The sequence below is a fragment of the Prinia subflava genome, chromosome 3 (genome assembly GCF_021018805.1).
Source record: "Prinia subflava isolate CZ2003 ecotype Zambia chromosome 3, Cam_Psub_1.2, whole genome shotgun sequence".
Taxonomy (NCBI): domain Eukaryota; kingdom Metazoa; phylum Chordata; class Aves; order Passeriformes; family Cisticolidae; genus Prinia; species Prinia subflava.
The window spans coordinates 18027223-18144948 of record NC_086249.1 but is presented as its reverse complement, the minus strand read 5'-3'; the positions used below and the strand labels follow the sequence as shown (position 1 = coordinate 18144948).

The window sequence follows — 117726 nt, the reverse complement described above, 5'->3', positions numbered from 1 at the left end:
ATAAATGTCAATGTGCAAAAGGTCAGCTTCATAGCATTGTGTCAACAGCTGGCACTGGCTGTGGACAGCCTGCACACACATATCAGGGTATCAATCTACATTCTAAAGCAACTGACCTTTAACAAATACTGATCTCACTGGGGCAGGGCTGGTGGAAGGAGTGTCTCACCAAATAGCAGATGGTGATCCTAGCTGCTCTCCTGGGTTTAAAGCATAATAGTTTCAAAAGACTCATGGTCTGGTGGAGCCTATGCTGAAGGAAGACATGTAGTCAGTACAGGTTTTTTGGTTGTGCTAAGATCTTTAGCCACCACCTTTTCACAACCAGCCTCAATGCTTTCCTCCTATTCTCTGGGAAGGGCAAGGACAGGATATTTTGAAATGCTTTTTACATATGGTACCAATGAGTTTCCACCTCTTCTTCATTCAAACAGGAGTTGCAATTTTTATCTTTATTCAACATTTTTCCTTCAAGATTATTTGATGTATAGCTTTGAACACTGTTCAGGTAAAGCAAAAACCATTGAAAGTGATTTCTGAGCATTTTTAAGATGACTTTCCAGAATTCCAGTTGGTGAACAGGGTGCTGGGAGAATCTGAAAGAGCAGTGCCTTGGCAAACTACAAAAGCAACCACTGGGTGTTTCTCTTCTTAACACATGAACACAAATGATCTAGTGTCAGAACTGCCTCTTCATAATACACAACAGGTGATCTAAAGACAAATATATATGAATTCTGAAAAGTGGGGGCATTTTTGAACCATAGCACAACTGACCACTAATAAAAGGAAAAGGGTAAAGTGGTATAGTCAGGAACTCAGCATCTTCTTGGGAAGATCTATTCTAAAATCTTACCTCTCCGGTACTTTCCAAAGATTTGAGTCCAAAGATTCATGCCTATAATTGAATGCTAAATTAATAAAATCTTTGTATTTAATTGTGCCTGCTTAGGAGCTACCATTTGTTTTACCATATTGACTGGTAAGAAGATATTGCTAATTAAACAGATCCTTTCGTTTATAACATTTGTGTCTCTGTTGTTGGTTATAAGTGGTTCTGACAGCTGTTTGGATGATCTATGGTATGGAATTCTTCCTCTAGAAGTAGATTTGACTTTGTATTTTAAGCACCTCTATATATGGATTTTCTTAGGAAGGAAGGAAGGAAGGGAAGAAGGGAGGAAGGGAGGAAGGAAGGATTTTTCTATTTCTGTCATTCTCTTTCTTCACTGCTTCAGCAGCTCCCTCCCTAAATACTTTCATATAGTTCTTTGAGTGTGGGATAATCTGCCAATTTGTCTTTTGAAAGTCTTCAGTTTGGGGCCACACCCTGGCAGGAAAAGATACAATCAAAACTTTTCCTAGTTTTATTGTATGATAGACTTGAATGCTGCTTTGGGTAGGGGTTGCAGCTCTGCAAAAAGTAAGTTCCCTTCTCAGCATCACATTACAACCAACGTTGAAACCAATGTTCATAGCCTGTTAGAAAATGAGATTTTAAAGAAAGATATTTTCCTGGGGCTAAAATACAGAAAAAATCTCAAACTTGTGAGATATCCCTCATAGCTTACAATTCAAAGAAGCCTAGCATTTACTTGTCTGGGCAGCACCTCCACTCATGCCCTGAGCTCTGTGCAAAAGGTATGAAAACTAGTACAGTCAGTATGGGCCCATAACAAAAAGGGAATGCAATTAAAAAACCCTGAAATTAAGACAGACATAACTGCACCTGCTGTAGTATGGACTGTTTATAGTAGTATACTAAAATCGTGATGCCTGTGAGAACAAAGGCATGATAATTTTTTTTCCCACAGCAATGGGAAAAAAGCTACATGTCCCTCCTTCAATGGACTTGCTAGTCTGAGTGACATTGCTGAAGGTCAGAAATGAGACAGGTCACCAATTTACAATACAGTGTTTCATTATCATTTTTGCAGACTCCTTTGCAGACTTGTAACCACTGAAATCCATTTAAAGCTCTGTGTATATATGATCACTATTTCAAGACACCTATACCCAAGGTCTCTTCTGCTTATGCAAAGCATATTTGCTTTTTTTAACTCGGGACCTGCAGGGTTTTACTCCTGAACTTATGTTCATGGTGAAACCAAATGCTACCTTATTATTAGAATCTTTGTTTTTAGTGGTAATTGCATAGCAGATTCAAAAGCATTTTGAGAACTACAGAGTTCAGACTTAGAGAAAAGGTCAGACAATTTCTAGAGTATTTTCTGTAGGCATGTTTGAAAAGTATGAAAACAAGATACAGAAGCACGTAAGATAACTGGGTACTTAATGCAGTTTGCTTTAAATGATTTTTCCAGGGTTTCACATTATTTCATTAGACATCTGTGCTGAGTTTGGACATTTTGGAGCTGGACTCTTATTTCATATTATTATTGTTCCAATTAATTTGAGGATTTCTTCCATACTATCTTCTATTGTCATTTAGCCATCTAGGCTTCCTGCACAATAATATATAAAGAAAATTAATTCAATATGCTGGTTTTGATTGGGACAGAGTCAGTTTCCTTCACAATAGCTTGTATGGTGGTGTGTTTTAAAATTGTGACTAAAGGAGTGTTGACAACACAGGGATGTTCTGGTTGTTGCTGAGCAGTGCTTGTACAGTGTCAAGGTATTTTCTTTTTCTCACAACGCCCCACCAGCAAGGAGGTTGGGGGTGCACAAGAAGCTGGGCAGAGACACAGCTGGGACAGCTGATCCCAGGTGATGAACAGGATATTCCATGCAATACGATGTTGTGCTCAGCCATATAAGCTAGGGAAAGAAGTAGGAAGAGGGTGGGCATTTCTCTTTCCAAAAAAACCCTGTTACATGTGATTAGTGTATTTCTATTCATTTTGGTCACATCTAACACACATCCAACATACACAGAATTGAGAATTGCTTGTTTGTAACCACTGAGCATTTTCTTCACTTGTCAGCTTCAGTATGCACACAAGTAACCCTTCTCTGTTTGCATTTGCCACCTACGTGCATATTTTACCTTTGAGACCCAGGAAAAACCCTGTGACACAAAGAAATAGTCAGCAATGGTGAGAGTCCTGTTTGACCAGTTTGACATGCCAATAAATAAACCAAAATCTAGCCAGGACAGGAGAACTTTTAAAAAGTGATTAAAATGAAAGCAAATGCATGAAACAAATCCAGAAGTGACTAACCACGGTTTAATTTTTCTGCAAGTGATGTTTCATCCATGATTTTGTCACTAGAACTTTAGAAGAAAAGAAAAATGTTAGATATTTTTAGTATGAAATGCTAAATTTCATTAGTATTTCATGATATAGAACATAAAGCTACAAGAGAAGAAATTACTTAGTTTTCAAAGAAGACACGCTTAGTTCAACTTTTGTTTCCTTGTTGCCGTATGAGAATTGGCAACAAGGAAAAAGAGAATCTCCTCTCTAGCCATCTTCTTCCTGTGTTTAGGAGGAGATACAGAGCATGGGTAGAACAAGTTACAATCTGTTCTGTTTGACACAGACTCTGTGAAGAGAGAACTAGGTCCTTAAGGGTGTGAAATGCTTCAGGTTGGAAGGGACGCCATGCTCCTGATCAAAGTGAGGTCTGACAAGGTTGCTCTGGGATTTCTCCAGTCTGATCTTGGAAGCTTATGAAAGCTTGAAAGAAACTGTGCAAGCCCTCCAAAATCTCTTCTAATTTTGAACAGTCCTCATAACTTTTCCTTACATCCAGCTGGAACCCCTCTAGTTCTAACTTTGTCACTTGACTTTCCACCATGCCCTGCATAGGTTGTCTGCAGGTACAACACTGTGCTGAACACCTACAGGCAAATTAAAGCAGTGAGAACCTCACTAAAATTAAGTATTTTTCCAGATGGTTTGAAGAAAGTTCAGGGGTTTTCCACAAATTACTCAGTGCAGAAAACATAAACACAGGCAATGCAGTAAGTTACTGTGGCTTCCTACTAACTTGATTTTGCAGAGTACCTGGAACAGAGCCCATGATGACTTCAGATCCTATGAATGGAGATGGTTTTACAGGGAGAAACACCACACACTGCAGTAATAAATATTTCTTAACAATGAACAGGAAGGTGCCCAGGTCCTGTTACACTTGAAGCTGAAAAAGACCATGAAAGTGATAGTATGACATGTAGCTCTGCTGGAGAATGTAAAAAGATGGATTCCATGGCAGTTTACAAAGGAAGCAAAGGAAATTGCTGGTGATGTTGGTGATCTGTCATGTTGGGAACCAAACCCTTTCCGCTTTATTCATGCAGATGCCAGGAAAATCTCCAATATAACATCAAAGTTACACTATGCTTATATATAATTGACATGAAATCTTGTCAGAACAATTCCTAACTATCACTAAAAAAACAAAACAAAAAACCCCCCAAAAAACCAAACCAAACAAAAAACCAAAAAATTCCCAAAAAACACCCCCAAACAAACAAACAAACAAACCCCAAAACAAACAACAACAACAACTTAACCCAAAAACTCCAAACAAACAACACCTCCTCCAAAGGAATTTAAAATTATGAGGGAAGTAATATGAAGACAAAGGGTTTTTTGGATCTAAAAATAGTACTAAAGAATTTGCCCATTCATCTGGCTGAATCATTTGCACAAGAGTTGTCTAATACTGAAGATTCCTTTTGACCCTGTGTTTTTGCCCATGTGACACCCTTATCTCCATCATTCTCCAACAAGACATGCATGCAACTAATTTGCTAAAATCTGGCAGGATGGATTTTTAAAGTATTTTAAACCTGGAGGGATTCTTAGATTCCCCTGGAAATCTCATGTGCAAAACAGGATTGTCTAGGTATATTCTTGGGTTGTGTAAATGGCCTTCACTTGGGGGGGGTGCAGTGTTACAGATCTTACTTTCCCTATCCTGTTTGAGCTTGAAGCTATATTTTGCAGACTGGCACATAACTGAGTAGCTCTCAATTATTTAAAGCTTTTCTACTTAAAAAAATCCTTTGTGGCTCTCTCTCAAAACATTATGATAAAGAGGTCAGATGCTGAGCCTCTAACATTACTCTAACTCCATTATATCAGCTCACTAAGTCAAAACATTAGCCTCTAGAAATTGGGAACTTCTGCAAATTTTTTTTTTGCCAATCTCATAATTTTGTTATATGTTTAAATTTCAGCCACTAGAGAAGTGTTTTAAAAAAATCGTCAACCCAGAAAGATGAGGAAAAAAAGTAGGTAGAAATAACTTTTAACAAATAAATAAGGGGCATTTTTATCATCAAAACATCACAAAATTGTCAGAACATTTCACTTTTGTTCACTTAGTAAAAATGCAGTTTAACATTGGGCCTGATGGTGCAGTTGCTTCATTCAGGCACTGCTATATTTGAAAACTACCTTGTTCTCTGCAGTTATAATATTACCTGGGTATTTTCAGAAGGCTTTGTGAATGTGAAACTGGAAATGCAATAACTTTAATTGTAAAAGAAAATTTTCTGCCGAGCTCAAATCTACACTTGAGAAGACAAATTTGAGAAAATCAAGAAATTATTTTCCAATCTAGTTCATTTCAGCGCATTTCACCAACATTGCTTTATGAAGTTAAATCTATGTGAGCTTTTAATGTTATCTTTTTCTAAAACCTATAAAGAAATGTTAAAAAAGTAGACTCCTGAAAATCTCAAGAAAAGTCACTGTGGCCAGGAATTTTGATATCATTCAGGAAGGCTGCAGGAGTGGGCAATTGATCTCCAAGCCTTGAGCCTAGAAATTGGGCTCTGAATTGGAGGGTTAGGTGCAAGACAGCAGAAATGCAATTTTTAACTGTAAGAGGACAACTGTAGGTTCAGAGAACTGTCTGACTAGAACAACCAGAATTTCTCCATTCCTTCTTTCTATTTTCTTGCATTCCACATTTCTAATAAATGTACTGCTTCATGTGGAGAAGATGAAGGGAAGGAAAAAAAATAATGATCAGACTGGAAATAGGGATACAGAAGACAGGCAGAAATAAAAGAGACAAAAAAGAGAAAAGAGAAAGTGATTCCCAAAAAGTTTACATCATGTCTGTATTATATGCCAAGATGAAGAGAAGGAAATGTTTCTGTACCATCATCACAAGTGGTGGTGAATGCTCCCTCTAAAACAGCTTGAACACTGTTTGCACAGTGCAGGTGATCACAGTCCTGCAGGGAGTGGTGAATTTTTACACTGAACATGAAAGCATTGCCTCAGATTTCCATCTTTCATTTCGTACACATGGGATGTACGTGTTTGGTAACGCCTAACTAAAATGGGTAAAACATCACAGTCTGAGAAAGAGAAAAGGAAAGGCCTCCATGGTCCACAGTCCATTTTGCCTTAATCTTGCCTTTACCAAGTGGAGCGTGTCATGGATAGGGAGTAGTGTTAGCCTTGCAGGAGTCATGAGTTTCATGGGATATTTATGCATGAGTAAGTGAAGGTCTGTTCCACATCGGTGGCTGAACTGTCATTGGAATGGTGATGAAGGACTTGAGCTCATTCAGCCTAGGCTTGACTATGGCAAAAAGGGAATCAGTGTCTGTAAACATGTCAACAGAGTGAGGATGAGCTCCTGCTACAGACAACAGAGCATTGCTAACTCCCATCATTCACTATTACTCATCAGAGCAAAGAAGAACATCTGAAATATTTTCTTTATTAGCTGAAAGGACAGCTTGGAGGAATCTGTTCAGAGTCCCTTAAGCTTGCTCCAGAGCTGCATGATTTATTTCTCATTTGAGAAAGCATGAGAATAGTTCCATCTGAATATGTGGTTTCAATTATTCCTGTTCTTCTAGTGCTATGTGGCTTCGTCTTTGCCAATTTTCCTTCCCAGAAACTGTTTCTTCTTCTGTTTGTCAGACAATACACAAGACAATAGACATTGTTTCACATTGTCTATTGTCTAATAGAACAACGCTGGGGGCTTCCAGGCATTATCAAATATACCCAGTACTTAGGAAACAAAGGCACTCATTACTCTTTCAAACTACAATTCAATATAAGTAGGTGGAAAAGAAAGGAAAAAATCAATGATTTGTTAGGTCCAACATTTCCAATATTTACTAGAATAGGAGTGCAAATTATTTTCATTAATGTATACTGAAATCCTGGCACAGCAGAGATCCAAGTGAATGGGATTAAGAGACATTCTGGATTTTCCATTTGTGGCTGAGTTTTTCCTTATCTGCATCCTTGGCCAGCCCATGGCTGAATCTCATTATTCTCTCCCAGCTCAGAGACTGCCAGTACATATGTGAAAAAGAGATGTTTCCCAGAGACATGTAGCAAATGTGACAGGAAACTCTAAAACATTGTGACATGAGGATGGATCCAATACATTGCACACATCAAATTTTGCCAGGCCTTTTTCTTTTTGTTTTCTGCTTAAGGCAGAAAAGAAAGAAAACAACAGTCCTCAGTAACTGGTCTGCCAGACACAGTGTGAAGTATTGCTTTGCCTTAACCTTAAAAAGTCTTAAAGATAAAAGAAGAAGATAGCAGAGGATCAGAGGGGTTAAAGGCAGATAGACTATTTATATTTCTCCTATGAACTCAGTGACTCCAAAGAATGCAGAGATGAAAAAATCCTGCACAAGCTGAGAAAGGTAGAAGGAAAAAAAATAGCTCCAATTTCTCATTACAGACAGAGAAGTGGCCACGAGGAATGAAAAAGAAAAATGCAAGCTAGAAAAGCTATTGATCATTGAGAGGGGGTAATGACTCCTAGCTATTCCCACAGTGCCTACTAGGGACAGCAATTTCCTTACAGAAGATTAGAAAAATAAATGTTGTCCTCTAGATAAGCATATAAAGGACTCTGAGCTTTGGCCCCATTCATATCTGTGTGTCTGTCACTTTGTGAATATTCATGTGTGCACACTCGTGTGTATGAATTCACTTTCAGCTTCTGTAATAATATTTTCCTTTCAGTACTAATGAAAGGTGAATATCAGTCTGGTGGCAGTCTTTAAGGGATACCTTTATATCTTGATGAAGCTTTTAGCTGAGTGATGTCAGATTAAAAGCTTTTTCTCATAACAGCTGCCTAATTTACTTCATAAACTGTCAAATTATAGTTGACATTTCCAGTACCTGTTCATGTTGGGCCATGTTAGTATTCAGATCTCCCTGCTTCAAAGAGAAACAACATATGAATCAAGCTTCTGCTCTGAGGAAAATATGAATGCTGCAGAATAATAATGAATAAGTTGAACAGGAAAGAAAAAAAAGAGAAATTAAATGCATTTAGTAAATTCAATAAATTAGGACTCAGAATTGCAAAGTTAACTTTGAAGTTAAGTGTGGGAAGAAAGAGAGAATAGAATTTGTGTTTATGTGTATATATATTTTTATATATATATATATATATATACACATATATATAGGTAGCTGCTGATTCTGCTCAGATTTTTAGAGGGGTAATAGAAGAATGGAATAGAGGAGACAATGGGTTTATATTGCTCCCTATTTCTGTCTTTCATACTTTTGATAGAAGTTGCTTTGTAAATGTAAAGCACCTTGAAAACATTGAGCTTTTTCTTTTAACACAACTCTTCTGCAGCATCTGTCTCTAAAAGAACAATGTCAGAATTGGTACTTTTAGGCAACAGATGAAGCTCATCAAAAGTCCTGTACTAAAGAGCTCATATTCCCTGGCTATTCTGGTAAAAGCTTTCCTTAATAAGTGGAAACATACGCAGATGTACAATGCTGGACATATGCTCCCAATTTGTGATTGCATCTTGATCTGGAAGACCAAATCATGCGGTCAGTTCAGCTCAAAAACTTCCTCATGTTTGGTCTCAGGAGTGTGCAATATATAACAGGCTTTCATCTAATTTCCTGTCAATTTATCTTGACTGTTGAGTTGCCATTAACATTTTACATTTCTATATCCTTAACCATGCAAAGACATCAAAACACTTGACATATCCTATGGAGTAGGACATAATTATTCATCCTAGCAATAGTCAAATTCAAGGAGTTGAAATGAAGAGTCATTTAAAATCCCCACAGTTTAGAGAGAGTTTACTTTCAAATCAGGCACACAAGATTTGAAGACCCTTGACTGTGCAAACTAAATCCTGTCTAAAATTGCACAAGAAAATACTACTGGACCTCAACAGAGAAAATTGCACTTCCCTTTGTTCCAACCACAGAACTGTCTTCCCATCATGACCTTCCATAGCAATGTCATGTGGTCCAGTTTTACTGAGATTTTAAATCTGGCTCTTTGTGGAGAGTTAGCTGATCTAGAATAAGACTGACTGGCACGCTCATTAGAAATGAGCATTTCCTGTACCACAGCATCTGACTGAATGAAAAAATTGGCATTTTCCAGGAGCGGCAGGTAAGGTTGAGTTGTTTAGTGGCAATTTTCCATGTCAACAGTGCTCTTTTCAGTCCATAAATAGCCAAATAGTTTACAACTGCCTCTTTCTCAAGATTGTTTTTCCCATTGGACATACAAGCAATCAGTAGTGGTGCTGTTTCTCATTCAGACAACAACTCCATCGGCATGGAATCTTCAAGGAACGTGTCTTCTATTGTTTCCTATAGCCAGATCTTAAGTTTTAATAATAGCAAAATTACAGACACCACTGATGGCTATCAGCTTCCAGATGTATGAGGCAAATGATACTAATGATGCATAGCTAAGTGAATAAATTTCTGTATTTAGAGCAGTGATGTCCTCACAATGTGCTCAAGTGGGGCTGGTTCCTTCAACAGACCCTTTGTATTTGCCTTGTCTAAAGGCTCTTTGTTCAGGAGAGTGTTGCAACTGAAGAACACATTAAAACACTTTTCCTTCATTCCTTATATACAGGTGATGTCAGTGTTTGTTAATATTGTTATATTTAGAGCTTGTTTTCAAGCTGGGAGGTGTGTTAGCCTTTTCTTTTGTTAGTGCAGAGAGGTGAAAGAGTCAGTAGTGCTAAATTATATGTACTGTGTGCCAGGAAGGGTCATGGAGGTTGATTCCTCTCTGTAACTAGACTATACTGCCACGTAGTCCTGTTCACAAACTTACCAAACTTCAAATTAATCACACAAAGAGTAACAAATAAAGAAATCTCATAAACAAATGCAGGATCGTGAAAGACATACAGACCATGGCAATGGAAACCAGGCATATTTGTGTACGTGAACCCATCTGCTTGATTCCAACTAAAACTGCTCAGTTAATTTCTGACACCAGAAATCCTGGCAGTGGATTTCCCATAATTTTCATTATCTAAGTATTAGGCAACTGCTCAGTGTCAGGTTTGCTCAGTGGTCCATTTTCTCAATGGTCCATAGTGGGAGACTGCTCCAGACAGGACTTTAGCCTGCTTGGAGTGCCTCTCTCAGTTACAGAGTGAACTTGTTGGGTCTCTGACTAGTGACATACAGATGTCTGCCACTTACATTGGATGCTTGCCCCTGCAGTGCTATGCCTCAAGGAAATTTCTTTTCTTAGCACTTGCTTAGTTGGATGCCCCTGTGATAAGATAATTCTTACTCTTTAAACATGAATGTGTGACTAGTCTAAATTAATAATGACTGCAGGTTAGTGATTTTTATGACCTCTGAAAACAAAAATAATTAGAGGTACACATTTTGACTTTGGTTTCTTTGCAAGTAGTCGACTTTTTAACAGCAATTTCACCCACTTGGGAGCCTTTTCTATATTATAGTAAATATTTAGACAGCTGCATTTAAATCAGAATGACAACATCCTTGAGATACTACATAAAAGTTAGCATTTCATGGTTTCCTTTCAATTTCCCTTTAAGGGAAGTTTATTGTATTTCCTCTTTTTAAATGGAAGAACAACACATCTGAACAGGTGACATCTTTAAGACTGCAGTGAAAGGCCCCATTTATTTCATATTTGCACTTCAGATGAATTTTAGTTAGAGAAAACAAAAGGAAATAAAATCTGTTGCTTGCCTCAGTATCACTATGGAGATCTGCCATCTGCTTTGACCCCAGTAGCCTCATTTGCAGTATGAACTGAATGCTTCCAGATCTCAGCACTGGGCTGCTTTTCAGTCAGAAATCCAGAAGGGATTTTTAACATGTCAAGAACACTTTCTGGAAACTATTGGACCTGTGGTAGCTTAGTACTAACTCAGAACATTATACCACAAATATGAGGGTATTTTTTACTGTAAGTAACCCCCTTCCAAATGAGATCAAAAATTCTAATACTTTAAAACCAGCTCCCTAAAGAGTAAATGAGAGACTGTAGTTGCATTGACTTTCAGGGTTATTTCCTCTTAATACCCTTCCCTTCCCTTCCCTTCCCTTCCCTTCCCTTCCCTTCCCTTCCCTTCCCTTCCCTTCCCTTCCCTTCCCTTCCCTTCCCTTCCCTTCCCTTCCCTTCCCTTCCCTTCCCTTCCCTTCCCTTCCCTTCCCTTCCCTTCCCTTCCCTTCCCTTCCCTTCCCTTCCCTTCCCTTCCCTTCCCTTCCCTTCCCTTCCCTTCCCTTCCCTTCCCTTCCCTTCCCTTCCCTTCCCTTCCCTTCCCTTCCCTTCCCTGAACTTCCCTTCCCTGAACTTCCCTGAACTTCCCTGAACTTCCCTGAACTTCCCTTCCCTGAACTTCCCTGAACTTCCCTGAACTTCCCTTCCCTGAACTTCCCTTCCCTGAACTTCCCTTCCCTGAACTTCCCTGAACTTCCCTTCCCTGAACTTCCCTGAACTTCCCTGAACTTCCCTGAACTTCCCTGAACTTCCCTTCCCTGAACTTCCCTGAACTTCCCTGAACTTCCCTTCCCTGAACTTCCCTTCCCTGAACTTCCCTGAACTTCCCTGAACTTCCCTTCCCTTCCCTGAACTTCCCTTCCCTTCCCTGAACTTCCCTTCCCTGAACTTCCCTGAACTTCCCTTCCCTTCCCTGAACTTCCCTTCCCTGAACTTCCCTGAACTTCCCTTCCCTGAACTTCCCTTCCCTGAACTTCCCTGAACTTCCCTGAACTTCCCTTCCCTGAACTTCCCTGAACTTCCCTGAACTTCCCTGAACTTCCCTGAACTTCCCTGAACTTCCCTGAACTTCCCTTCCCTGAACTTCCCTGAACTTCCCTTCCCTTTTCTTCTTTTCTTTCATTTTCTTTTTTCTTTCTCCAGAATTTTGGAGCTCTTTTACTTCTGATTTTTTTTTTTCTGGTAAATACTTACCCACTAAGTATTTTCCCCTTTCTGAAGGTCTTTTGCTTCCTTTCTTCCATCAAAATCCCTCCATTGCCCCTGTATTTTTCATTATCTCAACTTTCTTTCCTTATCCTCAGCCAACTGTAAGAATGCTACTTTAGGTTGTTGTCCCCATCTTCTACTTCAGAAAACAGCAGGAGTTGCTTACTTCAGGTATTTGTTATTTCCACGTTTTAAAATGTCAGTAAGCCTCTCAGGGAAGAGATCCATTATTATGCAATTTTGAAAACCACCACAACTGAGTATATTTAATTTTTTTCATATCTGTCACACTTTACAAGCCTTTATTTTATAGGATGAAGAATGCAAAGCAAGACTTCTTGCCTCTTAGACCTCAGGTTAAATTTGTAAAATAACACTTAATATGGAACGAGACATTTTTTATTTTCAAATAAAAATGGTAAGCCAGAGATAGTTTTATCAAAGAGTAGATTATAAGAAAGAAGTTCTATGCATGCTCCATATTTAGGGTTCGCTTCCCAAAGCTGAATTGCACTTGAAAATGTCTGAACAACAAAATAGTAAAATCAGTATCCTCAAATCTTGTTAAAAGGGTCTGGGAGGAGAGCCACAAAGATGACCAGAGAGATGGAGCACGTCTTCTATGAAGATGGGTTGAGAGAGCTGGGGTTGTTCGGCCTGGAGAAAAGAGAGCTCCAGGGAGACCTCATTACAGCCTTTTAGTACTTAAAGCCTGTAAAAAAAGGCCATGAGTCACCTTCTACAGAGGCAGATAATGACAGGACAGCTGGAATGGTTTTAAATTAAAAAAGAGAGACTTCTATTAAACATTAGGAAGAAATTCTTTACTATGAGGTGCTGAGGCACAGGAACAGGTTTCCCAGAGAAGCTGTGGATTCCCCATCCCTGGAAGTATTCAAGGTCAGGTTGAATGGAGCTTCGAGCACCTGGTCTAGTGGAATGTGTCCCTGCCAATGGCAGGGGGTTTGGAACTGGATGATCTTTAAGATTTTTTTCCAACCCAAACCACTCCATGACTTTATGATTCCATGAAATACTAAATTTTTTGCTCCTGGCTGTGTAATGAAGGGAAGGGAGAAAATGGAACGGCAGGAATGAATCTTCATATAAAGCTAGCTAACTGATGATCAAATACTAATTGAGAGAAAGTTCTTGTTAGTGTAAGTTAAGAGATAGGACCATAGCCCACTTAGGCTTAAACATGCATTGCTAAAGCCAGGGCAAAGTATAATCTTCCTACCTCCTGCAATTGTTCATCACAGCAAATTCCATCATACAAATAATTCTCCTTCTTTGCTATGCACAATAACTGTTCAGCATTTCCTACATCTCTTGCCAACGGAGAGTTGAAAATACTAAGAACATAAAGGTAATTTACCATAGTAGTATTTGTGATTATCATTGAAGATTGGGAGCTAATTGGTCACACTAAGACAAATAAAATTTACTGTTATTGCTCCCATTTTGTATAAGATGGAATTGAGATACAGAGCTGAGCTGCCCAAGGAAATAGCTGTACTTGGCAGCACAGCTGCTGTCACATTAATGCCACTTCAGTATACACCTGAGAGAAATACAATGGTGTGGTAGGAAAAAGAAACATCTTTTCCTCAATCCATCCTACTGGATATATACAGTATGCTCTGGATGGGCTCAGATGAACTTCAGGGCATGCAGCCATCCAGAGGGACCTCAGCAGCCTGGAGAAATAGGCTGCCAGGATCTTCTTAAATCCAACAAGGAGAAGTGCCAAGTCCTGCAGCTGGGGAAGAGCAATTCCATGCATCACTGTGTCCTGGGAGCCACCAGCTGGGAAGCAGCTTTGCAGAAAAAGACCTTGAGATTCTCTTGGACACCAGGCTGACCTGAGCCAGCAATCTACCCTTGCCACAAAAAAGGCTGCATTAGACAATGCATTACCAGCAGGTCAAGAGAGATGATCTTCCCCCTCTACTCAGCTCTGGTTAGGCCACACTTGGAATTGTGTGCCCAGTTTTGGACTCCCCAGTACAAATGGACATACTGGAGAGACTCCTGCATGGGGACATGAAAATGATTAAGGGACAGGAGCATCCTTTGTATGAAGAAAGACTGAAATAGCTGTGAGTTTTCAGGCTGGAGAGGAGAAGGCTCTGGAGGGGAACCATCAATCTGCACAAATACTCAAGGAAAGGATGCAAAGAGGACAGAGCCAGGGTCTTTTCAGTGGTGCCTAGCAAGAGGACAAGAGGTAGTAGGCACAATCTGAACCCAGAAGGCTCTGATTGAACTTCAGGAAATGGACATTTCTAAGTAAAGACAATGGTCAGCTCTTCAAAGCACCTAAAGGATTGTTAGGGAGTGAGAGAGTGTTCTGAGTGAGCAGGACAGGATTTTACCACTTCTTGGCCTTTTCCTGGTCAAAAGTCAGACCCTTGATATTTAATTGCTTTTCAAGGGACTATTCTTCAGCGAAGAGGACTAAACCAAATTGGGTTTGTCTGATATTTCTCTTAAGTGATCCTGAGAACACAAGCATCATTGTTGTTTCCCTAAAGGAAAGGCCGGTCACAACCATCCACAGAACAGTGAAACATAAATTAGGTTTGCTTGTGTGAACACACGTTCCTACCTAACCTGAACCTGAACTTACCGAGGCCCTCACTTGAGGGTCATGACAGGCAGCTGTACAACCCTGAGTTACAGAAGTTCCCCTTGCCCCTTCATCCATCTCTTTGGACAAAGACAGACCCTTCCTCCTGACTGCCCCAGATGCAAGGAGGCAACAGAGGTTTATGTTCCCGGTCACTAAGGTTCTCACACTTGTTCATATACAGCTCCCTCCCACCAGGCAATTCCTTTGAGAGCAAAGAATCAGTCCTCTGGGTTCATAGGGTTTATCTTAATGCACTTCAGCAGACAGACTGAACCCAGAGACCTTGCTCAAGCCAGCCTGCCAAACCTGCAGCAGATTACAACCATTCCAACTCATGCTTTACAAATCTAAACAAGTTTTCTTTGATTTCGGGTCATGATTAGAGAATGAAGCTGCTGTCCTTGCTTTATGGTGACAGCTAGATGATGCTGTGGCTTTGTTATGTCTTTTTAGCAAGAGACCTGTAACTTAACTGAACTTCACACATCAGTTTTGGGTTGGTGTGCTTTGCATGCTCATTCAGTTGAGTAGCATGAGAGATATGAAACAACAGCCTGATTCCTGGGTCCTCACACGTTTTTTTGTTGCTGATATAGCATGATCAAATTTTCATTCAGGCATAGCAAGTACCTACAGGGATTATTAAGTAGGCATAACAGAAATCAGCATTAAAGGGATCTTATAGAGATGGCTCCTTTTCAGTCCCTCTGTTGATATACTTTTGTTTTGATGGCTCAAACAGGGGAAAAAGAACATCTTAAGACAGCTGAAGGCCATGGGCAGCTGTTACCCAGGGTTGGATTTTAAGCATGTGCAGATGGGATTGCTGTTGCCAGAAAGAGACACAAGAGAGGTTTGCCTGGAACTTTAAGCAAAAGAGCTTTGAGCAAACATTCACATTCTCCTGTTACTGATACTGTTCCTGCTTCTGCAGACAGGGACAAAATACACCTCAAAGAAAAAGGAAGTGAAAAGAAGTGGAGGTAAATTGGAATCCCTGACAATATTTGGGACCTTCTTATAAATCTGCTGTTTATCTTGGAATTCTACTGTTGCAAATATGTTCTGGAAGTACTGTGTGGGATATAAATAAGACTATGGGAAGCACAGTAGATTTCCTATAGCCTCTGAAGAAAGCTGCCTCACTTTAAAAGAGGAAGTAGTTTGGGAGAGAGATGTGTGCTTGCTGTCTTTCACTCAGCAACTCTCCATCAGGCTGTCTGTCCCTGAAACTCAGCCAAATTGCATCCCTAGCCAAGTGTTGCAATTCCCTGCCACTCTTCTTCTGCACCATTTCCTGCAGAAGCATGATTCCCACTTGGGTAGTCTTACCTCAGGTGGAGTAGAATTACCCCAGGTGGAACAGGGAAAGTGCCATTCACACATGAGAGGGGAAAAAGAGATGGAGGTGATGATTTGAGTTCAGCTGAGGATGGCACAGTACCATGGAGATGGCCTTGCCTAAGTATCATGGGTTGCTCTGGAGCTCATTTTAGACACTTTACAGGGTGACAGGACTCAGGTCATGTGTCTGGATAAAATCAACCTACTGCAGCAAAAAATGTATGTACAAGGCTTGATGTACTTTTTTGTTGTTTGCTTCAATTTCTTGTGGGTTTAGGGGGGTTTTTTTAGTATGCTGTCCCCACCTAATATTTACCTGTTTTCTGCCCTGAACTTGCTGTGTTGAGAGAGCTTGGAAATAGTTTTTCCTTTCATATATCATTGGGTGTTAAGAAATGGGTGTTCCAAAGATGTTAAAAGCAAACTAAAGGACCCTACAGCTCAATGACATAGGTAATTTGACAACTCAATTCAGCAGCTCCAAATTGTGGGGGAAAGCACAACAGAGATCATAGGAAACTCTTGCCATCATTAATAGTTTGTGGTCTTGAGGGAGCCATACTCTGAACTTTGGCCCAATTACAACCAGAAATTTGGTTTGTCACACCCATTATTATCACATATCATCTCTGTCTCTTCTCTGCTGAAATATTTATGGAGAGTGACAAAATTTTAAAGCATTTTAAAATTGTGTGACTGTGGAGAAGAGTAAAACAGAGATTACAGGAATGTTCCATCATGCCCATGTAAGGTCCTAGGGGAAGAAAGTCCACCAATGAAGAGCTGTATTGGCCTTTCAGTGAGACTGAATTGATGTGGCCACAGTTAGATGAGGTTAGGTGCTTTGAATGCCACTGAGAGCAGAAGTCTTCTCCCTGTGTCCAAGCCCACCTACATTTACTCTATCACCTTCCTTGTGCCAGCACTAATGCTAATGTTGCTGTGCTGCAAACTGAGGAAGAGATATGAGCTTGTTGCAGAGAAGAAACCTGAGAAAAGTACGTGTTTTCAGTTGCACGGGCTCTTGGTGTGTTGTGAGCTGAACAGGAATTAACCTCAGCAAAAGCAGGTACAGATGACTGCATGCCTGGGGCACAGACAAGGGTGAGGCTGAGCCCTCCTGCCCACCCCAGTGGTGTGCTGTTGCATCCCAAGACCCAAGACATACCAGCTGCTGATCCATCTTGCTCTGCTGCCAGACTTTTGGCATCCTTTTCTGGCAGTGGCGCCCTGTGAGGTGGGAGATGGACAAACAGTTTGAAATTAGGATGGCAAAGGGACTTCCACTGCAGTCTGCCTGGTGAATGGGCACCCAATTTGTTTCTCTGAGCTTTAGCTATCTGAGAAATCTCCCATCCTTAATTGCAGGGAGCTACACATAACAATCATCATTGTGACTAATTTTCAGGATCCATAGCATAGGGGCCTTAGCATCTGTTTCTGAAACAACATTTATGAGAGGGTTTGATCAAGGTGAGCTGCTGGTCTGTAGCTGAGTGCTCAGAATACAACCAGAGGGAAGAAAACCTCCAACTATTGTCAGGATAAAAAAATTTCACAATCCTAACATAATACCTGTTGTGGACCCTGTTCTTGCAAGGTATTTGGGGAAACTGAGTACTGCAATGTGGGTGATTGTGTCCTGTGTGTGGCCAAACAGGTGAATCACAGGACTGGCTTGATCAGCTATTTATTCTATTAAGTCTTAGGGTGTGCATAATTGTATCTGGCTTAGTCATGATTAAGGCTTACAGCCGAGGAGCTCATGAACAGGGAGGCAGTAATGCCTTGGCTCAGGAACTGCAGTCCAGAGGACCTGTAATTGTACAGTAACTAGGAAGTTAGCAACTGGAAACTTTTCCTCTAAGCCCTCCTATTCTATTACCAATTAATGACATTGAATTAATGAACTGTTCAAAGCAAATAATGAAATAATTGGAACATGTCTGAAAAGACGAAAGGAGTGGGATGTTAGAATCCTTCCATTGTTAGGAATTAAATTTTTTAAATTTTCGTCTGTTTAAGAGTAGGAAGAAAATAACAATGGGAGTATTGTAATGTTTAGGGCTGGAAGCAGCCACAAGCTGAATGAGACAAGTGAACAGTTACAGAGCCAACAGCCTCCAGAAAATTTTCTCTTGTCCCAGTCTATAAAGGCGTTCATCCAGCCTTGGTTATCATATCTTAATAAATGAAGTGAATGTAGGAATGGATACAAAAACTTATTTAAAGCATAAAGAAAATATGACATGAGACAGTGTTTAAATTGTTTGGTTTAGGAAGATTAGAAACATGGGAGGATGTGTACATACAGGGAAGATTTTCTACAACAATGAGAAGAGATTGATCCTGTCCTTCACATAGTGGAAGAAATCAGAGAAGTTGTCAACAAAAACAAATTTTGCTTTGCATAAGAAATGCAATTTCCTCCTCAAACAGTAAGTTTTCTACAATGAAAGAACTAAAGTGCAGAAAAATCTAGACCTTGGGCTTTTTTCTTTGTTTTGTTCAGGGTGGTTTTGGTTGGGGTTTTTTTTGTCTTTTTTTGGTAAGGTAGGTTATGCTCATACCAATGTCCAGCAGCTTGAATCTCCTGTAAGCAGTGGGAGATGCAAGAGACCTGTTCAACAGCATTCTCCAGGTGAAGCTCTGCCAGGAAAGGGACAGTTAAATGTCCTGCAGATTCTCCCATCATCAGTGCTGCCATGTGCTGGTTCACAGGACACCACTCCCCAGCAAGCACTCTTCACTGCCTTATATACTTGAGTGCATATGTAGGTTGTATCCACGAGTGAATCTGATCCTGATTGGCATTTAGGAAGCCTCTGTCATCTTTCTGCATTGTACATGTCACTGGTCATTCTCTGACAGTGCACTGAGTGAGCTGCCATTGTGTCACGGTATGGCCAAGGCCATGTCATCCTAGTTTCACAAAATAAAAAAGGAAATCATCAAATCATGTAACCTTGAAATTTAATTGTAGTGAATGGCCTTGGATAACTAGTACTACCTCTCCTTATTTTCAACCTTATAACCTGTAGGGCAGAGCTTCCCTTTTGGTTATCTCATGCCCCCCAGAAGGTCTATGTTGATTGAAAACTTTGACAATATCTTAAGGGGTAATATATTGTAATTCTTGTATGCATTAAAAATAGGACTAAGTTGATTTTCCACAGGATTTTATTAATTTAAATTGTCATATATATATTGATAATTCATTTTCAAATTAATAAGTACCATTAGATTAAGCATATCTCATTAGAACATACATAATATTTTTTTCAACAGTACCTTCATTCCTGATGTAGGAAAGGGCAAGTGCTATCTGTTCACATTTCATGTTACACCAAAGTTGTTTATTCAGATATCTAAAAAGCACCCCACTACCCAGCAGGAACTGGAATTTCATGTAGAACTGTCTGGGACATTCTTCTAGATGATTACATAGATAACATGCCAAGGAATGCAGCACTGCTAATAGAGTATTAGGAAAGTAGTCATTACCATAAATGACTGTATTTTTAAGAGTGACTTTTTCTAACAGGTTTATCTAAAGGGTTATTATGTAACACAAACAGCCCACAGCTGTTGCATTTTTATGAGGTAAATCCTACTCTCAGTGACACTGTCCAAACTCATTGACCTCAGTTAGCCCGTTCAAGTGGGTCCAGGAACAGATGACCTTTTGGCCAGCATTCACCTCCTCTTCTGTTGTCTCATGAGGCTACACAAACAGTTTAAGGGTTCTTTCATGTTTGAAATACAGTTTAATTTTCTTTTAAAATTAGAATAGAACAATTCTTGTTGGAAGGTCTCTTTGGCAATCATCAAGTCCAAACTTAACCAAAAGTTAAAGCAGGTTATTAAGGGCATTGTCCAAATGCTTCTCAAACTGACAGGCCTGTGGCATTCACCCACTCTCTAGGAAGTCTGTCCAGAAGGATGCTGTGAGAAATAGCATTGAAAGCCTTACTGAAATCCAGAAAAACCTTCACTGACTGTCCTTCCTTCACCCACTAGACAGCTGATGTTACAGCAGAAAGGCATCAGGTTAGTTAGACAGGACTTTCCCTTTAACTGTGCCTGATGATTTCATTGTTTCATTGCTCTCAAAATGCTTTTCAATGGCATTCAATATGATCTTCTCCATAATTTTCCAGGTACTGAGGTCAGAGTAACAGTTCTGCAGTTTCCTGGATCTTCATTCTTGTAAATTGGAATAATGTAGGCTAGCTTTCAGCTTCCAGTCAGGAATTAATTCCCCAGGCTCCCAAGCTCTGTGATAGATGATTTCAGCAGGTGAACAGACCTGTAAACTGAACTGTTACATTTAGTACTACCTGTTTTTTTGGAGGAGAACTCTGGTCTAGTAAGGAAAGATCATGATAATTTGGAATTCTGCAAGATTTAAATTTTCATGACCAGATTAGAAGGATATTTGGAATTGTTCCTTAAAACTGGTTTAATCAAAGAGTCTAAAATGATGTACAATAATTCAAGTTATCTTAAACTTAGACTGACTGTAGGCTTTTCTAACTCTAAGTATACCATCTTTGCTGATACCATGTGCTACAGGATTCTGAAGAAGGCAAAAGAGCACTCACAGTTAACACCTTGGAAAATAATTTATTCACTCTTAGCTTTTATTTTGAAACAAGGGCTGTGTTTTGAAGGTTTACTTGATTGTCCCTAAAGTATTGCCCCATAATAATAATACTTTAGTATTATAATGTATACAGTACTTCATAATAATAAAGCATTATTTAATAATCTAAATAATAATAGATTTATTATTTTTGTTAATACACTGAATATAACATGTTGGCAATTCTGATTCTGTTAAAAAGCAAGCAGATATGATCTGCCTTGTTACTTGTTCCTTAGGAGAGGAAAGGATGAAGTAATAGGTTTTCCATGAAGTAAATTTGGCTAAAATAGCCACTGTAGGATGCTCTGCTTGGCACTTATTCCTGAAAGACTCCTGGTGATCTAATGCTACCTTTTCCTACAAAACTCTGTACACCTCCAAAACACAATATTTGTTTATATCTGTGGAAAAGATCCATGCTTTCCAGGGATGGACTAGCTGCTACATAAGAGTTTACCAAGACAGTAATTCTAATCAATGTACTTCTTAAATTACGTGTAGGTGTGGAGAAGCAAGGCAAGGAAAGCAGCAAGAGCAGAAATGGTACAGATGGGTTTGCTTAATTTTGTGCCAGCTGAGTCCCCACAGCATATTCAAAGTGATGAACAGAAAGGCTAACAGGAGACAGTAATACACAAAGAGATTATGTGTTTTGATCAGAAACAGATGTGCTGAAATGAGACTTGAAAGGGTTGCTAGCACCAACATCTTGTGTAAGACACACCGACATCAGTCAGTATATGTTGGAATTGTTCCTGATTAGGAACAGACTGGACTTGGCAGGATCACTTTCCAGAGAACACCTAATGCTGCAAATGATGGCAGTGTTAGAGAGCCACTTCTAGTCCTTTTTGTTATGAAAATGGTAAATGTCATTGTAAATGCAAAAACTATTAGGAAGTTTCTGTATTCATATAGACCAACAGAACAATTTTTGATGGAGGCCTTTATTTCATTTATAGGGAACTTCAGGTATGTATTTGAACTATTTAAAAACAGATATATTTTACCTGTGTATTATTGTTGTTCATATTGTAAACTTTGCAAGCTTTATAAAGTTCTGTTCTGTGAAAGGAAGTATAAATATAAAATTTTCTGTAATACAGACTTCTGTCTTCCTAGTTTTGTTTTTGTCATGTTGTGATTATTCATACAGAATCCTTTAACTTCCAGGAGAGTTGCAACTAGCTTGACATGTATGAGCAACCTATTCTGTGAATTCTTAAAAGTATTCATAGAAATTCCATTTGAATAGCAGCTGGGATGCATCCACGGATTCTCTGCTGCCTGTGGTGTTTTGGGAATCAGGTTATCAAGAAGTTGTGGCGTCACCAGTGATCTCAGTGGAGCACAGAACATTCCCCAGCAGCAGAAATATCTGATAGTGCGGCGCTGCTGGTATGTTTAAGTATCCAGTAAGTTCTCTGAGGTAAGAGCCACATGATGCAGTGAAATTGCTCTTGAACCCTATGACCAGCCTGGTGACCATGAGAAGCACAGGTCAGAAATTCAGCAGCACACCAGAAATTCAGTTCCTTTCTGTGTGCAAGGCTCGACACAAACTGGAGGCTGTGGCTGTTTGTGTCACCATTCTGTTTGTGACACAAGATTACTGTCAGAAAGACAATTGAAAAGAGAACACATTATTTTCACATTCTTTTTCATGTGTGTTCTTTTCTGTATGAGTTTCCCCATCTGAAGGAGAAGGGACATATGTTCTACCTTGCCTCAATTATATAACAAACATACCACCAAAGCACTGCCTATTCTAATGATCACTTTCCTGCCTTCTGTCCTCCTTTCTCCCTTTCTTTTTCTAAATAAGTTTTGCCTCAGGCCTATTGAAATTTTTTTGTTGGCTACCTGAAAGGGCATCAATAAACAAAACTTCAGGCACATCAGTTCCATTGGTTGCCATTTGCCTTGGGTGTAATTAAATAACTGAAATTACTCACGCTCAATAAATGCCACTGGGTTTGTGTGTGTTTAAACTTTTCCAGACTCTGTTTCAAAATCTGTATAAAGGGAGAAGCAAAAAACTCCTTAAAATACAGCTTAATCTACAGAGACTTACCTAAAGTGGAAGGAATTAATCCTTCAGATTAATACAATAATTGGTCACATATGCACACAGATTACCGGGCTACAAATTGAGAGCCAACACTAACTGCTGGATTTTAGAATTAATTATTTGATTCCAGAGGGACATAGAACCCTTTCTGCGCTGGTTTCAGACATGGGAAAACAGAAAATTCTAGGCCCATACTTATTTATTTATAGTAGCAGGATGTAAAGTAAGAAGACAGCAGATTGTATCTTTGGATAAACCTTTTAGGACCTGGGCATCGCTCCTGTTATTGTTTAGTCATTTTGTTAGGAAGATGGGAGAATAGAAAATAAGACCAGGTTCTTTTACTCCTGGATTCTCTTTCAGGTTTCACTGTGAGCTTAGTGTAAAACTGGGTAACATAAAGATCAATGAAAAGAGACAAGGAGCACACCAATGCTCTTCACTCTGTCATCAGCACTGCAACAATAAACAGAATAAAGATTAAACCAGAGGAGTTTTACAAGACACTGAGGGGTTTTTTGGCAATCTGGATCCATACTTAGAGATGTAAGTCCTGTGGGGGCTGGTTTTTTGTTTTTAATTATACAGCTGAATAAACCAAGGTTATCAAAGAAGAAAGCTATCTGTAACAATGGACAGGGTGTGAGGAGGAGCATAGAACTGAAAACCATTTTGGCTAGTAGAGAACAAAGAAATCAACATGACAGTCAGTGTGAAACTCTTGGAGTGCATATTGAAAGTATTATGCAAGAGAAAGAATGTAAAATGTCAATTAATATGCAAATTGTTAAAACATCTGAAAAGTTAAAAAACTTGTTGAAGGGGAACCCTAACAACGAATCAATGATTGGGAAACATGTCTGATACTGAAAAGCTTAAAAACAGACTTAAAAAGTGTAGTCCATACAAGTATTAAAATACATAAAAATGAGAAGTGGCATGTTACAAGTGTTAAGTATCTCCACAAGGAGAAAATGCCAGCCTGGCAACAGCTCTGTAAAGTACCTGAGAATGACGCAAGGAGAAACAGTGGCTTGGAGCTTAAGCCAATGTTAATTTTAAACAAAAGGAGTGATATTATCTGTAACAGCAGCATTGATTAACTGGGGAACAAAATTCCGAAACAAATGGTAAATTTTTAATCCTCAACACTTTCTTAAAAACAAGCTCCATCTAGACACCTTTACCCAGAGCTCTGGTATGTGGAGAGTTATAAGCATCTAAGACTTATGGAAGGTCAGCCTATGTGATTTTAGGTTGCTCCTGGCCTTAAATTCTAATAATCCCCTTTATTTCAAAGAGGCGGTGAGCACAAACTCCATAAACGTAAGAACAGGGGTGGAGAGGATGGGTAATGAGAAAAAGGCTAGGAACAGCTACACGCAACCAAGTTCAGAACTTATTACGTACAAGTATCACCTATCTTTAAAATGGTGATAAAGCACATTTTATCTTTGACCTTGTACTGGTCCTTCTACACTGGCTAAAGCCAGAGGTGACGAATACCCTGTATTCTGAGGAGGCTGTCAATGCTGTGCTAGTGTCACACTGGAGACCTATTTAGTCAGTAGAAAAAATGCCTGTTCCTTGTATGTTGCAGGTGAAATTGTTTTGCTCTTTGTTGTGCTACTATTGCATTCTGTGTCCTCCCCTGTTTTATAAAATGCAGCAGAATTAATAGAATCATGGAAAGTTAAGGGGTTGGAAGGGACCTTAAAGGTCACCTAGTCCCAACCTCCCCTGCTATTGGCAGGGCCATCTCCCACCAGACCACGTTACTCAAAGCCCCATCCAGCCTGGCTTTTAACACAGCCAGGGCTGAGACACCATCAGCTTCTCTGGGTAATCTGTTCCAGTGCCTCATCACCCTCACAGTAAAAAGTTTCTTCCTGATACTTAACCTCTGCTATGACCAGAAGTTGTCAGTCACAAAGGGTTTTGCTTACAGTTTGACTCTTTGAAATACTTGTGTGCACCTTGCTGGGTTAATCATTGCATATGAAGTTACTTCTTATAAGATTGCATCAAATAGTGATAACCTACATATTTAAAAGATAATAAATCTAGTGAAGAATTTCCAGTCTCTGTTTAGATAGTATATTGTGTGAGAAGTGGTTGCACAGTGCACAACCAGCTGAAATGCACATCATCACAGGCTTCTGTCCTGTTTCTGGATATTGGCTAGTATTATAACCCAGTCTTGAGTCTTAGTCATTGGGGCCAAGGCAATTAGTGGCTGCTGTCTCATAACTCTCACATGCTCCTTTACCTCACACATTAAAGGTATTTGCCATGAAAGTTACAATTTAGGATTCTAGACACAACTCTGTGTGATGGAGCCCATCCTATATTTTATGGGAGAGAGGACTGACTACAGCAAGACCCGTGCATGAAATAACTGTTAGGATAAAGTGAAAGCTAATTTTAGATAAGATTTCTAATTTCTGATACATAATATTTGATGATCTTCCCTTTTCTAGCAATGCTAATTTTATGCTGTGGCTGGGGTTGGGGTTCCATAACTGTAGAGCACAAACCAAACCAAGGCTCCAATGCCAGAGACCTTTGGTGTCTTTTGTGCAGGAGCCCATAGACCCTGCATCGAGCTGGTCACTAGTCACTCTTTTCTGACAGAAATTCTGTGCAAATACATGAGTAACAGCACTCGTTGAAGTGAAAAATGGACTAAAGACAGATCAATATTATTTTGTGTTGCTGTAGAATTTCTCAATCAGCTTATTTTTCTCAGTATTTTAAAACCCTTCAAACTGTTTTCACATTTGCAAAGGTAAAATCTCATCTTTTTCTTCCTGTGTTTCAAGGTATATGTGCTGGCTTTCTGAGCGCTTATCTTATTCAGGGTTTTTTTTTTAAGCAACGACTGAATGCTACAGCTTTAAGTGCAGAAGATCAAAAATTAGGAAGACAATAGAACAAGAAAGTGTGAAGAAACTCCCAGTGGGAAGATTTTATGTAGGAATGTTTGTAGTAGGTTAGGTGTCTGGGATTTACTCAGCTTTCTGAGCAGGTTTTTTTCACCTGTAGTGATGCCTGTGCTGCCTTGGTTGCATTTAAAGCTGCTCAGGTAAATAAGCTGGAAGGCACAGTTGTGACATCAGTTTGAAATCCCCAAGCAGGATAACATTTTCAGCTACTCAGAGAAAACAGCTGTATTTGCTCTCAGCTTAATATTTCAGCTGTTTGGAAGTACAACACACACAGAGCGGAGATGTGGAAGTCTCAGGACTCTGCAGCCTGTATTCAGAGCCATGATGTATTTTCAATTTTTTTTTTATTTGAATCTCCACTGAGAAGCAGAATGAAGTGGGTGAGAAGTTTCTCACATTGGTTTAAATACTTCTGGGATGTGTAAGAAAGAGGAGTCATGCATCAACTCCCTTAAAAAAAATCTCTAAACCCATTCATCCCTGGCCTTTGGCATATTGGACAGGTCCATACTCTCTTTCACTAAGGAAATACAAAAGCCTGCAATCACCTGGATCACAGCTGATTGCAAATAAGTATATATTCAGCATCTATAATAAGGGAAGCAGAATTCTGACACAAATTAATCTAACTATCTCTCAGGGATTGGCCTAGATGAGTTTTCTTTTGTGTAGGATCCAACTTAACTCTGTATCAGAAACACAACTCTGATTAAGTAAATGTCAACACTCTTAAGGGGGTCTCAGACATCTGATTTGAGCAGAGTAGTTTTAATTTCAGAATTGCTGGAATTTTTCTAATTGTTGGTATTCAGAATAAATTGCCACACAATTATTAATAAAAGTGTCTAATAAAACAGCAAAGCTTTATAATTACTAACATGAAGCCATCTTGGGTTAAGAAAATAAAAAATAGTTTATGTTTTGCCATTATGGCTTCTGATCCAGAACTGCTTCAAGGGAAAATGTCATTTCAGCAGGTATGTAGGACACAGATATCAGAACTTTTCTATGTCCAAGTAGAGATTAAATAAACTTCTGTTTGACTGAGCATTTTCAACAATGAGTATCTTCACATTTGGCTGATCTGATTTTCAGAAAAGCTAAACTCCTATGAATTCTGATGGAGTGCTTGGCCGTAGAGTAATAGATACCACCCAGATCAAAAACTTCTTGCTATTTACAAGGAGTGCATGTCTGCTAACCTCACTTGCTGTATTTTGAGTCAGTGGAGAGAAATTATGCAGCAGCTGATGCTTATCACGACCAGATTAAATCACCTCTATCATTCCCTTCTGCTACTGCCTGGGAAATTCTATTGTGGCTTCGGAATCTTAAGAACAAGCCCAAACCATCTGCTCATTTATGTAGGTGAATTTCTTTAGTTACAAAAGAATGTAGTATGTTTTATTCAAAGATGGTAGGATTTTTGTGGGGAGAGATGAACCTCACTGAAAACTTTTCAGGGGGTCTTCAGTGTCTCAGAATGCAAATCATTATGTGCAGCAAGATATTGTTTTCTTCTAAAAGATCTTTGGGGAAAATCTTGTTCTTTAACTACTAGCCCTCCTTCTGTGCAAATGGCTTCACTCTGAGCAGCATGCAGGAGTTTGTACTGAAGGGCTCAGGAGCCAGAAATGTGGCACAGCTCAAGAAAATGTGATTTAATTAGGCAGACAAAGAATGTTACCTTCTTTTTAAAAAAATCAATTATTTATATTACAAGAGCTCTGTTAGCTGATATAGCATTTTCAAATGAACCAAGTGAGACTCATTGTCTGAGCCAGGGTGCAGTCAAGCCTGGGAATGAGAACCAGGTGTACAGTTTTATGGACAAATGCCCTGACATTTAGAGGTAGCAGCTGCATTCCAAGGTTGTAAATCTGGCCCCATAAAGCCTGTGCATTTTTTATATATGGGGTCTGGTATACCCCCAGGTGTCAATGGTTTAGCCAAAGAATAGAGTTTGGGGGGTGGGGTGGGGGTGGTTAGGTTGATGTTTGTAGCCACTGGAACTAAAACCTAGTTCAAATGGCCTGTATTTAATTGGAGTTGGCAAATACATGCCTTCTCCAAACAGAGATAAGCTGAGCAGGTCTTTATATGTCAAGTTCATGCAGAGATGAATTTCCTCAAGCTCTCCCTGTTCTCCACTCAAATCTCTGCTGCTGCCTTGTGTTCATTCATTCTCATTGCAGCAGAACGGCTCCATCCTCACCACAGCCTGCCTGTGGTCCTAGAGTGGCCAGCAACAATGAGAGTTTCAAGTTTAAATAAACATTCGAGGTAGGCGTTTTTTTGCTGAGTTGGGTAAGGCATCTTGACGCTCAGAAAATCTTTTTTTTTTAGTGTTAAAAAAAATCAAATAAACTGTTGTTCCTGTCTCTGATGAAATTCATTACATTTATTTTCAGGAACATAAATGACCATCATATGCCATCAGATCTTCTGCCATTTCAATGCCGGGCTTTTCTCAAGGACAGGAGAAGAGAAGAGGAGAGAGGAGAGAGGAGAGAGGAGAGAGGAGAGAGGAGAGAGGAGAGAGGAGAGAGGAGAGAGGAGAGAGGAGAGAGGAGAGAGGAGAGAGGAGAGAGGAGAGAGGAGAGAGGAGAGAGGAGAGAGGAGAGAGGAGAGAGGAGAGAGGAGAGAGAGAGGAGAGAGGAGAGAGGAGAGAGGAGAGAGGAGAGAGAGAGGAGAGAGGAGAGAGGAGAGAGGAGAGAGGAGAGAGGAGAGAGGAGATCCCTCTCCAAACTAAAGCACTGCAAAAATAAACTGATCAATATATGTATCCTGCTGTTCTCCTTGAAAAATCCATGTTGCTCAGCTCTGTGTCCTGGACAAAATTATATGTTTATCTTTTGTAGGCCACTAACACACCTGTCAGAAGTGTTGTTACCTAAACTATCAGCCAAGCCAATCCTAGCTGGATATCACAAGGCAGCTACCAAAGGGAGCAGATGCTCTGTTTATTCAAATAAAAGCAAGTTCACTTCTGTCCTTGGTTAAATACTGTGACACCGTTACAGTATTTAAACAAATATAAATGGAATGACAGCCTCAAAATCTGGAAAGGCTATCTGACAGTCAAATTGAAATCATCATTAGTGATCCACCATCAGGCTTTAAGGATTGCTTTAAGGATTAATAATTAAACAATAAAAAGATTTCATAATTGTACGAACATCCAAGAAGAGTGACAGAATCTCACTGCTTGAGTCAACTTAATATGAATAATCAGTGAGTAACACAATCAAACATGTCTGGGAAGAATAAGTCTAGTGAGGCATGAGCAGAGATTAATTCCTCTATTGAAAGGTAAGAAGGACAAAAAGGCAGGGAGCTTCTCCTTTTTCTCTTCCTTTGCTGAGTGGGACTTCATTACAGACTAGCAATAACATTTCAGAGCACGGAACTACCAGTCAAGTGGTATTTTGATACTCTTCAATATAATTTTAATCAAAATATATTTAATGTTTCCCTACTAAGATCATTGGGCTTTAACCATTCTCAAAATTTGACTTTAGCTACCTGGAAAAAAAAAATTGTAACAAAAGAACGTAGTTTCTTGATTCCTGAATACTTCACAAGTAGGACATCAACACACACCCTCTTCCATAGCCCTGTTATAAAAGTTCATGAGATCTGAACAGCTATCCAGTCTTATGTGGATACACATATCCAATCAGATGATGAGCACCTGCACTAAAAATCATTCCAAATAATATATATTTTACAGAAGTTTGATTAAAGTTTTAATTAAGAGGTACTGCATTTACTGCATCTTCATAAAATTTTAATAATAGAATTTAAAAATTCACTTTAGGCATTTTAGCATAATGAACATCCTGCTGAGAATAAACACAGAGAACATGTTAGGCACAGATGCAAACAATTTTAAGGCAAAGGTAGAATTATACAGACAGTGACCTTATCCTTAAAGATAAAGCAATAAAATTGATTAGAATGGCTTGAAAGAACACAGGGAGCTAAAGAAAATAATTAGGCAAACCCAGAAGATTCAGGTAGAATTACAAGAGATCCTTCAGCACAAATACAGCTCTGTAAACCTGCAAAACAGTCCCCTCAAGCACAGAAGCCCACACATTTGTGATCATAAAGATTTAGACTTCAGCAGTAGCAAAATATGTGATTTTTTTGACTACCCAGGGTAGATCACAATGAAATGACATTTCAGACTTCACGTGTATTTTCTTCTGAGAAAAAATATTACCTTAAGCTTGGATTTTGTCCATATTTTAAATTTCCTGCAACTTCATGTTCAAAATTTTAATTATTCTGTAATCAGCTACCAGGTTTTTTTGTTGGTTTTTTTGTTTGTTTGTTTTGTTTTGTTTTTGTTTTTTAACTTATCTTATAAATAATTCAGACCTAATCTGATTTAATTCTTTTCTCTCTCTACGAGTGACAATTAACAGGACAACCTGATCAATTTTCCTGAGAAGCCTGATAAATGTAGGGACATCTGCATTGCTGCCATCTACATTCTGTTCCTAACACTGAGGACATCATAGTCTGCGTGGATAGAGAGAAGCTGCAAAGACTTCAGAACTGCCCCCTTTTCTATGAAATGTCCAGGAACCATGCAGAAACACAGGAAGGGAACTTACAAGACTTGGTAGAAGGGTTTCTCCCATAACTGGGGGAAACTAAAGGAGGATCAGGACCTACTTTTCACAATGAGTTTAAGGTAATTGATGAGCCTTGTATCTTTCTTCAGTGTTTCATTGAGACTAACATCCAAATCCACGTGCATGATACCTCTGTTTCCTTGAGCAGGAAGGCAGCAAAACAGAAGTCCTGGGCTCTGATTGCAGATGTTTGTATTATCCACTGAACCATGAGGAACCATGACAACCATTTATATTATCTGTATTATCTTTTATTAAAAAGAGTTATCTTTTTAATAAATCAGGTATTGCAGTGCTGGTAAAGATGAGTAGCTGACAGCACTACCTAGTGTTGTGCAGAGCCAGTGAATTCTGGACTAGTGCTGACTCTACATTCAAGAATACTCCTGTCTCTTCATCTGTTTCAGCTTGCTCTTCTTTGATGTCTGTATCACATTTTGGAGATGCAGGTCAGACAGACACAGCTGTTTTCCTAATTTTGTTCTGCAGCCTTGTATTTCTGTGGTGTGGTACTTGTTGGCAAGATCTGCTGTTACCCCAATCCTGCCCTTTCAGCATGTTTGTCAGTAACTGCAGGCTTCACTTCTCAATTTCTTAAGCACAATCCAGCTCATTAAAAGCGGGCAGAAGGGTTTTCATTCCCTCCTTATGAAAAGCATGATGCTGCATGTTGTTAGTACATTTTCTTAGGGTATCACCTTATTTTACTTAAGTTAATAAAGAGATGAAGAAGAAGCTTCTTTTTTTTGATTATTTTTTTTCCATTTTGGCAGATTAAGCTTGGCTGGGTCCTTACAGGCAGAACCCCTGTGGCTCTCAGTATCAGAGATAATTACAATCGGCATGCAGCCAATCTTTATGTTACTTAAAAATTATTTATTTCTCTCAACAATGACATCTTTATTTTCAAACTTTCCAGAGGGGTCATTATGTATTGTATTGAGCTGAAGCTCCCATGCTGGGATGGAGCAAGATGAAAGGTTTGAATCTTTAATTAGGATTCCTTTTTAACCGAATATCCTGGTTAGAGCAGGAGGATGAGAATCAAAGAGACAGCTTTCTGTTCTGGCTGTGTATTTCCATCTGTCAGAAGGAAAGGATTTGGTTACTGAATATTGTACTATGGTAAGAATCAATGATCCAGTCTACTTGAGACTGGTTGGTGAACTTAAAATGGGAACAGAAGTCCAGAAATAATGTCAGGAATATGTACAATTTCTGCATGGATCTCAGATGTTGCATCCTGGGAAACGCTGAGGCCTGGCGTGTAAGATTGGAAGGTAATTTGACACCTTGTGCAAAGTCTAGTCAAGTACAGTAAATGTGCAATAACCCTGGAATGCTGAATTACCACCTGGGTCAGAATTATATTTCCTTTGTGACATCTTCATTAGCTCCCCAGTCATGTAAAAGCTGAATTATAGATCTTCTGGTTATGCAAAATGTCTGACCTATAAAAGGTGGATCACTTATATGCGTGTCCTGAGAGTTCTCCAAGTGTCCGCTACCTTGAGAACAAAAACCTCTAACCAAGTCTGGTTTGCTGATGCAGCAAAACTCATTTCCTGTAGCAAATGTGTTTATTTTAAGGCTATGAATGGGCAATTTTTATTGTTCCAGGCTTTGGGAGTCTCCTATGCTCCAGGCCTTGGAGGATAACGAGCTCTTCAGAAACTTCTTGCTTGTAAAATCTGTTGTACTCGTGAGACAAGTAATACCCCTTCTTGTACTAGTCTAGGCTGCAATACTTTTTTAGAAGAAAACTACTGGGGTCTGTGTGCTTGGACAGTGGGTACCAGACTGTAGCTGTAGCAGAAAAATAAACTCACTAGAGTGGAAGGGAAGTAGTTGAATGGTGGGGACTCAGCACTGGGATGTTAATTTATTGAAATGTCTCTGGGTGCAGCAGGGGAGGCAGCCCTTTGTGTGACTGCCTTGTAGCACAGTGTGGGTGTTGCTCAGCTGTGACAGACAGTCTCAGAGCTTGTCAATGGAACAATGACACCTGAGCTGAAAGCAGGTATAAATATATGAAAGGACAGTATCAGGACATCCAAATGATCAAAAATGGTCCAGTAATGGTCCAGAACCACATTAGAAATTCACTCAGGATCCCAAGGAGCTAGTGAAAATTACCTACTCAAGGATCTTCTATTTTATTTACCCATGACTCAGTTTCTTGATACCTCTGCATACTTTGCTTTCACTCCAAGAGGTGAGCTGTGTGCCTACACAGTCTAAAACCCCCATGTCCCTAAACTGTGTATTGATGATGACCTAAAAAGCCCATAAGTCAATTTTGTCCTTGGAATGTATCCCATTCTCAGCTTTTCTCCTCCATTTGTTTTTTTAATTTGATTTGTCTGGATTGATAATTGAGAAAGATCACATTGTGATCACCACTAAAGACATGTTTCAGTGCTGACAGAAGCAGTGTGGATCCAGATGATGCTTTTCCTATCTGAAGCTCATTCTCACAGATGCTGCTACACAGACCTGCCAGAGAAAGCAAGATAAACAGCCATGGGGAGAAGCCTCCTCCCTGAACAAACACAGTTCATGAGAGGAGAATGCATCTGAAGGTCTTGTAAGATCATGTAGCCCTCAGGAGCAGTATTATTTATTTGTGGTTTTGCCTAAATGTCAGGCTGAACATTACATTTTACCCAGTGAATTTTTGGAGGGGTATGTAATTTTTTAAAATGCCTTCATAGCAACTCTGCATTGTGTGAGAATTGCATTCACCCATTTCAGAAGAAGTCTAAAAAAAGGTAGAGAATAGTGATTCGTGTGTGAAACATAGTTAGGGTCAATTTCCTATCTATGAACAAGGATCTTCATTTCTATGCACCTCAGCTTCTCCATCTGTAAAAGATCATTAATAATTTCAGAACCATAAACAAAGTCTACTTCACCAAAATCTGGTGAACTAACATTTCCAAGGGCTTGAGATAGTCACACTGAAGTGATTAGAGTACAAAAATATGACTGGGAACAGAAGTGGAATAAACAAAGTGCTGAAACACATTAACGAGAAATGCTGACAGTGAATTTGTTCACTACGAGTGGCAATTCATTTCACAGATCTAGTATCTGCATTTGGGTCCAAACAAATTGAATCCTGCATGGCTGAGAGAATACATCAGATCTTATGGTCCTTCTCATAGGACAAAACCCAGACTGTCTTCTACAAAGTCTCGCCTAACATGAAAATGAGATGAGTCTTGAACTGACAATTTCCTGAGACTTGAAAGAAATCTTATGCTTCATCTCCCTTGTCCCATGGATATTCATCACTCATTGTCATGGAAATCTTTGAAAATCCTGCAGTTTCCTATTATCTCTCAGTTTTTCATTAATAAAATATCTGTGTCTGTGCTGTGGATTTCCAGTTGTCGAAGTGTTTCTGGCACATTTGATACGGTGTGAGAGACAATAAGGAAATTGTGTGTTGCAGGAGACACTGCTCTTCTCAGTGCTGTGGTGAAAGAAACCATCAGTTTGGTGAAGGTGATAATGGAAAAGGGAGAGGATGTCAAGAATTCTCGGGCCACCTAATAAATTTTCAGTCACAACTGTTACAATCTCATCTACTTTGGTATTCACCTGTGGGTTAAACTGCTGTGTTTTCTTTATTTCTGACATGGGTGTCTCTGCAACTGTCCACTTTTTCTTCCTCTTGCTATCAATCTGTCTAATCAGTAGCATGTCTGTATCTCTTCCACAAATCCTAACATCAGAATTGCCAAGGAAGGCAAATCTTGTCAGAGAACTTTTCTGCAGAAGTTTGTCTTTAAAAAGGAAGCAGGTATTTGTCCCTGTACCCACACAGAGCTGTGACCCGTGGGGAAATGCCTGTCTGAGCCTGCAGGCAGCCTGATACAGTGAAAAGAAACAGAAAACTTCAATCCTGTAAGATAATGGTTCTGACAAGAGCTGTTAATGACTTCACTGTCACCCATTACAACACTAATACAACTAATCTGAAACTTCATACCATGCTTTCTCCCTCACACTGTGCCCCAAAACATCAGCTCTTCATAAGCGACTATGAAAATATTCTGCAACCTCAGCTGTGAATGGAAATATGCAATATGAAGTCCTGGTGATTCTAAACCAAAGTCAGCACAAAAAACTATCAAAAGAACCCAAAAGGGCAGATTGTGCAAATGCATCCACATTGTTAATAATGTTTTCTTTTTTGAATGGAACTGTTCTGTGGGTCCAGATGTATTATACATCTGACATCAGACATGGCTTCATGGCTTTGCCCCTTCAATTAATACAGATGGCTTTGTGACAGTGATATTATTAATTTAAAATTTAGATGTCTGAACATATGTATATATGAAATATTCATGTAATCTATTATCTACCCTTCTGAAATTGAAAAACATTGCTTCAGAGTGCACAGATTTGTGATTTTCTTTCCAAAGCAGTCTTTCCAATTTCTTTCTCATGTGGATTCATTTCCTTCTTCTATTCTCTCCTACAGGCTTTGTGTCGTGTCACATCACAGACTCCACATCATCTCAACTCACCTAATCATATGCTTCAAAAAAGCATACAACAGTCACAGACAGCAGATATTCAAAAAGGCCTCAAAAATACAACAAAAAAGGGGTTGAAAATTGATAAGCAAAAGTGTGGGCTGAGCATCAGGAAATATTTTTGATAGTATGGATCTGGGGATATAAAGCATTAGGCACTGAGCAGACAAATCCCTGCTCACTTTAAATTAGAGTAGATAAAGTAAAGAGTTATTATTAATATGCTAACACTCAGTAAGTCTCTCTCTTGACATAAAACATCTGTCTGTGTTAAAAAACTCTCTTTGAAATGCTGGAACACCTCTGCTGCCAGGATTTGGCAAGGCAGAGATGGAAGATCATCATAGTGCCTTGTTGCAGGAGAGAATAATCTTTTCATTATACTGTTAATCTGAATTACCCCTGAAGAGCAGAAAATCTCTGCAGGACAGGTGGAAAAGCATGCAAATCCAAAACAATTTTTTTTGATTTCCATATTTCATTTCTGTTTTTATTTCTCCAGATTCTGTAGCTTGCATGTTGTATTGTTTCTTCCTATAATGCTGGATGTTTTCCTTAAGATACTACTGGGCTGAATTGTCATTTGATAAAAACTGGAATAATGAAATAAATTCCAATATTTTATTTATGTTAGTCAATCAGCTGGCTACTGTATTCAGTAATTGTCAATGAGTGTAAGGAAATAAGAAGAGAAATTTACTATTACTTTTATTTGACATTTCAATTCATTTTTAAGCCAAACATCTATGTGGTGTATATATGTATATACATACCTGTGGTATGTCTAGAAACGTGTACTTTGTGCTTATATATGACTCTACTTTGTGTATATTACATTTTTGCTTTCATTTCTTTTCTGGTAATATCAAAATCTTCTCCTACTGAAACTAACATCCTAGATCTTTCCATCCCATTGCATTTTCAATATTCTCCTTTAGAACTGCTACTGGTCCATTGTCTAAATTCCAATTGAGAAAGCACAAAAATTTCCAGAAGAGGGTCACTTATCTCTCCATGTAGATACTTAATAAAAGCAACTTTTCAGAGAGTTAGACATTTTTCAAATCAAATATGCTACAGATGGTGGTCTAATCTTACTCTTGATTACTTCACTGTAAATATAGTGACATTTCATTGAAGTAAAGGCATTTTAAGTGAACTACTTTTATAAGGAAAAAAAAATCAGTGTAAATAGAGCCATTATGAGGCTGATGAACTCCTTTACATCCTACTCACACTATAAAATAAGACTGAAGTGGGACGTAAGCCTTGCACTGTGCATGATGAACTTCTCTTACATGATGAATGCTAAGTAGGTGCATCCACTCAGGTTCTGTATTACCCTGCTAATAGAGACCATGAGTAAGATCTAAGACTATAAACAGGAGTTATGATTAATATAAACAATTCCTTTCTCCTTTTGTTTGCCCTTTCTAATGTTTGTAAATACTTTTTTTTTCATTATGCTTCCACTTGTATTTCATTACATGAATTGCTCTTTCTCTCCATCCCCCAAAATCAAGGAGATCATTCTCTTTAACTCCTGCACTAAAATGAAATGCTGAAAAAAACCCTGTTATAAATTATGCCTCTGACTGCATGGCTTTGCAGAAAAGAGTCTGGGGATACTGATGGACCCCAAGCTGCACATGAGCCAGAAATGTGTCCTTGACCCCAAGAAAGCTAATCCTGAGCTGCATTCGTCAGAATGCTGCCAGCAGACTGAGAGAGGTGATCCTTCCCCTCTGCTCAGCTTTGGTGAGGCACCACCTGGAGTCCTGCATCCAGATCTGGGCTTCCAAGTTAAGAGAGACATGTAGCTGCCACACAGAGTCCAACAAAAGAGGACTGAGACAATTTAGGCTGTGGAGTTCCTTTCCTATGAGGTGAGGCAGGGAGACCTGGGACTGTCCAACATGAACAGAAGTCTGAAGGAGTGTTTGAAGGCAGACCTGGACAGGCTCCTTCAGCAGTGTCCAGTGACAGAAAAAAACCCCAATCAGCATGAACTAAAGCACAGCATGTTCCATCTCAACATCAGGAAACTTATTCTACTTGGGAGGGTGATAAAGCACACGAGCAGGTTGCCTAGAGATGCTGTAAAATCCAGATTTGCTGCATTTCCAGTCGTTCTGAGGCTCTAAATCCAAAGCAGTTCTTACTTTAAAATTTTTCAAGGGTTTGCTTGTTTGTGTCTTATGCATTTACTCAGTCTGTAAGCTCTTACTCCCTTTTCCTTCTCCTCTGAAGAACATAAATCTTTCATTTGCTCTGTCTTTACTCTCTGCTATGCCTTGATTCTTGTCAAAATAATTTTCTCTCTCTTTCAGGCAACCCCCCTCCCCCCAGATTCCTTTACTGTTTTTGCCTTCAGCAAATAATTCTGGAATGTTGTTGTGGGAATTTCAAATGAAGTGGTGGTGTGTAAATGGAGACATTTGTTGACACAAGTCCTCCCTCTGGATCATTTGAATGGTATTTTTCAACCTCATGGTGAAAAATATTCAGTCTTAAGCACTGGTACACTACAAACTTGAAGAAAATGAAATTAGTTCTCCAATTTAATGGATTAGGGATAAATCTGTATTTCTTTTTTACCTACGCCATCATGTGAGCAGATGATTAAACAAGACAGAGGAGATCCAAGAATGGATCCATGACCTGACTCGGCACGCCAAAAAAATGAAAAAGCAGAGGAGACTGATGACATCATGGACACAATTGCTTAAGAACTTCAGAGTAGTTCAGTATTGTGGGATCTTGACTAGATGGATCAGTTTGAAGAGAGGACTGGAAGGGGTGCAGGTTTTTTTTGTATCTATCATCAGCTTAAAAGACCCGGTGATTCACGTGGTACATTCCCACGTGACTGGGATCACAGATCCCAAGTGATGTATGGACAACCATCAAGTTGCTGTGATGACACACACATCACAGCCCTGCACAATCCAACAGCACAGTCAGTTTTATAACAAATGACAGGATAATTTTACAGCATGGCCATCCAGATCCACCAAAAGATCTGAACACCTAAATGCCTGAGCCTGTGGTCCATAGTTGCTCCTGCTAATCTATCTCAGTTTCAGAGAGGGTGTAGTTTAAGAATTTCTTGACTGAGCTATTTTAGACCCTAGGACACTGCTGCTACACTTCCCCATCAGATCATGCATACGTGACTTGGAGTTTATCTCATCTAGCTTTGCTCTAGCTGTACCTTGTAAGGGACCTACCTGATAGATACTGTCTCAAAACAGGCATGGAAAAAATGGAAATGTTTCATAGGATACAAACCAGCAGTCACGAACCAGCACTTGGCAGGTGGTAAAGCCTACCTTTGATAGGGCTATTAGGGATTCAGAAGTTCTGTATCACTTTCATTTTTAGAGGTATTTGTAAATTTCTGGTTCTAATTAAAAAATGCTATAGCAACACAGCCCAGGATTTGTAACTCCTCTGCCCTGGGAGTTTTGCCAAATTGAAATCACAGGTTCATTCCTCATTGTACTTAAGGAAGGCTTACAACCCAGGAACAACTAGATGCTGAATTCTTCTGACGAGGTGCTGAACAAGCAAGGGAAAACTGTGTCTAGGGAGAAAGTGGCAGACACTGATATATTTTCCTTAATTCAGGCAGTTCTTGTGAATATTTACTTTGAGATTTGGATAGCAGAGTTCTCATAAAATTGATCTTATGTAGTCCAGAAGTGATTTATGGATCATTTTGTGGTCTGTTAGATTGAAAAAACTGATTGAAAACTGCTTAGCACTGTAAAATGTCAATACAAAGATCCATTTTTTGAAAACTCTCTCTAAGGGTAATGCTTGACAGCTGGGGGGAAAAAGAAGAGTGCACTTTCTATCTACATGGAATGGGTTTCCTAAAAAAACATTTACGTCAGACAGATCAGTGTGTCCTGATTGAGTCAAAGAACTCAATTGTGAAAGGCTTGCTGTGATCTGTGGGTGAGTAAGTGGCAAACAGTCAGTGTGAGAGGATGGTTTCCTGTCCATGGAGAGTATTACTGAGACTGGTTCTGTCTGTTCTTCACATTCTCTTCTTAGAAAGGAAGACAAAAGATGTGATGAAGAAGAGAATCATAACAAGGATGAGAGGACCAAACAGGATGTGTGACAGGGAGACATGTAAATATGTCCTTTTTTTAGAACATAAAGAAGCAAGTCTGTGACCCAATGGTGGTGGAAAATGTGGAAGTATCAGATTACAAACAGCTCTCTATCCAAATTGGGTAGTACAGAAAAAATGCCAGGCAAACTGCAATTAAAAATTATCACAGCCATGGGAAAAACAGTTCAAGGTATCTTATAGATTCATTATTCCTGAACTAACCAACATTAGATGTCTTTCTAGCAAAAAAATCATTAGTCAAATGTAAGTTAAATGCAACAGCGGGTTAAGGGGTGAAATGTACTGTCCTGGAGGGTAAAAATCAATGTTCCCTCTTCTACCTTAATAGTAAAGACAGTAAGGCACATTATAATTACTGTCTTTTCTAACAGAGCAATATGAATAGATCTATTTTTAAACAGCTCATTTCAGATAGTGCCTTGTCATTCATATCTGTCCAACTAGCTGACTTCTCTGAATAAATCTGATTTTCTTGTTTTTAATCTCCTGTTCATTTGCAGAGTTAGTATGGTTCAAAGAGGGCAGAGAGTCTGATCTCAGCAACAGAATTGTTTATAAATGATCAATCTCTTCCAGCTGTCCAAATGCATAAGCAGTAGTAGGTGTGGCTAGAAGTGTCCAAAATGCGATGAGAGTTGCACAGATGTAACTCAAATTCCAGTGGTAGCCAGCAGCCTGTGGTTTCTAATGTCACTGTAAACTGGAAAAAATCCTTACTTAGCATGACCTGAGTTTAAGGAATTAGTTGTTAGAAGCCAACAGCTTTATCACTGTCAGCTAAGCACACTTGGTCTTGTATAAGAGACATAAATAACAGGCCAAACTATTAACTATTTGGGGCATAGATATCAGCCCATTACACTCATACTTGTGACTTGCTATTGCAGCACTTGAGTAAAAAATGATGTTACTCTGTTTGTTAGAGGAACAGAGATCATGGAAGAAACCAGAAGGAAATCTCAGTATGTTTTCATGAATCCATATGTTTCAACTGAGAATATTTCAGGAAGAGAGTTGTCTCATCACCTGGGAAAAGGAAATGAAACAGCTAAGCTCCAAGGTTTTTTGAGGGCAGTTCTGTACTTCAGCACACCGGGACACTTCAGTTCTGTATTTCAGCACACCAGGGGGAGCGATTCCTCTTTGAACAGATCCCAGTTACAGCTCCGTAAGGTCTAGGAGGCACAGTGGCCTTTCATTAGATCAGCGCAGGCCCTTCAGCAGCACTGAAGTGCAGCAGCTTTACACAAAGAGCACGATGACCTTGAATGCCACAACAGAAAGTAAATTCTGAGAGAGAGATGCCATTTTTTCCATACAGATTTGAAGAGTGAAGGATTAGACTGGCTTTTAGGTAGAGCAGTGAGGTTTGCTCTTCCATGCTATCATTTAATGATATCCAAAGATTCGAATTCATGTGTGATCTGCAATCCTCCAGATGCCTGGAACTCATGAATAGTTGCTAACACACAACACCTATGATCAGCTGACTGCATTGCCCCTCTAGCATTACCTGGTTTCAGGAAGAGAGTTTATCACTTTTGTCCCAAACCCAAATCTACTGCCTGGCTGCATCTCTAAATGTAGAAGACATGAACTTCATGTAGAAGACATATATTCTTTATGAAGAACAATCATATAGCCTGGTGAGAAAATGTGCCAAAAGCAGGATGGATTCAAGCTGGTTACCTTCACTTGGAATAGCCCTCAGACTTGTTGGCTGGAATCATGACCAAGGAAGATCCAGTGGCAGAGACAGCTCTATCCTTGTTTGTTTAGTAAAGCCAAGTTCCTTGGTGGTGCTCATCATTTCCCACCACACCCACAGGTTTTCATTCAGCTTCATAACGTATGAATTGTCTGGGACTAGCTACAGCAGCTTCTTTCTTTCTAGATAGCCCTAGGTGCTGAATATATTTGTGCTGAACAGACAGACTCTTTCAGCATTTCTCTCCACTAAGCAGCTTGTGCTCCTTCAATTAGCCCTAATTCAGTGTTGTCAAAGCATGCACTAAGATTAAACCCTTCAATTTTAAAACAAACAAACAAAAAACCAAGAAACCAGGGACTTCAGCCATTTCACCCGGACATGCATTGAAGCTACTTGGGTGCAAAGCACAGAAATCACTGTGTGAGCCACACTGTCATTGAGCCTTTCCTTAAAATCATTTTAGGCATGGAAGAAAAAATCTTAGCTTACGTGCTTGTCTTTGAACACTCTGGTGAGCAGGGCCTGCTTCTGGCAGAAACATGCCATGGCTTAGAGAGGCAGGAGTGCACAGGCATGTAGCTCCTGGCTGAGAATTTTACTTGGCTGCCAAAGCAGCATAGGTGGGAACTTGCTTGCCCAACGTGCTCTCTGGCAGTACAGAACATGAATTGACATCCTGGTGCAGATCCAATTATCTGTCTGGGAGGCTGTCCAGCAACAGACACCAAAAAGACAGGTTCAAGGAACCTCATCAGCAATAATTAAAAAACAGCTTGCCTTAAGGTGAAGTTTCTTCCTGTTTCCAGACAGTGAAAAGTTGGTGTTCAAGCACAGAAGACATTAATCTTTGAAACATATTCTTTCTAGCTGTAGGTATGACTCCTCTGAGCTTTCATACAAATGCCTAACACCCTTAAGGTCTGTCCACTGATCCCTGTGCATTTAGTTTATTACTCTTATACACTGCCCATTACAGGAATCATATGGAGAAAAGGAGGGCAATAACTTGTTAGTCTCCCATTGCTTCTCTGACAAAGAACACAGCTCTGTAAGACTTCTTCAGCACTGTTTCCCACTGAAATGCAGGTACCAGATGAAGGGCAGATGTCAGGTGCCTAGGTGAGCCCACTCCTTTCCCTCCTCTTTCTCATGCCTACCTATTGAGGGTGCTCATATACTGCAGAAAATCCACACACGACTGTGCAAACAGAATGTACAATTTCTAATGCTTTTGCCATGACTGCCCTTCGTCCATGCTTGCAGAGTAAAGGAGTGACGTGATCACAAATAACACAAGCTGCATTCCAACTTGAGAACCTTTGCATCCCAAACTCTGTAAGAGAATAACCTCCTGAAAACTGGGAACACACTGGGAATAAAGAGCATGGAGATACTTCTTACAGAAAAGTTATCCATTTGCACTGAAATGTGTTGCCAAGCCTGTTTTTTGTACAGTTCTAAGCCTCACTGTCAACACAACAGAATTCAGGCAAGGCTCCCATTTAATCTCCTGTTGCATGGAGAGAGAGAGAGAGAGAGAGGGAGAGAGATAAAGAGAGAGAGAGAGAGATGATGTTTTTTCTGTATGTAAGTTTCTATTAGGCTGAAAAGAGGCCATAGAATTTGATCTAGATTGCTAATCTCTCCAGTAATCCTGGCCACTCAAGGCATGGAAAAGAAAGGCTGCCTTGTTTCCCGAAATGGCACACAGAATTTCTAGAATACGCTCATATATGAAGATGCATACACGCACTGTTGTCCCCTGGTGAATATATATGGAAGGTGCTAGAGACCACAGATTCCCCTCAACATCTTGTGCTCAATATGCTTTCTGAAGAGGACAACACTTGTTCTGTCTCAGATGCCGTGGGTGGAGCTGACAGTCAGTCAGCATACATGTGACTGGATGTGTGAGTATTACAAGTTTCCAGAAACCCCTTAAAAAGCACAGACTGAGATTTTCTAGGTTAGACTCTAGTCGGATGTGATTTGGGTTTTTTTTAATCTTCACGCTCTCTTTGTACTATCATGAATGTTTTATTCATGTTTCCTTTTATTGTTTTTGTATTGACTTTTTTATATCTTGAAAAATGCACTGCTGATCTCCCTCTTTAGCTAAAAAAAAATAAAACCAACATTACTCTAATGCTGTAACAAAGAGTCTGAACTGCATTGGCTATTCCAGTGCAACTTTTCTAGAGCACCTCCTATCATATCATTGAACTCTTCAATCTTAAACGTGGCTTCTTGGTCTTCAATTGTTAGGTTGACTGGGGGAATCTTTAAATCCATAGAGGAGTAGTATGTGAAGAAGTTGTGATGTTCCAACCTTGACAGCTGGAGAAACACACGAGGTTCGTGTCTAGTTCACAGTAAGCCAACAGAGCCACAGAAGAGCACAGATCAGAACAGTTGGGGTTATTTCCTCTCTAGACACACAGAGGGTCTCCTAACTGGGGTCTTGTTTACCAGGGCCATTTCCATTTCCCTTCCTACATGTTGATGAGGTAGACAAGTGTATAGTTTATGAGTTTTCCTCTGAAGCTCAACTTCATAGGGATAGATAGAGAGATACAGTCTCAAAGCTCTGCTCCTTCTCAAGGCAGATTTTCCCATAAGCAGGTACTAGTCTGTCTGAAAGAATACATAAGCTCTACTTACTCTGGTCACCCTCATGTCCCTGCACCAAACAACACTGCTGATCCCAAGAACACTGTTAGCCCTTTTCTAAGGACTGAAGTGACTTATGGGAGTTACTATTCCCTGATTTCTCTTGACAAAAACTTGTGAAAGAGTTTCACCTCACTCATTCCAACTGTCTGTCTGAAGTTGACTAGTGCATGTCTGCATTTTCTTCAAAAACAATATCCAAACAATTGTGCCTAATGGCTAGGGTGAGAAAAAGAGAAAGTATTTTTCAGCAGCAAAGGGTTTCAGATTTTTTTGTTCTGCTTTTCATTGTAAGGGGCTCAGAAGAAAACAAAACCCAAGATCTGGTTAATCAGGATTTCAGAGTATCACAGGTTACGCCTTTCCTCACAAGAATGGGCTTGTCAGAACCAGAACCTATTTGTTTCCTCCTTCACTCGCAGATCTTGCAGGATGGATTTTAGGAATTATTTATTCATTCTGTTGCAGTCCCATAAATAGAGAGGGACTGTTCCTCACATCAGCACGAAAGATTAGCAATTCCCATCACGGAGCAGACCCAAGAACTGCACACGAAATAGCATTGAATTTCGAACCCTTTACTCTGAACCTGTTTACCAGGTGACATCTGTTTTTGCTTACCACATACTGTGCACTAGATGGAACTCCAGTTTCAAACTGAGCTGGCACACCAAGTGATAGCCTGATGCTCATCTCCATCTGAGGAATAATCTCTCACACCATGATGGCATTCTTCTGAAAAAAATGCTAATTTTTTGTTGCCTTTATTATGTCTTTGCAGCTTTGCTGGGCTCTCAGCCATAAATAAAGCCTGCTGATGACTTTGTAAAGTTGTCAGATACCTTTTGCTGGCAGACAATAGGCAACAGGTGCTTGTGATCTGTCCAAGCCATTATTCCATCTCCACCCCATGTTATTGTAACCTTCCCTCCCCAAACCCATTCCCAGTGTATGACATCAGCCACATGTAATTGTCACCAGTCACTTAGTTCTGCTTTCAAATCACGGCAAGGCGTTGCTTTGTTCATGGAACAGGACATGTAGTGTGCACTCTCTGGGTGCATTAAGTCTTCAAGTAGTATACTGACACCTTTTTCTTACATTGAAAATCCCTCTGAACTCCCCCAGAACCTTTCCAGAGTTTGAGACTAGTGGAATGAGGATGATGTAAACATCACACTTCAACTGGTTCAAGTTGATTCAAATGGACTCGCATGAGCTGGATGCTGTTAAGAATCTTCTTCTGGTGACCAACGAGGGTGATTCCAATACGCTGGATATCTCTGCAAAAGAACAGAGGACACAGAAGTTGTTAAAATTAACAGCTTGTTCTGAACAGTCCCATTCCATTTTGCTGTAGATGCAAACCAGCGTGTATGGGTATGTGTGTGTGTGCCTATCTGTGTCTGAGAAACAGCTGACGAGGCTCTGCTCTTGCCTGACAAATGTGTGTGGGTGGAGGGGGTGTTGGCAGAACTTCGTAGGTACAAAAAGAAGCAGTGGAATTGGGCCACAAGAAGGATCAGAGGGCTGATCTCCTACAGAAAAAAGGAAAGCTGGAGTTGTTCAGCAAGAAGGCTCCAGAAAGATCTCTCTCAGTATATAAAGGGGGTTTACAAGAAAGATGGAGAATGACTTCTTACCAGGCACTGTAGAGACAGGACAAGGGGCAGTGGTTTCAAACAGAAAGAGGGTAGGTTTAGACTGGAAATAAGGAAGGATGGTGGGAAACAGAAAAAGGTTGCCAGGAGAAGTTGTGGATGTCCCATCCCTGTAAGCAGCAAAGGTCAGGTTGGACGGTGCTGTGAGCAACGTCATCGAGTGAAAGGTGTCCCTGATTATGGTAGGGGTGTTGGACTAGATGATCTTTAAAGGTCCCTTCCAACCCAAACCATTCTATGATTCCGAGAATGTTAATTTTCCTGGATCCTGTCTTTTACCTAACGCTTCAGCCCAGTATGTGGTGTGGCTGGTTCTACACAGCTCCTTGAAATTGGTTGTTATTATCTGTGCTAGCTGTCATTGAACACTCTGATATATCAGGCTCTCTGCAGCACTGACAATACATTTTCTGATGCACACTGGATCAGAATTAGTGCTTACAGACACAGATCACAAGAGTATCACAGCATGGATGGTGTCCAGAGGCCCTAGTAATATGCAAGAGACCCTAGTAATATGCAAGCAACAGTAGCTACTTTGCTTTGGCTTCCCTCTCCTCTTTCACGTGTATGTATTTTCCATATAGCCAATTTCTCAGACTGCTTTCACCCTCTGAGTGGAAAGCTCAGTGTCTGGTATCTGCTGCTCTCTGCTCTGTTACTCACTCGAGAGTCATGCGCGATATGACATCGAACGTAGCCAGACCGGCCTGGTCGAAGTTCTCCTTGTAGCGGCCCATCTTGATAGCATCCAACCACTCGTGGGCATTGCTGAGGGAAGGGAAATCTGGAGGACAGTTGCTCAGGAGAGGCTGAGATGGTCTGCAAAAGAGGCAGGTTCCAAAACCTAAGTTACCAGCATCAGCTGAGCACACTGGTAAAGTAAGGATTATGAGAGGGAGAGAATGCAGCCTCTGTAGAGGACAGAAAGAAGAACAATGACATTTGTTCTTCATGCCCTGACTCCTGAAGTCCCACCTTGATGTGCTGTTTCTAGGCTTCCATTGCCCCTCTTTCTGCCTGAAAACAGTCAACCAACCCAAGAAATTGATTCCTTCTTCCCATTGCCCCTACTCTCTGATGTATATTTTCCTCATGTTACCCAAGATCCTTCCACACTTTCTTGGTCTAGACTTACTAGTAGGGCAAAAACTGCAGTGAGGAGGTTTCTGAAAGAGACATGAGACCTTACACACCTTTTCACCTCTGTGACTAGGTGTCCCTCTCCTAAATGTTCTCTTTTGGTCAGATAGTGACCCAATGAGTGCATTGTTTCAGCTCCAACACCCATCAGATAAAAGAATTGCAGTAAAAGGGTCAAAGAGATGAAAGTTTACATCTGGCATTTGCTCTTTTCCTCATCATCTGAATCTGTCCCAAATCTGTAACACTCTTTACGTGCTGCTTTTAATAAACTGAGCATCACTAGCTACTTTTCCCCTCCCCCAGCTGTGGAGTACATTCCACCAAGACAAGATTTATAACCACAGGAAAAAACCCTCCAGGCCAGCAGGATGTAATTTAGTCATCAGCCCCGCAGCCAACTAACCTTGGCACCGTTTATCCCTCCAGAGACTTCTTCTTTGCTGACCTCCTGCCTCTTGTTCCATCAGACTGCAAAACGCAGTTGGGAAAACATGGGATGTAAGCTGCAGTTCTAATTATTCTTATGTAGAGACTTCCTTCCCTCCAGAAGCTAAGGTCCTCTTTTTCTTCATCTCTTGTGGTCACACAAAATGGTGTGACCACAGAATATCTCCTGCTGCTGTACCTAGATGTGTCTCTCCCTTCATTCCCTATGATCCCTTGGTCATTCATCCTCTGTGCAACTCATTGAGATTTATCTCCTGTCACATTCAGCACTCAGAGCTCCCCATTAACTGAATCAGGATATACAGTTCTTCCAACCTGCTTCCTCTCTTTTTTTTTTCTGCTTCCTGTTTGTTCTCAGTCTCAAATGAGAGGGTTAGGAAAACTTATGATTGATTTATGTCTGTCTTTTCCTCATGATGCCTACTAAGAGACAAGTCCCATTATTTTCCATTAAATCCCTATCTCACCTGCTGGTCCCAGTGCCAATGGCTTTGAGGGCTGATGGCTTGCGAATCATTTTATCCAGGGCACTGACTATTTGCTCAAATTTGGGTCTCTGGACCCGTTCCTTCTGCCAGCAGTCGAGCATCAGCAGGTGCAAAACAGTAGGGCAGTCTGGGGGTGGTGGCAGGCGATAGTCCTGGTCAATGGCATTAATTACCTGCAGGAAAACAAGAGCAAGTCTTTATTACAAGTGGGAAAATAAAAGACAAAAGAGCTTCAGTCACTCGGTGTGTGTGGCTTTCTCCTGCTTGAACTCATACAGGGCAGAGAGGCAGATGAACATCCTCACCACTTCCAGAACTTACATCCTGATTGGACATGTCCCAGTAAGGCCTCTCACCGTAGGACATCACCTCCCACATGACAATGCCATAGCTCCAGACATCGCTGGAGGAGGTGAACTTGCGGTACTGGATGGCTTCAGGGGCAGTCCAGCGGATGGGGATTTTGCAGCCCTGGGAAGCAGACAGAAAACAACCAGAATGCAGTGAGATAAGGATTGCTTGTGAAAACAACATCACCCAAACAATCAGATGTTGGGAGCACAACACAACCCAGAGCAGGGGGTGATAGTCCTGTTAACTCTGTCTTGGAAACACTGGTGGTTTAAATTCATACTGTGTTCAAGGTTTCCACTTTGTTTTACTGACAAAGTATAAATGAAAAGAGACAATCATGCCTCCTTGCTGCTACAAATCCCTTGACTTCATACTTTCAATGCTTTCCTTTGCAGCATCTGAAAGTGGCATATAGCAAAATCCTCCTGAGTCACAACCATTTGGAAATCTAAAGCTATTTAAATAACGCCAAACCACAGCACTAGGTACTGATACACTGAGTAGCTAGCATTAACTCCTTCCTCTTTCCATCCTGACCTATCTAACTGCAGGAATGACCTGCAAGATGAAATATCATTCAGGTACTGGTTCTTCAAAATGCAGAGATCTAAAAATTGTTCCACTTTTCAGTGATTGAATTCTTCATCCCCTTCTTTTTCAATCCACCTGTTATACTCCCACCCCTTTTGTAGTATGTGTGACAGATGTCACAACTTCATAGGCAATAAGCTCATTTGATGGTTGGTTGTAAGCCCATAAATACACTTATGCGATTTATCTTTTCTGCAGGAAAAAATCCAACTCTTTCTTCAAAGAGTGGTAGTACAGGATTGTAAACTCTCCTTCAGTGCCTTATCCTTCCTATAAAAAGCTAATGAAAGGGGGAAGATAATAGCTACATCAGGCTGTGAGGTTTGACCTATTCACCATCATGTCACAAAGAACAGCGCTGAGACTTCACATGGCAGAGGGACTCTGATTCTCTGTTATTTTTAATTTTTACTGCTTTGGAAGAAATAGCCTGCAAGATAGAAGGCTCTACTCCACACTTTTCTATGGTCTCAAGATGGACTAAAGAGGGTACACCAAACCAAGGAGGAACGCGTGAAAAAAGTCTATCTGTCAGCACTACAGTAACTCCCAGCACAGCAGTGACTCACCAGACCCCCAGTGTAGGTGGGATTGGAAGCATCATCCTCCAGGAAGCGGGACAAGCCGAAGTCTGACACCTTGCACACCAGGTTACTGTTGACCAGGATGTTTCGTGCTGCCAGGTCGCGATGCACGTAGTTCATGTCGGACAGGTAGCGCATGCCGGCTGCGATCCCCCGCAGCATTCCCACCAGCTGCAGCACGCTGAACTGCCCCTCCTTCTGCTGCAAGGGAGGAGGCAAACACAGGCTCTCACGGCCAAAGAACAGGAGGCCAACAGGGGAGACTAACGAAGAGGAGGTAACAAGGTGGATTTATGAAGTTAGAGAGCACGCACCTTAATTTCAGCCCAAATCTGAAGGTTCAAGGAAAACAAATAACAAAGGAGGGTGGGCTTAAAGCAATGAACCTCAAATAAAATCAGACATTGGTGATCTTTTCCTGAAGGCAAACCTCCTCTTGTGGCCACACTCCCCTTTAGCATCCTACACCTAACCTCAGTAACTACTGATAAACAAATGTGAGCAGACAGAACTGCTTTTACTAAGATCTTTACAATGGCTTCTATGCAGTTCTACTCAAGGGGTTCATGTGCTTTTCAAATTGTACCTGCTAAAGCATTTGTGGCTGACTGAGCACATGAATCAGTAAAAAAGGAGAAGTGAAGCAGCAATACTACATAGATTGTCCATATTTGTGTTTCATTACTAGAAAACTTGAACCCCACAAATATCTGCAAGTTTCATTACTTCATTACAATGTTGAAACTTGACAATATTCTGTGAAATAAAGTCTGAAAAACATTATTAGAAAGGAAAAATTAGGAACATGCATATAGACAACTGAAAGGGTGTGTACAAAGATTTGGTACTGTTTAAAATACTTATTGAAGAAATCTAAAATACTGAAATTTTATATGGCTGTTGAGCCCTTGGAGTATTTTCACCATGCTGACCTGAAACCACTTACTGTGGCTATTTGCTATCATTTCTATTGCACCTGAAGAGGGCAACTGAGGACTTAGGGAGACAGGAGTGAAGAGGAAGGGCAGGCAAAATTAACAGGTCTGAGACCGGCACACAGCGAGATGAAGAGGTTAATGGTTGAGGGAGACTCTGTGTACCCTGAGGAAGGAATCCAGCGATCCGTTCTCCATGAACTCAGTGACAATCATGACTGGTCGGCTCTTGGTGACCACTCCCTCCAGGTGGATGACATTGGGATGCTCAAATTGCCCCATGATGCTGGCCTCGCTCAGGAACTCCCGCCGCTGCTCCTCTGTGTAACCTGACTTCAAGGTCTTAATGGCTACCATGTATTCACGCTTCCCTGGGTGTTTCAGACGCCCAAAGCACACCTCTCCAAACTCTCCTGCCAGGGAGGGAAGAAACACACCTCAAGTAAGGAAACAGAGCAATGGATTTTAGTCAGATGTACTAAAGCATTCTACTGTGGATGACTCTGAGTGATGCTTGGAAACAGGGTTATGGGACCATTTAGACTAATGGAAAGGTTTTGGTGAAGGTTTTGGTGAAGACTACTACATCTTCAGGGTTCAAATGAGGAGTTCTGAGTCTTCAAAGGGTGTTTTAAACTTGGTTTAGAGCCAGCATCTAAGGGTTAGTAGGTTAAAATGAATTCTGGAAAAAATGACAATTTAGATACCCTGGGACACTTGATACACCATGGATCCATGGGTCCATTTCAGGCCAGCAGTGTGCCAGGTCTCAAGGTGATCAAGAAGGCACTTTAAATAATCTGCAGATTCTCACACTACCTGATCCAATGACCTCCTCAATCTTGATGAGGGACACATCAATCTCCTTGGCAAATTCTCGAATGGCCTCATTGGGATCTTCATAGGTTGAAGGATCAATGTAATACTTCACTCCAAGTCCTGCAGTGGGGGAAACAGCCCAAAACATCACCAGAATCTAACCCTGAGACTTACAGGTGTTCATGAGTCCTGAAAAGAGCCAGGCCCTTGCCATCTGCTGCTCAAACACACTTACCTCGTGCACCGATATACTGCTGCAGGCGGTCTGTGTATGGAGTCTCTCGCCTTTTACTGCAGGACACAAAGGAAAGGAAAAGTCAAAACACACACAAGAGTCTCTCATCAGATGCTGGGGTAGGCTTCTCAGTGCAAGGCTCAGAGAATCCTTGAAATTAGGGAAGAAGATGGATGTTAAGATCCTGCCCATCTCCTGGTAACCAGTGAATGCTTGTTTTCTATGTGGTGGTTTTTACACCACCGTTGGCACCCTCACTTTACAAATGACAAATGATAGGGCTTCCAACACTATCCTGAAAAAGAATATTATAGTTTAATGTTACTGCCTTGGAAGTTTTCTTGCTATTCAGGCTAAATTTGCATTTTAATTTAATTTAATTACAACAAATTATTCTTTTCAATTATAATGTATGCCTTCTTCTGTGACGGCTTTTAAGTTCTTCAAAAGCATTCTAAGAGCTATTTACTCTAATGCTTAATATGTGTAGATCTCCCCCAATTATTTTTCCTCCTGGCTTTGTTTAACAGCATTTACTTTGGCCATTCTACTCGTAATTATGGTACCCAAACCAAACCACACAGACCCAAACAGATGGAAATGTGCTCCTTGATGTGACTTTTGCATGTGCAGATCAAAACAGGTATGGTCTTTATTATTGTAAGGTTTATTGCATATATGTATCTAATTTCCAGTAAGCACAGGCATTTCTCAGATTTCATTCTCCTTCTGAATATGTATGATTCAATCATTTATTTCCCACACAATCTAATTATTTTAGAAGATCAGTACTATTCTTTGCTTGCACTAAATATATTTGCCATTTTCAAGCTACTTCCTTTGTTCCAAGCAGTGTTAATTTTTTTAAAGAATGTACATTTCATGCTAGATTCCAATCATCCTAATAATTAGACCAGATTGCAAATCAAACCCTACAGTATCCTGCAGTATCCCTGCTGTCTGCATAGATTTGTGTCAACTCATGTTTTGCTGTTTCAGCATGAGACCTTTTAGCTGCTGATTTAATTAGCATTTGAAGGCAAAGTATCACAAAACATTATGTTACTTTTCTTTATGAACATAAGTAATTCTGACATTCTAACAGCTAACTATATCATTCTTACTTGTCAAACTTATCTCTTTAGATTCTGCTTTCAAAACCACAGACAGTTCTACCTTCAAAATTTTTCCCTTGTGCAAAGAAATTGGCTTTGCTGGGGGCCTATACCTATGAGCTCTAACTCTGTTGTTGAATCTGAAAGTTAGGTCTACAATAATAGCTTTTATACGTTACTAACAAATTGTTTTCCATATAAAAACCCAACAAAACAATTGGCTAAAATAGATGTTTCACAGTGCATATTGCCTGAAAAATGTGTACCAACAATTTATAAAAACAAGTTAAATTCATAGCATTTGACTCTACGTATGTTCAACCTTTTAAAGAACTACTCATTTCATCTGGTGTTCCTCATTTTCTGCATCTTGAAACTTACTTTTCTTATCAAGGACAAATTTAAAATAGAAATTTGGTATCTCTACTTTTTCTGAAAAACTGTCTATAAACTGTACATAATTCTTTAATGATAAATGAATGCATTTTTAATGATATTTCCTCATATGTATATTTACAGATGCCATTAATGTCTTTCCCCAATACAGTTTTGGTAATATTAACTTCTTCTGGATTTGGTTTATTTTTTTTAGAAAAATATATGCTTTATTGAGTTGTGCACATAATATCACATTTCCAGCTGTAACAAGAAATTGTATTTTTAACAGTTCAAAGAAACAAAAGGAGGCAACATTTCAAATATAACAATATTGGATAATTCTTTTCTTTCCAGAAAGAAAAATATTAAAAGAGCATACACACAAGAGGAGAAAACAAATGAAAAAAAGGGAGGAGGACAAAAAGGAAATCATTAAAACTAGACGTCACTTTCTAAAGTTAAGTAGTTTATACATTTTTTTAGGTCAACAAAAAAAGCTAAAAAGTCCCTGTTGTGCAGAGGCACAGTAGAGCAAAGATACAGAAATCCATTACTGACAATCTAGGGGATTAAGTTCAAACCTCAGTAAATTCAAGGAGCGGGTAATGACTGTTTCTTTTCTTCAAATAACAAAACCCCCACTGTTTACTTTTGTACCTCGGCACAAAAAAAAAACAACCCTTACTTTTTTCTCCTTAAAAGTAGTCTTTTTTTTTTTGCTGTAACAGATTATCTCTATCATCTTTTATATGCCCTTTATTCTTTCCAAAATGGAAAGTGGTATTTGCTTTCTTTAACCTATATTTTATGAGCTAGTGTTCAATGGCACCATTTGGGTTGTATAGATTTTATTCTTCAGCAAATGAGCCCTTGTCTCTTGGTCTTTGGTGAAAGGGTATTTATCGCCTTCTAAATTACTGGATATGCATACTTATTCCACCATCCTTCTCCACTACATTGTTTCATTCTCCACTTGCTTGCCTAAAATGCAGTTTACAGTCCCTCCTTCACAGCGATGCATTTAAATACCTTTTGAGTACCAGCTTTGAAGTGCTTTCCTTGTGTTCATACTGCTAACTAGCCAAATATCAGCTAAGCACATGAGTGGTTTACCAAAGGAGAGGCCCCTCTGACAGGAGTAAAGGGGCAGGATCTTTTCCTTAATTAGAGAATGGCATCTCAAGGACATCTGGACAAGTGCAGATCAGGCTCTTTCCCTTGGGGTGGGGTTATGTTGCGGGGGTAAGGAAGTTCCACTGTCTGAAGTGCACATGAGCAGGTCAAGGAATTCACCTCTTGAAGATGATGGCAAGGATGGCAATGGCAGCAATTACCAAGAAGGCCAGACCCCCGAGCGCGGAGCCCACGATCAGCGGCAGCCGGTCCTGCACCATCTCCGAGCGCTCCCCTGGCAAGGCAGACACACAGACACGCACGTGGGTGCACAGGACAGGAACCGCGCAGTTTCCCTTCTGCTCACTTAGATCTCACCATAATTCCACCCCTACCAGCCCTTTGCTCCCCAATGTACTTCTCCAGTGCCTTCTTTCCTACATCTGAAAAGCCAGTGAGTGCCTCCTCTGAATTCACTTTCTCTTCCCCTGATCCACTGACAGCTGACAAACCACCTAAGCACAGGCTAGCTCTACACCTGGGCTGTAATCCCACCGTCCCCTATTAATGTAGCTTACTGGTGACATACTTGAGAACCTTTGATCCATACCAAAAGGATGGTGATCCTGCTGGAAGGCAAGCTTCTGCACATATGCCTGTGTCCCATCTACCTTTGTGTCCTGTGTCTCACCTGTCTTCTAGACATTCACAGAGCTTTCAGCTGTAAGATGTCCTGTGACAGCTGAGGGCTGAACTACAGCAGTGTACAGTGCTACGTACTGCCACATCCCCCTAAAGAGATTTTTACTGGCACACTCTGCACCTGCTGGTCAGAGGCGCAGAGGCAACAAGGAGCAGGGCTGGGGAGTAAGGCAGCAGCATAAACAATACCCTCTGACAGCATGAACCTTCTCTGAGTGAACAAATCTGCATATGCAAATCACTGTAAACAGAAATGCAAGTTGAGTAGGAGTGTCTGGCAGCAGTCCTCCAGAGGATATTCCAAGACACTCAGGGACACAGGCAAGTGGAGGGTGACCACGTGCACACCTTGGCACACAATGGCAGCACTTACCTCCCGTTGAAGTCTGGAAATACATCTTCCCACTGTAAGGGCCGTAGCCGACTGCGGTCCTGGCGCGCACTTGGAAGGCGTAGATCTTCCCTGGGCTCAGGCTTGATATCGTGGCCATGTTGGTCTCACTAGTTAAGGTCAACGAATTATCCTCATCTTCTGCCTGTGAATGTCAATGACCAAAAAGGAATGTGAAACTTCTGCCTACACTGCTCACTCTCCTCATCAAGGCATGACAGTTTCCATGTCAACCCAATATTCTTTGAACCTTTTTGGAGCCTCCCAACAACAGCTGCTATTCCAGATCTTACTTCTTACACACTACTCATTCCTCACTGCTGCTTTTCATTCCCCCAGGCCTGGGCTTCCCACAAAGCTCTGCTAAAGACTCTCAATCTAAACAAAAATGAAAGGCAAAACTTTGTCCTGTGGTTCGCTTTCTATAAACTCCAAACTCATGTACTCTCCTAGGAGAATTCAGAGCAAGAATTCAAAGCTGTATCCAGGAAGCTGCTACACATGTTATCACAAATAGCAGTCCTTTTTACCACTAAAAAATAGTAGCCCTGCCTAATCTTGCAACAGTATTTATATGAAAGACCAGTAATATGGAATGGGAGTTTATCTGAACAACCCCACACATCTCTTCAACTCAGATGGATTAGGAGTCACAAGACGTGAATGGAAGACAAATTTATATTTTCCACCCTGTAATTCCAGGACACAAAGGGTTGTTTGCCACTTAGCGAATGAAAGAGTGCATTCCTCCTCATAAAATTTCTTAGAGATGTCTGTCCAGGCATAAATGAGGACGTGAGACTTTTCTTCATAAACAAATGACAGACTTGGAGTGAATCTAATTCCAGTAAACATATTTTAAAACTTCAGCTCCTTTCACTGTTACATGTGTCAGCTGATACTAAACTTATTATTAGCTGCAGCTTTTAAGCTAAACAAGTCTTCTCTTTGTCCCTAGATGTTTCCAGTTGGGAAACACAGATGGACTGATGTTAGATGACATGTATATCACTGACTTCCAGTATTGCTAAAGTTTGTTCCTTCCTTGTAACTGAAGCATTTTTTTTCCACCTTCTTCATCCTGATGCAAAGGTGCCTCTCCCAGACAGAAAATGCTCAGCATCCCTTTTTGCTCACCTTGTCAAAGTAGCGCAGCTGGTAATCCAGGATGACCCCATTGGGCTGGTCCGGCTGAGGCCACGACAGAGTGATGCTGTTGGTAGTACGACTCACCTGATGCATCATAGGCACAGCAGAGGGGACTGGAATAAAGGACAAAAAGGAGAGATTACAAAGGGATAAGCTTAAAAATGAACTATAACTGAATATTCCATACGATGAGTTAATAAGTTAGGCCAGCTCCTCCTTTAATTTTCCTTAATTTGCATTATGAAGTAGTTTGTGAAATAACCAGAAGAAATCCAGGCACAATACTACTCCGCTGGGTGATACAGTCATTGACAACTCAGACTGAAGGAAAATGAAGAAATCATATCCAACCGATTATGCACAGCAGTAAGAAATGATCTATATTATAGCTGGAATATAATTCTGATCTTCAAATGTGCAATTTTTACATGCAAGATGAGAAGGTGGTCCAGGTCACTGCCTTGTTTTAAGATCACGCTTGGACAAAGAATACACAGTGGTCAGAACAAAAGCAGAGCATGTTATTTCTCTTTCTGGTTCTTCCCAAGACTGTAATTCTTTTCTGGGGAAAAAAAAATCACTTATGGGATAACAGAGTAGTAGAGGCCTTGCATATGAAGCATTCTGGAGAATGGAAATCCACTTCTACCAAAATCATTCATGAACTGATGTGTGCACACATGCACACTCTCCGAGTTCGTGCAAAAGCTAAGAGTGTTTGAGTTTCATCTTGGGAAGAGATTTCCAAGCAAAAATTTCAGGATAATTTTACTGTCTTTTCACAAAGATCTTCTCAAGTTTTGCTTTCTCTCTGCAAAAAAAATGTCATGTTGCCAAGAAACCTACAGGTAAGCAGCTAGGGTATCCTCATTTTCCTAATGGATGCAATATTTTCAGCAACATTTAAATTTTCCAGAAAAAGCATGCCAATGAAAAGCTGCAACCAAACCCCACTGGTTTTAGAAAACAGACATAAACTTCCTTGATGTGAAGAATGAAGCAGAGACATTTGGCAAATGATCAAAACCTGCAGAATAGCATTTTCTTCCCTCATTAATCGTGAAAAAGATAAAAGGATTGTTTTTAATAACAAGATAAAATTATTCTGAAAAACATATTTCAGATGGGCTTCAAACAGCTCAGGCAAGTGGGAACTAATTTAAAAATGTAAATGAAACAAAATAAGAGTCTAAGCAATAAAATGCTTTCTCTCCTCGTTACTCCTTGTATATTTTACCATTGCTTGTCCTTCAAACAAGATTACACAACTACTTCACCTGCTGACGAGAATGTTGTGACAAGAATGGAAGAGAGCAACAATTAACCAAGACTGTATGTAGCATTTAAGATGCACATGAATAACACTGTATTAAAATGTCAGGTCAGTTAACATTTGACCAAGACAGATTCTGCCACATTTAATGTCCCAAAAAGTTTAACTCTCTTCCACTGAGACGCAAAGCAAACACACAGGAGAGGTGCAAACCTAAATGCACAGATACATTGCCAGGGAGCAGCCCACTTCCTTCTAAGATTTTACAGAATGATCAATTCTTCCCTCAATTCCTCTCCTTCCCACCTCTAACAGTTACTCTTGTATTGCTTCTCATTTCTTCCCAATCCCCAATTTTTCCCCTATCTGGAAGAATAAATCAAACAAAGAAATAACAAAAACATCACTCAAGTGTATCTCTTGACCACGTGCCACAGATTCTAGAATGTTCCTGTTATCCAGATATGTCCATCACTCAGGGTAATCAGATGGTGGCGGGGGGGGGAGGAAATCAGGTTATTGCAGTCTGTTGTATTAAAAAAATAATTTCAGTGATTTGCACCTAATAAGCATACACTACTTAGAGCAAAAGCCATTAAAACCTCTCAGAAATGAAACCAGCTATGAATCATTGCAAGGCATGTTGCCTTTAATCTGCCTCTCTGATACAGAGGTTAGATTCTGATATATGTTTGCCTCTCTTTTAAAGACCTAAAAAACTATGAAACACTGGCCAGGGAGCTCTTCTACCACTTAAAGTAAAAGAGATATCAAGACTTCTCCTTTGAAAAATTTCATATGAACATGGCACAAATACTAATACTAATGTGATGTGCAAACATAATTGTTGGTGGAGTAAGTGCATATTTCCTGTCAGTGGTGTATTATAAGGTTATTCTCTCAGTGTTAATACATTAGGAAACATAAAGTCCAAGATTTTATGTCTATAGACATTCAAAGTACCATACCTCTGCTGCCAACAAAGTGCTAGATGAATATTGTCCCTTGTTTGCATGCCAACTATTAAAAATGTTTACAATAGAACTTTTCTTTCAAAGCTTTCTTTTGTATACACAAATGTGTCCAGGTCTCTATTGACTTGTCAGTTTTACTCTTTTTATATGAGGTTTATAGATATAGACACGTTAGGTCCCTGTCTAATGGCAGAATCACAGTGCCTGATTCAATCCAGTCTGGGCAGCTGGACCACATGATCACTGTAGGTTCATTTCCATCTATTCTATTCTGTTCTATTCTATTCTATTCTATTCTATTCTATTCTATTCTATTCTATTCTATTCTATTCTATTCTATTCTATTCTATTCTATTCTATTCTATTCTATTCCATTCCATTCCATTCCATTCCACTCCACTCTACTCTACTCTTCTATTTACTGAGAGCAAAAAACATGCTGTGAGATCAGATCTTTAATTAAGGCTGAAAAAGCAGTTATCTTTGTATGCAATTTAAATAATAGCAAACGTAGGGAAAATTCTTGCCCACATAAACCTAGTTAGAGTTGTAAAGAAGTCCAAACACCAGTTAAATACAACTCCCAGATTCTATACATTCTGGGTTGTCAGTTGCAACCTTTCTACATTGCAGGACAATTTTTTTCCTGGCAGTAGACACGTGCCTGCAAGATGAAAAGTCTATCTTAATCAACAGACTAGGTAAGTAGGGAATGTGAAGGAAGTGCAGACTCGTGTAACAATACAAGGCAATCAACATTTATGCAGAGTACAGCCAAGTGCCATTCTTGGCATATCATGAGCATTTCTGGCATGTGACATTCAGTACATATTCCATTCCATGACGATACTTCAGGAGAGCTGATGTGACCCCTTTGTGGTTCTGCCTCGAGGAGTCCTGTGGGATGATGCCCTGGAGGGAAGAGTGACTCAAAAAAGATAGCTCATGTGCAAGGATTGCCTCTTCCAGGTGCCAAAGCAGTCCATCCCAACAAGCACAAATTCGGGCAAAAAATGCCAACAGGCCTGCATGTTTGAACAAGGAGCTCCTACCTGAACTCAGACAAAAAAAGGAACTACGTGGAGAGTGGAAGCATGGACAGGTAGCCTGAGAGGAACATAGAGGCATTGTCCAAACACGTAGACACATGGCTAGGAAAGCCAAGCCTACCTGGAATCACATCTGGCATGACACTTTTGACAGCATGTCAAAAGTGAGAAGGGTTTCTCTGAAAAGTGGCTGAAGGAAGAGGGAAAACACAACTGCTGGGTGGTGCAGGGGTCCTGGTGACACAGGGCATCTTCTTCACATCAGTCTTTACCAGCAAGTCTTGTCTTTAGAACACAAGACTTTATCTTGGAGAAGTCTGCAGATGGGAAGATCTTCTTCCTCATACCAGATCAGGTGACTGAATATTTAGGCAAATGGCATCATTCCAAGGGCCTGATGGGATGCATCCTTTGAGCTGATGTCATTTTGAGGGCACTCTTGATAATCTTAGAGTCACTCCTCAGTAAGGGAAAGAAAGAGGATGCAGGGATATGCAGGCAGTTAAGCCTCACTTTCATCCAAAGGGGTTGAGTCTCCAACCTTGGTGATATTCAAAGGTATTCTGGGTGTGGTCAGGAGCAATTTGCTTGAGGTGACCCTGACGAGCAGACAGGTGGGAGAATATGTTCTCCAGAGGTATCTCCCAAGCATAGCCATTTCTGATTCTGAGGAGACACTCATTCAGCAGTACAGGCCAGATACCCACAGAATACAAAAGAAGTTCAGACAACTGGCTTGTGGGTCACCACTCAGCCAGGATTCAAACTAAACCCTGCCCAGATCTGTGTGTTGTATCTAGTTATTTATGTGCTGTCTTCCCCTTCCATCTTGCCCCACAATCTTCAGAAGTTATACTATTTGTTCAACCTCAGCTAGGCCTCTAATGTTCACTAACATGCCTCTATATTCTCTCATAGTTATTTCACTTTTGTTACCTCTTCAGGTATCCTATTCTCCTCATATTCCAAGCAGATGACATGAAGACCCTAGCTTTGTTCCTAGCTTTGTTCCAGCTTCCCGAATACCATCTTCTAGGAAGATCAGTCTGAATGCAGCATGGAAATTCCCTTCTTGATATGTTTATCTGATCTTTATTTTGAAAATGTCCTATGTTTTTCCACACATTTCAATTTAGTTCTGGCCCTTTCTCTAAATACCAAAAAGTCCTTTAAAAGTATCTTGGATCGTCTTCTATCATAACCTTGTCCTTTTGCTCCCTATGGATGAAGAGTGCTTTAAAAGGGCAAATTAGTCAGTTATTTTAACTTCTCTTCCCCCTCTTATTATTAGTTTTTCTGTATGCATTCCATTCATGCTTAATGAAAAGGAAAATAGCCTTTATAACATAAGAGGCCATGTTTTACTTTGTATTTTATACATGTACTTGTTCAAAACGTTTCTACTTCATTTAAACAGTAAGTGAAACCTGAATTTTGAAAACAAGCACATTTGTTCTCTGCTCGTGCTGCAGAGATTGGGCATAGTAAAGATAGAAACTGGAATAGTTCCTTTTTGTGGAGTGACCATAGAAATTGTTACTAATTCCCAGTCGTAGCTGGGCAAATCCATTAAAGATGGCTAAGATTACAAATGACATTAATATCACTAAGGGGAAAATTAAAAGTATTTTTGTTGTTCCTACACGAATAGAAAACAAAGAAGTTGAACTCTTAGGGAACTTCAGTGAGTGCTCAGGATTGGCAATTAGACCATCAATAAGCAGCCAGCTAACCACCTTGGATAGCAATGTATTTCATTCAGAGGACAATGAACACTCACACTGCACTTGCTGTACCTGCTGGCTTTAGCCCGGCAAAACACAAGAGCATGTAGCTTTTGACAGCTCTCTTCTTATTTCTTTCTTGTTTTGAACTAGAAAATGCCTTGCCTTTGTCCCTGCTTTTGCCAATTAAGTCTACTGTACTCTTTTGGCTCTCTTTGGAAAAGCAAACATCTTCAAGCAATTCATCCTTTCCCTTCACAATCTCATAATCATACTTGGCATTTAATTCCTTTCCTCCACTCACACCATTTCATGTGAAAATCTTCTGTCAGGTCCTCTTACACTTCCTGGCACTACCCAAAAGTGTCCTTGTCCCCATTCAGCCTCTTACACAAGCCTTCAGACTGTCTAGCACTCATTTCTGCAGCACCACAGATTTTTGGTATTGCCAGGTCCCACTGCTCTGATTCCCACTGATGCAGAAGGCTGCTACATATATTTTCACAGGTACAAGGCAACCTGGTCAAATAACTTTTATCATCACATACCTCTACTAGCTCTCAGAATGTCTGGAGTCAGCTGAAAAAAACCACAATACATTTGCTTTTAGAAGTCTGCATTGATTTGTTTCAGCATTTAAATCTCTGCTGCCTTTCTTTTTTCCTCTTCTTTCTAGGAATGTAACAACTGCCTGAACGAATAAGTTCAGCAGCATTTCTCTGGCAACAGACATTACTACATGCTTCAGTGAAAGCTGCAGGGAAAAAATGGTAGTTACAGGTAGTTACAGCTGTGCATAGAAAAAGTTTCTTCACAGTCCTTTAAATGAAAACCTGACTTCTGTCCTGAGACATGAGAAGAGAGATTTGTTTACCCTGATAAGTACATTTGAAGACATTAAAATAATGAATAAAAATTCAGTCAGTTTTATTTTTTGTAATAATGTGGTAGGAATTCAAGTTCTTTGCATTTTTGTGTGTCAGGCTCACACTTGTGAAGAAGTTTAACTTCATTAGAATTACATAATTGCCTTTCATCATGTGGTTGTTGCTATCTGGAACAGCCTTCCAACATCTCTCTATACATCCTGACATATATTTAGGTATTCACCCTCAGCATTTCAAACCTGAGCAGAAAGCAATTCCCTTCTCTTGTCTCATCTCTGCACAGTTCTTCCGGTGATTAGCATATCATATTTGCATTTCACACTATTACTATCCAAACAGGTTTTAATACTGCTATCCAAACAGGCCTCATATTTCAGGTTAAGTTTCACAGTAAAGGAGGTTTTTTAGTGCCAGCCCTTCTAATTCTGATTTCAGGCACATGGTCACAGAAGAGTAGGAACATCATTATCAGCCTGCCACAGAAAAATGTGATTGTGCAACCAAAGGATCCTATCCAGTTCTGAAGAAGGGCCAGAAGATTGTGAGGGTAAGCAAACTTAGAGGAACAGTGTTTTGGAGACAAAGATGAAGAGTGTATAGGTATCATGGGAAGAAGAAAAAGTAGAACTGTTTTCACACAGAATATTGCCTAAGACAGCTCTAATAAAGGGGCAGGAATATTTTTTGGACCAGCAATTAGAAGAAGAGAGACAACTCAGACTGATGTATGCGTAAGCAGAAACTTCAGAAACTGCCAGGACTGGAGGGTCTTTTTTTGGGTCATCTTTAATTTAATGGAGAGAAAATTTTTGCTACGGCCCTTCATTCTGACACTGTACCTTTTCCTGGTTTGCCTTTTTTTTCACCCTTCACATTTTCCTGTACCCTTTTACTCTCAGCGTGCAAAATCCTAAAAGTTATATCTCTGCTCACATAATAATAATAATAGAAACAATAATAATTGTTGTAAAAACGAACATCAACAAGCAATGCTAAAGTGAAAAGCTGCTGAAGGGATCAAAAGGAGGGGGTATGGACGAGACAGGCCACGTGATGGGGGAAGCAGGGCCTTGTTAGTATGAGCTGTCAACACAAATCGAGGGCAGCTCGTCTCAAGCTCACTCCTAATGATCCCAAGGAAAAGCAAGGAAAGAAAAACTGCGACCAAACACTAGAAGAAGCCACTCAGTACACACTGATGTTTAAGGAAGTTGTCCTCCCCTAAAACAGCTCTACCGCACAAGAGAGGCACCTTAAAGAGAAGTGCCCAACATACCCAAGACACCCAGAGACACGAGGAGACACCTGGAAGAGGAGTGGTCAGAAAATTCAGACAGAAACAGAAGAGGGTAGATTTTTCTGATTCCGGGAAGGAGAAGGAAGCAGCTGCTCAATTAAGTTATCTCTGATATAGTTAAAGAAGGTTGAGATGAGAAGCATGATTCTGTAGGATGTTAAGAGAACACCCACCTTTCTCCAGGAGAAGCCAAAGGAACTGCCTGGAATTAGCATATAAATTACCCAGCCACATTTTGCTGTAAACAAAAACTGATCACCCACTTGCAGCCAGCCTCCTAAGGGGACAAGGGATCCTAGAGGTGCTTTGCTACTTGATGTCTGTCAGGTAACATTTCAGAGGGAACAAACAGATCAACTCCCTGGCATCTGTTAACAGCAGGAAATTAGTTGGGAGGTATAAACTGCCTTTCTTTCCACATAATAGAAGCAGAAATGATAAGATGTGATTTAACCAAGCCCATGATACCACATCTGGTTTCACAGCACTTCTCTGGAGCTTTACCAAAACCTTGTTTTGCAGAGGTTTCCACACTACACTCTGGAATCTCATACGGGATTTGTTTCAGTTTAACATTTACACAACTCTAAATGTTTGCAGACATTTTCTGTCACTCAGTTCCCCCTCTTTCTCCTCTTCATCACATTACTCTTCATTATATCCTCTTAAACAAGCTGTGTATAATTCCTCTCTGCATTAGCTTATACATGCTTGTGAAGAACAACATATGCCCAGTCTCTTAATGCTGACATTTAGCAGAACTCTATGCCTGGATGTATGTGTTTCTCTCCAGCTCCAGCCCTTGTAAATGATATTTACAGGAAACAGAACTCCTCTAACTGCCCACACAACCCATTAGTATCTTAGTTTAGTCATCCCCACGGTTTAGTTTCTAGTTACAAGGATCACGACATCCTTGAATATAACTGCACAACACATTTTAATATTTCTACCATGTAAAGAGCAAAAAAAAAATTTATTTCTTAGTAAGAGGAAAAAAAGATGATGAAATGGAGGAGAGTAAGGGATAGAAAAATTATCTTCTCTAGTGCTGAGAAGCTGATGCTCACAAAATCTTCATCAAACCCTGACAGTGTCCCCTCTCTTGCACAATGAAACAATGTGCTTTGTCTGACCCACAGCTCTGTATCTCCCATTGGAATCTTCTCCAGAGCAGCTTCTTCCCCAACAATCACATCAGCTGTTAAACTTGAGTTTTTCTGCCACCAGGGAAGAATGTAACGCCCACTTAGATACGGCAGGAATGAGAAGGGCAAAAGTGAAACTGTGGAACCAGCAGGGCAGGATAAAAAAAAGGCACAAGTAAAAAGACAAAACTCCAGGATTCAAAAGATAAAAGCAAATCAAATGAGAGACAGAAGGAGAAACCTGGGACTGGGATGCAGGGGTCTCCTCACCTGACTGGCTGGTGCTAACGTTGATGGTGGCGAAGTGGGGCGCCTCTGAACTCAGCTCAGTCACCAAGTTGACGGCCTGTATCTCGAAGGTGTAGTGCACCCGGGCCAGCAGGTTGGAGACCTGCACGCGGCTCTCGGTCAGCCCCACCTGGCGCGGCTCGAAGTGCACGCTGTCCCCGCAGCGCACGCACGGCCCCGCCGCGCCCGCCGGGCACACCTTGCACACCACGTTGAAGAAAACATCCTTGCGGCCGCCCAGGTCCTTGGGGAGGCGCCAGGTCAGCAGCACGTTGGAGCCAACGATCTCATAGCTGAGGTCACGAGGAGCAGAGGGGATGCCTGGAAAACAGAAGGAAGGATCAAAATCCCATGGAAGAATGGAAGAGAGGTCAGGGAAGGCAGGAGGCAAAGCAAAGGGAAAAGAACAGAAGAACAAGTTGCTGCTTCTTATTATTCTTAATCTTCTTTAGCTGTTTCTTTGAGTGAGGCTAAGAAAAACATATTCTTTGCTACGTCAAGCACACACATTAACAAAGGAACAACTGTATTAGCACATTTTAGACAAACAAAATTACGAAGAGTCTTTGTTTCAAGGGTGTGACTTTCTCATTTCCCTAAAAGAACAGTCATTATTTTGGGAAGTGCCAATCCCTTGAAATTTTAAACTTTACAAAAGCTTAGTAAAGATTTCTCTCTACTGAGACCTGTAATCCTCTCCTTTGGCACCTAGTATCTCTGAACTTTCTCAGGCTTCAGTTAACCTGTTGTATATGTTCCAGGAACTGGACACCAGTTTTGCCTACAATTATTCCTGCAGCCAGATTCCTCAATGGCATCAGAGGTAAACTCTGACAGCTGAAAAACTGCCCATTCTCTGCATCCAACACTTTCCTTGATGGCACAGAGGCAGTGAAGAGAAGGAGGAAAATGCAGAGGGTGAGAAGAAGGCATGGGGATGAGAATGGGATAAGACACTGCAGCTAAGGAGTGAAAAGTTCAGAGGCAGAAGCAGGCAGCAGAATTGCACTGCTAAACCTGGGCACAGACACAAAGCAGGACGGGAAGGGGAGGGACAGAGGGGCTGAGCTCAATAACAGGGAGGGGTAAAGGAAACATTATTTACAGAACACTTTCCCTCTGAAGGCTGTAATGAAACCCAAGAATCCTCATTTTCACTGTCACTCTGTAGTCAGTGCAGGAGCAAAGGGAAGCTTTGGGTTATTTCGAAGGTCTTGAAAAGAGGGGAATTGCAACCTCCTCCCACATCATTTGGGCACATTCTCTCACATTAACTGCCCTTCTTGCCTTCAGACGTTTCATGCAAACACTTACCAGTGCAGGGAGCATCAGAATTGTCTGAAGCAGACCGATAGTACCGGTTCTGACACACACATTCCCGGGAACCCGGCAGTGGAGCGTGGCTGTGGGCAGGGCACGGATGGCAGGGGTCATCTCCCACAGATACTTTAAAGAAACCAGGGGCACAGGCTAAGAGGAGGAAAATAAGAGAGGCAAAAGCAGGAAAATCATTAATTCAGATTCTAGAAACACTGTAATCTTATCTACATTTAGCCTGTGCTGCTACTGCTGGGAGAAGTTATTGCATACAGCTACTGCTGGTTTTGGTTCTTTATGGTGCGTATTTTGTTCAAGTTGCCATTTTAAAAGTTTATTTTATTCTGTAAGTGCCTAAATTGATTCACTTGCAGATGAAAGAGACTTAGTCCTGAGACAGTTTTGGCCACCTTGAATAATTGTCTTCTCATTATTCACTCAAAGAGCTTTTAAATTGGAGAAGCCAAGGAGCCCAGCCAAGTGATTTGTTTTGAAATATCAAACAGTTACCCACACCTCCTTCCCCCCACCCAACACACCCAAAGAATTAGATTTTTTATGCTGCCTACAATAGTTTCATTGCTTAAAGTAATATACCCTACCATTGCTGATTTTGCATTAAAACTAAGAGCAGACACTAAGACTGGCAGTCCTATTTTTTTTTCCTGTAGGTCTGAAAACTTCCCAGCAATGGATAAAAGCATGTTAATTAGTCAAATTTAACCTGCAAATGCATAGGAACACGTATATGCAACAAGCTGAAACAAGGATGGAAATCCATCCTACAGGGAAAGAAAATGAAAAAATAATTTATTAACAATATGGGAGTATGGCATATTCTAGGTTTGGCAAAGAGGCTGTGCTGAATTGCCTAATAAGGGGTGCTTGGACCTTACACTGAAGTGCTAGGATACAGCTTTTACTATTTTTATATAAGTGTTCTAAAGCTGATTTTCTATATAAATAGATACAGCTCGTTTAGATTTTATGGACTAACAAGCTCAGGTGAAAGTTCATTTGCAGCTGACATTTGGTTCATTAACTTCACTATACAGAGCATTTACAAGGAATGGAAAACTTTCAGATAGACCCCAGATAAGCATTTGATGCCAAGAGACACAAGGGACACCCCCAAGAGCAGAACCGTTCTAGTAGTTACTGTAATCAGAATATTACAAAGGACTGAGGACTGCAAAAAGTTACCTAAAAAAGCCAAAGCAAGTAGGAGAAGAATATTGTATAGAGGCATTTTATGAAATTAGGATCATATGTGTTCAATACCCTTTGAGGCTACAGGCACAGCCCAGAAATAACAGCCAGTAACATCTGTGGAGTCCCATCAGGTTTGCACCTCTTGTATTACTTCATCTTCTCTGCCAAAATTCTTGGATGCAGAGTAACCTCCACATGTACACAGAAAAGAGTGGTAAATCCTTGAATGGGTCAGGCTATAAAGGAGCCTTCAGTACCTCTGAATGATGGCTATTAGATAGGGGAACACTGTTTTCTTCCAGCACTCAAAAAATGACAATATTCGGTGTGTGACACATTGCCATTTGGAAAGGAAAGGGGAAGAAGAGACTCTAATTTTTCATGTGATGGATGATGGCAGGAAAAGTGCAACTGCCTTTGCCTTTAGGACTGTATCCAGCGGAAAATCAAATTATTCCCATACGGAGAGATATGTCCATATGTTTATATGGACAAAAAAGAGTATGTAAGATTTTATCCACTTTATAAATTATATACCTTTCACTCAATTTTAGGCTCTCTTAACAGCCACAAATGTAGAATATAATAGTCACACTTCTTGGCAAATGCACCTCGTAGTGAAACTACGAGTAGTATGAACAGGAAGTTCTCATCCAACACACTTCATAGTCATTCAACCAAAATTTCAGGGATCTTTCTTTCTTTATTTCAAGTTTGAGAATGCTGAACTTAATGTGAATGTCTTTATCTTCTTAAAAAGCAGTTTTATCTGATCTGTTTTTTCTTGCACCCTACTTCTTCTTGAGCTTTTGTTGAGGCTTAGAACTAATGACACATTCATTCCACTTGTCAAGGCAGACCCTGTAGACTGGTTCTTTTCTTTCATTCAGTATTACAGCCTGGTATCCAGTAGGACAGTGACCTTGCTGCTAGTCACAACAATGAAAATGAACAGGTAATGGTAATGTCTGCCATGTATGTGATGCCAAAGGGTAATCTGTAGAGGGTACAGACTTTACTTCTGAAGTACAAAACAATATTTACCCTACAAGGACAGTGCAAAAGATTTCAGGTAAATTCACCTTTAGCCCAATTGCAAATCATATGGAAACCTAGCAAAGCTGTGAATGAAGAATTTGTCTGGTATTTAGTAAATAAAATTAATTTTAAAATAAACATGTTGTGTTAAAATAAATAAACATTTATTTTACACAGTTCTTTGAAGTCTACTGGCAACTTGCTGTTGAGCCTGGGGATGCAGGGATAAGGTCTGCGGAGATGGCACACTGTTGATGAATTAGCCAAAGATAGTAAGCACAAGTGCAGTGCTGTAGGTTTTACAGAATGGAACAAAAGTTCCATTGGTGATGGTCCAAGTGACCATAAACATTCAAAAGCTGCTTGTAAAACCCAACCAACACACAGCAAGAACACAAGCCTCTGGACAGGGACACGGTGTCAGCTAATGGATAACAATGTTATTTGCTCAGATCACTGATGTCACACTACTATAGTGACAACACTTTGGAACGGGTAGGTGTAACAAACACTAGGGATCAAACACTTACACGTGTTCTTAACTGCCTCAAAAAACCTAATTTCACTGTCCATGCACTGTGCTTGGCATTATATGTCTGAACCATATGCAAAGGTAGGTTATTGCTGTCTCCCCAAGCACTGCCCAGTGCCCAGTGCCTTTTGTCTTGTCACACTGAGCTGATTCCCTGCTGCCTCAGAGATCTCTTCCTCACTATTTTTGAATGCAATCCCAGAACTCTAAGAGTCATTCAATGAAGAATTGTTTATTTAGGCTCAAGAGTAATGACAGCATGAGAACAGGTGACTTTACAGTAAATTACAGGTTTAAACAAGAATATTGCCACCAATTAAAGTAGCAGGCTTCTGAGAAAAACTTCAAATATGAGCAGTAAACAAAAAAGAAGGAAAAAAAAAGCTTAACCACATTTAAAAAGGAATCTGGCCCTATTTTTGAAGTGATTTTGATACAGTTGCCATTTACAGTAAGGTAGCAGAATTAATGTAAACATATCCCTTCCAACATCTCCAGGTCAAATGTTCCCTTGTCCTTTATTTAACTCAAGCAGGGTGAAGCAGCCACACAGGCCCATTAATAAGCACACCACTAGAGCTGAGTAAACTGAAGAAATAAAACTCCACCGCAGCTGTTCCACCAATGAAACAAATTCCGTAATATGCTCACATTTCCTATGTGCTGGACTAGAGTTGATTGATGTCTTGGCTACACTGGTGTGTCTCAGATGGTTTTCAATACTTACCTGTGAAGAACTGGCTGGAGCTCAGACCTGACAGCTGGAATTAGCCTCCCATCCAGAGGCACTGATCGTCAAGGGGGACTACAACCACCCTACTACACTGGAGGAGGAACACAGCAGGGCATAAGTGTTCCAGAAAGTTTCTGGAGAGAATCAGGAACTACTTCCTGACCCAAGCAATAGAGGAGGAATGAGGGGAGGTGCCCTCTGGACCTGATGCTCCCAAACAAGGAAGGGCTCACTGGTGATGTGAAGGCTGAAGGCAGCCCTGGCCACAGTGACCACGACATGGTGGAGTTCAAGATCCAGAGTGCAGTGACCAGAGCAAAAAGCAAGCTCACAACACAAAACTCTGGGAGAGCAGATGTGACCACTTGGGTGATCTGGAGGAGTCCCATGGGATGACGCCTGGAGGGAAGAGTGACTCAAAAAAGATAGCTCATGTGCAAGGACTGCCTCTTCCAGGTGCAAAAGCAGTCCATCCCAACAAGCACAAATTCAGGCAAAAAATGCCAAAAGGCCTGCATGTTTGAACAGAGCTCCTAGCACAGAAAGGAAGTACATGGAGGCAGAAGCCTCCATGGACAGGTAGCCTGAGAGGAACATAGAGGCATTGTCCAAACACGTAGACACATGGCTAGGAAAGCCAGAGCCTGCCTGGAATCACATCTGGCACAGCATGTCAAAAGTGAGAAGGGTTTCTCTGAGAAGTGGCTGAAGGAAGAGGGAAAATGTGGGTCGACTGCTGGGTGACACAAGATAAGGTCCATTACATGCAAGACCAGCCTTTAGGAACTCTAGATCCTGGAGACCTTGGGGAATTCTGCAGCAAGGAAGATGATCTTTGCCTTCTACTCAGCTTTGGTGAGGGTACACTTGGAGTCCTGTGTTGAGTTCTAAGCTCCCCAGTCCACCAGAGGCATTAACATATAGGAGAGAATCCAGCAGAGGGCCATAAAGATGGTGAAGGGGATGGAGTATTTCCCACAGGAGGAGAGGCTGACAGAGATGCTCAGCCTGGAGGGGAGAAGGCTTCCAGCAATCCCATGAATGAGCACAAATAGTTGAAGGGAGGAAGTGGAGAGGACAGAGCCAGGCTCTTCTCAGTGTTTCTCAGTGACAGGCCCAGAGGTGAACAGCACAAACTGAAACACAGGAGGTTACCTCTGAACACAAGAAAACTTTTTTTTTACCATGAGGGTGACACAGCACTGAAGTAGGTTACCCAGAGGGGTTGTAGAGTCTCCATCCTTAGAGAAATTCAAAAATAGTCTGGACCTAGTGCTGAGCTACTTGCTAGAGATGACCCTGCTTGTGCAGGGAGGGGGTTAAGGTGTACTCCAGAGATCTCTTCCAAGTTCAGCTATTCTGTGTTTTCCCTCAAACATAAGCCAATTAAAATGTGTGGATAGAACCCTGTGGTCTTGGCTGCCTCACTGCCAGATCATTCATCACATACATGATTATGGGTGGGTGGACAGGGAACAATGAATGGAAAGTTCTTGACACTAGACTACATCTCATTTCAGATGTTCAGAAGTGAAATGAGAATAGGATTGTCAGGTTCCCTCTGAGGGAGGGGCCTGAGAAAAGACGCTAAATGAGAGAGAAAAGTGTAAAGAAAAGCAATAAGGAAGAGATTCACCTGCCCAGTTCCACTCACATTGCAGAAATTGCACCTGAAGAACTGTGGAGTAGAATACTGAGCAACTTAGGAGGGAAGATCTCTCCACAGTGATTATTTTTATTGCCTAGTGAAAAAAATAATTACTGTATAAACCTATAATCTCACGTTGTTATTTCCAGGAGGGATGGCAGATACAGAGAAACAATCATGCTTTGAAACTCTCATTCTGCCCCTGGGTATTTCTATTTCCAGAATAAAAACAGCAAAATGAAATCATATAGCATATTGCAAGCAAAGCTGATTTACAGTGATTAAACATGATTCACATCTCTCTCACCTTCCTAATAAAATATAATTGGAAAAAGAATACTATGGCCTAAATTTTGCTGTTGCTCGTATTTTACATCTGTAATTTTGGCCAGAACAGCTGGACTGAATACAGCAGACACTAACTGGCCTCCGGCTACAAGAAGCTACAGAACAGCCTCCAAAGGCAGGCATTGCAGCTATCACAAACTTCTTGCTTCCACCTGAACCCTGCCTCTGCATCCAGTCCGGGAGCTGCTTACATTCACGAGCCCCTTTATTCCTTTCCAAAACCGCCTAAGATAGGCTGCCCACAGCACTCAGGACTTCAGCTCACAGATAGCAATAATAATTGTTCCCAGGACACGGAGCTTTTCCTGGCATTGCCTCAGTCCAGTCACTATAAATAGTGTATCGAAGGTCAAGTCAGGAGGAAAGAGAAGAAAATTCCCTGGCAATCTAAATAGGCAAAAGCCACTTCCTTTTATTCAAGCAGTTACAGTGAGCCTAGGGCTGTCTGCGCACACACAGACAGAAACCACATCTCATTTGTTTCTGAATGATCTTACCTTGCATTCCCTTCTTTTACTGCAGATCATGGCATCAGGTCCACCTGCTGTGGTCCTACAGCCTCTGCAGATGACTGTGCTCACTGGAGACGGTCATAACAAATACTCAGACTGAAGCAGGCCCACTGTCACTAGGACTAGTATGTTTTCCTTTAGTGAACACTACCACCTCAGGACCACCCCTGAACAAGAGCAGCTTCTCCTGAAACACCTCCACAGTGTTCCTGCAGAACGACTTCACACAAAACACGAACACCAGCTAAGCCACAGGCCTTGTCACTGGTGATAGTACGACTTACCATCCCCCAGCACCAGGACTTTCCAAGAAAACACAGATCCAGCTCTGATTGATTCACAATATCCAATGCAAGGACAGAAGGCTTGCAGAGCAGGCACCTCAGGGGCAGAGCAAGCTGCCACTTCCCATCAAGTCAAGCCTACTATGAAAGGAGAAGGCAGGGTTTGGAGTGCGCAAGCGCTTCTCCCTCAGCCTGTCTCAGTCATTTTTCATATCTTGGCACAGTGTCAGAACGCCACAACAGTTCAGCTGGGCACAGCTCATCTCAGACACTGACCCAGTTTTCCTCAGCTCCCCCTGCAACGCTCGCCCCTGTGCTGCCTGTGTTTGCCTGACTGCTCACTGGAGACGAGTTCCCCCCAGGAGACCAGAGGAGCAGCTTCTGACAGACTTCCAGCAGTAACAAACAGCAAAACCAGCAGAGCAAAGTGCTGGAATCATGGAATGGCAGCGGGGAGAGGGGTACAGAAAATGAAAATGAACAGAGGACAGACCAAGAACCAAAGAAACAGAGAAAGAGGCATTCAAAAGCTCACTCGGACAGTAAGGGCAGAGAGCAAATATTTGGAGAACTACACAAAATGCAGCAAGGGGAGGAAGACCAAGAAAGGCAGTTGGGAACTTTAACAGAGCTTTAGGTACACCCAGCAGTGACTTTAGGGAATGTGATACAGGGGACACTGACTTTTTGTATGCAGATATGACTTGGAACTGAACTGAGACACAGGAAGACATTTAAAAGAGCATAAAATTGTTCTCTTCTTGACTGAGACAAATGATCTGTTTGTTATATAGGAGTTCTGCTCCCAGAGATACTGTGGGGCAGCAAGAATAAATACTAGATGTCCGAGTAGTGAAAATGAACAGTGTCAAAGCTGACACTGGAGTCAAACCGGGAGGGATGAATGGACACAAATGATTTTGAGGCCTAGGAAGAACTGAATGTGCAGAGCTACAGAGGGCCTCAAATGAGAATGACTCAAGGCAAAGGGATGGAGTTTGGCAATTAGAGGGCAAGATGATGGAGAGGAGTTAGCAACCGATAATATTGTAGAATCATGATGTAGACATTTAGACATTACATTTCTCAAAATGCTAGAAAGATAGCATAATTAGCATGCAGAAAACACACCAGAAAATAAAAATTGTAGTGTCTTTTGGGTAAAGCACTTCTTCCCCCCTCCTCCCCCATAAATATATCTATGGCTAGCTTATGGTGGTAGTAAATTCCTACTGGGCCAGTCTGTTCCACAGCTGAATAAGGTGGGATCAGCCAGCAATAGAAGCAAGGCAGTGATGCAATAGGGCCCTGGGTTGACCTAGAGTTTCACAGTTACTACAACTGTTTGGGTGGGGAAGAGAGAGAGGAAAATGAAAGAAATGTAAGGAGAGAAAAGTGTGTCTTTTGAGTCTTAACGAACAGCATCAAATCAACTGAGATAAAATAAATGAAGTGACTAAGAACTCCTTCCTGCTTAATGTTGATAGGAGATCAGTTGAGTAAGGGATTTTTTAGGTAAAAGAGGTGGAGCTGAAGCAATTACTGGCTAATTATATGTGGGAGAACTGCCAGGGAATGGGTTGTGTAAGGGAAAAAAAAAGCAAAAACATGAGAGGAAAGATTTGGGCAGGGTAGGACAGAATATGAGTAGATAGCAAGCACTTGATACAAGAAAAGAAGGAAACTACTTGAAAAGCACCAAAATGTATGTGCAAGTAGCAGAAGAAGGCTGGAGAAGCTGATGGAAGGAGTAATATGGAAGAAAAAAAATTGAAAAAGGTAATCTAGATAAAGGCACCAAACACTGTTGTCAACTGTGAGTTTACCTTGACACTAAAGCTCTTACCCAGGAGAGGCTAAGGCACTGGGGTTTGTTCATTTTGAAGCAGAGCAGGCAGTGGGGCAGGAGCTTATGGCTGTCACCAGCCACCTAATGGGAGGATACAGAGAAGGTGTAGGTGGCAGAACATGAGATAACAGACACAAGTTGTAATAGCCTCTTACTCCATCTTACTACATCTTCTTCTACATAGGAAAAAGTAATTTCACCATGGGTGTTGTCAAATATTGGAACAGTAGCCCAGGGACATTGTGTAATCTTCATCTTCAGTAATAACTAAAACTAGACTAGAACAGGCCTTGAGTGACCTAACCCAATTTGGTCCTGCTTTGAGCATGGGGTTGTAACAGATGACTTTCACAAGTCCCTGCAATGTAAATGATCCTGTGGTTTTAAAGGAAGCACCCTTTAAGTGATTAAAATTTATGAAGACCTTATTGTGCTCTTTTCTTCCTTTGCTACTAGTATGTGCATATTTTTAGCAGACTATTGAATCTTTTACTTTAATATAAATCTTAACATTCTCTTAGCCTCACACACTGAAAAAGGTTTATCCAAGCTGGTGAGAAAGGGCATTTTTTAGTAACACAAAAACAATCATGCAATATTCTTCCCAAAGGAGACCTCCGACAGCTCCGTGCATAGCTGCTTGCTCCTGTAGTTATCAGTAATACAGATGTGATTCCTTCTGCAATCCGAAGGGACTGCACACAGCCAAAGGACATGGGCAATTTTATGGAATCCTTACAGCTACTACAGATGACAAGCAGACCTTTTGCTTGCTAAACCCTCTTAGAAGCAAACATCCAGAGTAAGAAGAGAGGAGAAGCAGCCATGTGGATGGCTAACCTTGGTAAATACCCAAATGACCACCCAGCCAACCTCTTACACTCCCTCCTCAGCAAGACATAGGGAGAAAACTGGATGAGAAAGCTCGTGGGCAGAAGTAAAGAAGTTATAAAGACAGGGAGCTTGTTTACGAATTACTATCGCAGGCAAAACAGACTTGGCTTGGGGAAATTTAATTTATTGCTGATTAACATAGATTTGGGTAATGAGAAAACAAAAACAAACATTAAACCAACAACTTTCCTCCTCCCTCTCCCAAGTTCAGCTTAACGCTTCTCACTCCAAACTTGTTCCCTCCTCCTCTTTCTGGCTGGAGTTTTCTGCCTCTGGTTGTATATGTTTGTACAGAGGTGCCACACACACAGCTGATCAGCTCAGCTCTGTCCAGAGCTCTGTCCTTCTTTGTTTGGAAGTCAGCTTAGCACTTTATCAGGCAGTCATTCCTCTTCTTGTTTTTGTCTACACTGTCATTTTTGAAATATTTTTTTAAATGTCCCAGTCATAAATTCTAAATATTATTTTCAAAAGCACCTGGTAATTTCGATACTATATGATTTTGCAAGGTAAAGCAGCCCCTGTGCATACATCTACAGAAAGAAAAGGAACCAAGGTCCCGACCTTCTTTTTTCCTCTGTAATCTGCCATTCTCTTTTCTGACTGTTTGGCATGACAAGTCTACTCAGATAAAGTCAAAAGTGAATCCCACGCAGACTGCACCCCACAGCACCCAAAGGGCTTGCTAAAGGTTGCTGTTTCACTCTTCTATTTAGCTGGAGAAATCTGCCATACAGTAACATAGAGCAGGCAGTCTTATAAAAGTAAAGAAAGAAAGTACCCTAAATCATGATAGGGGGCAGGGGGAAAAAAAGGGCTTTCTATCTATCTGCCCAGAATGGCTCCTGGCAGATTTGTTGTTCTAAATAAAGAGATAACAGCTGGTCCAGGAAGGACTTCACAGGCTTGCATATGGTGAGGGGGAAGGCAATGCCCACACACTCTTCTACCAAAGTGTAAGAAGGAAACTTGCTTTTCCTTCTTATCCTTGGTTGATTCTTCTCTTATTGAGAACAACTCTCTGCATTATCATCAGTAGAAATCTGCCCTTGAGCTACTGCTTTTGTTCTGTGTTTTATCTAGAACACTGTGGCAGCTCTGTATCATGGTGTATGTCTGTTCTTAGGAAGGGAGAACACATGTACAGAGGAGAAGGACTGGAGAGGATTCCACGCAGAGAAACACCAAGCAAGGGGACACGAGCTGAATGTGGCTTCATTCAGACAGGACAGCAACAAATACACATGCGGGCTAGCGGGAGAAGAGATCAGGAAGGATGATCAAGCCAGAGGAGTTTACAAGAAACATGAGGAGAAAAGAATACTCTTTAACATTATGTTTCATATTTGGTTGTCATTGGCTGTTCTAGGCTGCTCATGGAATCTCGTGAAGTAAATGATAGGAACTGACTTTTGTAGCTTGATGGACTGCCATTATTTCAGTTATTCCTAATAATATTAACCATTTTCATCTATCTCCAGCTTCTATGACAATGCAGCTGTAAGAAAGTATCAGCTTTCACTGAATACTATGAAAAATGGAAGACAGATTTTTTTTAAAAAAATCCTTATTTTTATTTGGCAAGCCAAATTTCTTTCCTTTTTTTTTTTTTGACTGCTTAAGACTACTATCTGAAACTAAATTACTGACTGTCAGTTTATTCAGACTGTGAACTAGTCATGCTACTGATGCAGACAACAAACTTAGTGCCACACAGAGCTGCTCTATGCCAAAGCTTACCATCTCTGGAGCAGCAGTAAACAAATGTAGTTACATTTCTTTCAGAATGAGTAGGATAAAAAGGCACACATATTTTAATTATTCTCAAAGTTTAAACAAATGAAGAGCACTTACCAATTTTAATTGTTTTTTAGGTCTCCAGCACAATGACCTGTATTTTAATAAAGCTATTTTGCATGACCCAAATCACTTAATGAAGCAGGAATTTAAGGTAACATATTGACATCCATTAATTATTTGTTGCATTTTCACTCTGTGTTAACCAGAGTATTTGTACATTCCATGTCCAAGCTGAACCCTTGTTTGAACAAATCCAACTTCTAAATTTTGTCTGCAGCCAAAACTGGGTTCCACATGACATTTGTTTTTTAGACTACTAAGTGTAGTGCAGCAACATTTCACACTGCTGAGAGGTTTTGAGTAGATGCATACTAAAACAAAGGAAGCACCAGAAGAACACCATACACAAATTATATAATCAACATAAGCAGTTTGCTCTAATGGACTGTCCTAAGCTTGAGACAGGAACACAGTCATGACATTAGACTGGGTGTTCAGGCTTGGCCAGATTTTAGCCCAATACTTCCTCCTACAAACATTTCACAGCAATACCACTGGCCCTGGGGCAGAGAGTACATTAGCAGTAATGATGATACCACTATGACTGCTTTTTCTGGTCAGTAGTGGCTCACAGAGCCACATTTTCTCTGTCCCATGACCAGGCTGCTGCCATTTCCTTTTTTTTGTTTTATTACTATACACTAGCAAAAGGGCTAGAAATAACTAGGACAGAGGGTGTATTAGCTCTGGGCTCAGCTCTCCTCCACGTGGCATCTTTCTTCTAATGCTGTTGCCTCTTGGCAAAGAAATAGAATCATGGTAGATCTGACTAGTGAGAGCTCCTGATAGTTCTGTGTATGTACCCTGAGACGCTGTCTCTGGTGGCAGCTGTAACTAAGGCCCGAACAGAGTTTCCAACCATGTTCTTAGCAGCAAGCAGTGGTGTCCTCACTTCGGCCAGGACAAGGACAATTTTTTGCATTAGCTAGGAGTGGGGATGGCTGTGGGGGTGTAACCAGGATCAGATGTTACTCTAAACCACCTCTTATCATTGACAGGGGTGAGGGGAAGACACACTCCAAGGAAGAGGGCATTCCTTTCTGTTGGGAGAAGACCTGTCAGAAAGAGCCAATCAGATCGGTATTTGTTTATTGCCATTTCCCATGTAAATACACATTTTGTCATTAATATCATTGCTGTTACTGTTCATTTTGTTATCTCATTGCTGTTTTCAGTAAATTGTTCTTAACCAGTGATCTTTGCCTTTTGTGCTTCCAGTTGGAGGGGAGAGAGTGGCAGCGTGGTTTTAGTGGCAATACCAAACTAGAGAACATCATTCCTAAACCATAAGTGGTCACTCCAACTCCAGTCTGAGGAGCTAAATGTGTGAGAATGGGCTGCTAGCTACAAGGCGATCTCTGTGAGAAAGGATTTACTCTCCCAGCTCTGTGAAATTTTGGCTAGGGCCAAATATTGCTGACACAGAGAACCAATGAAAAGAAGTGCTGCCTAAGGGGGAGAGGAAAAAAGTTCTCTCACCTTGGCAGGCTCGTTCCTCATCCACAGGCTGGTAGCCAGCCTTGCAGGTACACCGTCCAATGGCCACCATCCACTCCCCTTCTCCATTGCAGTGCAGCCGAACACTCGAGGACCCCGTCGTGCTCGTCTCCTCTGCGTTGGGTACGCACGTCCCCGGAGACTCCACCAGTGAGGTCCTCTCCCCGCCAGCAAACGTTTCAGGAAAGGAAGCAAATCCTTTCACCACAGCTGGGCACTTGTAGAAAAAGACTTGGACTGCCACCAAGGACATGCAGGCTCCCGAATCCTGGAAGGCCAGGTAGAAGCCGTGCTTGGTGAGTGGCCCAAAGCTACGCACTTTAACATTCATCTTGACCACCTTCCCAGTGCTGTCCACCTGGGAAAAGCTTTCATCAGCTGCAATAGTATCCACTTTGGTCCAGGGGCCTTCACGCCACTCTGGCATGTCCTGAGAGGCTGTGTCAGCCTCCGACTGGTGGTAGTAGAGTGTGAAAGTCTCCTTGCAGGACGAGGCCACGGTGCGCATGCTGGCACAGTCCCTCACTGAGAAACGGAGGCGGACGTGCGCCCGGTGGGCTCCGCGCCGCTCGATGAAGTGCGTGCGCAGCCAGTTGTTCTGACCTGGCTCAGCCACGTTGCACACTTGGAAGGTTCGGATCAGGCGCTTCTTGTCATCCAGGACACTTACCTCATCCCACTACAATGGATATAGAGGAGAAAAAAGGAACGGTAAGAAAAAATGGATTCAGTATTCAACTGCACCAAAAATACAGGACAGGTCTTTGTCTTCCCTTCCCCCTTGCCATGTCTATGACAATATTTGAACTTGTCGATGCCATGTGCAGCAGAGCATTCCAGACAGAGTATGACCCTGTAAAGAAGAGCAGTCAAAGCTCTGAAGTAAGAACTGTTGTGACAGAAAACATAAATCATGCAAACTTGGTCACACAACACTGAGAATCTTAAAACATCAGAGTCACACTTTCTTCCTATTTTCCCATCTCTTATCCCAAGAGACAAAACAAGGGACACAAACAAATGAGACAGAGCAATAAGGCACTGTTCTCTGGAAAACACATTAAAGCAGAAATCCCTTTACCCAGCTTTACCACAGCAGGAGCTGTGCTCTGACATCTCCTATGCACATAAACCACTCAGCATGGCCACTACAGGAGCAGGTCCAGATCTGGTTTGTGCCAGAAGGAAGGCACAAGGGAGGGATAAGGAGGGGTGGAAGCAGGTTCCTGTACAAAGCTGTAAGACAAAATCCTCCTCACTCTCCCAGGAAGCTTTACAGAATAGGTACAAAGCCCTGGATATGACAGAGAACGTGCACAGTGAGATAAAAGAGAAGGAACCTGCCCAAGCATTCTTCTGAAAATCTGAACAACCAGCTCCTCACAATAGAATCTGCATTAAGATCATTTGCCAAGAAGAAACAACAGCAAGTTATGGTCATCCGTGACTTTCTCCAGTGTGAAACAGAAGCACCCATTTGCAGACCAGGACATCTTTTTAGGCAAGTTTTCAGCCTCCCTTCAGCCTCCCAGTTTAGCGATGTCACCAGATGACGGAAGAGCTTAGTACAGCCTTCAGACTATTAACCACACATGCTTTCTCACATGGGTACAAATAATGTCCCAACAAAAAGTGCAAAGTTGATCAAGAGAGTTTTCAGGGCCCCGGGAGGAATGTTAAAAAATTCAGGAGCATGGGTAGTGTTTTTTTCAATCTTTTCAGTAGCAGTAAAGCACTTTAAAAGAAACAAATGATGCCAACGCATCAATACTGGCTTCAGGACTGGTGCTTCTGCCAAAACGCTTGGGTTTGCAACCACTGAAGAATCTCTGAGACACAGGCTGTGCTGGGGCGGGACAGGATCCACTGCTCTGATGGAAGAAGTGTATCTTTGCTCATAAACTGGAGGGAGTGATTGAGGGATTTAATCTCTAATTGATGGAGGAAGGGCATATCTTCTGCACAGCAGGACACCTAAACCGAGGGTTGGCATGGCATACACTTCAGATGGCGGTGCTAGTTGGGATCATGCATGTTGCTCCTGGGAGCATGGAGGGCTCAGGAGCCCAGCTGAAATGGAGCACTGGACAATCATTCATGGCACAGAACTTCAATAAAAAGTGCCAGATCCTGCACCTGGGATGGAGTAACTGCAGGCACGAGTGCAAACAGTGACAGGAGTGTCTGGGGAGCGCCCTGCAGGGAGGGCCCTGGGGGTGCTGGTGGCAGCAGCTCAGTGACAGCCAGCAGGGTGTGCCCGGGCAGCCCAGAGGGTGAAACCCTGTCCTGGGGACACCAAACACGGCAGCACAGCCGGGCACAGGGGGGATCATCCGCTGTGCTCAGCCCTGGTGCAGCCTCACCCAGGGAGCAGTTCTGGGCACCACCACTTCAGAGGGGTGGGAAAGTCTTGGAATGTGTGCAGAGGAGGGAAACAGAGTTGGTGGAAGGGCTGGAAGGTGTGTCCTGGGAGGAGTGGCTGAGGGCTCTGGGTTTGTCCAGTTTGGAGAAAGGAGAGGCTGAGGGGTGAGCCCCTTGTTCTCTGCAGCTCCCTGAGGAAGGGAAATGGAGAAGGAGATGCTGATCCCTTCTACCTCAGATCCATGATAGGATGCATGGGAATGGTTCAAATCTGCCTCAGGGGAAGCTCAGAATTGACATCAGAAACATTTCTTTACCTCGAGGGTGGTCAGACACTGGGACAGGCTTCCTAGACAGGTGGTCAACAGCTCAAGCCTGTCAGTGTGGAAGAGGCATTTGACAATGGCCTTTATAACAGGCTTCAAATTTTGGTCAGCCTTAAAGTGGTTAGGCAGCTGGACTAGGTGATTGTTGTAGGTATCTTCCAACTGAACTATTCTATTCTATTCTATTCTATTCTATTCTATTCTATTCTATTCTATTCTATTCTATTCTATTCTATTCTATTCCATTCCATTCCATTCCATTCCATTCCATTCCATTCCATTCCATTCCATTCCATTCTTATTCTACACTGTATCTGCATGGAGGGTAAGGAGGTAGCAGTAGCATCCCTCTCAGCATCTCTCTCTCTTAACAATCTGGCTTTGCACAATACACTGTTTTCAAATTGTTCATATGTACAAAATCTATAAACCAAGTCTCACTGCTTCCAATTTCCCTTCCTTCATCACATGCATGCATGTCTTCCCAGCAGAGGTACAGTAAAGAAGAGGAAATGCTTACCCCATCAGAAGGGTGTGCAGTCCAGCCAATCTCTGAGGTCTCTTGAGTTGTATCCAGAAGTATTTCTGTTTGTATTAAAAAAAAAAATAAAGTATTTTGTGCTATTCCAAGTCAGACTAAAATCTTATCTTTCCTTACAAGATTGTCTTGTAGAGGGCTTCTATACACCAAAAATAAACACTCATGTTTTGAGATTAAATATGACAGGTTATGTCCATACTAATAAATTAAGAAAGCCCAAGACAAGGGCAGAGGCACTGGGCACATAATCATGCTAACTCATGATTCTCAAGTTGCTTGGCAGTATTCTCACCAGACTTTCCCAGGCAAAGTGTAAGCACACTGACAGCATGGAGCAGAGTTATTATAACGAGCAGTTCAGATGAGGCCACTCTCCATGTGGAAAGGAAGGGGTGGGACACCAGATGAGCTCCATGAATGCATACCAGTCCCATGAGAACTATGGCTGCCCATTTTATTTGCACATGTAAGTATGGACGCGAGGCCTGGACATGTTTGTTCCCAGTTCTGGAACCAAATTTCTTTGGAAGTTCAAGACTATGACCCAGCTGATCTTCTAATGGATTCACTTTGTTCTGGAGCTGAGCATTACATTGCAAGCCTGTGTAGGAATCCCAGTATTAAATAATCTCTTGCATCACCCTGCTCAAGAGTAGGGTACAGGAAGAACTTCACAGACCCAGTTTATTCCCACAACTAGTCTGCATTTCCATTGTTACTGAATCTACCACTGGAGACAGATACTAGCCTTGACTGCTCTTGGACACATTATTCTCTGCTTGGGTACAAAAAAATACAGAAGAGATTTTGACAGTACAAACTACAAACATCCTGTTCTTCAAAAGAGAATGTCAGGGTCTGAGACCACCCTGGTATGCAAGCATGTGCTCTTCACTCTGTATATTTAGGACACAAAATAAGAAAATGACTCAGTTGAGTAGGTATTTACATGTGTTGATATATACTATATAAATCAACTGGCTTTTCTTAAATTTCGGGAAGCTTTATTTGCTTATTTTGATTTTCATAATTCTATCTTATTGCTTTAAAAAAACCCCTCAAAAACAGATTAAAAAAAACACCCAAAACCTAACAGCAACAGCCAGCTTACTTACAAATAAGATTCATGATCCATTATTAAACATTGTGAAGGTTTAATAAAATGATTGCTACATGTTTTATGCAGGAGAGAGATCCTCAGTATTTTTTATTTCCAGTTTATGGATTACTTATGTCACTATCCCTTACCAGTACACCTGGGGATTCGCTCCACATTAATCATTGGAAAGGGAAGACTAGGCTCATCCTAAAGCAGACATGATCAAGTGAGTAAGTTTATACAGACCTCAGCCTTCACCGATGCTCCTGAACTATATTCTCTATATTCCTACAGGACATTTTATACTTTTTAGACCCCCTCCCGAGGATGCAGCTCCTTGATTCAAAAGCAGTGCAAAATACCTGTGTTGGCTTGCCAAAACTGGAAAGAACTACTGGTTACAGCTAAAGTACAATCTCACTGAAATTATGTAACAGACCTCAGGAAATGCTGAGCTGCTGAGTTCTCAAGGATGGCTCAGCTCAGACAGCCCCTCTGAGCAGCACAACATCTGCAAAAGGCCTATGCCTCCCTGAGGCACAGTCTTCCCTAGCCTGTCCTGGCAGCAGAGGAACTTGGCATTACCCCATACCCATTACCTTCTCAATTGCACAGTCTGGCACAGGGATTGCACTGTGTCACGTCATTACTCTGCCACTGGGATCCCAGACACAGCCTTGATATGCTGAAATAATATACAAGGCTGTTTTTCAACACAGAAAGAACTTTTTTCCTAATCAGATCAGAGTCTCCCGTTTACCAAAGTATAATGCTTCTACCCCATGGAAACTCTAGAAGAAAGTAAAACAGTGAAAAGTTAATCAATTAATCAGAAAGCCATACAGAATATGAGAAAGGAATGGAGAAAGAAAATAGAGAAGACTTGCTCAGTAGACCACGCTCTGCCATGTCATGCATATTCTCCAGACAACTTCTCACCAGTGAGCAAGGTAATATTTACCCAACACTTAACTATTTTACAAGCAGACAGAAACAGGCAGCCTGAAGCAGACAGAACTGTCCCTTTCACAGTGAATACTTTAAGTCAGAAACCACTAGAAAAATAACAAAAGTATACAAGTGAATAAATTTTATTTTGCAACCTACAGCCAAAAGTCCCTCACTATTTTATTCTTCCTCCCTCTCCTGCTGGCTGTATGCCTTGAAACACATCCCCAGTCACACTAGCTACATGCACACCCATAAATCTAACAAGCTGTTAAACTGCCCTCTAGCTCAGAGGACAACAGGCACAGAATGGTTCATGTTCCCATGGCTAGAAACTCCAACTCCACAGAAGTGCATGGCTGCATCCAAACCGCCTCCCAGGAATGGTCCTCAGTCCATCCTAACCTCTGACCTATGTGTAGGCACTGTTTGTGATAAGATTATTTGGCATGGGCCAAACAAACCCATGGCTGTGCTCATAATTTAACAGTATGAACACTACATGTCTACAGGTATAAGACTTCACTCTGACACTTTACTGGCACTGATGACTGATGCAGCATTCCACATCCTCACTGTGCTGGGCCACACCAGTATTTTGCTGCTCTTCAGTGCAGGTAGAAATGATCTGTTCAGCTGAATTTAGCACTCTAGAAGAAAAATGGCTTACACCCTTTCAACATTGCTCAAAATCAAGCGTCTTGCAAGATCAGGTTAGACCAAGGCTCAGTCCAGCCCATGCTGCTGCTACAGGCAACACTGATTGAGGTATCTCAGGCTATCATTGGAGCAATATTCCACTCTGTATTAAAAATGAGGACTAGGTAAGATATCTGAGCAATCTAGAGGCTTTCAAACAAGTGAAATTATGACAATTTTATACCTGTTCTTTCACTTCGGCTTTAATCTCAGTTTTGAAGAATGATATTCCAATTTCATATTACAAGTGTTATTTTAGTTCAAGGAAGATAAAAATAACTGACGAGAGAGTCTCCTGTATTTCTCTTCCCTAAACTAAAAAGAAAAAAAACCACTTTTTATAGAAGAGTCAAAATGGGTTCATTACACTCTGCATAATCTAAACTCTCATTTGAGTACCCTCAGTTCTTGCAGGCCAGAAAGGGTGAAATAAAAATCCCAAATACTTCAGCTAGTACTATTCTATATTTACATCACAAACCAATCTCTTGGGCTACATTATGCTATAATGTCAACATCCAGAAGAACTGGGCAGAGGCTGGAAGCTGCTATTACAGATCAGGCTGTTCAGAATAGGCACATCAATGATCTTCAGATTTTGGTCTGCCTGTACTTTCAAGCAAGGCTATTAAGCGCTTGTGTTACAGACAAAATGATCCCCTGATGCAAGAGGATGACAATTCATCCAAGGAAAACTGACCCTTAGACAACCTCCATGGAGACAGAGATGGCCTAACAGCTTTCTGGACTGAAGAACATTTGGCCTCAGTGTCTTAACAGTGCAGTGGTACAAGAGGGAATTATACAACCAAAGCCTTGCAAACTACAGGCACGGAAAAGAGAGACAGTCCTGAGAAGAGAGTAAAAGAATCCCTTTACCTGTGTGATCAGCATCTGGTACTAAAACTGTAGAATCACAGAATGAAACAAGCTGGAAGGGAGGTACAGAGATCATCTTGATCAACATACCCGCTCAAGGCCAGGCTAAATTATTATAGGTTGCTTCAAACCTTTTCCAGTTGCATTCTGAATCTATCCAAATGTATTCTCGTAGAAGGCAAAGGGCACTATGGTAAAAGGTAACATTCAGAGAGTTTGCTTTGCTATGAAGCTGAATGCCCCAAGCAGCAAAACTTGCTTGCTTAACAGACTTGAAAAGAACGGAAACATTTCTGAGCTTATTCTGCCTTCTATGATCATGCCTTGAACGAGCAGGAAGAGTGTGAACGCTCTCCAAGAAGGCTGGGAAGAGAAAGCGTTCCCTGGGCTTGTGCAAAAATAATGTTATGAGTTGTCAAATCCAGTAAACTCACACAAGCCAGGCTGCTGCAGCTCCGTGGCCTCAGGTACAACCAATAGCAGGGTTAAGTGGGTATTCCCAACAGGCACACACACACAAACACATGCAGGCATTGCACATTATGAATGGCCACAAAGATCAACACAGACAGAAGCACACAGCAGCCATGCAAACAGAAACAGCACCACCAGCAGCCTCATCCTGTTCCCATTTCTGGCTGGTCAGGATTAAGGTCTGTTAGTGGGCAATATATATGCATTTATATACAATGCGGATCTCTGCTGTAACTGTCCTTAAAGATTTGGCCTCCTGACCTCTGGATCTGTGGTCTCTCCATCTGCTGGCACCTGAAGCCTGCAGTCCCACTCCTGGTGTGAGTCCCACTGTGACAGGAAGTCACAGTCCCACTCACTGATACATCCCTTCACACACACACACACAGGCACACCATGGATCCTCCACTAACTGGCTTTAAGGGTGCAGCCCACCCAACAGCTAGCCCTGGGTGCTTGCTCTCCTGGGTTGCTATTCTATGGACCTCTCCATGAAGTGGTCATTGACACTGAGCCTACCCAGGAGCTGGCCCTGGGATCATCTTGTCTCTGGGTGCACTGAGGTACACAACACATAGACAGTGCTCCCAAACAACCCCCAGAATTTATGGCGACCAGAATAGCTGACCTGGACCTCCTGATCGCTGACCTTCCCCCTTAAACCCCTCCATCTGTCTCACTTGTAGAGACACAAACATTCAAACTAGTGTCTCATTCCTCCTCCAGACTCCGCTCTTTCCCTGGCTTCCCAACCCACTAACCGCACTATCAGGCTAGTCTGGCTTGATATGGAGATCATAGACTCACTAACAGAAGCTCACTCACTCCAGCTGCTTGCATCACAGATGCACAGATCCTATGACCTGTGGTCCACCTTGAGTTCCTAGCACCTGGTTTTCATCCATTCCATGATCTCCAGCTGCAGTGGTGCTGACTCATGGACCACTCTGACCTGTGGTTCAACTCCAGTTGCTGGCATACAAACACACACACACAAACACAAACACAAACACACACACAAAACAAAACCCCTTCACCCAGGTAACTTGTGAAAAATGGAATTTAATAAGAAGATAGGATAGACTGTGGTGATGAGATGCCTGACAGCCATACAGACCTGCAGCTGGTCTTTGTGACTGGCCCCTTATCTCCCTGCTTTCTCACACTTAATACTCCCTTTCCACACCCATGGTTACTCCCCCAAAACAACCCACGGTAAATTTTGCAGATTATCTTCCCTACATACCATAATAAATCCCATACCCCTGTTGGCAATAATCTCCTTCAACCTGAAAGGCATTCCAGAGAGCACCTCCACTGATTCAACTTAATGGGTTCCATTCCCATCCCATGGACTGATCACGCTCCTGTGGTGGTCTGGGAGAAGCTGGGTCAGGGCATTTGTTTCTCTTTTAGGTTATTCAGATTCCCCCTTCCACTGTTCCTCTGTGCTTCTTTGAGAACGGGGAGAGGACTCTTTTATCAGGAACCTTTTATCACTCATGTAAACAAATGCATTTATGCATGGGGTCTATCATCTGGAGACAAAATACAGTGAAACCTTTGGGAAGCCTTAAATACACTAGAACTTCTTCCAAAACTAAACAGCAATTGTGGTGAAGTAGATAATATATCAATAGTTAATGACATATGGAACTGTAATAAGTATTCTGTTTTTCAAAAACGAGTTGATGAAACAAGTAAATAATCAAACAAAAATAGCCAAAAAATCCTATTTGTTCATGACTTTCCAACACAAAGGTTGCCATTATTTTCTTAAAAGAAAATGTCTTGAAGTTTAGTTATGACTTAACATGAAAAAACAAACTTCAGAGTTATAGAATATGCCTTCTAATATAAGAGAATATATATAAAACCAATCTGTATGAGACAAATGAGTTTGAATTTTTTCTTGTATAAAGGCATATTGTCAATCCTGCAATGAATGATCCTGTATTATTTCTGCAATGCTCCTTTCTGAATGCTATTAATTTTAGAAAAGCTGTTTGGAATCAATGGGATAAGTGTTTAGTAAGTTCCATGAAGTATAATGTAATATAACTGCTTGCTATGTCACAGCAAAATGCTGACACTATCAGAACATCAAAGTTGTCATCTGCAAGGAGGAATTCACACACTCCAACCAGGAGTGTAGTACCATCTGTGAAAGAGAGGAATGACAGCCAAATGGTGTAGGATATGGAAATACACAGCTTTTTGCAAGGTAACACAGTTTTTAAGCTTTATGAATGATTGTGTATTTTTCTCTTCCCCAGCCCCTTTCTTTTGTTAAAGCTCCAAGGAAAATGCCGGGCTTAGCATGTTGCACTACTACTGATGTCAGAAAATGCAGACATTTAAGAAATTAAAATCAGAAAAGTTCCAACTTTGCATATGAAATCAAATTACTATCTACAACTTTCCTAGTGATACAATATAGTATCTACTCTTCCACAGCTTAGGAAGTTCATTATCCAAACACCCACTATTAAGTCTAGAACTTGGGTCCAACTGCCACTGCCATCAAGCCAGATACTTTTGATGACAGCACAGTTTGACTTTTAATGGTCATCCACGTTTTCCCATGTGCTTTTTTTCACAGACTTTAAAAAGTGAGCTGATGTCTTCCAAAGTTTTACCAAAGCATACGCCGAAAGTCCCAGAGACCCTACATTAGAGGAATGCCATTCCTTTCCTATGAAGCTTTAATTAGCTTTGAAAAGAAATAGTGTTAGTTGCAGCATGAATAGTGTCTCCTGTCCTACTGGCCTCCAAACAGCAGTTTGTGAATGGATTGAACACAGGACATGGTACAAACCTGGGAACAGGGATGTCCCTAGCAGAGGAACTACACAGGAATCTATTATGGAAGAAAACTAACCAAACAGAGCTGCTGAGATTGACCAAAGGGATAAATCCCTGTCTATTCCCCCTTTACAAACAGGCTGCACATCCAGCCCAGTCTCAATCATCTTCTGCATGTCTACAACAGGATATTCCTCTGCCCTTGGCTTTCCAAGCATGTGCCAAAGTTTTTGACATGCAGGATTTAATACTTCATGTGAATCACAAGCAATCAAACTAAAAAGTTAATTTCACATTTTTTTCTCCCTGAAGTAAAATTACACTGATTTAAACCTTTCTTTGTATATACTAAACTGCATATAATAAACCAAAATACAGCGGTACTTTTCACTGAAGATTCCCCTCTGAGGAAGGTGCATTTTCCTCCACTTCAAAGGCAAGCCAGTTTGAGCAATCAATACATTATTTTCAACAGCCCAAGACAACAACCAGTTAGTAGAAAAAACAGTGGAAAAATGAAATAAGAATGTCTGACTTCACTACCTTTTTTCTTCCATATTCCCTTTTGCCAGAGACACTCTTAATGCAAAGAGGTTTTACCAAAGCAGAATAATTATTCTCTCTATATCTTGAATTTCTGGAGGATACTTAGAAAGACTGTCCAGCTATTTTGCAGGCTTGAGAGCTTGTTGTAAAATAAATGCAGGTACTTACAGAACACATAATTCCTTTGGAACATATTTACTAAGTTCTGCAAAATGAACTCTGCTTGTGTTTACAGCTGTAAACATTTCTAAATCCATCAAAGCAAAACCAATATTCCACATAAAATTTATCTCAGTGCCCTAGCAAGAGCTATTTCATTAAGAAGTTATCACTTGCTCTCACCTTAAAGACAGGTGAGAGCAAGTGCAGCCCATCAAGCCTTCTTAAATTCTATGCTTCACAAACTTTTACAGAGGAGTTAACCTAAAATGTTAACTTCAATATTCAGTGATAAACTGTAATTACATACATGTATAGATTTTCAAAGAAATAAAATTACTGTATTTCTTTATGTAACTTTGAGAAAAAGGAAAAATCCATTACTTCACCCAGCATGTAGCTCAAATGTAATGCTCTCAAAAACTAAATCCTCAAAAACTCTTGCAGAGCCATAAACACTGAGAAATGTGATCTTAATGAAAACTTTTGTGCAATTGTGTTTCCTTTTATAAAGCTAAAATAACAAGTATACAAATGCTTTCTGTTTGTAAAGCAGTCTTCCCTCAGGTTTCCATTCAGGCTATTTTTTGGTGTAAAAATCATGTCTGGAAAACTTTGCACAGACATGCTCATTCCTAGTGAAATCAGTGTGTCCAAATACTAGAGCTGTATTGAATAAATTCAGCCTAATGTCTCCCTTTTATGCATTAAAACCAATACCAACAAAATAATTTCAATTGCTTACAAGAACTTCTTTACTTCTGAGTCATGAGGTAGTTTAAAGTCCCATTGGGTCCTGTAAAAGCATGTTGCCTTCTTTCTATGTGAGAGGTATTCTGCCTATTTGCTCTCTTCATAATGCATATAAAGACAATCTGAATATTTTGACTACTTCCCTTCTCCTCTCTACAGCTTCTCCCTTTTTTCCTAATGATCAACATTAAGGTTTAGAAAATTTCAAACAAAGTTTGAACAACATTTCGTTTGAGACAAATTTACATTCAGACTTTAACTCAAATGCCTGAGAAACACTAGGAAGGATTGACTGATTTTCCCACTCGGTCAATTGTCTTTAGTTGGAGGTGAAATGTATTTTAAACACCATCTAAAACTTCTAAGAAGCTCTACAAAAACTCAAGACCACACTGGATATTCCCTATATTTTTCAACTTAAATCTGAAACCTGAATTTCAAGTTTCTTCTATATATAATAATGAGTCAACAAACAAGCCATGGGCCTTTTTTCTTCCTTATGGACAACTCTGCACTAAAGCAAAGCTTTCTACATAGTTATCATCAGACTTTCCTCCCTTACCATATAATTTTTCTTTGACTTTTGACCACAACAAAAATACTTACCTCTGAGATGCAAATCAGCTTTGGAGTGCAAACTTAGGGCCATGCTGTACAGTCACAATGAAGACGCTGACTCCCCTGACCCTGAACTGAGAGCTGAAGTTTGGACACCTTTACTGTTTCCTCTCCATAGGCAGAATTTTACTGTCCTACTTTAATCCAGGCAGGTCAACTATGTGATCTGTGAAGCTGTATTATATAGTACTTTCTAAACATAGTATTCTAAACTCCTTTGTCTCTACAAACTTTCAGGAGTGAGCACTGAATTTAAAAAGTGTTCACTTGTACAGGCATCAGTTACTTCGTATTTGCAGAGAGAATTTATATTTTCCTCCCTTTTTATCTCAGTTTCTCTACCAGTTACATGAGGAATTACATAGTAATTTGTAATACAATTTTAAAATCAGTAATTCACAGAATTTCAGAAATTTGAGAATTTGTATTATAATCACACATCAATTATTTAGTCTTTGAACTTCCCCCGAACACTTCATTCCCCTCCTGTTAAGAGAAGGGATGCTTTAACAAACTTTCCTCTTTTTATTAGATTTCACACCGTTTTCCTTTCCTCTCCTCTAGCTCTTTGCTTCCCTTAGACTCTGTCTCTCCCTCCTCTCTTCTTTCAGTGGCTTTCAGAAATGCAAGAGATGAACATCCATCACAAAGCAGTACAGTTCACTGAGCACATGTAGCTGCAAGGATATTCTTGGAACAAACAAGGGGACTGTTTACAGTACCTCTGCCCTTCTCTAACTCTCTTCCATAGCTCTCATCTCATCTCCTGCTCTCATCGCCCTCCCTTGTATCATCTATTCTTTCCTCTACCATTTTCTTGGCACCTCTTTTCCCCTGCCTACCTTTTCCCTACCCTGCCTTCAGTGCTTTCTCCCTCCTCTCTCTGATGGCTGAATGCAAACTGCTTCTTCTTGTTAATGCAAAACATTCTCTCCATATCTATTATTTGAGGCAAGTTTTTCAGAAGCAAGATAAAAACTTTTGATTTCAGCCCATTGGGTGCTGTCTTCTCCAACAGTATAAATGTCCAGAGATTGTTTCACAAAGCAAACATGGTGCAAGAGCAGGAACACACGAATCAAATATACGCAAAGGATAAACAATGAGCTTATTCCTGGAGAAAAAAAATCTATTCTTAGAGGCAGTCACTTCCGGAATACTTAGTAGTAATGTTCACTAATAATCCTTCATAAGAGGGTTTGCCTCTCCCATCAGAAACAATACCAATAACTTTTTAAATCCCAAGAGAAAGTGATCAACCATCAAACAGAAAGACATGCTCAGTGCTCATTTGGACTAGGATATAAGCATACTGGAGAGCACACTTTTATTTTAACCTCTGCAGAAAACACTTTACAGTTGTTGCAAAACATCTGTTCTTACCTTCTAATGAGGTGACTAGATGAAACAAGAAGACCATCCAGAGCCAACCCATTCCCGACACTCTTCTTGCACTGATGCCAGCATTAGAATCCATGAAGATTCTCTGTAAATACCACCATCTTCAACAAGCACACACCACTCCCTTGAAATGGCCTGAGATTTCTTGGAGTGTTTTAATATCTTCCCAAATTAAAGCACAGAGGTCTTCACAGAGAAATACTGTTTAAGAAAAAACAGAAGGTAGAAAGAGAAATCAGGTCACTCTAACACAAAACTGACAGTTTTTATACACCCATTCCATCATTTACTACTTCCAAAATATGGGTGAAAAGGAGTAGCACAGACCCAGTATTTACCATGTACCTACGCTTCAAGACTTCAGTCAGTCACAGGTGCTTTGTGCACTGCCAGCACACACAGATTTTGAGACTTTCATGCCAGCAGTTTCAGTGTGGTTCCCAAATCAAGGTTAATCTCTACCACAGTATAGGCTGTACTATTACTTAAATCCTGATCCTTTCTGCATCTTTGGCAATGCTTCTTGGAAGGTGTCCATTCTATTTCCCCTGTATGCTCTTCAAATTCTGTCTCTTGTGATTTACACTTTGCATTTTAAGGACTCTGCAGGGCAGTAGCCATGACAAGAGAGTTTTTGCCAACACAAATCTGCACAGCTGACACAGTTGTAACTGCGTTTCAGATGCAGGCATTTGTCCCTTTAAGCATATGACTGCACAACACTACTAAGTTGGACAGTATTTTACCCACTGATATGTTGTACGTGAGGAAGCAAACGTTGTGATATTTAAGGTCAAATAGGGAGCCTTCATTACAGCCAGAAAAAGCACACAAGTCTAAGTTTATTATCTTAAGTGGGAAAAAATCCAACCAAAACTCTACCACCACCGTTAAGAACCTGACATAAAAGCTTATCTTATAGTAAGGGAGCAGCATGAGCCTAATCCAGCATTGCATTAGATCAATACAGCATAACAATTTTGCTAAGCAAGGTAATTCTAGCTCCATCTGTCCAATTCTCAGCCCACCAGAGAAATATCACAGTAATATGTAGGTTGCATGCAAAAAGCCAGTATGTTTTGTTTCTTCAGGTGCTCTTTGAGCAGAGCATTGAAAATGTTCCAATGTCTTCAGTGAGACAGTGAAGCGTAGCTAAGGAGAAATAAAAATGTCTCAGGCAATATACAGAAATGGCTCAATAACTTGGCTGAAAGAGGGGAGGGAAGAGTTGTAATTAAAAGGGGCAGCCTCAGTGCAATTATCTGAAAACCTTGCAATAGGGGATTTGAGCAAGTTGGGCATTTGAGCAAGCAGAGGAAAAAGCAGCCTGGGGAGTATGCGAAAAGGCAGTGCAGTGCAATTAGATTTGCTTTACTGGAGAGGGAGAGAAATTCTGGACAGGATGGAACAGTTCTCTCTTCTGCCCCCAGCAGGAACCTGGAGCACCCGAAAGAGTAGAACCAAAGGCACTCTGGGCATCCCTAAAATGTAAGGAAGCTAACGGGATTTCAGCAAGAAACAAAAACACTGATTCACGACTTCAGAGGAAAGAGAAAGTCCATTAAGTATAACTCAGGAAGTATAACTGAGGAAAAATGAAGATTAAATGTGAGGATGGATATAATGCAGGTACTGCTCATTAGTTTATGAAGCATGTATACAACACATCACAAAACAAGAACACCACTGAATGCAACTGCAAAAAGGACAAAATTTCATGGTGAAAGATCAGAAAGTTCTTTACAGAAAGAACTACCCAAGCACACAGCAGCGTTCTCCTGGAACAGGAGTGAAGACTGCTGCCTGAGCCATCAAAACTTAGATTGGGTACACCAAAATCAAGCCTGCAAGACATCTCTACATGGAGACATAAATACTCACCATCTGTACTGCCAGCCAATCTATAATACTATAATATGTAACAGTTTTTTATTAGGCCAGTAAAATCCCAAGAGATGGGGACTTTTAAGCATTCATAATGAAGGCAAACAAAGGCAGAAACAGAGGCCAAACAAACTGAACAATACTTTAATCTTGGTAAATGAGACTTCATTTATCTGCAGAAGGCTTGAAAATGGCTCACAATTCAGATTTTCTCACGTCACATAAGTTCTGAGTCACAGAGCAGAAAACAGAACCCAAATATACCTTGGCTGCTGGATCTCAGGCCAAAGCACTGAAATTACCACAAAACAGATATAACTAAAACTCCTTGTACACAAAACCAGACACAAAACAATTTCTGGCTCCAAGGAAACCAACTGTTCTTCTGCTGCCCTCCTCACCCGCAAATCTCTCTCACAACATCTGTTTGCCTTATCCCACCAAAGTTACACTGCTCTTCAAGAGGAATCATACAGCCTTTGTCTAGATTAGACTGGCAATTATTTTCCCTGAAATAAACTGTGGCTAAATCAAAAAGCTGGTTGTGATTTAGTAGATAAAAAAGGTAATTTTTTTAGGTTTGTTTTTTTTTTATTCTGCCTCTTCCACACCTCCATGAAAAATGCTTACTCCACAATGAAGGATACAGAGAACATTATGGAAGCATTTAAGGGAGAGTAGGAGGAAAGCACTAGCCTCTGTGAATTAAAGAGTACCAAGCCCCTAAATTGCTAACCACTGCCCTGCCCTTCCCCCTAGCATTTGATGTGTACAGAATCTGACTACACCCAAAGACGCTCATCTTTCATTCTTCAGTTCTCCTACCACTTCTACCCTACACCAAACTACGTAAACAGAAACCTCAAACCATCCCAGCTTCTAAACCACCCTCCTCTCTTGTCCACACAAGCACCTTTCCATGGCCTTCTCAGCTAGCTACTTCTTCCAAAACTGCTTCCAGCAAGATTACTTCTCTTTGCTATGGAATCCACTATTCCCCACTCTCCTCCAAATCCAACAGCAAAGCAATGCATCTGTGCACAGGATCCTTCAATAACTTTCCTTAAATACCCCTTCTCATCCTCTCTCTCCTCCAAGTACGTGAACTTGCCACTCTTGTACCAGCTGTCAATCCTCTTATGTCAACCTTTCCATAAAGGATTTAACCCACTTTTAGACACTCATTTCCTCAGCTAGTGGAATGATCTCCATCTCCTTGGATGTCCTGAAAATTTTAAAGCATCTGAGAAGTGACAGTTCCTGAGGAACAAAATGTCTTTTAATGATTCAACCCTATTAAACTGTAAAGGTACCAAGCAGTCAGAAAAGACAATCACATACTACTTTTACAGTAATAATATGCTCCAAGAGATGGGAGACGGAAGTTTCTGGATTGTCTCCTTACATTATTCACCAAAGCTATCATGACTGTTTACTTTGGCACCATCACTGTGGTACCTAGATTACCAAAACTTATGTCTGAGATCTCAGTTAAAGAGACTAAGACAATCACCACCACTACTTTCAAGAAACCTGGTTTCTTAGCTGAACAATCTTCAGTCAAGAATTCTTTGGGGCGTTTGTCAAGGTGAGTTTTGAACATCACCAAAGATTGAAATTCCTCAACGTTTTGGGGCTTCTGTAGCAGTGTTGAACTGGGTATTTTTAAATTTTATTTTTACTGGGGATTTTTTTCTTCCTTATATGTAGTCAGAATCTCCTTTGTTCTCTTCTGTTTTCTGTCTCAACAGATGAGAGTCAGATCTTGCCAAGCACCCCAAAGCTTCTTCTACCCAAGACTGAAAACACAAGCCATTGAATGTGAATGTGAAACAGCATGCCTGGCTTGACTGGCACTCTTGAAGTCCTGTTTATTCTCACCAGACACGGCCGGTGCTGTAATTTCTCACTTTCTCTGAACTCAGTCTTGAAGTGGGAACACTTCAGTACCATCTCCAGGCAAATGATGCTCAGTGCTACAGAAGAGGTAGTGATAGTGCTCCCACATGTGCTAAAACAACTGACAGTAGTAGAGCTCTGTGCTTGTGAGATTTCTGTCACAAAGAGGGCTGCTGTCTGCCCATGCTGTACCTAAACTGTGGCAAAGCATTTCATGCAGCCTGTACCTTTGCAGCAGCTTCTTTATGCAAACAAAGGATTCCCTCAAAAAGTTTAAGCACTGTCAGTGATGACACCTGAAGAGCCATAGGGCACCAGTGCTGCTAAACAGGTCAGCATTAATTGAGAATTCCCTTCCAACAGTGCATGTGTTTTTGTTAGAAAGGAAGCACCCTCAATGGTATATGTCTGGAGCCTTGATCAAGGTGATGATACATGTGACAAACCTAAGAGGGGTCTCCTTAGAATGGACTGCTTTTTTATTCTTCTGGAGTTTCCACGGCACTCTGAGACTGATCAAAAACAGTGACAGCTAAATAAACTGTGTTAATTCTGTGCTGGCCAGAGGTTCTGGACCTAAGCTTTGAACAAAACCCCTCCTTTTCTCAACCTTTTGACTCCAATCATAAAAACTTTAGACAGACCTTCACTGAAGCATGTTCTAGCTTACTACTGATAATATGCAGTCACAGATCAGAAAGTAATGTCCAGTGACCCTATTTCCCTCTGACAGATACCATCTGCAGAACCCAACTTCAAATAGCATTAAATACTCATCTGAACCATGCATCCGTCTGGCTTCCACAGGAGGAATTCAGGCACACATTTAGGATTAAGACAAAAGCTAGGATTGTTCAGGTACTGCACAAGCTTTCTGGAGAAAAGATGAAGGCCTGGATATAGCTGTTTCTTTGAGTTCTACATTTCAAAACACAAGAAAAAGCAGAAGCAGATAAATGTCCACCTAAGCCAAGTTTTTTTCCATGTCTCCAGCGCCAGGAAGAGGTGCTGTGTGCAGATGGCTGGCCTCTGTGTGACCCACTTCCCTACTCTTCCACTGGTATCCACAAATACAAAACAGGGATTACTAGAGAATAACCCTCAATTCATTCCCTTTAGTATCACTTCAGGAATTCATCCAATCCTTGCTGTGAATTTACAACAGATTTGGAAAGATACCTATCCTCGTGCAACAAAGTATATTTACGTATTTTAAACTGTTCTACTAATAGAAGCTGGAATCGTAACAGTGCCAAATTTTTTATGCTTTCAGTTCTTCTTATCTGTTCCAAGAACTTTTCCAAATCATCTTGTTTCCTCCCACTGGAACAATGCTTCTTCCTTGTTCATTGTTAACTGACTCCTCTAGGAGTAGTAGGAGTAGGATTTCACAGTAGAAATCATTATATGGGTCTAACTGCCCTCTGCTACACTTGATTCCACATATTTCCCCCGTATTTGTCATACTTCTTCCTCACATAAAGGATCTAGATGCAAAATAAATACACCTCAAAAACTCTCCAGGGTAAAGAAAATGCTGTACCTTTGCAAACACAGTCTTTCCTCCTGCTGCACATTTTGCACTGTGACTCATATCAGCTTAATATTATCTCCCAGCAAGAACTATTAAAAAGACAAATGAGCACAACATCTGGGAGAGTCAATAAACTACTATTCCAATTAATTTGTGCTGCACACTGATTCATCACATTTAGGCAGAGTACAAAAAGTGGAATTAATACCTCTCATTCATAATAAATAGGGAATCATGATAGTGTTACACATTAAGCAAAAGGCCTCCCCCCCTCCTTTGTTGTCCCCAGTTCTGTCCTACTGTAATTGCTCCTTTGCCACTGGGATGCCCTTGCAGCAATGGTCACGCATCTCACTGGGATAAATCTCACAATGCTGTTGTGAAAAGCTGTCACTCAGTGCCTGTCCAGCATTCTGAGCATGACATAATACTGCCTACCTTCTTTCTTAGACAATAATTACAATAACTGCTATTCATAGAAATCTTTCTACGCCCCAAACAGGAAGAGAAGGGGGGGGAGCAACACATAATTTATCGCTCAGGGTTTTAATACAATGAAATTAATGTCTTTTAATTCAAAAATGCTATTACTGGGGCACATAAAACACCACAGAAAAATGACTGATTAAGTAAATAGATCATTTCGATAGTTGCTGTATATCCTTTTATCCTCTATTACTGACTGAGATTATTTTTAATGACTCCAAACCACTTTGAAAATATCTGAGAGTAGAATTTATAGAAAAAAGCCTTGTGGATTTTTTTACAGTCTGTTCAGTTGATTCATTTAATTTTTAGAGAAACACTGCAGATGACATGTATAACTGAATTTAAAGGAGTATTTCCTCAAGAGCATACTTCATAAAATACTTCTTCTAGCTGGCTTGATCATTTGCTTCCTACAGATTATCTAGATCGAGTTGTGTCTGTGTCTCTTGGGATCCCTTCAGTTTACAAAGATACTCCAAAAGCTGATTCTGAATGTTGTCTGAAGAAAGGCATTTATTTCCTTGTTTACCATGGAAACACCAGGAGTCTTGAAGCTGATCTTCCATGTGCTGATTATACATTTCCTAGTGGGATCCAAATTAAGAACTTCCATAGCTCTTAAAGGGAAGAAAGAGACGCTTATTTTCATGAATTTTTATTAAACCCTTGAGGCTCGAATAGGGTGCCCAACTTAGAAGCATAATCACTCAAATGACCCTTACAGTCACATGCTCACCAGGTAACTAAGTTCTGCACTAATTAAAAAAGGGAGCTATGGACAGCTGAACAGCTCCCTCCCAATGACTCCCTAGGTGCAGCCCCCCAAGGCATCTGGGGACATTCCAAGCCTCTGTGAGATCTCCCAACCCACACAAGAGGCCAGGTTAGCATCTCTTTAGATAACTACAGTGCTTTCCCTTAAATCTCTCCTCTCTGCCATGACACATACTTGGCTAGAGTAGCTTTACAGCTTAGCTTGTAAATCTGGTCTTTCTTCCTAAGCAAAATTCATTCACAGCTGCCCTGTGTTTCTGGAGACTTTCTCAATGCCTCCGCATCATGTTTTGCTACGCCTAACAAAGATGGACACTGATCTCTTCAAACTACAGCAATTTTTAAAAATATTCTAATTAAAGATACATATTCTTTCTTCTATTATGTACTTGAATTACATAAATATTAAGCACAATTAAGTTCCTGAAAAAATCTCTTCACACCTCACAAGATTTGACTTCACTGACAATTTTTATAGTGATTTTCAAAGAAACGTTGGCAATCATAGTCAAGTTTCTAACATTAACACTTGGAAGCAAAATCCCAGCTCTAGACTATTAATAGCATTATAGAATGAAAAATGTGAAGAAATTAATTGTTATTTATGTTATCCATTACTTGCCAGATAGAAATTTTCTAAAATATAACAGGAATTGAAGTGATACAGAGATTACTCCCTTTAAATTTTCATACAGTAAATAAGCAGACTGTGCACACAGGGAGAAATGAATTAACAGCTGTCCATCACATTTATCTTCTTTGATGGAAAGAGAATGTGACAACTGTACCCACTGGGTATGGTTTCACTGTCCCGTTATTGATTCTACTCTAATTTCTCAGGATACTTCTCTCAGTACAACTGTGCACAGACCCCTGCACTTTTATCTATGTGGAAATAAACATGATGTTATCGACTTCAAGTACAGTTTATCTTTGACAATTACACTTTCATCTGTACAAATGGAAGACATAAAGCTTCAGTGAGGAAAAAAATACGCAATTCACGAACTCTAGGGCACAGCAGCAAACCTTTGTCAAGCACAGTGTAAAATGCTGTATTTCCAAAATTCTAACACAAATTTTAAGTTTAGAATACTAGACTCAAGTATCCCTGACTTCTAAGTGAAAATAATATGTGGTATTAAAAATTCTTTGAAAATTGACACTTCCTACTCTGATACAACTTAAGTATAAACAAACATCACAAAAGCCACTGAAATTTTATTATAGAAGACATCTGAAAACAAGAAAAAAGATGCATCCTATTTTGGCATTTAAAAGGGGAAGGGAAATAACACATTTTCACAAATGGTTATTAAACAAAGGATGTGTTACTGTCTTGGTTTTGGCTTGGATAGAGTTAAATTTTTTCTTAGGAGCTGGCACAGTGCTGTGTTTTTGAATTGAGAATACTCTCAATAACACAGATGTTTAGTTGTTGCTAAGTAGAGCTTACTCTAAATCAAGAACTTTTCAATTTCCCATGCTCTGCCAGTCAGGAGATGGACAAGAAACTGGGAGAGAGCACCGCCCAGAACAGCTGACTGGAACAAGCTGAAGAGATATTCCACACTATGGAATGTCATGCTCAGTAAATAAATAGAGGAGAGGTAGCCAGGATCTGTTGATGCCTGGTCAGGGATGTGGTGAGCAACTGTACCATGCATCACTTGAGGTTTATGCCTCCCTTCCCTTCCCTTCCCTTCCCTTCCCTTCCCTTCCCTTCCCTTCCCTTCCCTTCCCTTCCCTTCCCTTCCCAAACCTTCCCTTCCCTTCCCTTCCCTTCCCTTCCCTTCCCTTCCCTTCCCTTCCCTTCCCTTCCCTTCCCTTCCCTTCCCTTCCCTTCCCTTCCCTTCCCTTCCCTTCCCTTCCCTTCCCTTCCCTTCCCTTCCCTTCCCTTCCCTTCCCTTCCCTTCCCTTCCCTTCCCAAACCTTCCCTTCCCAAACCTTCCCTTCCCAAACCTTCCCTTCCCTTCCCAAACCTTCCCTTCCCTTCCCTTCCCTTCCCTTCCCTTCCCAAACCTTCCCTTCCCTTCCCTTCCCTTCCCTTCCCTTCCCTTCCCTTCCCTTCCCTTCCCTTCCCTTCCCTTCCCTTCCCTTCCCTTCCCTTCCCTTCCCTTCCCTTCCCTTCCCTTCCCTTCCCTTCCCTTCCCTTCCCTTCCCTTCCCTTCCCTTCCCTTCCCTTCCCTTCCCTTCCCTTCCCAAACCTTCCCTTCCCAAACCTTCCCTTCCCAAACCTTCCCAAACCTTCCCAAACCTTCCCAAACCTTCCCAAACCTTCCCAAACCTTCCCAAACCTTCCCTTCCCAAACCTTCCCTTCCCAAACCTTCCCTTCCCAAACCTTCCCTTCCCAAACCTTCCCTTCCCAAACCTTCCCTTCCCTTCCCTTCCCTTCCCTTCCCTTCCCTTCCCTTCCCTTCCCTTCCCTTCCCTTCCCTTCCCAAACCTTCCCAAACCTTCCCTTCCCTTCCCAAACCTTCCCAAACCTTCCCTTCCCTTCCCAAACCTTCCCAAACCTTCCCTTCCCAAACCTTCCCAAACCTTCCCTTCCCAAACCTTCCCTTCCCAAACCTTCCCTTCCCTTCCCTTCCCTTCCCTTCCCAAACCTTCCCTTCCCAAACCTTCCCTTCCCAAACCTTCCCTTCCCAAACCTTCCCTTCCCAAACCTTCCCTTCCCAAACCTTCCCTTCCCTTCCCAAACCTTCCCTTCCCAAACCTTCCCTTCCCTTCCCAAACCTTCCCTTCCCAAACCTTCCCTTCCCTTCCCTTCCCTTCCCAAACCTTCCCAAACCTTCCCAAACCTTCCCAAACCTTCCCAAACCTTCCCTTCCCAAACCTTCCCAAACCTTCCCCTTCCCTTTCTCTTCCCTTCCCTTCCCAAACCTTCCCTTCCCTTCCCTTCCCTTCCCTTCCCTTCCCTTCCCAAACCTTCCCTTCCCAAACCTTCCCTTCCCAAACCTTCCCTTCCCAAACCTTCCCTTCCCTTCCCTTCCCTTCCCTTCCCTTCCCTTCCCTTCCCTTCCCTTCCCTTCCCTTCCCTTCCCTTCCCTTCCCTTCCCTTCCCTTCCCAAACCTTCCCAAACCTTCCCAAACCTTCCCAAACCTTCCCAAACCTTCCCAAACCTTCCCAAACCTTCCCTTCCCTTCCCCTTCCCTTTCTCTTCCCTTTCTCTTCCCTTTCTCTTCCCTTTCTCTTCCCTTTCTCTTCCCTTTCTCTTCCCTTTCTCTTCCCTTCCCTTCCCTTCCCTTCCCTTCCCTTCCCTTCCCTTCCCTTCCCTTCCCTTCCCTTCCCTTCCCTTCCCTTCCCTTCCCTTCCCAAACCTTCCCAAACCTTCCCTTCCCTTCCCTTCCCAAACCTTCCCAAACCTTCCCAAACCTTCCCTTCCCAAACCTTCCCTTCCCAAACCTTCCCAAACCTTCCCTTCCCTTCCCCCTTTCCTTTCCTCCCTTTCCATCATCATCATCATCATCATCATCATCATCATCATCATCATCATCATTTTATTCCAATTATTACACTGTTCTTATTGTTGTTTTCTCAACCCACATCTTTTACCTTTTTCAGATTCTCCCTCCCCTGCCACGGAGGGGTGGGAGGGTAGGGGCTAAGCGAGCAGCTGTGTGCTTCTTAGCTGCCAGCTGGGGTTAAACCATGACAGTGACGTAAAGAGAATGTCCCTAAAATCATGTTCGCATCTACTCAGCAATGCTGATCGTGCCTTTTTTTTTTCAAGTGAAATTAAAGTTATTATATACCAAGTTTTGATTGCTGATGGGTGGAAAGTGGTAAAGAAGCCAAGCACTGTGTTTCCAATGGCCAGACAAGCAATGCCACAAATCAGAAAAATAACCTTGACATTTGCTGACCAAGTCGGAAAATGCAACTGGAAATCTGCACAGACAACCCAAACACAGAGCTGCAAAATGGCCTTAAAGGCACTCTCAGGACACTGGAAAAGAATTCAAGGGCCTGGAGGGTTGAGCAGCAGCAAAAGTGAGAGTGGCTTGCAAAACTAAGATATGAATAAGTCAAAGAAAAGAGATGTTTTATACTAATGCCCTTTCCCACTGTAACTTAAGAATGTAGCCTTACATGCCATGTCTAGAAATATATGAACCAAGATCGACGCACAAACACTCAAAAGATACAATGGAGGCAAAAAAAAGAACAAGCTGAAAATACTTTTCTTAAACTGTTCATTGTGGACCAGTCTGCAAAATCCTTTAGTAAGGATTAATATTTTCTTCAGCTGCAGTAAAGAATTTCATTTTTTGCAAAAATATGCTTACTGTCTTCATCTCTAATTTTGCTTTTGACTTCATGAGGGTTTTACAGTAAGAAACATTTAGCATAAGCAGAAAATGCTTGCTATTTGTATTCACAGTATCCAAGGTTATGTTGTCTATTGGGATATGTGGCAGAACTGACAGCCAGTTAAAAGATAATGTTCCTCTTCTATGGGAATTCCCATCATTTTGAAATTGCCTTTCATTCCATGAGAGAAACTGTCATTTCAAAACAGATTATAGAAAGGACTAATAATATTAAAGCATCTTAATTTAAGTGCAGCTCTTTTTTATTAACCTCCTTTCTGGCTTCAATGAGGCAGCTTGGGTTTTCAGAGAATGTGCTTCATAATTTAAGGGTTAATTAAAACTACTTTTTTCCATTTTAATCAGTTTCACAGCCTTGGGCTGTCATAGAGCTTGGTTCACAAATTGTTGGCTTCATGCATTTGCAGATAGAGGCTACCTTTAAGGCTATTTAATTACTAGCATTATTTATCACCACTGTTTTTATTCCTGTTAAGAGAAGCAAGAATGCTTCTTTGTAAAAACAACAAGGCAGAAAAGCACTGAAGCACGATCACTTTACTAACTTTTTCACTGCCTTAACCTTGCTGTCCAAACATACAGTCCTACCTTCACTCCATGCAGATGATTACCAGGTACCTTCCATCTAGTTATAACTCCACAGAATTGCAAACAACAGTTTTTGAGTTCATAAGGTTGCCCCAACAGTGAGCTGTAACATAACATGTTCCCTGAATGGTAGGGAGAATAAAAAATTACATTCAGTCAAGCTGATTCCCTTACGTTTTGCTGACTGCACCAACAGGCTGTACAATACACAAGCTTCAGCTCCAGCACGTAAATTAGAGCGTTTGATGTGGAAATATATGCACAAAACTAGGAAGCTATGAGGGAGAGGGAAAATGGCTCAGAGAAGAGCTCTACACACAGCCTCCATTCTTTTATGACCACTGTTGCCTAGATGGGAATTTTGTCTGTTCTACTATTAATTTGAGTCTCACGTTCATGTTAGGTACTAAAACATCACAAAACAACCCTGCACTGCGCTGGTCATCCTCTGAGAAGTGCACAGCAACACTTACTACAGTCTGTCTACTACAATTTTTGTAGGTGGTGTTACTTCACTGTACAGTAGCAGGCAATTAGGGAGCTACCCTGGCAGCAATCTCTTGAGAACCCAGAGAAAAGAACTATGAGACCTAGAACTTATTCTGGGAAGACTTCGAGTAAATAGATGGTTTCTCCAGTTTTGCTGTCTTCAGTTCCAGTCTTCAAACCCATAATATTCATTCAGACTCAGCTGTCTTTCCTCTTAGTGCCTTGGCCTCACTGTTAAAATGACTGCAGGGAGCAACAAGAACAGACACTACAGAAGTCCTGTTGGACTTCAGAAGCATCTCACTTGGTCTTTAACACTAAGTTTCTTTTAACTTTTGTCAGCATCTAGATATTTATTTAGAGAACAACACTAATGACTCATGCTGATTCAAGGCTTCGACCAGGTTTTCACTTTGGTTTTGGGAATCAGGTTGCCCAAAACTGGCCCTCATCTATGAGACAACTGAGAGGAAAATGAAGCAGAAAAGGTATCTTGAAGAATAGAAATCAGATGAAGGCTGCAAAGAGACGATCTGAATGGTAATGACTGCTTGGAACAATTACCTGAGTTCAGTGAAGCATCACAAGGAGCCCAAGTGTAGCAAAAGTGGGTTAGAGAGCTCCACCAAAAATTTGAACTTGCCACTGGCAAAGCCTGAAGAGCAGCCAATTTTGTTCTCAGATCCTTCCCTCCTCCTCCATCCTGCATTTCCAGTTCGATGTTTCCACCCTCAGGAAATGGGAACATTATGTGCCACTAATACTTCAGCAGAACAGAAATAGTCTTAAGAGGAAAAGGGAAGGCCAAGCAGGTTATGGTAGAAAGATATTTCAGGCTCATAGCATCTCTTTCTAATGCATGTTTGTATTATTTTTCGTGCCAGAGATGAAAGCAACAACACATAAATCTCAGAGTTCATCCTGCCTCCTCAGTGTCTCAAAGCCTTATTTATATTTTAGTATGGATGCTGGGGCTCACTGCTCTTGTTACATCTACGGCCAACCTCAAAACCAAAGGATTACATTTAAAATGGAGTGAGTACAACACACCACTTCCTTTCCTTGGATATCAACTAGTTTTGGTCATAACAGAGCAGATCCAAGATACATTTTCTGTCAGGAAGGTAGTCCCTCCCCCAGTTGTTGGTAAGACTATAATAGAAATGAAATGAGGAGGATGGGCACCTTTATTTAGACAACATCTGGCCTACAGTCTCTGGTCAACTGCAGGATTTTTGTCAGCGTATTTCTTTAAGCTTCCCTAGTCCTATTTGTAAATGTCATTAGCAATAGGACTGCCATGACTTTCTACAACCTATGTGGATCTTTGCTGGAAGAAACCACACCTTAACACTGAACCTGAACCTATCTACTTTGGGCAATTTGAGCCAGCCTTTGTACTTTGGCCAGCACAGGATCCTGTCAAGTTTTTTAGGTACTCTAGCTACTCCAGAGCTAACCCTTTTCACTCATCAGTAAGCTAGTGCTTTTTAATAGCTTACTTTAAAATTTAAAAATTCCCTATAGTCACCTAATCACTTCTATTGCTCTCACTGAGCTCCCAGTTCATCAGTCCTGTGGCAGACAAGTTCACACAGTCAAACACAAATAGTCTCTGTGCATTTGCATTAGTGCCATGAAGTCAGGGACTGTCCAATTTCAACACCACAGGTTCAGAGGCACAAAAGTAAAAAAGCAGAAAATGCCAGCCTGATCTGCTATGATCTGGGTGGAGGAGAGGAAAGCTAAGCCTTTAAAAAATTTTTAAAAAATCTAAAAGCTAATTTTAAAAGAACTTTCTGAGGGTTTAGGGGAAGTTCCCCCTTCCCACTCTGATTTCCATACATACAACTCTTCAACACTATTAGACAGAGTGGCCTGGTACAGACTATCAGCCAACAGAAGCAGGAAATGTACAACTATTCAATGGAGCCTATTCTGATCCTTTCAATTAGGACTGTCCAGGAGGTGGTAATTTGTCACACAGAGTAAGATCTGTTCTAGCTCAATTCTTATAAAGAACTCAACATTTTTATTTTTACTCTCTTTCCAAGGACTGATTTGTTTTCTTTACACTCTGTCATCACAATTTTTTAAGCTACTCTTTTCAGGTAACAGGGACCTAGTCATTAATTTGATTTCACAGAAAAACAGAATAGTTTGGGTTAGAGAGGATCTTAAAGACCGTTCAATTCTGATCCCCATGCCATGGGCAGGGACATCTTCCACTAGACCAGGTTGTTTCAATCCCCATCCAGCCTGGCCTCAAACACTTCCAGGGATGGGGCATCCGCAGCTTCTCCAGGCAACCTGTACCAGTGCCTCACCCTCTCTGAGTAAAGAATTCCCTCTTCTACACCAACCTTTCAAGTCTGAAGTCTTTGCCAGATGTTGTACTGCTTACATGCCCTCGCCAAAAGTCCCTCTCTAGCTCTCTTATATCCCTTTTATGTACTGGAAGGCCACAATAATGTTACTCTAGAGTCTTCTCCAGTCTGAACAATCCCAGCTCTCTCAGCTCGTCTTCAGGAGCTTCACTCCTCTTCCTGGCCTTCTCTGGCCCTCCCTTCATGGCCCTCCATCTTCTAACCGAAGATGTCCTTAGCTCTTCCAAGAACCTGCAGCTCTCTCAGACCATCCAGACCCACTTCTAATTCAAGACTGGTAAAATTATCTATGAGAAACATGCAACTGTCAACACCATTCTTGCAGTCTGAGTTAAGAACACTCTGACTGAAACAAGGAGCACAAGTCATGCATCATTCCCATTACGTTATTTCACCAAATGTCTTTCTGGTGCTCAGCCTGGGGCCCCAAGCAAAAAGGTAACTAAAGTAAGGCTCAAAATGAAGACTAATTACTCTTCAGCATCTGACTCTACATACATGTCCCAGCAGAACAAGGCACGTGCAAACTCAGAAAATTCCCTCTGTCAAGCCTCTATCTATCCCCTAAATTTTAACAGACTACTCTAATCACCAGCATTTGTTCTCACATCAGTAGTACTGCATCTTTATGTATTTCTAACACCATCAGATACTGGAAGAGGAGAAGAGCACTAAGATCCTCTCTGCATTAGCAATGAAACAAATATTCCTCAACAGAACTACTCCATTCCTGATACCACAGTGATGGCCGTGGTAACTGCTGACATGGTAGCCCCTTTATGGACAACACATGCACCAAAAAGGATTAGCAAACTCATTCAAAAGTGAAAATGTCAGTACATATTTGCATCCCCATTGCTGCTGGCACCACCTGAAAGCCTACTGACATTAGGAAGGGAAGGGAGCATCTGGGAGACAACTGCAGGCACGCATGCCAATCCAGCTGTGCTTCCAGCAGCTTCTTCTTGGCTCAAATCCAAAAAGGAGTAATTTCAAACATCTTCCTGGTGCAGAAAGCATTCCAGATTCTGCATATTGGAATGAAATTGATCCAAGCTGTGAGCGAAAGCTAACTTTTGGAAATTCAAACAGTCTCATAAACAGTGAATTTCCAAATTGAAATTTTTCAAAACCTGCCCAGAAATCTCTATTTCCCCTCTTGTGACATCCCACTCCCTTCTTAGAGAATAGTTAGGAAGCTAAAAGAGTTCTGCCAAGGAACCATGCTTCCATTTGCAGACATCCCCAGGATCTGAGAGAAGCTGTGGTAAGCCTGATGCTAAAGGCTTCCACACAGGCGTCTGTATCCTACACACTGCCTCTGAAGTGGTCAGCTGGGCCAAACAGATTCATATCATGTGAGTGTTTTGCAGTAAGTGGGAGAGAGATCAGGTCATTTAGGGAGCTTTGAAAGCTTTACAGTAAGTTGGAGAAGCATCAGTATGCTAAAACAGAAATATCTTACAAAGAGTCAGTAGTTCTCAGTCTTTAGCTTCTAGGGTTTAATTACATGATTTAGATATATTGGATATTTTCCAGAGACATGGCACAGAGCAAAAAATTGTACTTGGAAACTGCAGAATCAGCAGAGGAATCATTTACTTGGCAAGCTTAAGGAGACCGGGAAGAAAAAAAAGCCTGACTGAAAATGAAGTCATGTATGTTTCAATGTGCAGGTCTGGGCTGGCGAGAATTTCCATCCTAAGGTGAATCAAGACCTCAAGGATCCAGCTTTCTTATGTAAGACGGTAGTTTTCAGGCTGGGTAGGCTGTGTTCTTACAGTACCCAGCATCTTCTCTGCTGCCAGGACAGCCCTTTTTTCTGCTCTTTGCCCGCAGCTGTGTGCACACGCGAGCATGCGCACACGGGGGTGCGTACGGCAGTGGGGGTGTGCATGTGAAATGTCTGAACAAAAATCTTGTTGACAAGCAGGCCTGAGTAGCAGAATGCACAGGGGCCTCTGGAGGCACGGAAAATTGAAACCAGTGACTAGAAGAGCTGTTGTCACAAGTGGTCTGAAGAACTATCTTCAAGTAGGACCTCTGCGACGGAAGCATCAGCTTGGTCCATGGTGACTTCTTAAGAGGCAAGACAGCGCGTTCAGTATAAAATAATGTGCCAGGATCCCCGAAAAGTACACACATTTTAACAGCAGTTTTTAAATCATATATTAACCGTATGTTTTAAACATACATTTAACACATACGTTAAAACAACATATATTAACAGCCCACTTCTGATAAAATTCTATTTCTGATGGCAGAGGAGTATTCCTTGAAAGTGCAACACATGCCTCAGAGAAGGAAGAAGTAGTGTAGTTCTTTGTTAAGTTTAAAACTCCTTGTATAAATCAAGTGTGAGATGAGTGACAACAAAAAATGGCTTTTTCTTACTCAAGACTTGCTGCTCGCATGTTTGGCTGCTATGGCTGACATGAGCAATTAAGGAGCTTTTATCCTTTTGGGGGTCTGTTTACGTAGCACAGTTGGCAGCACTGGAGAAAGAGGGCTAGCTTGCTGTTGTACAACATCTACAGAGTTATTTACAAAATGCACCTGTGTTACACTCTGTACACCCTTGAAGCCCACCACGCTTCATGGTTACCAAAGAGCAACTATGGAGAGACGAGTGATACCAGCCCACGATTTATCAGGTAGAAGCTAAAGTATAAGGTCATAATGAGTTGTAAAACTGCTAAATGTGTGGAGTCAGTAGCTGGAAGAAATGCCTTATCTGTGTTTCTGTAAGGTTATACAAAACTTCCTAACAAAATCAAAAGTAAGATGCAACAGCAATATAATACTAAATCAGGTTTAAGGAAAAAAACAACAGCAAACAAGACTAAATAATGACAATATTATAGGGGCTCATCAGTTTCCCCCTAAACCTTTAATCAATTTTTCACAGAAGTCTTTGAGCTTTTTGAAAAAATTTGTCACGTTTATGATCAAAACCAACCAATCTGGAATATTCGTAATAAATACTTTTTCATGACAGCACCCTTTTTAGGAGATACTGCCCTCTTGTTTGGTGGCTAAATAACATTATAAAGCTCTAGCTTGACCATAGACACCAATTTGTACTTCTTCCACCTTCTATTGTTTATGTGTGCAGTAAACCTATGCAATATGGCCACCGAAATGAAAAATAAATATACATTGCGCAACCTTAAATGTGCTCCAAAAGTACTCTGCACTAATATGGAGGGACTTGAGGTTAACCTTCTGCACAGGGACTGCTGATGGATAATGAAATGCAAGGAAACTAAGGTTTTAGGGTAAGCAGATCTGGAGAGAGGAGCATTCCCGAACAAAAGGAAAAGCATGCATAAATCTTCTGACAATCCAGGGAAGGAAAGTTGGCCAAAAAACAAAACTGTCTTAACTGGAGGCACACAAGATAAGGGGGGAGAAAATACACTCATCTCTTACATGGTTCTCTGCATATGGCACATGCAATAACAGAGAGGAGAAAGGGAAGCCATCTGCACCTGGGCACAAAGAGGGATGTACACAGTGAAGCTGTACAGGCATAAAGAAGACAATTCTCAATGGACTGAGGGATCAGCTCCCTTGCCAGACACATCTGCCTGCAGCCTATGGGAGTTTGCTGGAGAATAAGCAGCTGTCTCCTTGGACCCACCAGCTGCCTTCCCCCCAAAAAGCGATTTACACTGTACCATTGGTCAGCCTCCAAGTAAAATACAGAAGGCAAAGACAGTAGCAGTCTTGGGCAAAAGAAAAGAGAATAGACATCTCCTCCTCAACCCCCTCCACTAAGTCTCCACAACCTAAGCTGTTCCTGCCACAAATAACAGCTTGGAAGAGCAGAGAACTTCAGACGAAGAAAACATGATTTTCTGTGACGTTTCAGCGATTAAATTAGAAAGATACAATCCTACGTCATACAACATCCAGTGCCCAAAGTGATGCTATTTCCAAGTATCAAAACACATGGCCATGCAAACAACTCTGAGCAGCTCAGTACAAGTGCAAGAATGTCAAATATGAGAGAACTCAAAAGACAGTAAAAATGTTTAGTGGCTAGAGGGGCACACAAGTCAAGGAATTAAAAACTACACCTGCATAATGTAGCTAAGAGAACATACATGCAAAAGGCAGTAAAGGAGAGGATGCAATTATGTGCAGTTATCTGAGGCTTGTCAATACATTAGCAAAGTAAACTGAAGTAGTGCAAGGTCTTGAATTTAGAGAATAAACTTCTACAGAAAAGGAGTACTTTTTTTCAGCAATGAGATGGGGTGGCATCAAAAGAGAAGGATTATTAGATTGTGGACTATCTTTTCCTTTCCTTCTCCCAAAGGAACATCAGCATGGGAATTATTTCAAACCGGGAATGAAGAAATACCTAATAATAGCCAATAAATCTTGTATTAATGGCTTAGGGCAGGTGGATCAGCTGTGATTAAACAAGAGGTGCACCCACATCCAGTTCCATGTTTGGGATTAGAACCTATATAACAAAAGAGGAAGCCTCCTCCTTGACTGCAGCTGAGGCTACAGATTTGTCTCTGTAACAGAAGTGTCTGGTGGCAGCTAACTCTCCTTGACTTCGTTTTTGTTTCCATTTGCCCTCTCACTCTACTTCATCATGAATCTGCATGACTTGGTATCACTGCTAGTGAAGGATGCCCCTTGGGAGATTTGTTTCCCCATCTTTACTCTCTGATTTCTGGAACTTGTAGGAAAGGCAGGTGATACTCACTCTCCTCCCCAGCCAAATGAGTGTGGTAATAGCAAGAGAAACTTCAGAGTAAGTGAAATCATCTCAGTGGATCCCACAAAAGGCAAAATTAAAATTACCCATCACAACAGCCCCTCCCACATTCACAGATTTATTTAGCTTGAGTAGTAGTAACTTGCATCATCTCCTTGAAAAATAGCCTAACATGGCTTTTCTCTGCCACAAGCACTCACACAGCCATCTGTCCCCCACAAGAGCGCCGAGCAACCCTACCCACAGGCAAGGCCACGCAGCCTCCCTTGTGTGGTTCCACGAGGATCGGGAACCCACACCGGCATCCATCAAGCCCTACTTCAGAGACTTCAAAGGCAGCATTTCCCTACGGCTCTTCGGGGGGCTAGAGCGAGGGGAAACACGGCTCACGGGAGCAGGGCGAACGCACCATGGCGGTGTGGCAGCGCTCTGGGGGTGACGGCAGTCCCCGAGAGCGGAGCGGCCGTGACCCGATTCCCCGCATGTGTCCCCCCGTGCTCACGGCCGGCTCCTGACAGCAGAGGTGCGCTCGGGGGAGGGTCCCGGTAACGCAGCCTTTGAGCAGCACACACCGGGAAAGGAGGAAAAAAACATCACCTGAGAAGTCTGAACCGCTTTCGAAGTGGTCCTCGTTCTTTCTGTGCCCCCTCCCCCGGATGGCAGAGACTCGCGGCTACCCGCGACCACGTCCCGCTCGCTCCGAGCGCCCCGGCCGCACTCACAATGCCCGTCCTCGCCCGCCCGCCCGCCACGGTACCTTGTGCAGGACTCCAGCAACACCCCCTCCACTTCCCAGCATTACTCGAGCAGTGTTCGCAGGAGCCCTTCCCGCTAGAGCCGTGCCGCCCGGCCTCCCGGCATCAGAAAAGTTGGACAAAGAGCATTTTCACCGCGCCACTTGCACCATCCCGGCGGGCCAGCGCCAGCTCCCTCTCGCTCCGCGCCCAACGCCGCTTTGTCCCCCGGCCCCGGGCACAGCCTCTGGCCTCGCTCGACGTCCTTCAACAAGTCGGATGCTTGTGAGCAGTCCCGATCCTTGCGCTCCCTTCTAGGCCCTTCACTGGGAATGTCCTCTCCCCGCCCAGGTTTCCCCCTCCTGCAGGAGTCTCTCTTCCTCTCGCCTCCCAGGATCTGCCTTGTCCCTTTCTCCGGGCTCCTCTCTCTCGCTTTCTCTCCCCCCTCCCTCCCTCCCTTCCTCGCCGTGCCCCTCCTCCATTCTCTCTCCGCCCCCCCGACCTGCTTTCCTTCGCAGAAGCCCAGCGACGGCAAATGGGGGTGGGGGCGCTGCGAGGTCCCGCACTCGGCGGCGGCTGCAGCCGCTCCTGCCACTTCCGCGGCCACCGCCATCCCCGGGGCCGCACGCCCCGCCGGCTCCCCCGGCCGCCGGCAGCCTCCCCTCGGAGCCGCTCCGCTGGGCGGGTCGCTGGGCGGCACCGGCTTCCCTCCGCGATCCCAGGCTGTGCTGCCGAACCCCTCCCGCTTCCCCCACCCAGCCTCTGCCAGAGGGGGATTTTCCAAAAGGATCTTCCCTCACCTCCTGCTCTCGGGGGATCCCGAGCGTGGCCGCAGCTGGTCCTGCCCTAACCTCTGCTCAAGCCTCTGCCCCAGCCCCTACCCCTGCCAGGTTCAGGAGGGACAGTGTGGCTGCGCAAGACTGATCCTTGGTCAGTCTCTCTTGACGTTGTTGAAATCCATGTAAGTGTGTCCATCTCCTGTTGTTCTGCATAACCCACCCTCGAGTTCCTTCATCTGTGCTCCCTTGCACTCCACCTCCAGTGCTTCGTCTCTACTCAGCCCTGGTGAGGCACCTCTGGAGTGCTGTGTCCAGTTCTGGACTCCTCATTAAAGGGAGATACGGAGTTCCAGGAGTGGGTCCAGTGGAGGGCTACGAAGATTATTAACAGACTGGAGGAAAGACTTCCCTTTCTTATGAGGAAAGGCTGAGAGAGCTGGGCTGTTTAGCCTTCTGAAGAGATGTCTGAGAGGGGGCTCAGCAGTGCCTGTGTCTGCAGGGAGGTGTCGAGGGTGGATCCAGGCTCTTCTCAGTGGTGCCAGGCACTAGGTGGAAACCGTGGCACAGGAAGTTCCACCTGAACATGAGGAAGAACTTCTTCACTGTGCAGGTGACCACGCACTGGGATGGATTGCCTGGAGATCTGGGTGTGAAGTCTCGCTCACTGGAGGTATTCCAGAACCATCTGGACACAATCCTGTGCCATGTGCTCTGGGATGACCCCGCTTGAGCAGGGAGGTTGGAGCAGATGACTCCTCCTGTGATCCCTTCCAACCTCACCCATGCTGTGTTTCCGTGAAATGTCACAAAGGCGAGGTTCTTCCTTGATTCTAGGTACTGACAAACTTCAATTGTGTGGGTGACTCAAACAGGGTTTCTCAGTTCTTCCAAAGGAGAACCTCATCTTCCAATGTGGAAACAAAGGACTGAAAGCATCGTCCTTGAAGAATCTTTCTCCTGTTTCCTGCTAGTGCAAGAACAAGAGTCTACCTACTCATCCTGCAAATGTCACTGGGCTGAATACAGAGACATGCCAGCAGATGAGGCATACAGCATTACCCTCTGCTCGTTCCTACCATTCAGTGAGTTACACAGCCGAGCGGCAGAAAGTGAGGGAGGGTGCAGTGAGCTAAACACAGCATGTATTAGGACTGAACGGAAAAGATATCAAAACTCAGCACCTTACAATTCATAAATACTTCTGTGATAACACAGAGCAGAATTTTGGGCTTCTGTTCCCAGAGTAACTCCCTTTGGTTTGAAGCACGAGCTTCACAATACACACAGTAGAAAGTGACCGTGATTCCCTTCCACGTAAGACACTGGTATACATACAAAAGGGAAAAGCACATTGAATAAAGTTCTGCTTAAAAGAAGTACCATCAGCAGACGGTGACACATCTCAGTGTTCAAAAAGCTAGGGCTCGTTTCCACAGAACACAGCCTTTTCTAGTAGTTCTGTATATATGCAGAATAACACAAATACCTACTTCTTCCCAGACAGCATAGTTTCTTTCTTAATCCTCTCTGTGGGGGTTTCTAGACACCAATTACAAGAGACCTCTTTCCTTCCAACTTCCCTCCCTCTCCCTCCCCCCCAATCTGATTTTAAAAGAAATTTACTTTAGAAGAAATTGCAGGTATTCAGCTCCTCCTGGATTCTGGTCCTTACTCAGCTGGGTAGTAAATTTTTGCACATATGTTTTCCTTTCTTCCTCGTTTTACTACTATGAGGAGCATCTGGCCCCTAGAAAGGAGCAGTGGGACTGTACCATTGCACCGGGGTCGGGAAAGAGGTTAACTAGCTGCTTTGTTCAATAGCTGCAGAAACACTTCCTCCCCTTTATGGTAACGGAATATTCCCCCCAAAACCTCCTCCTCCTTCTTCTTGTGGAATGAAAGCCAAGCATGAGCGAACTGCTATGCTGAATGGGGAAGTCTGAGGAAAGTTCCTGTGCACGCGTGCACATGCAACAGCCAAACCCTCTTTAAAACCTCACCTGGTGAAAGGCAAGCTGACAGTCAATCTTTTACAAGGGATTAATTTTTACATAGTGTTTAAATGATTTTTCTTCAATGTTGCAGCATTTTGCAATGCTGCAGAGTTTGTATCTTTAAAAACAAAAATTTCCAGTTTATTGAAATTTCCCTCTGCTAGGCAATTTACCACACCTTACCAGAAAAACTCAGCCCTCTCAATATATAAACAACCACAGCCGACATGACAGAAACAGACAGGAAAACGCTCTCAATCCCAAACTACCACATATGGATTGGATTCTCAGGGGAATCTTAAATGTGGCTAAACCAGCATATCACATGCAACAGTGTGGCTTATGGGATGCAGAGCTGTGATCTCCAAAGTGGGGTGCATGCACCCCAAAGGGTGCAAGGCAACCCATCGGTGTGCAGGAGGAAAGTAACAGAACTTCAGGAGTACATAATTTATAAATCAGTAAATATATGGATAATGGGGGTGTATGCTAAAGCCTTTTACCAAGAGGGATACATGGTGAAGAAAGTTTAGAGACACTGACAAAGACAATCATGTACTCTGAATTACACAGACAGACATTCATTTTAGAGACACGATTCCACACAGTAGTGAGTTTCAAATGTCCAGACACACAAACAGATCTCGTAATATTTAAAGTTGCAGTTATCAAAACAAAAATGGTCAGAGCAGCAAAGCATAATTCATTTCTCAAATACTCTCCTCACTGTGTGAAACGTGTTAGGTCTTGAAGAGAAAAGAATTGGAATGTGCAGGGCAGACCACACAAACCAAAGAGAAGAAAACCACCCATGAGAGAATATCTGAGGAGGATAAAAGGGAGGGGTGAGGCTAAGACAGGGGGAATAGAGTTTCAAAGAAAAAGGAGAGAAGAAGCAGAGTAAGAGTGAGAGAGGTGGGAGACAGAGAGGTAGAGAAAGCAAGATACATAAAAAGTGACTATAAAAGACAGACAAGGAAAGAAAAGGATGTGAAGAAGAAAGGGAGGAGCTGGCAACAGCAAATAGAACAGCAGGCAGAGGAAAGAATAAGAAGGGTACTATTTATACATGAGAGGACATGTTTGACAAGCAGTTTTGAAGCAGAAATATTTAGTGGATAAAGTCTTCAAGAAGATTTTTTTCAAGGGCAGATATATCACTGCAACTGTCTGAAATAGCACATTTTCCTTCACAGATTTCTGAGAAATAATCATACAGATCAGTAAACTAAAACCTTATAATATCCTTCTGCATACCCTATATCCAAAGCCTTGTTGTTTTGTTTGTTGCTGTGTTTGGTGAAGTACGAAGGTATTTTCTCCCTAAGAAAGCCTGGCACAGAAAGAAGAGAAGCTTGCAGAAAATTCATAAGAGATAAATGAAGATAATTTGGGGAAGCACAGAAGTGCAAAGGACTGAGGGGCAGCTCAAGGTGGAATGTGAAAAACCAGACCCTGCACCTTTACAGTCTCCACACTGGCTTTTGGCAACCACCAGTGTACAGTCACGCTTTTTAAATTTGTTGGGTTTTTTAATCTTTATCACAAATAATGAGATTTTTTACCAGCAAGAAGGCTTCTGAGTCTTGAAACAAGCAGTGTTCCTCTGCTTACAGACCAGGCTTATTCTCTGCTTTGTTCTCCCTCTTTGCCATCTTTCATTTCTGCTTAGGGTTTTGCTTATGAGCTTTAATGGAAAGAAATGCCAATATACATTAGCTGACTATTTACCCACCTGTATTTTTAATTATTTTCATTAAGTATGTGTATCAGTTGTTATGAAAATTATCTTCTTTGACTATTACATCACGCAATCTTTATCATATAGCAGTGTATTAATTTTGTTAACATATATTAGTTCACATTATACACTGTATTTTCACAAAGTTGTGGAATTTTACTGAAGTTAGTATTGTTCCTGCTTAAGTAAAAGAAACTAAAGGGTGACCTAGTCCTGGAAATACGGACTTTGACAACCAAGATAACTGCAGCATCCTAGACCACATCTTCCCAGCATCTTCTGGCATCAGAGCAAGTAATTATAGAAAAACTGACTCCAGGGATGTCTGGATCAACAGATAAGCAGCAAGAATTCTGAAAAAATGCAGGTGCTTTGCAGAGATTTACTGTTATTAATAATCAGTAGTGTGGGTGTAAGTGATTAGTCAAATCATGTATTACCTGAATGTTTGAAGGGTATAAGAATTGTGTGTAAAACCACATTCAGGTTGCCCCAATTTGGCTGGGACACCTCACGCACGTGAATTAACATTTGCCCATTGTAATTCTTTGCTTTGCATCCTAACCTCTCTCCTCAGTTGGCACGGGCCAGTGGCAAATTTTCATGACAGTCTCAAAGGTGAACGAACAGCTAGACTTGTGCCAGTTCACCAGACCTACAGTCTTAATGTCTGTTTATCTATCCATTTTCCAGCATCCTGCCTATGTAACCTGAGTGTTCTAACACACTCATCACACAGACTGAATGCCAGTGTTTATCATGCTAACACCCAGAGAGAAAAACAGTCATTTATGGTGTGGACCAGGGTTTGGGGAACTTTAAAAATCCGTGACTGGTTTTACACTAAGCCTTGTTCCTTGCTGGGACTGGACACTATTTAGTCAATTCTGTGCAGATCTGCAATCCAGCTGTGTAAGTTCGATACTGCTACTAGGTTTTACCTGAATGCCCAGACCTTGTAAATTAATTTTTTGCTTACTGGAACATGAGACACTACAGGGTTTCTGAAGCTGCCAAAAGGAGAAAAAGTAAAACTCATGAGCTCTGCAGCCATGGCCCAGGAACAGAAATGTGCAGTCAAAGAGATGTCTATTTATCTTGTATATATTGTTATTAAAGTCCTATGAATTCCCTAGAAAGTTTGAATGTATAGGTATATCTTTTATGTAAAGGTATTGAAGTTGTGAACTTGTATATTTTACAGTCTCTTCTGTATTCTATAAAGCACCTGAAACTAGCTGATCCATGTTGATCCAAGCTTCACTCACTTCCTTTGGATGTGCGCTGCAACCACAGTTCTTGACCAAGCATGAAATTTCTAATTTCTCCTTCTGAAAACCAGAAACTCCAAACTCCTTTTGGAATAGCACAAAGTACCACTGTATTTTTTTCAGTATTGTCTGTTTGACTTGGAAGGAAGAGGGGCTCAAGTAAACTGTAATTATCCTACCGTTCTGTTGTTTCCATAAGAGTGTTTGGAAATATTCCATACTCTAAGGAGATCTGTGCTAGGTTTGAGTGACTGTTGTTCATCTGAAAACAGCAGAAGATTCCAAAAGGCTGTTTTCAGTTGCATGCTTATGCTCTAGTGGAAAAAATGGACCAACTGTTACGTAGATGGAAAGGGAAGTTGCACTTCCTAAGTGCCCTGGGATTTAAGCAAAATTGCCCTGCTAAAAAGATCACATAACATACAACTTATTCTTGGAAGCCCAGTAGAAAAATAAGATCA

The 117726-nt window shown here is 41.4% G+C and overlaps 1 protein-coding gene across 2 annotated transcripts; it reads right to left on the bottom strand.

The window, feature by feature from the left end:
• Positions 1–44295: 44295 nt before the first annotated feature.
• Positions 44296–112130, bottom strand: EPHB6 (EPH receptor B6). Of its 2 annotated transcripts, none has more exons than XM_063394123.1 (17): positions 111983–112130; positions 91611–91829; positions 81227–81291; positions 78002–78698; positions 65610–65765; positions 64278–64616; positions 55644–55768; positions 54489–54651; positions 53594–53708; positions 50808–50863; positions 50573–50692; positions 49919–50166; positions 48804–49019; positions 47611–47760; positions 47269–47462; positions 45875–46030; positions 44296–44830 (listed from the first exon to the last, which is right to left on the bottom strand). In XM_063394123.1, exons 2-17 carry the CDS (start codon positions 91702–91704, stop codon positions 44722–44724), a joined length of 3003 nt encoding a protein of 1000 aa, XP_063250193.1. In that variant the 5' UTR covers positions 91705–91829; positions 111983–112130; the 3' UTR covers positions 44296–44721. The 2 variants fall into 2 exon arrangements, with proteins under 2 accessions (XP_063250193.1, XP_063250192.1); XM_063394122.1 differs by lacking the exon at positions 111983–112130 and adding an exon at positions 111504–111911.
• Positions 112131–117726: the final 5596 nt, after the last annotated feature.

What these genes read in the sequence shown, in the direction of transcription:
- EPHB6 (XM_063394123.1), bottom strand. Translation starts at nt 91,704, where the DNA reads ATGGATTCTAATGCTGGCATCAGTGCAAGAAGAGTGTCGGGAATGGGT. An exon ending in TTTCCAGACTTCAACGGGAG is followed by an intron (nt 53,709 to 54,488) that starts GTAAGTGCTGCC and finishes CTGCCTTGCCAG; the next exon opens with GGGAGCGCTCGGAGATGGTG. An exon ending in ATATCGCGCATGACTCTCGA is followed by an intron (nt 44,831 to 45,874) that starts GTGAGTAACAGA and finishes GTTCTTTTGCAG; the next exon opens with AGATATCCAGCGTATTGGAA.